This window comes from Mytilus edulis, chromosome 14 (assembly GCF_963676685.1).
Source record: "Mytilus edulis chromosome 14, xbMytEdul2.2, whole genome shotgun sequence".
Classification (NCBI taxonomy): domain Eukaryota; kingdom Metazoa; phylum Mollusca; class Bivalvia; order Mytilida; family Mytilidae; genus Mytilus; species Mytilus edulis.
Genome location: NC_092357.1, coordinates 8,675,591 through 8,797,486, shown reverse-complemented (window position 1 = coordinate 8,797,486; position 121,896 = coordinate 8,675,591). Strand labels below are relative to the sequence as shown.

The 121,896-nt window shown below is 32.2% G+C and overlaps 1 protein-coding gene across 1 annotated transcript; it reads right to left on the bottom strand.

The window, feature by feature from the left end:
- Positions 1–6,885: 6,885 nt before the first annotated feature.
- On the bottom strand, positions 6,886–60,004 carry LOC139504448 (cardioacceleratory peptide receptor-like). The gene is made up of 7 exons (XM_071294533.1): positions 59,387–60,004; positions 28,338–28,473; positions 14,671–14,868; positions 14,117–14,256; positions 11,904–12,066; positions 9,651–9,767; positions 6,886–8,077 (listed from the first exon to the last, which is right to left on the bottom strand). Exons 1-7 carry the CDS (start codon positions 59,474–59,476, stop codon positions 7,836–7,838), a joined length of 1,086 nt encoding a protein of 361 aa, XP_071150634.1. The 5' UTR covers positions 59,477–60,004; the 3' UTR covers positions 6,886–7,835.
- Positions 60,005–121,896: the final 61,892 nt, after the last annotated feature.

The window sequence follows — 121,896 nt, the reverse complement described above, 5'->3', positions numbered from 1 at the left end:
AATCTAAATGTGCCAGAAAGAGTCAACTGAACCAAGTTTTTATAATTTCTAAACTATCCATTCAATAACGATAGTATGAACTGCATAACAGATAATTGATTTCCCTTTTTATTTCTAAAACAGACCTCGTATAGTTTGATTATCTGTTTTCTGAAAGACCCTTACATCAGAAAGAGTTGGAAGACACCATAGAAACTCATTAGTCGACGAGAGGCAGTACAATTACAGCAAAAAATCCCACTTCATTGTTATCAACCCTTCAAAAAATCAAATTAAACGAGCTCTTTAGAGAACTCTGTCCACGTTAAATAAATAGTAATAATGCTGGATAGAAAATATATACTAATTTCCAGTAAGTAAAAGTAATTCATTCCTTTTACGTTGTCAATCTGTAAAGTTCTCTAATATCGAAGATTTTAATTGTTTGAACGCCTTCGCCACAAACAAAATCAATAATTTTGACTGTTTTCTATATTTTCCTAAGGTTGAAATTGGTTGTCATTCAAACTCTTTCTTCTGGGTTATTCTCCGGAAAAGCAATTTTCACTTGTTTGGGTTCCAAAAGAAGTATATATTCGTGTGTTATTACTATATAAAAGAGGTGTTGAAGCAATAGACTTAATAGAATCTCTTATCGATCCGTGGCAGTAATCTCAACGAGAGTTTGAAAATAATAATTCATCCTTTTTAACAATTATGGCTAGAGGATATTTGAGACAGACCGAGGTGTTTTGTTAAATATCTATTTTGTACAATTTTGTGGTATGAAAAAAAATATCATAATAATTATAGTAATAACAATATCAACTTTATGATTATTATAATCATTACTTTTATATAAGTTATAAAAGAAGATTGCAAAGAGAGTATGAAAAGTCTCGATATAATGAATATCAGCTCGAAATAAAATTCTGATAATAACTTTTATTGTGAAAGGGTAAAGAAAGAATCTCACAGACTGTGTAGACTTCCTATGTTTTGTATTGTGCGTAAGAGAATTTAATCACTATACGTCATTGATAATGCAATGTTACTTGACACCATATATCAAGAGCTATAAATACTTCAAAAATAAGAATAGGATTAAATAATACCAGCGAAGACATTTGCTCTGCCCAGTTTACCCTTCCGAAGCACCATGGTTCAACACCGGTTTCATGTGGCGTTCGACTTGTTCAGTGTTTTCTTGCTTGTGTGACGATTTGAAGATGCATGTCCTGAAAAGAAAGTACCTTCGCCTCACGGTTTGATTTTATTTTAACCTTTTTCTGATTGGCATTTCGTGCAAATCTCTCTCCTGAGCAAGTTATATAAGTTCAAAATATATCAAGTTTATAGCTAACTTTAAAAAGCAGGAAAAAAGTTATAAATCGACTCAATGTTCATCAAAATCTGAAAACAAACATCGTTTAACTTTAATTTAATCGTTTTGACAATGTGATAGACAGTTTGTTGTCTCTAAATCGGAAGTCAATACTCACAGAACACTTGATCTCAAAATGTAGCATCAATCTAGAAACCTATTGGAATCTTTAATAAAACTCCTTAACTTGTATGTAAAATTTAAATATTTATTATGTCTGTGTTGAGTGTTATTTTAGATTAATGACTTGATTTTAGCTACCAGCAGTAAACATAGATATTTAGTTCATGAAGTTTAAGTGATTTTAATTTTTTATTTGATTTAAAATTAGAAAACAAACTGTTAGCAAACAGTTAGTTATTGAAATGAATAGGTTTAGCTACGGAGCATTTTTCGTTTTATATTTTTCAAATAATAGATATTTGTTGCAGGAAGTTGATGTTGCATTTATTTTATTTTTTTGTTTGTTTTATAATTGAAAACAAACAGTACATAAACAGTTATAGTAGTAAACTTATGTCACGCTGTTGAAATGACTGGATAAAGCTATTAAGTTTTTTTTTCTTTTGATATTTGGAACATTAATTTAAAGCAATTCAAATAAGTTATTTAATTTAGAATTTAAAAAAAAACAAAACATATCAAGGATGTACTTAGGTGATCTCAGGAACAATTTAATCAATCAAGAATTGCAATCGGTACTATAATCTGGAAGAGCATTACTTTAGAATCAACATACTGATATTTCATGGAGGTCCTATTTGAGATATTTGATTTATAAAATATTGCGGAATAAGGCTGACTCGAACTTTTACCTTATATTTGCATTGCTATAGAGTCTCAAATCAAAAGAAGGAAAATCAAGAATCTGCTTAAATTTTGTCAAATGACCTTTCATGAACTATTTAGTCTTATATTAAGAGATAATAGTTGTTATGGGGCAAAATATTTTACCTTGTATGGAAAACACTAAGGAGTCGGAATATTCTAAAACCCTACCTATGTACATCCTTAAATAGGAGACTCTCGTCGCAATGTTAAAATGACCAGGTTTTTTTTACATTTTTTAAATTTAATTAGATATTTGGTACACGAAGTTTCTATGACAGTTCGCATTATCGAAAAGATATACCATAGCTCTAAAAATCCTAATCTTTTTATGACTCTCCGTAGACAAAAAGAAGACTACTGGATTAGACAATTGGGAACTGCAACACCGTATGGCTACAATGACAAAATTGATGGTATAGGTATTCTATCTAGTCCTTCGTGTAACTCGGTGAATGTGATGAATATTTTCAATTTGACTCCTCGACGTAGACGCAGTCATGGTCATCGTCATTATACATCACCTTCTCTGCATGATGTCTCTATTAATGACTTGCTGCCATTCATACAAAAGCCGTTAGGTATTCATCACATTCGCACGAAACTTTATTTATTACCCCTTTCAAAACTTCATTCTCTGTTCAATTTATGTTTGTAATCCACTGTTACAAACCCTCATTCAAACCAATACAGACTTCAAGCTATAATTTCGGATATTGAAAGTCACATACTTTTCAAGCCAGTTCGCATTGGAAAAGATGAAAAAGAGAAAAGATCTTTTCTAAATCTTTCCTTTGCCAACAAAGGTCTCGATGGCGTCAACCTAGGCAATATCCTTCATCATAAATTAGTTCAATCGAAAATACCTCCTTATTTCAAAGACCAGTCTGTACCAATAATTTCGTATACCTATACCAAACCTATTGCAACTAAAATTTTCAATTACAAACGCGTTTCAGAATCTCGATATTGACGAATTCAAGTCTAAACCTCCTGATTGCACTTGTGCTAGTTCCCAATTCACATATAATCCTGCTGGCCACGTTATTACCGGTGATCTTCACATTGTTAATAACACTACTCTACGAAATGTGTTATCGAAAGGTCCGAAATATCGTGAGCCTAAATCCATCAATTGGAAATACAACTTTAAAATTTTGATGGATTCAGTCGAGGAGTATGCCAGGCAATAGGCTAAACGTGAAAAGGAAGACGTAGACACTCTATCCAAATGGATTAAGGCAGTGAGGTCGTTAATACAAATCAGAATTAAGAAACTGAATGGGTCCACCAATGCCCATGCTACGTCAATCTTTAAAGACCCAAAATGTTGCTAAACACTTATCCGACCTCCATGATAAATATGTTGTTGTCCCCGCAGACAAAGCCCCAAATAACATCGTTTGTGTCTGTAAAAGTCACTACATTAATTGCTTGATAAACGAATTAGGTATAGACAATTCACTTGGAAACTCAACATATACCCTCACGACACTTACCAAAGAGGAAATCCTGAATAATCATAGGTCTGTTCTTTGTTCCTTTGGTATTTCAACCAAAGACGAAGAACTGGATCTTCCATCACTGTATTGGATAGCTAAACTACATAAGTGTCCTTACAAACAACGGTATATTGCTGGGTCTTCCAAGTGCTCCACGAAACCTCTTTCTAAATTATTAACATCTATTTTATCAGCAATCAAAGACGGGCTTCAAAGTTATTGTGAAACTGCCTATTCTAGAGGTGGCGTGAATCAGATGTGGATACTTAAAAATTCCAAAGATCTTTTAGAGTACATACAATCTAACTCTCTTTTATCTTGTAACAGTATTAAAACATTTGACTTTTCTACTCTTTACACAAGCATTCCACATTCCAAACTAAAAGACAAATTGAAAGAGTTGGTATTACTTTGCTTCATAAAAAAGAATGGCCAACGTAGATTCAAGTATCTTGTCTTAGGGAGGGATTAATCATACTTTGTAAAGAATCACCCTGATTCAAACAAAAAATTCTCTGAAACCGATATTATCAAGATGCTTGATTTCTTGATTGACAACATATTTGTAACGTTCGGAGGACGTGTTTTTCAACAGACTGTCGGCATGCAAATGGGAACAAATTGTGCCTCTCTACTTGCCGACTTGTTTCTTTATTATTATGAGGCTGACGTCATGAAGGAACTTCTTAGAAAGAAAGATAAGAAGTTAGCAATATCCTTTAACTCTACTTTCCGCTATATAGATGACGTTCTTTCACTAAACAATTCAAAATTTGGTGACTATGTGGAAAGCATCTATCCCATCGAATTGGAGATAAAGGATACTACAGATACAGTTAAGTCGGCTTCATATCTTGACTTACATCTAGAAATTGACAATGAGGGTCGATTAAAAACAAAACTTTACAACAAAAGAGATGATTTCAGCTTTCAAATTGTGAACTTTCCATTTCTTAGTAGCAACATTCCAGCAGCACCTGCATACGGGGTATATATCTCCCAATTGATACGATATTCCCGTGCTTGCATTTCCTATCATGATTTTCTTGATAGAGGGTTACTGTTCATAAGGAAGCTATTAAACCAAGAGTTCCAAATGGAGCAGTTGAAATCATCCCTTCGTAAATTTTACGGACGCCATCACGAGTTGGTTGACCGTTATGGAATAACCGTTTCACAAATGATATCGGATATGTTCCTTACGTCGTAACTACAACCCCCTTCCCTTTCATGAATGTGACCTACCGAATTAGACTATTTACCGGGTTTGTAATCACATAAGCAACACGACGGGTGCCACATGTGGAGCAGGATCTGTTTACCCTTCCGGAACACCTGAGATCACCCCTAGTTTTTTGTGGGGTTCGTGTTGTTTATTCTTTAGTTTTCTATGTTGTGTCATGTGATATGTTGTTTTTCTGTTTGTCTTTTTCATTTTTAGCCATGGCGTTGTCAGTTTGTTTTAGATTTATGAGTTTAACTGTCCCTTTGGTATCTTTCGTCCCTCGTTTAAGTGATTTCAATAGGTCATTTGATTTAAAATTGAAAAAAAACAAAACATGAGAATTACTTCGAAATTTGGAAATAGCCGGATTTACCTATTTACTAATAGATTTACTTTGTTGTTACACCAAAATCAGAAGTGCATTTACAGTTGCATTTTCGTGTATTGGCTTTTGCAAGGTTAGTTTAAAGAACATCTATCTGAATTGGATTGAAATAGAAAGAATGTTCGGAGGTTTTGAATCAAAGAATTAGCGAACAATTGAAAGGTTTGTGATTTTCAAACATTTATCTGGAACGGTTTCTATACTGCAGTTATCAAGTCAGCTAGTACAGCCTTTAACATAATGTTTTCCATCCCAAAGACGCCCAATTGAAATAAATAAATTAACATTATAAAACACATCAATTTGTTTCATAATGATTGAAACACAAACGATAAGAACTGTTCCAATGCAATCTAAACCATTCCAAAAGTTAAAATCTAAGTTTTATAGATGAATCCTCATATGCGTTTATGTTTCATGAAAAGGTCTTATATTACAGATGTAATCACGGCTATGTCGATCGTTCAATGTAATCTGTAAATGATAAAGTATCAGACATCGACTTTTGACTTCCTTTATCACATTGGCTTTAATACTGTATAAGACATAGCAACAGAGAAAATTAATATCCTTTTAGTTAGTAATATTAGCATTCGCTGTCTCAAAAAAAATGTACGGAATTACCTCAATCGAATCAAGATTAGTTCTCCGCAATTGCTCCGTATTTTAGTCGGTACTCACAATGTCGCACCTAGACAAGAAACAAGTGCACAAATAATATCGTATATGTTCCTTACGTCGTAACTTCAATCCTCTTATCTTTCATGAATTTGACCTACCGAATCAGACTATTTACGGGATTTGTTATTACATATGGAGCAGGATCTGCTTACCCTTCTGGAGCACCTTTGATCACCCCTAGTTTTTGGTGGGGTTCTTGTTGATTATTTTTAAGTTTTCTTAGTTGTGTCATGTGTTCTATTGTTTGTCTGTTTGTCTTTTTCACTTTTAGCCAGGCGTTTTCAGTTTATTTCAATTTATAAGTTTGACTGTCCCTTTGGTATCTTTCGTCCCTCTTTTAATGATAATTTTAGTTGAACTACCTTGAAGTTATTCTTTCTTCAATTAGTTCCGAAAAATGTTTTTCTTATTGCAGTCTGTATATGAATGATCATAAATGTTGTGGGTTAATGAGACAGCAACCCAACGACGTTACACATAATGTTTTCTTGAATTTAAATATTTATGGTCTTAAAACAAAAGACACAAATGTCTAAGAAAAATGAACAGAACTGAACTAGTACATATTCTTGTTTAGGGACAAGCTGAAGCACGCTACCGGCTAAAGGATTTTCTCGCTGCGCTAAAGACACATTGGTAGCCTTCGGCTTTGTTCTGCTCTTTGGTCGGGTTTTTGTCTCGTTGACACATCCGCATTTGTATTTACTTAAAACCCTTAAATAAGCGACTTCATCAGATAACTATCTGGTTTTGAACAGTTTTTTTACTAACAATTAATGTTTATTCAACAATCGTAGAATATGTATTGTATCCGCAATGTCGTGGAGTAAAAAACAATCGACTGTCATTTCGCATTAACTATGTCAATCACATATAAATATATTATAAGATATACACAACATTCTTTACAAACTTTTTGTATTGACGATCTTTATTTCGATGATAAAATCCTTTTGATAAAGCAGGATGCTAAAACAATCTGTCGTTTATTACATGGTGTGGGACAAGTTACATATTGATGTCATGTGATATTTACAGTTTGACAATTCAATAAGTCACATCAATATATAATTAAAGACCATCCTTCGACTGTAGGAAATAGTGACACTTTTTTATGTAACCGGTTTGGAGATTAATATTTATTTACAATTATAGGTAGAATGATTATCTGATTATGGCACTCTTTTGGCTGATTTATGTGGCATTCTTGTCAGGCATGTACATGACATTAATTTAGTCCTCCTTATCTTATTTAGATACTTGAAAACCTCTAGTTTCCTTGTGGCGCAATCTCAACATCATACTGTATAAGCTGGGTGCCAGTAGAAACCAAGCCTACACCACTATTTTCTTTTCGAAAATTTACCAGTTGTAAAGAGATATAGATGAATTCTTGGAATATGTTTGCGTAGATTTCAGGGTAATCCGTCGAATTATAATTATTCAAACGATCGGGTAGTTGTTGATGATCAGTAAACGTTTTGACCCATTTTCGCTGTTACGCGGGAACGTTTAAAAATGGCAACTGTTTCCTCGCACTGTTTAGAGTCATTATACTAATTGTTGTAACATATGCGATTGTGTAGTTGGTGGTGTGTGAAGACGTATAATGACGATCGACTGCTTCCCAGTAGTTTGTTGAGTTCTTAGACTAATTGTTATTCTTACTTCCTTTTTTTTATAAATCCCTTCACTATCTGGAGCATCACAGGGTATCTGTGTAATCCGAACAAAAGATTTAAGATATATAAAAACTTCTGCATGTGCGGTCCTAATTACAAATGCGCTTGTGATTTTGGATGTGAGTAAAAATGGCGACTCTTCCTATGTTGTTTTCACAGTCATTTGCAATTACAAATGCGATTGTGTAGTTGGTGGTGAATACAGGTGGCGATTATGTCTTCCACATGCAGATTTGACGGTATTAAAATTGAAGAGCAGGAATATAAAAGGGTTGGCAGCACTGTTGAGAGGTGCCAAACTTTGTATAAAAATATTTATAGCAATAATGTGTTGTGAATTTGGATCGGGGATTTGTTTGTACACAAATAATAGGTCAAACACAAAATATGGACTCCAACAGAAAATGAAAGCTGAAAAAAATATAAACATAGATATAAAAGTACAACCTTTTTTATACTTGACATATATACAAATCTATAAATAAATTCATAGTCACATTGCTTTGATGATTTTTATATATGCATGGATTTGTTTTCAACGATATTCTCCGCCTTCAAGAAACGTTTGTGTTATGTAAGAGAGTTTAAATTATTTTGTTTGTTATACAATTATAACCGTTGAATAAGCTATATACAAGAATATATCGAACTGGAAAGAGTGTATCGACTGAGAACGAAAAATATTAAAGGATGTGTTGGTTTGCCTCTCGGTAATTTTTGAAACTTCATTTTCTGATAGATTTTCTCTCTTTTTCCTCGAGGAATGCACAATCTTCTTCTGTGGCCTACTACTCCCTATTCTATATAGGAGATGTTGTGTAATTGTCAATTAAACGACTATCCGCGAAAATTCAAATGAAGTGGGTATTATCTATTACAGATAACCAAATGGCCTTCAGCAATGAGCATAACCCATACTGTATAGTCGGCTATAAAGGACACAATATGTATAATTGACATCGGGCTCGGGTTTCCTTTTAACTGAGTTTTATTGTGTGTATTGATGTGTGTGTATGTGTTTTTTTTTTATATTCTGTTTTGACTAGAGGTTAAGAGGGAGTTTTGAAATCTTTTTCATTTTTGCGCCTGTTCCAAGTCAAGAGCCTTCGGACTTTGTTAATCTTGAGCTTTTTTGATAATTTTAGTTCATTAAAAAAATTCGGACTTTTATAATATGACGTCCATTTTTACTGAACTTGTACATATTTTTGATGAGTTGTAGCTGAAGCCCGACTCCGGTTGCGAGATTTTCGTGCTGTGTTGACGAATTCTGCAGATTAAAGGAAATGATGCTTAACACACCTTTATAAAGATCTCATTATGAATTGGTTTGCATACCAGGCAAATGTAGATGCACCTTACACTTTATAACCCCTATAAAATTATTTGAATGATGATGATTTGCTAACTAGACAAATATTTTAATTTGCAGAGGTATACAAATATATAAGTTTGCGAAAGTGAGATGGTCATAAATATCTGCAAATTCTAAACTTTAAAATGGTTCACTTAGGTGTTACTACATTTTATTAACCGCGGTCTCTAATAACCGTCCATAGGAGGGTATAGCACAAAAATGTTTATATTTAATACACGTAAAGACAAAATAAACTAAACGCAGTGGTTTGTAAATATATGCAAATTTCGGTCTTTGTATACATTTACATAACATTTGTATACCTCTTCAAATCCGTGATTTCGTGTAGTGATATATGGCCTTCGGCTGTGTTCTGCTCTTTGGTCGGATTGTATCTTTGAAAAATTTCCGGTTTCCATTCGCAATTCTATAACGTACCTAATACATTGACGAAGGATATTTTGATAGTTTATATTTTAGCCTTAGAAAATATAGCTTTAGAATTGTTCGAAATTCCATGATGTTTCCTTACCCAATACGATAACGAAGGTCATTTTTGATAGTTTTTATTTAAGCCTCAGAGATGATCCCTCTAGAATTGGTCGATATTCCATGATGTTTACTTACCTAATACAATAACAAAGGTCATTTTGATTGTTTTGATTTTAGCCTTTGGGATGACACCTCTAGAACTGCTGTTCCATCTAACTTTCTTTTCCTTCTGTTGCGGTACGGTATGTCCGTCTGAAATAAATGTCCAGAATAACAGTTATTATCAAATTAGAGAGGTATTTTTCAAACGAATGCCATTGAATTAGCTATGGACTCTCGGTCATAAAACTATACTTATTGTCAAGTCATTAAAGATTGCATATTTTGGCGTTAATATTGAGTCACTGATAAGGTCTTTGCATCGGAACTAAACACATTTATTCTAAAACAGTTGTTGGCATGACACGGGTTATGTTCTTCTCATATATGTTATGATGGTATGATACTAAACCCCTAACGGGAAGGATTGTGCCTGATGTTCATATGATGAAATCATAATCTTTCAGTCAGTTTAATTGAAGTCTGGAGCTGGCATGTCAGTTAACTGCTAGTAGTCTGTTGTTATTTATGTATTATTGTCATTTTGTTTATTTTTTTTGGTTACATCTTCTGACATCAGACTCGGATTTCTCTTGAACTGAATTTTAATGTGCGTATTGTTATGCGTTTACTTTACTACATTGGTTAGAGGTATAGGGGGAGGGTTGAGATCTCACAAACATGTTTAACCCCGCCGCATTTTTGCGCTTGTCCCAAGTCAGGAGCCTCTGGCCTTTGTTAGTCTTGTAATATTTTAATTTTAGTTTCTTGTGTACAATTTGGAAATTAGTATGGCGTTCATTATCACTGGACTAGTATATATTTGTTTAGGGGCCAGCTGAAGGACGCCTCCGGGTGCGGGAATTTCTCGCTACATTGAAGACCTGTTGGTGACCCTCTGCTGTTGTTTTTTATTTGGTCGGGTTGTTGTCTCTTTGACACATTCCCCATTTCCATTCTCAATTTTATTAGTTCTCGGAGCACAAAACTTGCTCACGAAACACTAAATCCAATTAAATCATTGGTTAGGTTCTGATTCAGCGTACGAGAGTCGGGCTCGACATTTTTATGACTGCAAGATGGAAGTCAAATAATGTAATGCTATTGCATTAATATCAAACATGTGTTCGTTTTTAATCTGTATTTTACAAAATTACCTAGATTTGTGAGTCTATTTGAATTTTTTTCCTGTAAATTCTGTACTGTTGAATCAGTCAAATGTAGCGACTTTAAAAAAAAGGAAGCTCCATGACTGCTTTAGTGAGGAATGTAACAAAATCGTTAATTTGTTACTTCACTGATTTTTATTGATCTAGTCCAGTCTATTCGCTTGAAGTATGTCATTGGTTTGATGTTTGTAATTTTTTTTGTAAGTCATACTATGAAGATTTGCATTATCTTAAGTTATTCCTGGCGGAACAAATGGAAACCGATTCATTACTAGGTATCACCATAATCACAAAAGTTATTCAACGATGTATGCTCTAGAAATAAGACATGTTACCACCTATGATTACAAATGAGACAAGTATCTACTAGAGAGCAAATGAAGTAAAGGTTAGCCTCAACAGATCACATTTCGACCTTCAACTATGAGCGAAACCCATACCGCTATAAAAGGTCTCTAAATGACAAGTTTTTAACAAAATCAGAAGGACAAAATATTAATTGAAAAAAAAAATTAGATGTAAAACACCAAACTTAACAGTATTTGTTGTCCTTTGTTACAATCGAAAAGCAGTTTGGTAATGACTTTATCGTACGTTTAAATTCTACAAATCTTAAAAAGAAATAATCCATCTTTGAGACGTCCAGATTGTGCTTCATTATATAAAGACCATAGCGTTTCTTGATAGAAACATGAAATCGATAGTATTTGACATACACCAGCAAACGATAACTACTCCATTACATGATGGTGTATGAGTGCAAATGAGACAACTCTCAATCTAAGTCCCAATGTATAAAAAGTAACCCATAATAGGTCAAAGTACGGCCTTTAACACGTGGATTTGACACTAACCGAACAGCAAGCTAGATAAGGCCCCCAAAAGACTAGTGTAAAACAATATACATGTTAACGAACGGTCTTATATATATTCAAAATGAGAGATGAGAAATACTTATGAACTCATAATGTAAAACAGAAGATGCGGTGTGATTGCCAATGAGACAACTCATTGCAAGAGAGCAAATTATACAAACATTAACGACTAAAGGTCACCCTACGGCATTCAACAATTAGCAAAACCCATACCGCATAGTCTCAATGTATATCAAATGTTTTACCTTTATTGATAATGTGTTGTGGAGAACAGCCGTTACTGCAAGTATCATTACCCATTGCAAAGTTCGCTTTTCTCCATAAAACAGCTACTATGACAATATAACAGAAGGCAACGATAACAGCTGGTATTATGAAAACGGCAGCAGCATTCAAAGACATATATACCTACAAGTACAAACAAAGCATATTTATGTATTACTAAAAATAATTAAAATGCAATATTAATGTATATGGAATGAAAAAACAATTTAAAAAAAATCTACATAACAAAACACACCAATACAACAAAACAGTAAAGATGCTTATAATGATATAACACATGATTATAGCGTATTTAAAAGTTTTCTTCCAAGATAGCTGGTTTGATACTTTGTTTCCGCTTTAATATCCCCTGATATTGGAGTGATGTCGGTCTCAAATTTTCTGGTATAATTTTTTGATTTTTTGTTCCCAGAACTTTAATTGGTTATACCCTATGGACTCTGTGCATTGGTAAGGACCGTGGTTAACATAATTTTTTCAAGACATATATACGTTATGTCGTTATGAATGTGTATTCCAAATATTATTTCATAAAAGAAAATACAGATATATTACAACCGATAACATGCACATTCATTTCTTTATTTCAATACTAATTTACTAAGTTTTTTTCATTCATGATAACCACTACTAAGGATAACATTTTGTACGCTACTTATTGTGTCAGTTTGATGCCTTATTCATTAAATTAGATTCTAAGTATGCATTTTGTGACTGTACGAACACAACCTGAAATCCTGGTCGGAACATTTATTGTTCCATTGGTCAGTTATAGTTATACTAAATAATAAAAGTATCAATACAGATGTATTCCAGATACATGTAATACCATAGGCTTGTAACCAAAAATTACCATCTTTTTGTATATCTGTTTGTATCTTACAATTTGTATGTTTTTCAATATTCTATGCTTTGAGTCAGAATTATTATAAATGGACGCTGAATAAGTTCTCTTAAACATAGTGAGAAAAAATAACAGGATTCTGGTTAGATTGACACGCCTTATTGATCAGTTAAGGGTATTTCTAGTTTTAAGTATGAAAAAGGATGTCTAACTCAAAATGACACCACATAGATAAATCCGGAATATTTCACGGTTAAAAGGTTTTTGAATCCCAAAGTGGGTCTGATAATTTGTTTTCTAGTGTAGCTTTCCAAAAAAAAGATGACAATATCATATTCTTTGTGTCAATATAATAATACACAATTGACGCTGAACAAATATAATTTAACCTATATCTAAAATATATATGATATACTTTGTTAAGATAAGAATAAGCTTGATATCCACATTGAGATCTCCTGTTGATCAATTGTCGAACGTATTGATACACACAACATATATTTGAAGGTTGTACTCCAGATGACATCAGGATAGACAATGGTAACGATATGTGATATAATCAACTACGAGTTGAAATAGTCCCCGAATGATACTGTAATTACGTGATATGTTGTCATTTTATTATTTTTTCTACGATCTGAACGTTAAAAATGATTCCATCTAAACCGAAAAACCATTTACTGACCTTTTTATCTAATCTTAGTTTTTGATGTCAAAATCTCCGGAGGTCGAAATTACGAATACCATATATATTTATCATGACGTTTGGAGTAATTTGCCTTATGGAGTAAATGTTGGGAATTTTTATCTTGATATTTGAAGAAAGCATAAAACAAGCAAGAAAATAGATATTTACTAATCTTATGTTTGCGTTAAAAGATGAACTAATAATGTTTAAGGCTAAAATCCCTTTATTTAGATATCAGAAGATGTGGTGTGAGTGCCAATGAGACAACTCTCCATCCAAATAACAATTTATAAAAGTAAACCATTATTTAATATGAATGATTATAATGATTACTAGAATAATTATGCATTTGAGATATGTGTACCAAATCATTATGAAGTTACATCTTTATAGTTCATCAAAACGATGATAAGATTTTTTTTTAATTTAGGTGTTGCTGGGTTTTTTATTTTTTGGAGAAGACGAACTAAGACGTACATTTCGACAACGTTATGTACAGGTGTGCTTAAAACAACTTATACGTAGATGGAAAGGTTGAATCAACATACACATTTATCTGTTACGATTAAACAAATAAAATGAATTGTCAGAAGGCACGAGTCAGTTTTCACAGACAATCGTAGTTATGTTAGTATATGTACCTGCCACATCCACTGTTTGCTAAACTCAATTTTACAAAATTTCATATTTTGTTCTTCTTTGACGAAAAACAAAAGTAACATTGGAAATGCAAATAAAGCAGCAAAAATCCAAGCTAAGGCTATTAATGTCCAGCTTTTACCTGTAAAACATAAAAACATACTTGAATCATCTTAAAATCGGAAAAGATTAAACAATATAACATCTCAATAAAGAGCATATGCAATAGATACAATTGAACATAGTTATAGTTGTCTCAGACCGCAGATGAATTAATTTCTCTAGAACAATTACCAGAATTGACCATAAGGTTTATAAATATAGATTGTTAACTCAAAGATTGGTCGCATTTAATCAAGGGCGTAAATGATAGAGTCAAAATGAAAGTAAAACGGGCATACTATATTTTTTGTAAAGTGCTTTTTAAAACACGAATACATCCGTTAGTTTTCTCTTTATAAAAGTTACACATCTCTTTTGGATAGTTGTTCATTGACAATCATACCCTTTCATACCCCCTCCCCCCGAATTTTAGAACCTTATCTAAGATATCTACCATTCCCTGCTCTATTTAGTGGACGGATCACCACACTGAGACGATCAATACTCAATGCGACAAGTGAGAATGCTGAAGCGTAAGTTGAAAAAGCCTGTAGAAACTTGACAATCTTACATCCGGGATCTGGGGTCTCCCACGTGATAGTTATCTTCGAAATTACATCAGTTAGTACCAGAAAGATCCCTACCATTAGATCTGGAAAACAAATAATATCAGAATACAGCCGTTAGTGCATACAATGTAAAATAATGGCATTTTGGGTTTTTATATTGACTTTATCGACAATATTATCAAGTAGTCCGGCCGATTGGTGCAGATATAGAGCAGAATTGCTCACTTGATGAGGAAAGCATGAAACTTTGCATAGTAGTTCTTGGTTATATACCCTTTGATTCCAGCTATGGACCCACTCTGAAAAATCCAATATGGCTGCCATTTTCAAGATGGCGGAAAAACGGTATAAATATCAAGATTGTCCTAAAGGTATTCTCTATAATTTCGGAAATTAAAGAAATGATTCTTTAAAAATGGACTTCCTGTTCTTGAATTTGTTATCAGTTAATTTAAAAATATAAAAACAATAATTTGGTTATTTCTATAACACAAACATTTGCAAATATAGCTGCATATATAAAAACAAATAGTGAAATTCAAAATGTTAATCAATATGTTACATGTAAGTGTAATTGTATTTTAAACGCTTTCAGTTTTAATGGTTGGAATTAAATAGGTTGAAACGAGTCGATTGAACGCTAATATAGGTCGGTTAAATGTGGTGGAATACTAGGTAACTCATCTGAACTTTGAGGCAGTGCCGAGTGCACCTTGTCTCGTGTCTCTTCAATGCCACGTCTTACGTCACTTATCACGTTTTCATCTGCTTTATCCACTACATTGTCAAATTATTCTATCTAATCAATAGGTTTACCTTTCTTCAGGCGGATTTGACGATTGCCATTATTTAAAATGGTTAAGGGGCAACTATTTTCTTATCCAACTACGCATGCTACGTGCGAAACCAATTCGCAACTATTCAGCGAGTATGGTCAGCACTTTTATTAGTTTTAATGGTAACAGTCATTTTTGAGTTTGACGGAACTGTTATGGTTCGTTTTATGCAAACTTGCTGAGTTTCCACTATTACAAAATGCCGCAATTATCACTTTATTGTTGAAGGTAAGTGTGGAAGTACTCAGTGTGTCAAAAATATCTAGCCTATGTATAACATCGTCTGTTAATGGCTCTTTGCACTCATTCCATTGTATGTTTATTCTATTATTGTCGAGAGTCGTGCTTTTTAATCTTCCCAATAACAAACTGTTAACCTAAGCTGCGTAGCGTTACGTTCTCAAAATCTCCATTTTCTGCCGGAATTACTTCTTCATTTACTAATGTTATCATTGCAGCAGTGTCCACAATCATGCTTACATTCTGGTCATGTATATATAGTACATCGTACTGCTAAGCTCTTTCAAATCGTTTGTCTGATGACAATATCGGGCGAGGCCGTGGGCCTCTGTTCGATTTTGTGATGAGGTGATGTTTCATGGCCAATAGACTTTGGAATCGTGCGTTGGCCTACTGGCCCGACCCTTTGATGTTTAAAGACTCCATATTTGGGGGATTGCACTTTGATTTGATCAGAATTCTGGTGAAGGTGACCGTTGTCTGAAATAACCGGGATTTCTGGAGTTTGTCCGTGGAGATGCTAACCGTTTTCTTTAGGGACTATATGACCCTAGCATAGTGGAGGCGTTGCTGATAGATAGGAATTAAGCCTGGGTGTATTTATATCTAGCGATCTACCGCAATTGTATTGCTCAGGAGATCTTCCACGTGTATATTGATCAGGTGATCTTCCATTGAACTGGTGATTTTTCATAATTATTTGATCATAAGAACCGAGGTTATATTGATCTATGGAACGCCAAAACTGTCTTGTTATGACCATTTTTCATTATATGATGTGCACTTGCCATTATATGATGTGCATTTACCTTTATATGATGTGCACTTGTCATTATATGATGTGCAAACACCTTTATATGACGTGCAAATATGCTTATATTATGTGCAAGTATCTTTATATGATGTCCAAACATCTTAATATGATGTGCAACTACACTGATATGATGTGCATACATACTTATATGATGTGCATACATACTTATATGATGTGCAAATATACTTATATGATGTGCAAACAAACTTATATGATGTGCAAATATCCTTATATGATGTGCAAATGTACTTATATGTTGTGCAAATGTCCTTATATGATGTGCAAATATATTTATATAATGTACAAACATCCTTATATGATGTGCATTTTCCCTTATATTATGTACAAACATCTTTATATGATGTGGTTGTGTCATTATATTATGTGCTTGTGTCATTATATTATGTGCTTGTAATCTTATATCATGTGGTTCGGTTAACTTCATTATATGATGTCGAAACGTCATTATATGATGTGCTTTCATCGTCGTTATGGTCAATGAACATGATTATGATTAGAATGATTACTGTCTACGTCATAACTGATTCCGTTCTGTTTCTGCAGAATTAATACAAACCCGGATCAAATCTGTAGCTATTTAAAAAGAGAAAAACCTTGACATGTTTGTTTCTCGATTTAAGATGAAAAAAATCACAGCAAATATTGATGGAGAATTGTCAAATAATGAATTTTAATCGATGGGTCTACAATATTGAATACACGGGATCTACAATAATGAGCATACAGTTAACTTATTACGTTTTAGGAATAGATCTTTAATCTTTTAAGCGAAAGTGCATTTTTAAGATAAAGTGAGACAGTGCATTTTAACAATATGATAAAACAAATTGTCTGTGGCTCTTATTTATAGCTTGCTGTTCGGTTTGAGTAAAAGCTCCGTGTTGAAGGCCGTAGTTTAACCTTTAATTGTTCACTTTGACACATTATGACTTAGATGTAGAGTTATCTCATTGGCACTCATATCATATCTTCTTATTTCTATTCCTTGCAAAAGACACCAATGATCTCAAAGTCAATTTTAAAAATATTTTAGAACGATAGCTACAAAATTATCCTCTCTTGCATATATAATTATACCGGTATGAATGATTGGTTGATTAATTTGTTGATTGATTGCTTTTTCACGCCACTTTCAACAGTATCATGCTAATTCGTGGCAGTGAGTTTATATTGATGGAGGAAGCCGAAGTCCCCGGAAGGAACTTTCGGTAGGAAAAACTAATAATTCTATTCAATTGAGATTTGAGTCGTGCTTACCTGCCAAGTGTGGGATTTGAACTCACAACCTACATGTAAGTGTTGACAGGCTAGATACTAGGACCACTCGGCCACCGAGCCCCCCCCCCCCCCCCCCCAAAAAAAAGAGGAGATATGGGAGGACCTTCAACTCGGTGCATGCCATTTGCTGCATCTTTTTATTATGTTTTCATGCATTTATTGCACACTTACATGATTATAAATGTATGGTTGCATCCAGCGGAAAATTGATATATATATATATAAAAGACTATATATATATGTGGCATGATTCCTTGAGACAACTCTCCACAAGACACCAAATGACACAGAAATTAACAACTATAAGTTACCGTACGGCCTTCAACATTGAGCAAAGCACATACCGCATAATCAGCTATAAAAAGCCCCGAAATGACAAATGTAAACAATTCAAACGAGAAAACTGACGGCATAATTTATGTACAGAAAAAAATAACGAAAAACAAATACCGATATGTAACACATCAACAGACGACAATCACTGAATAACAGTCTAATGACTGGGGACAGGTGCATATTTGTACGGGAACATATTAATGTGAAATGAATATTAACCCTGTTTTGTAATAGACCGACACCCTGAGTAGGATTTTTAACATGCTACTTCACAAAAATCCATTTCACCTTACCTGGACAGATTATTCTGATTCCGAGCCGAACAAGTCTTTGATTTTACTCCTTAATTTAGCAGGGAAGCAGCAAATACCAACTTTAAAATCTTTGGTTTTGACCCTGCCGGAATTCGAACCTACGAACAGCAACACTAGAGGCTAACATGCTACCATGAAAGCACCGCCACTAAACAGTTACCCGTAATATAAAAGGAAAGCCGTTCAGATATACAACTCCGTAAACAGGGTTAATATACTGACCATTGATTTTTTTTGGTGATTGCGGGGGGAAGGGGGGCCATGTTTTTTTGTAAATGTTTGATTCCAAGTTTCTTGAAAGATATTTTATCTTTTTCAGAAGGGAATCAAAATAATTGTTTCCGTTGAAAATTAGAGAAACAATAAAACAATAATGAAATTACAAAAAATAACCATATCATTTTTAAAAGAGTTTTTTCCATTAAAGTCGAAAAATATGTTTGTCCTGGAACAAGGAAGAACACGTCCTCCTGCCCACACTTCATGTTCACATCACGATGACCGTGACGGCATTCCGATGTATTGTCGCAACAGAGATTTGACTTTCGATTTTGACTGGTACATGTAACCGATCGTATAAAACGCAGACATAATCGAGTGCAAAATAACAGTCCTTGTCGCTTCAAGTAATACTCATAAAACATTTTTGTTAAACATATTAAATTAATAAGATGAAAATGTTGCGTCGTACGAAATATATTTATACATTTGTAAGTAATATCTATGCACACGTACAGAACAATTGTGTTAACGCATGCGGAAGAATATCTCAAGAACGTTTATGCGGGAAAAATAAATGCCTACATAAATCCACACTATTAGAAAATCCGAATTATTACAGAAGAGTTTTCACCATGCACTTGCACTGCACTATTATAAGAATAGTAGAAAAGAATGCTATAGCATTTCGATCAAAAGTATGTATACATGTAACTGTTATATACAAATATTAATTTAATATATAACAACAAACCAGAGTATACTAATTTGTATCCCTTCAGGCTTCAATATAATTGTGATTACGATGAGGATGAAATCCCTGTCATTTATTCATCATCCACGCACGAACTTGTCTCAGAAATAAATATATTTCTGTAAGTTAACTTCACTTACAGGTATTGAGATGTGATGTTCTTTTAGACAAGTGCGTGTGACCATTCACGAGAACTTGCGGTCATCCGATGTTCAGTATTTCAGTCCTTTGATACTTTCTGTTCTAGTAAATATTAGATAGATATCAGCCAATAAAAATCAGCCTTCACAATTTTGAAGGTGTATAGAAATCCGACAAAACCGAGAATCCTAGTGGTCTTTAAACAGAAAATAGAATGGATCGGTTTCAGATCCGCGTATAAGCATAGCTTGGACACACAATATCTGTTATTTAATTAGATTTGTGTCTGAATGAACATTAAAGTTAAACACTGTATTTATTTTTTGTTTACTGAGGCCAGGTGGTCTCTGACAGATAGAGAGTTGTGTTTTAAATTTTTCTAAGTGAAGATTTACGGCGGTGACTTTTAATATTTTGTGTTTATCTTTAAAACTACAAAAGATTAAAAAAAAAATATTAGTGCAATGTGTCCGAATATATTCTATGGTAAATTTTAAGGTCCCATTTTGGCTCTTATGAGTTTTGTTGTTTTATTGCCTATTATCTTGATACTTATTTATAGAGAAACCTTTTCTAAAGCAAAATAGTTTTCTCGTTTGAATTGTTTTACATTGTCATTTCAGGGCCTTTTATACTGAATTTGCGGTATGGGCTTTGATCATTGTTGAAGGCCTCACGGTTACCTAAAGTTGTTAATTTCTGTGTCATTTTGGTCTCTTGTGGAGAGTTTTCATCATACCACATCTTCTTTTTTTATATTATAAGAACAGATTTAAAAAATAAGTAAATAATAATTATTGTCATTTTCATCATTGGTGGTGCGGACGGGGTAGGAAAGATGGGAATTCCTCTAATTTTTTTCCAAGTTATTACCGTGAAATAGGGAAAAAAAACCACAATCGTTCCAAAGACAGAAACGTTTCACCCCCCCCCCCCCCCTAAAAAAACCACCAGAGAACAATTACACACACCTTTCTCAATACATTTGTTCGTAATAACAAAAAAAAACGCATTAAATTCCTTTTGCATTATATAAGTTTAAAATAGCACGTCAATAGTGGATCTAGAACTTCAAGTGTGGAAGTTGTTTGCGACTTGTAATTTAATTTGGATATGCCGGTTATGGTCTCATTGATATTTATCACACCTTCATTCAATATTACTAGTTTCAGATGAAACCGTACTCTGCTAGAAGAAATTATTTGTTGAAAAAATAAGGATTCAGATTTTAGCAGATGAGGCTAGCGGATCTAGGCGTAAAATTGACGTCATTCGAGTCAACTATTAATTTTTACGGGGGTTTGGGGGGGGGAGAGTACGATGAGGGTCGAACCCTAAACAGTTAGGGCAAGTATGGATATAACCATTCAAGCTTTATACAGGTCTGAATTTGAATTAATTTATTATTCAATATCTGACACATCATAGGTTTGTGACACATACTAAATGTGGTCTAAGATTTTCAAAAGTTGAAATTGGGCAATTACCTATTATATTGTCCAATATCCGAAATCTAAATATATTGCTAGATTCAGCATATCAAAAAACCCTAAGAATTGCTTGTTTTAAGTGCCGTTTTGGCCCCTTATTTCTAAAAAGTTTTTATCTGGCAACACAGTATTTACGGACAACGAACACATCGCAAAAACATTATACTGCGTCAAATCTATAAATATAAACAATTGAATACCACCATTTTATTTAAAAAAAAATCAAAATTAAAGTCTCCCCTAATTTCTCCCTATCCCCTCTTTATGAGGGTTGCAAATGACCGGTCCTTTATATTAGTCATTACCCTATCAATGTCCGGTTTTTGTCCATTTTTGTGTCTTTCTTCAGAAAAGTGATATATAAAGACAAACTTCCACAGCTAAAATGATCAGCAAATCAATTACAAAACAATGAACATACTGGAAATTCATGTATTTACTTCTTTAAAAAAAAAGCTGCTAACGCTAGATATAAAGATATTGTCAAATATAAGCCTAGTACAATGAGCATAGAGCATGGTATGAAATAATCATTTCTTTAAATTAATAACTTTAACTGTATGCTCATTATTGCAGACCTCGTATGTTCATTATTGTAGACCCTTTGATAAAAACTAAACCTTGCAATTCACAATTTGACAATTTTCCAATAATATCTGGTGGTATTTTTTCATCTTAAATCGAGGAACAAACATGTCAAGGTTTTTTTCTTTTTACATCTCAACCATTTTCCAAACGATAGCTACAGATTTGATCCGGGTTTATATTAATTCTGCAGAAGCAGATCGGAATCAGTTATGACGTAGACAGTAATCATTCTAATCGTAATCATGTTCATTGACCATAACGACGATGCAAGCACATCATATAATGACGTTTCGACATCATATAATGGAGTTAACCGAACCACATGATATAAGATTACAAGCACATAATATAATGATACAACCACATCATATAAAGATGTTTACACATAATATAAGGGAAAATGCACATCATATAAGGATGTTTGCACATCATATAAGTACCTTTGCACATAGTATAAGTATATGTGCACATCATATAAGGATATTTGCACATCATATAAGAATGTTTGCACATCATATAAGTATGTTTGCACATCATATTAGAACATTTGCACATCATATAAGTATTTATGCACATCATATAAGTACATATGCACATCATATAAGTATATTTGCACATCATATAAAGATGTTTGGACATCATATATAGATACTTGCACATAATATAAGCATATTTGCACGTCATATAAAGGTGTTTGCACATCATATAATGACAAGTGCACATCATGTAAAGGTAAATGCACACCATATAATGACAAGTGCACATCATATAAAGGTAAATGCACATCATATAATGAAAATGGTCATAACAAGACAGTGTTGGCGTTCCATATTGATCGGCAAATCCTCGGTTATGCTGATTAGTTGAAAGCAAAACATCAGCTAGTTTTGTGACAATTTTTGTGAGGTTATGCACCTCATGATCCAAGGGACTGCTCATATTTCATTTATCGGTCGGTGATACAGTGCCATCAGCAAATTAGACTTATCGATGGTCCTAATTGGCACTTTTTGAGCCATATATCGCCATCTGGTTTGCTATTGAGGTTTTCAATTGTTTTAACGCCTTGTTGAATGTTACTGGGTTCCTCTCTATAACATACCTTGAAGAATCTTTATCTTTACATCCTCGGAGGAATGCTCCGGTTCCAATCTGGTTTGATCGTCTTCCTTGCTGAAGCGCTGCTCCCAATGAATGATTTTTTTTAGGCCTATGAATCATCATCTGTGTTTACCTTGCGAGCGTACTCAAAGCCAACATCGGCCTGGCAATCTGGGAGCCTACACACATTTTTCCTGTTTTCCCATTGTCATCTACCGACAGTTCGTTCAAATTGGTAAATGAACGCCTCCCAATTCAAGGATCCTCATCAATTGAGTTTTTGAATTTTTGGAGCTGTGGGCTTCGGCTCCGGTCCCTTGCACCAATATTTTCTTGCCATCGGGTATCTTCTCTCTCCAATGAGGAGTCCGAGAAGAGCTGTTGCCACACTCTTTTTGTTTCCTCTGCCCTGTCCTTGATCGTTCAGTGGATTCAGCTTGCTGTTATTGGAATTCTGTTAGAGCTCCAGGAGCTGACGAGGTTGTCATAATTGGAGTGATAAATGTGGGATTTGCCATTGACTCGACGGGGATGATACCGTAAGAAGGTACTGAATTCAGCATTGGAGAAACTTTATAGAATCCACTTGCAGCCAATTGTTTCTGTAATGGTGTTCTGCTCTGATCCAAATATTATTGACTCATAGTAGATGGTAAGTGTGCGTAAGAAGACACATAAACCTTTTGCTGGTATCCTTGATTAGGACTAGAGGTTTATAGTATGTTCTTAAATGGAGATTGTTGTTGCATAATTTAAACTGTCTCATACTGCAGGTCCACGAGCCCTGACAAAGGACTTTTGACTTAAGGTGATGGTTCATGCGAACTACAATTGGGGAAAAACCCAAGGCATTGATTTTGTTGTGCACTTTTGGTAAACTTGCGCTGTACTGGCTTATGTCAAATTTTGGCTTAGATGATGTGTCCATTGCAGGAATTTCAACTTCTTCATTTCGATTATCCACAAATTAACTTACAACAGATGCCAGTTGTTAGAAGGTACCCTGCTGTTCGAATGCACTTTTAAATTGAACTGTGTCTCCTTCCTCAGTTGTTGTCAGCTTGTCCATCCGTTTCACCACAGCATTGAACATCTTATTGGTCTGACCATCAATTCCGCCAAGCAATTACTACTAGCCTTTGTGGTCTATCCTGTCTGCAGACTGCTGAAGTTGCTGAGATATTGCTCCTATCTGTTCGTTATTAATATTAATTGCATCTTTCTGTTCCGCTTAAATCGTAATGAGACCAACACATATTTTATCAATTCGCGCTTCGCTCTGTTTTATATTGCGATAAATCTTAGCTGTTCTTTGAGCATTATATTTTCTGCTTAAAATTCTTGGTACAATTGTTTAATAGTCATTTCTGAGCTGTCCTCTGTTGAAGCGTCTTTAGCTGTGGGTTTCCCAATATCCCCAAGTGATTCAGTTTCTGCCATTTCAATGTTCTTGTCCTTGTTGTCCTCAATTCCTGTCATTTCATTGATATGTGTTTAAATGATTCTCAATTCACAGTATAATAGCTCAAATTGCAAAATATTGCGACCCAAGAAATAAGATAGGCACTGAGTAATATCTTAAGGCAGATAAATCCCAAATTACATCTTTTATGTGTGACCGAAGACAACAAATAGTGCAGCTTTTAATGAAAGCTACTACTGCAGCTTTTTATGAAAGCTACTACTTTGCGTATAAAATGACAAGCAAGGAAAAATCAAAAAGGACAGAACTGGGACAGATACTAAATGACACTATACATCAATAAAATGCTTATATTCAGGTCATTTCTCAATAATGAATATTTGATTATTTTTCAAGGCGGCCATTTTTTAAAATAGCCGCCATTTTGTTTATCAAAGATAAATCAAATAAAAATCTTGCTAGGTACACCAAGTTATTCAAATATGTTGATTTTTGTGCTTCCAGCATCAAATCCACTGTGGTTTGTGCAATACTTGAAAATATTTTAGAACGTTTGGCAGCCATCTTGAAATAAGCCGCCATATTGAATTTTAAGGGTGGGTCCATAGCTTATATTGCTCAGTACACAAAAATGTACCATCATGCAAAAATTGGTGCTTTCCTCATTATTTGAGCATTTTTTTCACCGATCGGCCGGACTAAAGCGAACATTGTTCTTTTTTCCAATGGACTTTTTAGTAGAGAATATGAAATAAAATATATGTGTTAGAAAAACTTATTATAAGCGTACAAAACGTTGTGATAGTTGCTCGGTTGTATTTTTTTTGTATTAAATTTGTGCGAATCTGATTGATAAATTGACGTCAAACTATTATGTGACACCATTGCCTAATATTTTCAAGTATATTGTTCTGTCCATGATAGAAATATCACGAAGTTTGACAAAGGAAAAATTTTCAAATTGCCGATAAAATGTAGCATCGGACCTATAAAAAAAAATAATAAAAAAAGAACCCTATCACCATGCCTCTCCGGGAAATTCACTTCGTCGTAGAACAACACATGCCAAACAAATGAACAATTATCATACTTGATATAAAAGTTGTTACAACAATTAGTTTCATATTGTACACAATTTGTTTCGTATTTGTTTATTTTTATAATTATAGTGATGGTTGTCACGGAATAGAATTTCCTTCATAATAGAAGTTCCAAAGGGAAAAAATGTTCTGGAATATTATTTCCACAGGAATAAATATTACAGTAAATGTTCCCAACGGAATAAATGGTATAGAATATTTGTTCCAACAGGAATAGATATTATGACAATGTTTATAACAAAGTTTCCATTGGAACTTCTGTTAGGTGGAACAAATATACGTTGACTTGGTAACTATACATCATTCATGGAGTAAATTGGACCGACATTTACAGCTAGAAGACGAATCCCTCTTATAATTGATACACTAGTAAATTGGGTGGCTAGTGGACAAATACGAAATCACTATTGACAGTTTACTGATTGTGTTATCCAGTGTATAGTTACCTCTGAATTCTTCCCTATTCACATTTAAATTGAGAATGGAAATGGGGAATGTGTCAAAAGGACATATACCCGACCAAAAGAGAAGAAGGCCACCGATAAGTATTCAGCACATCGCAAATGTCCGCATACTGAGGTGGGTTTCCACTGGCCCATTAACACAATGTATGCACAGCGAAAAGGAAAGTCACACTAAACTCTGAAACATATAAATGATCCAAATTCCAGAGGTGTCTGCATTGGAACGACAAATTAAACACGTTTTATGAGATCCATATCTTCCCTTGATTCCTTTAGCAAATGTGGAATAAAAACAAGCACCAAACAATACACACAGTAAAAAGCAGTTTAAAGAAGTCCAAGACTTATTTTTGTAGTGTATTTGAAAAGACTAATCAACGTTATTTTTTAAGTTCCCTTTTGGTTCCGCATGCATTACAATGCAGATGTTTGGAATAGCAATAAAATGTACAATGCTATTTTTGATTTATTGTATGGTTTATTTTGTCACTTTATATGCAAACCACAGTTTGCTAGGACCCTATCCAGCATTAATCGACCCCTTATAAAGAATACAGCCGATATCAACTTTACTGTACAGTATTCCTTTTTTTCTTTTTTTCTTTTTTCTTTTTCTTTTTATTTCCCCTTGGGTTATAATACATCTCAATAATGTCTTCATATCGATTGGATTTCAAAGACTGATTTCCCTTGCTTATTTTTCTTGTCAACCATAGACTTTAGAATAAGTAATAACATGTTATGACAAGGGGCATTGTAATTATACAAATAACGATTAAAGGACTTCTTATTCCCAAAGCTAGTCATAACAAGTCTAAGTAAGCAAATGAGACAGTGCAATGGTTTATAAGCACAGTCAATATATATAACTGTCAGACGTAGTGAGAGAATTACTTCAATAAACAACTGGTCATCACACGACTTCGGACTTTCATTATTACTTTACAGTTTATAAACAAATGGACAGCATATAAGATAAGAAAAGAAGATGTGGTATGATTTCCAATGATACAACTCGTCACAAGAGACCAAATGACAATGAAATCCACAACTACAGATCACTCTACGGCTTTCAACAATAAACAAAGCCCATAACGATTAGCTATATACAAAATGCCCCAAAATGACAAATGTAAAACATTTCAAACGAAAACGTCATAATAAATGTACAAAAATTGAACGAAAAACAAATATTAAACCAAGCTACAAAAAACAACCACTTAATTACAGTCCTCTATTCTTCCGATTTTGTTCATTCGTTATCACTATACGACATATAAACAAATGGTCAACATTAGATGATCTTTCATAACTACTATACGACATATAAACAATTGCCTATACGAAATACGTTATATACATTCTGATACCAAATTTAAACAAAAATGGTGCTGTCGTTTTCTAAAGTGTTCTGCAGTGGTTTAATTCTTTCAAGTTGATATGTGTAAAATGTTCTCATCAACATTTTCTTTACATATGTAAGACATATATTCCAAAAGATGGCATATTTTTTTATTTACATGATGGGATAATATATTTCTTTACAGTGCTATCTGCCTACGAATACATTTAACCAGTACTCTTATATAAATCGTAAGTATATTGACTATTAATCAGATATTGTTATCATCTTTTTATATACTTTTTATTCATATTTGATTTTTTTTTCTATCAATGCTTATTATAATAACTTATAAAATGTATGTGACTGTGATAATTGTTTGATGCTATATTGTTCCAATTGCATGTATAATGCAAATTTAAAATACAAGTAGAACAACTTAGTTGCAGTAGGGTAATTTATTGGCGCGAATATGTAAGTTGTGTTTAGTTCCTAACCTTCACGTATTTCTTTTGAAATAAAGTTTATAAATAATATAAAATAATTATTCAAAGTAGTGATCTGGCACAAGTTCACCGATCATAATTATAATATTTACATACACAGTTAAATATTCATAAATAGGTAGTTGCCTTCCCCGCTGGATTAATGCAATAATAAAAGATCAATGAATTATCTAAATTATAATAAATAGTTTTAAATTAGTGATTTAATTTTGAGTGGGAAGAATTTATTAAGATCAAGTACAGTATCCAATCCTCTTCTTTAAATGCTTGTTTGAAGTTTGAAGAAAACAGTCGAATTATACAGAGCAATTATAAATACCACATTTCTGTTCAATCAACATGATCAATACGTATTCTAGTTTCTTTCATAGCCAATTGACAATTTAAAACTTATTTATAAAACCACAAAAAATTATGTTCAGTTTTATTAGCAATAAAATTCATTATGTTCATGTATCGTGTGTTTGTAGAGGGTTGTTTTTTTCATTTTACGAACAGCCCAGAATGACACTGGCAGATAATTGTGTGTTTTAGTGTTTTCTTTAAGAGGAAGATAATCATCAACTTATTTTTCTCTATACATACCTGCACAGGCTAAATTCGCCATAAACAAATTCATCCGTGACCTAATTTTCCCAGACAGGAAGAGAATAGTTAGCACGGTACAATTTCCGGTTATAATCAGAGTGAACAGAACGATGAGAAATGATACTTGTTCTGTCTGAAATAAAAATGGAAGAATCAATTATATTTGTTATGTGTATTGTCATTTCTTGATTGCAAACAAATGTTTTACAATCAAAATAAATTGCGCTGCATTTATAACTATTTTTCAATATGGTTATTTTCTATATTTGAAGAATAGATAATTTTTACATAAATAGCGGAGTTTCATTAACAAATATATGGAACAAATAACACACGTCAGATCATCATCGCATTGCCTAATCAAGTACCAAGTGGCGTGTCATTATATGAATGAATGAATAAATATTTTAATACTAAAGTGCAACGTGAATTTTAACAATCAATTGCATTCAAATATACAAGTAATTTTCGGCCAGCCAAATGGGTTTATGATGCAATGTTCACTGTGTTTCTATTATTGAAATAAAAATGAATATATAAATAAGAATAAAGCATATTATTATATAATAGATAACAGGCGATATTAATTGAAAATAAAATAAAATGTGCTTAATAAATAACAAGCGTCATATCCTTAAAAGATTGGATCATCAAACTACAAGCGTCAAACCATTACACAATAAGTTTAACATTTTGAGACAGTTGTATGTGGTGATCTCGCAGTCAGGAGAACGACATTTACTTAGAAGGTATCGTTTGATGCTTAATAACCGGATACGACTTATTACCTATTTTTAAGACGTAGCACACAGAGTGTAACATGGTTAAAAGCTACTGCTATACTTCAAGGGCATATGCTGTGTTGTTTATTTCAATGTGAATCATTAGTTTGATGTTTTGGTGATAATTGAGTATCCTTTATTATCCCAGTTCCTTTCCCTTCTGCATGAAATATGAACATTCATCATTTTAGCAGTTTGATTTGACATAACAGACATATAACATGATATTTGACAAACTTTTGTCTGTTTAGGCCTTCGTACTTATTGTAATGTACTCAAGTCTTGTTATTGAAGCCAACAAAGTCCACGATTTACAACTGATTTGAGAGGTTTTAATTTCCTGTTTAAATTTGTTTATTCAAACCAAACAATATGACTTAGCAAACCAAAAGCTAACCAAGTCGAGAGACAACGTAAGAATACTTAATCATGTTTGTTAATTTGTATGTTGAGTATATTTACCATTACTTTTCATAGACTTTTCCAGTTTGGACGTTTCGTCCCCGAGGCTATCACCAGCCAATTAGTCAACACTTCGGTGTTGACATGAATATCAATAATGTGGTCATTTTTATAAATTTCCTGTTTACAAAACTATGATTTTTTCGAAAAACCAAGGATTTTCTTATCCCAGGCATAAATTACCTTAGCTGTATTTGGCACAGCTTTTTGGTATTTTGGATCCTCTTTGTACTTGTTTGGTTTTATAAATATTTTGATGTGAGCGTCACTGATGAGTCTTATGTAGACGAAACGCGCGTCTGGCGTATTAATTATAATCCTGGTATCTTTGATAAATATATACAACGATTAAAGTTATAGTGAATGATACATAACTTAAAATATGTAAAAAACGCTTAGCAATTCAAAACCAAACATAATCTAGGACCTAATGTAAAAAAACAGTCGTTATCAATAAAGTGAATTCCAAAATCATCTTAGAGTACATTGCAAAGCTAATTAAGGGTCTGATTTATGTAGATGTTGTATACATTACAAATGTACCAGATAGATATTTAATATTTTAATTATTAATATTCAGTCTGTATTAACATTTCTCAAAGAGAACTTGGATTAAACATAAGTTTATAAAGGTCTATACATCGACAGCAAAACTATTCTAGAACAGTGTGTGATGCATACATTCGAAGCCATTGCATATCTTCATAGTGAAGATAACTTCGATGTATCTTGTAAACCGTATATTGATCTATTACAACTACTATTACTACTACTATTCCTATTTCTTATATGAAGGTTTAGAATAGTCTTCTTGTAAGTAAAGATTATTATAGAAAAGTCAATACATAAGTAATAACATACACAAAATAACCTTACAATAAATCTGTCTTTGAAATGAGATAACTATATTCTCAAAAAGCAGATAAATAATAAAAAGCTTTATGAAACGAACTTCCTTGAACTAGTTATTTGAACTTAGTATATTTAATGCGCTGTTCATTTAAAGGTATCAAGGAGTATAAATATGTCTTATGTGATTTTACGATAATCTTGTTTTCAACATGATGAACCTTCATCAATTTCATCAAGGATTAATTATATCTTTTATAAATCAAGGTAAAATGTTGAAGTTGCATTATAACACTGAACAACTGTTAATGAACTTTTAATTAACTATGTAACAGGATAACTCTCTTATCATCGGATTGCTGTCATGCAGTGCATCTATATCTTAACAAGTGTAAACAAAATTGAAACAAATATTCTTACTTAAAAGATTAAAACTATTTTTAATTCTATAGATTACGATTAAAGGGATTAAAAAAAGTAAATATCTCAAAAGTCGAAGTTCCGTAGTGAAAGACTTTAACGTATTTCAAACTTTTTTATTATTTTAGAAGCGTTCTATACTTTAACACAAAATAAAAACAACAACAATACAAAAAAAATCACATAGGACTTCATCTCAATTGAGGTCAAAACATCATACAAATTAAAGTCAAAGTATTATCAAAATTAGATTTAAATCATCATCTAAATTAAAGTCAAAGCAACACTAACCCCCGACACAAACAGGTTGATATCATTTAATTTGGAACGGTAAGTTCTATTGTTTTCAAATTACAAATAAAAACAGCATCGCTTGTTTTATATATTTTGCGTTCATCTTTCCTCTGTTCTTGAACAAAAACAAGTAAGATACTTATTTTGTTGTGTTCTTGGATTCGGTTGTGCTGGTTAAGCTCTAAAGGTTTGATTGTTTAGAATGTTTTCATTAAATTTTTTGGAGTGCCAAAGTATGGATAGTAAAGATACTGCTTTAGTCAATGCTTTGTACTGACTTGAATTATAATATGATTGAATAATTGATTATCGTTGTGTGTCTTTTGCTTTACAAAATGACCAATTATTTAATTCATATGCAAGAGTTCCAAAAAATTAATAACACTTAATAAAATAGATAACTACTGCAAAGTTTTTCGACATAGATTCATTGTAGGACAGAAATGTTGTTTGGCGATAGGCCACCTATAGACCCCTCAAAGAATTGTCGTTTAGTTCCAATTTAGTTAGTTGGAAATACAACTTGGTTAACACGTATGTGTGTTGGCCGTTTCATTCTGGTTCTTTTGGGGTTATTCATGTTATTGTTCATGATCTATTTATACCTTTATCTTTTTCTCTGCACTTTTTTTTTGTCAACCTTTTCATGTCGAAGGTACATTATACGTCTTTTCATTGACCACAAATATGATCCATGAAAAAATTGCACAAAGCATCAACGTACATGGATATAAACAGCTGCTAGTCACCGTAATGTATTCAACTATGTTGAAGGTATTGGTAATTATCAGCTGTACTGGATAAAAATAATGTGACAGACATGTATTTAATCAAAATAAGTCAAATGCGCAGCGCAATCACTGTAGAGACAGTTACTAACAAAGGACTGTCACTAGTTAACAGGCATATCCAATGTTTTACGTACTTGAAATATCAATCAGGACAATAATTGAAAACAAAGATCCTTATTGCAGTATAAACAGTGTATCGACATGATTTTAATTGTATACCCATTTTGAAATAATAACCCAATATAAATATGCTTTTCTATGTATTCTAACATATGAAATATATGTTTTTCGAAACTGTCGTTTATATCTGAAATACAAAAACATTATATACCATGAATTACCTCAATTACATAGTTTTTTTTTATTAAATCAGTGACGTTTAAATTTGATTGGTAGACTGTTTTTGACTGCACACAAAAAGCCCTACAGTTCAGATCAAATCAACGACTAAAACGTGAGAAGTGAACCACACCTTAAGCATGTTAAACCTGCGTATTGAAACTAATATTACCCCCAATATTTGTACTTTGGATTCATTTTTCCCATTTATCATTGCATTCGTGAGTATAAACCAACAAATAATTCATTTGTTCTGCTGATTCCACGACATAATATATTTTATCCGCATGTTCATTCTTATAATCTAACATTATTTCGAATTAAATCGAATTTGATTATACGCTTACAATTTCACAATAGAAGCACATGATGTTTACTATATGACATAATGAGCCGTGAGTTATTCAAACCTTTATACTTAAAGTAAACTCAAGAATTCAATTACAGAAAAGCGTACCTCTAGTAGCACAAATCTACTGTGTTAGGGTTTTATTCAGTCATTAAGAATATAAGAAACAAGTGAAACTGCGAGCTACGGCTCACTGATGATACCCCCGCCGCAAGTGGATAATATCAATAGTGTAAAAATATGCAAGTGTTCGGTAAACAGGAAGTTGTCGAGTGATGAATCTGAAAACGCATCACACGGTATAGCAGACTTATATAAATCCTGAAACCAAATTTCAGAAATCCTTGTATTGTAGTTCCTGAGAAAAATGTGACGAAAATTTTCAACTTGGCTATCATGTGTAAAATCATACAAGTGTTCGGTAAACAGGAAGTTGTCTAGTGGTGAATCTGAAAACGCATCACACGGTATGGCTGACATATATAAATGTTGATACCAAATTACAGAAAGGGTGGATGTGTAGTTCCTGAGAAAAATGTGACGAAAATTTTCAACTTGGCTATCATGTGTAAAATCATACAAGTGTTCGGTAAACAGGAAGTTGTCAAGTGATCAATCTGAAAACGCATCACACGGTATAGCTGACTTATATAAATCCTGAAACCAAATTTCAGAAATCCTTGTATTGTTGTTCCTGAGAAAAATGTGACGAAAATTTTCAACTTGGCTATCATGTGTAAAATCATACAAGTGTTCGGTAAACAGGAAGTTGTCAAGTGATGAATCTGAAAACGCATCACACGGTATGGCTGACATATATAAATGTTGATACCAAATTACAGAAAGGGTGGATGTGTAGTTCCTGAGAAAAATGTGACGAAAGTTTCATGGGACGGACTGACTGACGGACGGACTGACGGACAGACAGAGGTAAAACAGTATACCCCCCCTTTTTTAAAAGCGGGGGTATAAAAAGTAAGACATACAATAATAGCAGGTTATGTAACGAAAGATAAACCCATTAACACAACTTTACATCTAATCCCCCGTTATCGCCTTGTTTACAGTCTTTAATTGAAAAGTGAGAATAGATGAAAACATCAAGAGATAATTGGTTTCTTTGAACTTGTTATTGTGTTTCCAGGTGCAGTCTTTTAATCACTACGACTTTATGACTTTACAAAAACAATGATTACATCACAGTCACTGGTTACCTAATGGACTACATCATGCACATATGGTTGTTATTAAGTTACATTTAGATTTTTAATACATGATTCTCAATAAAACCTTGAAATACACTATCAGTAACTAAGTCGTATCTTTAAAGGTAATATAGGTAAAATACCATCATTTATTTTGGCTATTTAGTCTTTGTTAAATTGACACTTTTCAAAACATATCTTTGTTTGAAATAGAAAAAAACTTGGCAAGAGTCTTTAAGTTTGGAATAGGGAATACTTGAGTAAAGTGTAGAACGGTCAAATGTTTCAAAACAATTGCAAGGTGAACGAGTCTTGGAAGGTATTTACTTTTGAATGATCTATATCTGTTGTTTTGTCAAAAATATGGTTAATATTTAGCAAACAATACACTAAAATTAAATATAGTCATTTTTCCTAAAGAATGAGCGTAACATCGAAGTACGTCAGCCATAACACATGGCATATGGTTAACCATGAAGTTAAGAAATATTTGTTCAGAGGGGGTTAATAGACGTGTTTCTCGTTTGTATAGATTATCATAGTATAGAGTAATCTTATGAACTTTTTGATTTATTTACTTTTGAAGAAAACCGTACATTAAAGGATTTTTATGGTTGCATTTAAATAAATCAGGCTTGATCCACACTTAAGGATTTTAGCCTCTATACACAACATTAAAGGTTTTTGAAAATACCACATAGATAAGTTTTGAAGATGTAAAATGCAGATGCATTGGTGCTGATATATCTTTTCATAGACTAGAAAAACGAAGAATTTTCGATTTGATACTACAGGTAAGTGCAAATATGCTGTATTATTGTTTATGAGACAGCTGCCAATAAATAAAGACACGAAAGAAAAAGATAAGAAAAAGTAGAGGTCACTGTACGACCTTCAATGATGAAAAACCTTATGATTTAATGTACAAATCACCAATTACAGCGGGGGCATTGTTTGAATCAGATAAAAGTCACTTACAGTTATAAAGTACACGATATATAAAAAAAGAAGATATAATTACTTATGAACTTAAACATTATGGTTCAGTATAAATGCAATATGTAATTATACAAATGATATGCTTATATAACATTGTGCTTCACAAGGGAATAAGTGTATAAGTGAATTCCCCGGAAACTAAATACATCCCTTTTCTTGATTTATTCTTTTATATTTGAATGTAAAATTAATAGTTGATTGTACATGCTGTCATATATTTGAATTTATAAATGATAAAAGTTTTGAGATGATTAACATGTGGTGCGTATGAACATTGTATCGACAAGCAAAACAAGCTTGCATCACTTGTGTTTCAGTGTAAACGTTATAGTCTCGGAAATAAATTGTCAATCAAACGTTGGGGTTGGATGAATAAATTCTTCAATCAGCGTACCAACATAATTTAAATCAATACATCAAAAGACCCTCTTACATATTTCTTTGTTCCATATCAAGTAAAAGATTATAAAAACTGACTGCAATTCTTGAGATTGTAAGGTATAAAAATCAATGATAAAGGCCATATAGTATAAAAAAATAAGGACATGTGGTATGATTGCCGAGGAGAAAACTAATGTTTAAATAATTAAATTAACGAAATTATAGTCAACCATACGGAATTCAACAATTAGAAATAGCAATATCGTATAGTCTGCTTTATAAGGCTTTATAAGTAGATATCAGTCAAACATTCATACTGAATTCAAAATAGGCTTAAGGGATCCGTAGTGGCGGCCAACAGACATACATGAATTTAATGAGGTTATGTTATTCATGATGCATAAATCTAGACATCGTATAATGACTTAATCGGTTATCTAACGTCATTACTATTTATATGAGAATTAATCTTATGAATATTGTTTGATATCTACTTGGAAAATGTAGACTTTAAGTAATCTACTTTGATTTCTATTATTCCTCTAGGGAAATACTGCTTAGATTTATTGTTTTCATTGTAAGGTGTGTATGTGTTTCTTTACTCTAGGGATATTTAAAGTTGATGTTCATGAATAAAAATTATCTAAAGTGATAGTGTGAATACAGTTAACGTGACATTGCTGAAGAGGTATTACACGACAACCTAATTAATAGGGAAAGAAGCTAAATATGTTAAACATTTACCTAAATGTAATTGAAAATATGTAACTGGCAATGATTGTTTTTTTTTTATTAAACATAATTTATCTACTTTTTAAAAATAATACATATGATCTATTAAGTAAATATCTATTTTAATTAAATTTCTATATAGTACTAATATGACATTATTATAGCAGTGCAATAATTTTAGCAGTCAGCTTACGATAACCGTTACGTTTTAAACCCAAATTAGTAATGAAAGTATTTTGGGAAAAATAACCGATTTTCGCTATTTTCTAGTATCTTTGATGAGCTTTTCATTAATTTTTATTAGAGCATATCCGATATTTATTACTTTGTGGCAAATTAAATGCACGCATTTACGTATTTAAAGGGGTTAAATAATGATTTTTTTTCATATCAAATCATTTCTAAAAATGAACTCGTAGGAGATATTTACATTAAGCAATTTATTATAAGGAATTTATCAAAACGATGTAATGATTTACAATATTCTTGTGACATATACATATGAATTGCGCAAAATGGTGCATTATAAAAAAAAAATGGCAACACCAAATCAACACCAACAGAGGAGGTGTTCATTTTTGTGTTCTCAAAAAATGTTACTTAAGTGTAACAACTTGTGAATTAAAGTTAATATGGCCTAAACAAGTTTCTTAAAAACCTCTTTTATATTTAGCATATAATCATTTCATTTTATATATCATATTTTCCAATATGTATTATCGTATTATACTGAAGGTAATGTACCGATACATAAATCATGTATGTTATGTTTTTCACGGTATAACAACCTTTCAATCTTTAATCATTTTTTATTAGATATAGGGCTTACTCGTCGAATCAACACAATCATTCCTATATAATACGCGAATTAAAAAAACATTAAATTTACGGATGAAAAAAAAATCAATCAGAAAACAAAACACCAAGGGAAAATCAAGTCTTAAAACTGGCATTGAAATTCAATTGGCCTCTCCCACTTATTATGAAAAAGGTAATCTTAATTTACTTCCTATTAATTTAAGCAAAGGATTACTTCATAACAATATAAAAAAAGAAGATTTGGTATGATTGCCAATGAGACAACTATCCACAAAAGACAAAAAAGACACAGACATTACCAGCTATAGGTCACCGTACGGCCTTCGGTCTGTCGATGACCCTTTAGACAGCTATTTCTTATGGAAACGTGTATAGACGGGAGTGATATAAGAGAGTCCATCAATTCTAAAATCAACATTCAAAAAATATATGAGGAGATTATACTAACAACCCTTATCTAACGAATAAATATGAATAAATATGACAACTTATGATGGTTATAGGTGTATTCTTAATGTGTAAGATGTATCAAATATTGTCATGGTCGTAGATATTTTCATACCGGAATAGTCGTGCAGTTGTTTATTATTTAGTTTTCTATGTTGTGTCGTGTGTACTATTGTTTTTCTGTTTGTCCTTTTCATTTTTAGCCATGGCGTTGTCAGTTTGTTTTAGATTTACGAGTTTGACTGTCCCTTTGGTATCTTTCGTCCCTCTCGTCTTATCTGTTTATTTTATTGTTTCATCCTATTCTGGATTGTAACATTTGGACTTAGTGTGAAATGCAATGATTGAAATTATATGTTTGCATTTTTAGGACATTCATTTTTAGACAGACACGATCTTGCCAAGCGATTTGTTCAAGGAACTGGACATACGAAACATAGATTTAGTTTTAACATTTGTCAACAATATATGGTGTATATTGTGTTGTCATGATTTGTTCAAGGAACTGGACATACGAAACATAGATTTAGTTTTAACATTTGTCAACAATATATGGTGTATATTGTATTGTCATGATTTGTTCAAGGAACTGGACATACGAAACATAGATTTAGTTTTAACATTTGTCAACAATATATGGTGTATATTGTATTGTCATGATTTGTTCAAGGAACTGGACATACGAAACATAGATTTAGTTTTAACATTTGACAACAATATATGGTGTATATTGTGTTGTCATGATTTGTTTCCGTATTTATTCAATATCTCACAATATTTAGAGTTAAGGTAGATTTTAAACAAATTGATAATCCAAAAATTACATCTAAATGTTAAAAAACATGTTATACAACACATGCATCCTCTTAACATTTTACTTTCTTTTTGGTCACCTTATCAGCTTTAAATTCTTATAATTATTGACCTGTGATATATATATGTGAATGTCCCCGTGGAATGTTTTTTTTTCTATTCTATAAGAACTTTATGATACAAAGAATTCCTTCCAAGATAAATTGACGTGGGGCGTGTTTATTACATAATATGAAAATAAATCAAATAAGTGCACGTCGGTGTAGACAGCAGTACTGGAATTAAAATAAAAAAAAGTGCGCGTCGGTGTGAACAGCAGTTCGGGATTTAAACTATATTAGCGCATGGAACATTAATGAGACGTTTAAACAGCAATATCCTATTTTGAGTTTTGTGCGAAATCTACTTGTCTTAACCCTGGTATTAAATTTGCCTTAACAGCTTTCAAAATCAGTTTTATTTTTGTTTCAAATCGGTCGTTAGTATTCTGATATAATTATAAGTCATGACCAAACTAACATCAACAGAGAAAATACGCTGAAACACACCATGTACTATGAAGAAAATAGGATTGCGGTAAATCATAACGTCTCCTCTGCAGTCAATATAGATACCCTACATTGATAGATTGGTGTTAAAAACCATTCGATTTTTTTATGCTATTTCGTGGCAGTTAATATGTGTTGTATTTGAAGCCAGAGAGTCCGAAGAGAACCACCGACCTGTGGTAGAAAAACTGACAATCCTTGTCAAGTAGGATTGGAGTTGAGTTCACGTGTGCCATACTGAACTTGAGAACATGTTTTTTTTTTAATTCGACAGTCCTGCTCGATGGTTTATTATAATATTTCAGAGACTGAATTTATCTGATGTAAATGCCGATACATGTTTCGACTAGACATTCAATTGCACCAAAATCTCTTCGATACTAGTTTTATGTTTCAAGAGAATAAAGATATTAAATTGAGTCGGAAACATCCCATTATTTATTTTAAATGGTTTAGTTTCAATGGCAAAGCTTGTCAGATAAATGTAAAACACATGTGCCTAATGCACTATATGTTGACTATGTATACGTAAATCAAAAACATAAAGGTTAGGTCCGTATGCCTTTGGGTAAAACTAAATGGAAACCATATCAATTGTGTTTTACAACTGCACAACATGCTTAATTCTGCCAACTGGGACATTGCTGACGAGGTATTACACGACAACCTAATTAATAGGGAAAGAAGCTAAATATGTTAAACATTTACCTAAATGTCATTGAAAATATGTAACTGGCAATGATTGTTTTTTTATTAAACATAATTTATCTACTTTTAAAAAATAATACATATGATCTATTAAGTACATATCTATTTTAATTAAATTTCTATATAGTACTAATATGACATTATTATAGCAGTGCAATAATTTTAGCAGTCAGCTTACGATAACCGTAACGTTTTAAAACCAAATGAGTAATGAAAGTATTTTGGGAAAAATAACCGATTTTCGCTATTTTCTAGTATCTTTCATGAACTTTTCATTAATTTTTATTGGAGCATATCCGATATTTATTACTTTGTGGCAAATTAAATGCACACATTTACGTCTTTAAAGGTGGTTAAATAATGATTTTTTTTTTATATCAAATCATTTCTAAAAATGAACTCGTAGGAGATATTTACATTAAGCAATTTATTATAAGTAATTTATCAAAACAATGTAATGATTTACAATATTCTTGTGACATAAACATATGAATTGCGCAAAATGGTGCATTATAAAAAAAATGGCAACACCAAATCAACACCAACAGAGGAGGTGTTCATTTTTGTGTTCCCAAAAAATGTTACTTAAGTGTAACAACTTGTGAATTAAAGTTAATATGGCCTAAACAAGATTCTTAAAAACCTCTTTTATATTTAGCATATAATCTTTTCATTTTATATATCATATTTTCCAATATGTATATCGTATTATACTGAAGGTAATGTACCGATACATGAATCATGTATGTTATGTTTTTCACGGTATAACAACCCTTCAATCTTTAATCATTTTTAATTAGATATAGGGCTTACTCGTCGAATCAACACAATCATTCCTATATAATATGCGAATTAAAAATAAATGAAAAAAACATTAAATTTACGGATGAAAAAAAAAATCAATCAGAAAACAAAACACCAAGGGAAAATCAAGTCTTAAAACTGGCATTGAAATTCAATTGGCCTCTCCCATTTATTATGAAAAAGGTAATCTCAATTAACTTCCTATTAATTTAAGTAAAGGATTACTTTATAACAATATAAAAAAAAAGAAGATTTGGTATGATTGCCAATGAGACAACTATCCACAAAAGACCAAAAGGACACAGACATTTACAACTATAGGTCACCGTACGGCCTTCGGTCTGTCGATGACCCTTTAGACAGCTATTTATTATGGAAACGTGTCTAATCCATAGACGGGAGTGATATAAGAGAGTCCATCAATTCTAAAATCAACATTCAAAAAATATATGAGGAGATTATACTAACAACCCTTATCTAACGAATAAATAGAGAATAATACATGGCAAAATCCGTATCATATTGGTCGAGGGTGATACGGCATGTGATACGAATTTTGCCATGTTTTATACACTTTATCATATATTTCAACAGAAGAGTATTATATTATATGAACTGTTTTCTGATCCATAGCGCTGGGTTACCTTCGGTTCTACTTTTGTCTTGTTTCAATTAAAGGCCTTAAAAGAACTGCTCAAATACTTATCCGAAGCACCTGGGTTACCTTACAATTTGTGTGCTGTTGTTTTAAAAATATTTTGTTTATTATTGTATTAATTTGTGTGTTTTGTATTTTTCATAGTTGTATTTAGTGTGCCAAAAAATATGAAAACTTGACATTCGTGACGTCACATACAATATGAAAACTCAACGTTCGTGACGTCACATACCAAACAATGGTATCATTCAAAAAATTTACCTATTTTGAGGAAAATTTTTCTTAAGAAAAAAAAAAACCCCAAACTAACTTAATGTAAAAAAAAAAAAAAAAAAAAAAGTAGGGGTGTGATAAAGGGTATGTGATAAAGGGTAGGGGTGTGATACAGGGTATGCGATAAAGGGTGCGCATCAAAGCTGCGCGATATGGATTAAACAGCAGGCTATTTATCACATATGCAAAACTACCGTATTTACTACTAAACACACCACATCTTCCTATATCTATATGATAAATATGAATAAATATGACAACTTATGATGGTTATAGGTGTATTCTTAATGTGTAAGATGTATTAAATATTTCCATGGTCGTAGATATTTTCATACCGGAATAGTCGTCTTATCTGTTTATTTTATTGTTTCATCCTATTCTGGATTGTAACATTTGGACTTAGTGTGAAATGCAATGATTGAAATTATATGTTTGCATTTTTAGGACATTCATTTTTAGACAGACACGATCTTGCCAAGCGATTTGTTAAAGGAACTGGACATACGAAACATAGACTTAGTTTTAACATTTGTCAACAATATATGGTGTATATTGTGTTGTCATGATTTGTTTCCGTAATTATTCAATATCTCACAATAGAGTTAAGGTAGATTTTATACAAATTGATAATCCAAAAATTACATCTAAATGTTAAAAAACATGTTATACAACACATGCATTCTCTTAACATTTTACTTTCTTTTTGGTCACCTTATCAGCTACAAATTCTTATAATTATTGACCTGTGATATATATATGTGAATGTCCCAGTGGTATGTTTTTTTTTCTATTCTAAGAACTTTATGATACAAAGAATTCCTTCCAAGATAAATTGACGTGTGGCGTGTTTATTACATAATATGAACATAAATCAAATAAGTCCACGTCGGTGTAAACAGCAGTTCGGGAATTAAAATAAAAAAAAGTGCGCGTCGGTGTGAACAACAGTTCGGGAATTAAACTATAATAGCGCATGAAACATTAATAAGACGTTTAAACAGCAATATCCTATTTTGAATTTTGTGCGAAATCTACTTATCTTAACCCTGGTATTAAATCTGCCTTAACAGCTTTCAACATCAGTTTTATTTATGTTTCAAATCGGTCGTTAAAATTCTGATATAATTATAAGTCATGACTAAACTAACATCAACAGAAAAAGTACGCTGAAATACACCATATTCTATGAAGAAAATAGGATTACGGTAAATCATTCAAATTGTTATGGTATTTCGTGGCGGTTAGTATGTGTTGTATTTGAAGCCAGAGAGTCCGAAGAGAACCACCGACCTTTAGTAGAAAAACTGACAATCCTTGTCAAGTAGGATTGGAGTTGAGTTCACGTGTGCCATACTGAACTTGAGAACATGTTTTTTTAATTCGACAGTCCTGCTCGATGGTTTATTATAATATTTCAAAGACTGAATTTATCTGATGTAAATGCCAATACATGTTTCGACTAGACATTCAATTGCACCAAAATCTCTTCGATACTAGTTTTATGTTTCAAGAGAATAAAGAGATTAAATCGAGTCGGAAACATCCCATTATTTATTTTAAATGGTTTAGTTTCAAAGGCGAAGCGTGCCAGATAAATGTAAAACACATGTGCCTAATGCACTATATGTTGACTATGTATACGTAAATTAAAAACAAAAAAGGTTAGGTCCGTATGCCTTTGGGTAAAACTAAATGGAAACCATATAACATTGTGTTTTACAACTGCACAACATGCTTAATTCTGCCAACTGGGAACGCAGTTTGTTGATTTTAAGCTTTGGTATGGGTTCGTGTTTTGTCTTCAAATGCATAATGTAATTTGTATAAATAACAACAATAGCGAACTCGATGAACACTTAAAACGGAAAATCACTTAACAAATGGAAAAATCAAAACTCAAACAACCAAACTATTGGAAACAACTTTCTTTTTCTGACTTGGTAGAGGCATTTACATATATGGAAAATAAAACTAGTCAAACCATGGTGATATAGCTAGATAAGCCTCCCACTTGTATGACAGTCACATACATTGACATTAACAACAAAGTGTGATCAAGATAGAATGTTTTACAATGTCAAACAAGGAAGTACAGTGTCATTGCTTTCTTCCGTAAAATTAATTTGATCTTGATCTTTTCTGATCTATATATTAATTATAAATCTTGGTCATTTGTCTTTGCATTTTTATGTAGCTAACAAATTAAATAGACATTTAGATTTCTTCCCTTTAAGACAATATATCGCTATAGTTTTAGTCTGGCTTATTTTCTTAACTAACCGAACATGCTAATTTTTCACTAGTCTTTTTAGTATTGTTAACATGAAATGAAGTATCAAACATACAACTTTACCATTTTAACATTACATTAGATAATTATGACTTCACATAAGCAATTATAAAAATATAAAGCAGCAAAAAACACACTTTACAGATTTGTTTTCGAATGCTATTCTCCAATCAATTGAACGCAAATAATGTATGACGACCTAAAATTTATAACAGCGAAATAAACAAAATAAATCATATACGTTTTTTGGTGTATCAGCTTTTATCGTTTAATTAGAACCAAGCATGTTGAACTAGGGTTATGAATAAAATAATTATTCCTTGACGTTTTTCATCAACAATTTTAAAATGACAAATTACTTCCGGATCTAAGTGATTTATTTAAATCAATAGATATTCAGCATTCCTTTATAAGGTCATTAAATGATTTCATACGCGCAGGTCAAAAATATTTTTATTTTTCACTTAAAGATGTATTTAAGTGAAATTGAAAAAAGTATAGAATTTAAGATTTAAGCTTAAAGTCAAAAGACAATTGAAAAGTAACGGAGCTCCTTTTTCGCGATATTTAAAATTTAAAGATTGCGAGAAAGACTGACTTTTACCTTATATTTGTATTGGTTATATTTGGGTCTCGATCAAAAGAACAGATATCTAGATTCTGCATACATTTTTACTGCTGACCTCATATGAGCTACTAAAGACCTATATGAAAAGACAAATTCGGTGTTATTGGGCAAAATATATTACCCTTTATCGATAACAAAATACCTGGGATAAGAAAATCCATAAATTATAATCCCAATCATTAGACGGAATTTTTTCATTACGATTCATCATCAATTAACAGTTTTTTATGAAGAATTGTATCAATCAAAACAGATTTAATCAAATATATATAAATGTTAATTATGTTACAAGCATTTTCTATTCGCAAAAACAAGAAAGTCTGTCATTCGATTCTTCTTTAAATTTCGAGGAAGGTCAACTAAAATAAACATAATTACCGTATTCCATCTTTACCATTTGAGGCTTTTGGTTAAATGACATAAGCGGTAACATCAACTTAATTTACAGAAACTATCAAAGAGTTGGTACAAAACCAATCAAGTAAATAGATATAAAACGATAAGTTATTCCATTTGACAACTTCTGACACGGTTCCTGATTTTGAAAAATTATAACCAAATGCGAGCCTAAAATGTCCTTGTATATGTTACCGGCATTTTCTATATTTAGGCATTTTGTAAGATGCCTGATTTTTTCAGGCAATTTATAAAATGCTTAACCGTGATCGGCATTATACAAAATGACTAAAATTACAAAGTCATTTTGTAAAATGCCTTAAAATTTTGAAACAAAATTCAACGAATTGCCTGTTAAGTTTCAGGCAGTTTGTATAAGAAGGATATCTTTGAGATTCATATGCCAAAAGTGGACAATAACACAATATCTTACAAAGAAAACCAATAATTATTCGGTGGAATTAGCTTATTCTCCAAAAACCAGCTGGAAAGGTTTGTTTGACATATGTTCCTACGAATGACAGTGTTTTTTTAACAGAATAAGCTACCCCTGCTATAGATGCATCATCCGTCATGGACAGATCTACTTGTTGAATGTTTATTTAGCATTATATTAAAAAAATCAGGTATTTTGTAAAATGCCTTTAACTTTTTCAAGGCATTTTGGAAATTGCCTTGAAAAATTGGTTATTTTGTATAATGACTGAATCTTGTAAGCATTTTACGAAATGACTAAATTTAGAGAATGCCTGTAATATATATAACTGCAATGTGTACAATTGCATATTTAATTCAAATACATTTACAACTGAATGTATTAAAATGGTTATGTTTCGGTTAGATCCTCATACTTCTTATATATTGCCTTAATTTAGATATAAAAAAAAGATGTGAGTTTGTAAACAGGAATTCTCAAATGTATCCAGTGTATAATAATTGTCAATTGTATCTTGTAAAAGATAAGTAAAATGTGGTTTTGTAAAAAAAAAAATCAAAGAGGTTCCAATAAGGTCAAATCTATAAAAACTGACACATATTAAAGCTTGACTATATCGATCAACTATTGTACACGTATATTTTCTTTTAATGAGGAATTTAAAAATGGAAAACACACAACCAAATTCGTTTGCTTTCCCTGCAGTTATATAAATTCAAATAAAATATTACGAAATCGGGTTATGAAACATTTACTGTGCATGCTCATACAGTGTTTTTCATCAATAATTCATTCAAATCAGTTTGTAATAATCTTCAAGATACGGAAGGTGGTTTGCAATAGACTTTCCATATATTCAAAGTAAAATATCAATATTCGTCAATAAAATGATATGAACCAAATTTGCAAAATTTCCCTTGATAAGATATAACAGATTAAAATGATATTCTAGTTTTTTTTATAGTGCATAATAATAGCCTAGCCAGGATAATGATAGAAAAATTGTGTTATCTGATTGTCAGCAGTAAAATTATTGTGATTTTATCTAAATGTTAAAGGGTTAAAAAAAAAACAATTCCAGAAACAGCTGAAACTTCCGTAATTTGTCAGAAATTGCTAAGGTGTATTCGATCCCCATATGTGTCATAGATAAGGCCTCAGAAGAAAAACTCTAGACAAATATACCAGGATCAGCTATCCAGACTTAATATGTTTTTACTGACTAACTTTGTGCAGACTTCAATCCTTATAGACCTAGTGGATAGGCATCAAGTCCACAGAGTCGAATACAAACTATTTTAAGTAATAGGAAATTTACAAAAACCTAAATGGCAGAACATACCAGAAAGACTTTTAAAACTAACAAGTTGAGAAAAAAACTGACAACGACACAGGTGTGTGATCTCTAGTTTTTCAGATGAGTGAGCAGATGTAATCATGCTGTTCATGGCAAGTAAAATATATCTGAAGATCCACATTCGGTTTCGTCAAAATCATAGAAAAGACGACTCCCTAAAGATCTCATGACGAAAAAGTAAAAAACGTCAGGTTACCGTACGACCTTTGTTAATGAGAGAGACCCAGTCCGCTATTAAGGCTCTGAAACAACAAATGTTAAACAATTCAAACGATAAAACTAAACTGGTTTACAAAACGATTAAAGAAAAACAAACATGAAATACGTATACTGTTTTCTTTAAAATTAAAAAAAAAAGAACAGGTGGGGAAAAAACATGCTAAGAATCTATGCTATTTTCAATATAAAAACGGATTGACGTTTTGCTTTTAATCCAATAACGAGTTTCAAGACTATCAGACATCTCAAATTCCTTTTCAAAACACACAAACAATATTTTCTATTGATTACAAACTGATTTTTCAAATAAAGATAGCACCTCATGCTTTAAGAGCGCTCAAAGCGCATTTTGGATTAATCTTAGTCAGAATTATTAATGCCATTGTAGCTGTAAACGGTGATTATCGGCAATCTATACGTACTTAAATACGGAAGAAGCTACATTTTTGTAAATGACCAAAGGGAAACCAAACAAATAGCTAAACAAATAAGGTCAACTTTGCCTGAAAGAAAGTCTCAAAAAAGCTAGGATGCCTATAATTTCAATGATAGATTTTGTTTAAACTTAAACTTTTGTGAAAGACTTCTGGATCAATGTAATCAAAAAATTATTCAATAAAAAAACGGAGGGCCACGAACCTTGTTTTGTCGTTAAAAGCCATTGCAATTTACGCATTCACAGCTATCAAATATTGGTTATATGGAGGAATTTATCTTTATCGAGAAAAAAATAAACGATAGTTTTCAAGTCTTGAATTATTCTACTGTAATTGAATAATATTTGGTAAATATTTTTTAACCAAATATTAATTTTTGCCACATCTCCAGAAGAGATGCCTAAAAATAAAAACAGTCAATACCCAAAATATGTCAAATTTATCAACAGAAATTGTAACACCAGTAGAAAGTATTTCAGTACCAAAAGCGTACTATTTTTCTCCTGAAATAACATTTCTAGAGATTCAATAGAGGAAGAACTCAATGTAGTAAAATAGCAGCTGTCAAAAACCACCGCTTCGTACTATTTGTGTTTTTTTCTGTGGATAGACGTGTACTAGAAAACAGAAAAAGAAATGAATACTAAAAATATCAGTTCTAGAGAACAAGTAGAAGATGAACTCATAACAAAGCAGGTGTCAAAAACTACCGCTTGGTACTATTTTTTTCGACAGAAATACTATAGTACTAGAGAACCTCAAAGAGGAAGAACACGTTATTTTGTATAGAATATCTACAATAATTAATCAAACAGTTCTAACATATTAATTAACTTAACAATGAAGCGACTTGGTTCTTTGTCAGCATTATGAAAGACAGACATACGTTGTTGTTTTTTTTTTATCAATAAGACAGCGCTCTTAGGGTTTCGTTTCATTTTTGTTCAATTAGCGATAATTACATGGAAATAGACCTAACGCAATACCTAATTCAAAATAAGATCAACTATACCAGAAAGAGTTGAAACCTTGCTTTTCTTTAATATAGTATAATTTATCCATCAAATAAGGATAATATGAACTGTATGAAAGGTAGTTGATTTCACTTTTACTATTAAATTACACTGAGTTTAGTTGGATTATCTGTTTTCCGATAGATATTTACACCTTGGATTATCTGTTTTCCGATAGATATTTACACCAGAAAGATTTAGAAGATAACAAAGGAAGATTCAGAATTCTTTCGTCGGCGAGAGGCGACACAATCATAGCAAACAAATACCCGCTTCATTGTAATCAATCCCAGAGAAGAATTTACTAAACGAGCTCTTCAGAAAACTTGTACAAGTTCAATAAACAGTACTACTACTTGTTATAAAAAATATACTGATTTTCCGTCAAGTGAAAGTAATACAATCCGTCTTCGTTGACAATTGATAATTCTCTCATAACGAAGCAATTAATTATTTGAACGCCTTCGCCTCAAACAAAATCAATAATTTTGACTGTTTTCTATATTCTTTGAAGGTTGAAATAAACTGATAACTGGAAGTAAGTGCCAGAAAGGGTCCGAATGAATTGGTTATCAATAAATGCTGACAATATCGTTGTCATTCAAACTCTTTTCTTCTGGGTTATTCTCCGGAAAAGCAATTTCCACTTGTTTTGGTTCCAAAAGATATATAGTTTCGTGTGTTAGTACTATATAAAAGAGGTGTTGAAGCAATAGACTTAATAGAATTTCTTATCGATCCGGACTAGCAATCTCAAAAAGAGTTTGAAAATAATTATTTCATCCTTTTTAACGATTTTGTTTAGAGAAAATCTGCCTTCAGACAGAAGAGTTTATCAAATTTTTATTTTGTACAATTTTGTGCGAATATAATTTAATGATTAAAAGAAAGTATCATGTACTAATGATGATGATAACAATTACAATTTTATGATTATTATAATCATTACTATTTTATAAATTATAAAAGAAGATTGCAAAGAGAGTTTTAAACGTCTCGAGATAATGAATATCAGCACGAAATAAAATTCTGATAATAACTTTTAATGTGAAAGGGTAAAGAAACAATTTCACAGACTATTTAGATTTCTGTAATGTTTTATATTGTTCGTAGGAGAATTCATTCACCATATATCATTGATACGCCATCTTCTTTCTTATATAAGAAAAAAAATGAACCTTTCCATACGTTAAAATCTAAATAGACCCTCACGTGCCTATGCATGTCTTCTGAAAAGGTTTCCTATTTAAGATCTAAGCACCGCTATTTCAATCAGTCAATGTTATCTGTAAATAATAAAGTATCAGACATGAACTATTGACTTCCTTTTATCAATTGACATTAATAGTGTATAAGACATAGCGAAAGAGAAAATTACTATTTTTTAATTAGTAATATTATCTTGAACTGTCTCAACAAAGAGTGTACGGAATCACATCAATTTAATTAAAATTAGTTCTCCGCAGTTGCTCCGTATTTACGTTGACCCTTTAAATGTCGCACCTGGGCGAGCAGAAAGTGCGGAGACCTACCTTTCAGTTAATAATAGTGAAAATTTAAAGCACTTAGTAAGGAAAATGTTTTTCACTTAATACAGTCTTTATATAAACGATCAGATATGTTGGTTTTAATGAGACAGCAACCCAACGAAATGACAAAAACAATATCTTCTTGGCTTTTTATATGTGGGCGTTAACAATAGACACAAATATCTAAGCAATATCCCAATATATCTAGCACTAAATTACTCCGAGTCTAGACCATGTATTTAGACTCCCTAAAAATGAGCACATTAAGTGTAATGATACATATTAAAGGGCCTTTTACCAAGGACAAATGAATGCGTTTATTTAAGTTATACGGGTCTTACAGGTGTGTTCAGAAAAACGTCTGTGTTGAATTTTGTGTATCTAGACATAGTCTAACGGTAATATTTCAAATAAAGTTATTTTTTTTAATTTTTAATGTTTTACGTTATTGATATTTGGTTGCTATTCACGTGTAGACGTAGACAGTACATTGTTTAACTACATGTTCTACGTGTACATGTGTCTTGCAAAAAATAACGTACAATACTAACTATTTCTTACTTCACAGATACTTTAAATATGCGACTCCATCAGAGAAACAAATTAGCTTGAAACAGTTTTTCAAGCTTTACAATAAATTTGTATACTAGAATTGTGTTGAATATTATTCACTAGAACTCGAAGAATATGTGTCGTATTCGCGATCGTGTGTAAAATAAACTAGTAAAGACAAGATGTACGTAGTACGTTGACAGTAAATTTGAAGTACGGATAGTACTAATAACTACATCTCCTCATAAAGTAGGCCTTTTATTTTCAAGCTCATGCAACATAAAAAGTATACGATGAACAACATTTTTCATTATTATAAAAAAAAAAGTTATTTAAGTTACCCGGATTATGATTTAATACACCGGGCGCGCGTTTCGTCTACATACATTTTTTGTACAACTCATCAGTGACGCTCAGATCAAAATAGTTATAAAACCAAACAAGTTTACGTTAAAGATGAAGGTAAGTTGAAGAGGAAGATAAATAAACTTGAAGTACGAGAAGTATTGATAAACAAAGTGCTGATACAGAGAATGCGGTATCTATAACAATAACGTGCCTCATTAATTAAGACATTTATTGGTATGTTGATTAAATTACCGATGCATCAAGAATTAACTATCTATTAATTGCTTTATCTTTGACTTTGATAGAAATTAGCATCTTCTTCTAGATTACTATTATTCCATATCATATACAAACTATACGTTAATATAACCTCAACAATGGATGCCAATTGTTAAGGTCAAACAGATACACGTGTGTATGCATGTCTGTTTCCTTATTGTCGCAAATATATTTCTCATTAAAACGGGAATTTAGTATTAATTTTGGCTGCAGTATATATTGCTTTAAAATGCAGGCATACTTGTCTAAAAAAACGAAGACGTCGTATAATTGCCAATAAGACGGCTATTTCTACCTCTGTTCTAATGAAGTGGACGGAAGCAGTTATATGCAACCATGTTGCCTTCAACAATGACGAAAAATACCTACCGAATGGTCGGTATATATTAAGAAGCACTGACATGAAAAATCGGAAACAAGTCTAACGAAAAAAGTAACGGCATAATTTAATAGAATCCACGGATGAGAAATATAACACATGAACTAAGGACAGCCACAAGACAAGCACATACAAATGGGTTAAACAATATTGGTGAGCGCTGTGCATGTTTTTTTTTAATACTTGTTATGCATTAATCTTGTTTCTTTACTTTAACCATTTGATTGACCTCTATCTCACGTAGAAAATTGTTGAAAACAAATTGAAAGTAAGATAAAGTTTTTAACCTTTTTTCAGTAGGATTTCAACACCTTTTGGATTTTAAACTTGTCAATGAAAAAACAGAAACCGGGTTAATTGAACTTATACTTTGTTTATAAAGAAAATCTTTGACAAATTGTTTTGTTAATAGCCATCGACTTTGTTTTGGATGTTCTTGTCATTTTAGTAACGTTTAACGTATTTAGTGTTAGGTGAAATAATTAAACGAGATTATTTTAATGTTCAAATTGTAATTCTCGAGCAAACTGCTATTAACAGTCTCTAAATAGAAAGCATGGAACTAATTACTTGATATTAGCATACTAACATTTATATTTTACGATTCGATAAACTTAAGAAGAAATAAATAATTCACTTAAAATCATTCTACATTCTGGTTTATCTGAGAAATTAAAAGTCAATGAAACAACTATCCACCAGAGTGTATTACTCTAAAACATAAATTTCACTCTGATTTATTGCGTGTTATTATAATACTCTAAAACATAGATTTCACTCTGATTTCATTGCGTGTTATTAAAGATTCACGTTTCGTGCGCAGAGCGAGATCGGTATCACGACTTTCAAATAATATTTTTGTTGAGTGAAAATTCTACTAAAAACAATTATTTTACTGCATTGAATTTCAAATTACTTTTAAAACAACATGTTTTATATTTGATTATTAGAAGATTATATCATCTATGGATTTGAACATTATATTTAAGAGATGTTGATTTGTAAACAACACGTGCCCCTTGATAATTATATACTTTAATGCACGACAAAGCAATATAAGAACTGATTTCTAGTTAAATATGCATGTAATGTGTTATTAACGCCGTATAAAGCAAACAAATTATAAGCAATAAAACATCCTCTGGACAAATTACTGGCTATAAATGTTATATATTGCTTTCGTTTTTCCACGGTTACACAGCTCCTTTGCCCAATACAATTACTCCAATTTACTGTACTGTGAAATTAAGGACGATAATTTGACATTTCTTACAGATATATTTGTTAATTTACTGTTTTATTTGCCAGCAACTGAAAAATCAAGCACAGAAATACAATATTTCTGACATCACGGAAAGTCAATGGTCACTGTTCAAAGTAAAAAATCATCATTGAAAGGAAACAAACAAATACAGCTTCTAGTTCATTTCTGACATCATGACGAGGCAATGGTAAAAGTAAAAACAAATCGTAAACGAAATCAAAGTATTATAGCCTATACATGTAGCTCAAATATCTTCCCACTTATATTCTATAATTATAGTTATAGATTTTATTGTATCGAGTCTGAATACGGTAGATTAAAAGTGCTTTTATGTTTTCAATCCATACTTTAAATTATCCAGTTCCATTTCTCAAAATCGTTACATCCAATAGATGTCTTTGTCAAAAAACACTTTATATCGAATTTCAAATACCGTAAGATTATTTTTTAATTACGATGTCGGCTTTAAATCCACCTCTGCTATAAATATACAACTATTACTCTTTTGTTCGATTTAATGACAATATCTGTTGGTCAAATATAATTATAGGTGTCAGTAACAAAGAAAACGGTAGTATTACATTTTCCTAGCATTATGTTGGCCTTTTGTGTACCCAAGACAGGTGAAGGAAGTCAACCTCGGAGCGCCGTGATTGGATGTAAGGGTACAATATATTTTTTTATTTATCTATGAATAACTGCAGTGTTTATATTTACAATATAAATTTTAATTGAAATATTTTCTAGAGAATTATTCGAAAAGGCTTTCAAAGTTTTATAAATTTGCTGCAAAATGACGGTGGGCATGGATAACATAAACAAGCTCCGTTGGAAATTGGTCATGATACTATTTGGCTTCAATTTTTAAAATAGAGTAATAAAGTACTAACACCACACATAACAGTTTTATCCAGGTTTTTGTTATGAAAAGTGGTAAAATTAGAAAATGTTAGTATTGTCGTCTATGGCAAAATAAATAGTACCGTTTTCCCTACAGCACTGGTAATCTGAAATTTAATTTTGTAAATGTTAGGTATTTACAATATCGGTATGACTCCGAACTGACTCCGAACACGAAAAAAAAGCAAAGCAAACAGGTAAACAGGGGTCGGGATTGGTGTCATTTATTTCTTTATTACTTGTATTTATAAAAAAAAATCTATTGTATTCTCGTTTTTATGTCCAAATAATAGTTATCAAAGGTACCAGGCTTAATATTTGATACACCAGACGCTCGTTTCGTCTACATAAAACTCACCAGAGTCGCTTAGAGTAATTCGTACATTTAAAAAACAAATGGATTGAGAATTCCACCAGTTGGAAAAATTTGGTTGATTATATAGGGAATCATTGAAGCATGACTGGAGCCCCCCCCCCCCCCAGGTCAGTCAGCCCCCCCCCCCCCCCTCTTAGGAAAAGTTCTGGATCCGCCACTGACAGTTGACCAGTTTGCATACATTGTGTTTGAAAGGTTTGACCTTGAGCTTCCCTAACGTCGGTATTCTCAGACTAGACAGACGAATGCCTCCCCTTTTTTGTTACTGGCACGTTACAGGTGTTTAATGGGTGCAGTAATGTTGATTAAAATCCATACACATATGCCCAAAAATACTTGTCTCTTGATTCATTAGTCTAATTTAAAATATAAACAAAGTTCGTTTTTCTGATTATTTAGTGCATATGGGTAATTTTAAAAGCACACACCGATTGAAATATATATTTAAATGTGATGTTAAGTAGCAGAACAGAATTAGATATTACATAAAAGAATCCATTCTACCATTGGTGTGCCAATGTTATACCAGAGATCCGCCAGATATGTAGCAGACGACTTTTTTCTACATTATATTTCCAAAACAGTCAACGCTAAGAAACTTCTGTGTTTCGTCTATTTAACTTTCATTTCTGTCTAAAAATTTGAAAATATGCGCACGAGAAAAACTTTTTTCCGAGAAGCTTCATCAAAATTAAGTTTTTTATTGCGTTACATGTTCGTTGTTTATTCATTAAATTATATTATAATCATTCAATGGGGTTAACAGTATTTTCGCAGTTTATAAAACATTAAACCTTACATAACATCTTAATTTAATCCCCCTTTTCTAAACTTTAATTAGAATCATTTACCAAAAAATAGATTAAAAAAGGAAATGAATGAGAAAAAAAACGTAGAAAAAAAAAACATAGAAAAACATTGAAACCCCCCTTTAAAAAAAAAAAAAAAAAAACAACATAAAAAAACAACAACAAAAAACAACAACAAAAAACAACAAAAAACAACAAAAAACATCCAAAAACAAGCAAATACAGGAAATAAAGAAAAGGTAGTCACCATCAACTTTACTTAACTTAACTAAATATGCGAAGTCAGTCTGTTAATACATGTATTAAGTTACGCCTGACGTTATTAATGTGATTAAGGAAAATCTAGTTTAATTAGAATTTTTTAACGTTTTTACTGTGTAAGATGCGATAACTTTTTTAAAGTATAATTTATAAATAACCTTATGTCTAACTATGTATTTTTTTGCAATTAAAAGCAATTTTCCTTTGTTAACTTAAGCAGATGCTACATGTTGGCCAAAGAGATAATAAGGACAAGATGCCGTATATATGTACTTTTCATCGTAGTTTACTGTATTCGATTGAAATTTATAGATGAGTCGACTATACTCTGCTTCTGACGGCAGACAACAGAATGTGTTGTCATGTTCCTGTAAGTAAGGTCGCACCGGCACCGAAACGACGTCAATAATAGCTAAATAAAAATTGACCTATAGACGACATGCAATCCAATCGTGCACTTGTCCGCATATTTTCTATGTCACAGTGTTAATGTTAGTATGTCACAGTAACAACCGATTGTTTAATGACGCAGTTTAAACCGGTCGAACGCGAGTTTGCCGATGTAATACAATCATAAATAAAACAACTCGAGATTGCTGTAAAAGATGCCGTAACACAATATTTTCTGATCCAAATGAAAAAAAAATCAGCCGAAAAAACAGAGAAAACAAAAAAACTAACCATAAATACCAGGATAACATTTTCTCCGCCAGACACGTGTTTTGTCTACTGAAAGCTCACCAGTAAAGCTCGACTAAATAAAACATACACACACACAAAATAAATTAACAAATAAAATACGAAGTTGAAGCGGATAACAGCCGAAACCAAGAAATTCCCGCATATGAAGGCATCAGCTAGTCCTTAGACAAAAATCTGTACAAGTTTAGTGAAAATGGATGTCATACTAAATTCCAAAACATATAAATGAAGTAAAAACATACAAGACTAATAAGGCTACGGTTATCTAAGTTGAAGAACTATGGTAGAATTGACGTTTCCCGTCTGGCAGTTATACCTGTTCTTATTTTGTCCATTGACTTTGTTATATATGTATCTATATGCATGCACTCACACGTCAGATTAGGACGTTTATCTCTACACATACACGCTTAAAGAATAATTTTAACAACTCTTATTAAGTTCGTATACAAAGAGAAAGCCTATCCTTATCTAACATTCTTTCGTATTGCAATGGTTTTCCGACCTTAAACACGATCAACAAATTATACAAAACCTGCCTCTTGTAATTACAATTGATTTGATCTTACATCTAGTCTATGTGAAATATTTCCCACTGGATACACTCGAATGAATGAATGCACTAGATAAAATACTTGCAGATGTGGAATCATGAATAAGGGACCTTGACGGACATATTTGCCAGCTAAGGACCACTTCCGGGTGCGGGATTTTCTCGCTGCGTTGGAGACACATTGGTGACCTTCGGCTGTTGGTTGCTGTTTGATCGGGTAGTTGTCTCTTTTACATATTCCCAATTTTATTTTAAATTTTATTTAGTATAAGATGACCACCACACCAACATTGGGTTGGCGTGCATTTACGCTACTTCTCTGATTTACAATTATACAAAATCAATCGTCAACTAGTCATGTAGAAATTGTTCGAAAAGATAACACTTAAACTAGCAAATAACAAGAGGTGCTGGTTTTGTTATTGTCGTTTAGAATATTTTATATGTCCTGTATTTTCGAAGTATGATAATGCTTTTGGTTTACACAGTATTTATGAATGCAAAGAATAAAAATATTCAAGAGAGCGAAATTCGAATCTTATTGATTTCATAGTTGCTAAATTTTGGAAATAAACAAGTTTAACGGGTAAAAATCTCAAAACTCGTTGGAACTTTTTGGCAGACCGTAACAAATAAAAAAACGTTTAAGCCCCTTGGTATCACACACATGTACATGTTTAAATATATATAATACGCTTTGATTTTTAAGATTCAGTATAATCTTGTTTATTCAGAAATTTGTATTTAAATTACTGTCTTTCATAAATTTTACTATTGTCCAACCTTTCTAAACCCCTCCCCCTGTAGATATGAAACCAAATGGTAAAGCGTATGAATTATTCATGCTTATCTGTGTTACAGTTTTTTTTTATAAATGTTGCTAATTTTAAATGCACATAATATAGAAAAAAATGTCTTTTGAGTGTAATGAAGTGTTCGTTATCGACATAATAAACATTGGGCTATTTCGACAGTATAATTTAGTATTGTAGTATCTTAACATATGACTATACCAACAGTAAAATATGATGTCTAGTTACAAGTGAAGAAAAAAAGGGTAGAAAACACTAAAAAACAAAACAACAAATAACTTAAACCTGAGTAGAAAGAACCGAACTTAAAGCCGCAGAAGTGGGGGTGGGAATATTTGATCCAACTCCACATTTGGCACCAGTCGAGGGTAAACTAGCTCACTATCTTGACTTGTCTCCGTATGAGCCTCCTTTAATTAGGAGCACCACCATGAGTTATAGCGTATAACGGAGGACAGATTAATGTGAGCACTAGTATTTGCAACAAAAGCGTGCACACATTTGATCAATGAACGAAAAACAAAAATGATCTACAACAGCATACAAATACGACACTCACTGAATTACAGGCACATACAGAATGTACATAGTGGGGTTAAATGCAGATTATACCGCTGTATCGAGTGCGATATGATATCTATCCACTCATAACAGTTACATTTTCCAATTTAGAACTGTCGAGAGTGGATACATATCGTTATACACTCGATTTGGTGGTGAAATTTGTGTCGCTTATGATTTTTAAACAATATGCAGGCTAATAATTAACGTATTCCTTCTTTTCAAATGATCTGAAAACAGTTGCGTTCTTTCTATGAAACATGGCATGGTCACCATTTTTCTTGACGTCACAGTAGACAATTCAGAGGAAATTCAGAGGAAAGAAAATGGCCACATACTCGAATTTTTACAAATGCAAAACTGAGATCAAACGAACCACGCGTTGATTTTTATAGGATTAAACGCCTTTTTTTAAAGAAATTTATTTGTGTATAAGCTCGACCTATTCACTCACAAACACGTTTGAAGGACTTTTAAGATATGTTTTTGAGAGATTAGGTCCTGTTTATGCACCAATAAATTCCTTTTAAAAGTCGTTAATTCTTATAATTCTTTAAAATTTGAGACAAGGAACATATATTTTTCTACACTCCTAACATCAATCCCACGTACATTGTATATTTGTGTCATTGAGTTAGCACGGCGCATGCTATATTTGTTGGAGAACGCAAAAATATTTATTTCAACGTCGAGCCGGATAGTGTTACCATCAACGCCATTTTGTTTACACAAATTACAAAAAAAAAAAGCTCGGTCAACGTCGTCTATCGAAAAATAAATAACGCCAAGCGCCATTACCAGAAGTCGTCTCGACCAATCATGTAAACGCATTTCCTAATATGCAAATCATATAAGATTTATATAAAAATAATCAACAGTTCAGAAAAAGGATAAATCGTGTAAAAAATAGAGAAACATGTGTATTAGCTGTTAGGGAGTCATGCTATCGCTTAACGTTGTGATAATTGCAAAATAAGTGAGACAAACTTTCAATAATTTTATTATTTATTTTGTTCATTAAAACACTACTTGTTTGCCTGTTAAACTTTGTGGATATTAAACGGCGTCTGTTTTCTTTAATGCACATAATTTTAAGTAATGTTGTCGACTAAGCAACAAATCCCAACCTTTGTGACTTTTAGACGAAGAAAGTTTTGCAGTGTTGATTCGTCTTTAAGAGCTTCGTAAAGTGCGTGTTTGATTTACAGTACTTTTCGTTAAAATTGATACCGTTGAAATAAGTGAATATAAAAATGAAGATGTGGTATGATTGCCAATGAGACAACTATCCACAAAAGACCAAAATGACACAGGCATTAACAACTATAGGTCACCGTACGGCCTTCAACAATGAGGAAAACCCATACCGCATAGTCAGCTATAAAAGGCCCCGATAAGACAATGTAAAACAATTCAAACGAGAAAACTAACGGCCTTATTTACGTAAAAAAAAAGAACGAAAAAAAAACAAATATGTAACACATAAACAAACGACAACCACTGAATTACAGGATCCTGACTTGAGACAGGCACATAAAAAATAATGTGGCGGGGTTAAACATGTTAGAAGCATTTTCCTAATATGTCTGGAGTAATTTAAGCTTCTCCTTCTCTGTTACTGGAACTAACAATGATCTGAACGATGCATTAATCTAGATCAACTACTCAACCTAAATATTCGATAACGGACAGGATATAAGGAAACATACAAGAAAGGCAAACATTTATATTATATCTATTGTATGCATGTTTACCTATAACATGTATTAAATAAAATACATTTCCAGTATTAGATATTAATCAACAATGAACAGCAGGAAATCGGATCAAACATAATCCCTGATTTCAATCTTTCAAGAAATTTCAAGGCCATATACGAGCATAAATAAAAATAACAAGAATGAGTCCATAGAACACGGATGCCACACTTATACTATTATATTCTTTGTTTAGTTGACCGTAGAATTGGGGTTAAACCTCTAGTTTGGCATTAAAATTAGAAATATCATATAATAGGAAACATGTGTACTGAGTTTCAAATTCATCAAAAACTACCTTGACCAAAACATTTAACCAAAATCTTTAACTTGAAGCAGGACAGACGGCTAAGCCAACGAACGAACGAACGGATGGACGGACGAACGCACAGACCGAAAAACATAATTCAATAAATGGGGAATAAAAGGGAGCAAAGGGAATGGGAGTGAGGGGGAATGCAGAATATATAGGAACACATATATGCATACACACACACGCACGGATTATAACTTACCTGGTAAAAGAAGATAGAACTAGAGTTAGAGGAAGTATTATCCCAAACTAATGTCTGCTTAGGAGCAAGCAAAGTCGTTGTATTTTCCATGTCGCTCTTCCTTTGTCCTTAAATAATCACTAAAATGTGCTCCGATGATGACAATTAAAATTAATGCTAGTCCGTAATATATACCATCTGTTGTATCTAAGTTACCTCAGAAGAAATACCAATTATTTGTTAAATCCAAAAACACTGACAATTCTTAAAAATTGTATTCTTTGCACAATTCTTCAATTTGTTTGATTTTATATGTCGGTGTCTCTTAGGTCGAACGTTAAGTTTTACCAGATTTTGTTTCTATTTTATTGTTTTTAATCAAATGAAATCACAGTTATAACTTAACTATACATTTCAATTCGTAAAAGTATTTGTACTCAATATTATAAACGATAAAAGTATTTAACAGTAGTCGACCATAGTCAGTTCATCATATCGACAGGACTGAACTCTCGCGTGGTTTGCTACAGTGACATTGTCCTCTAAAACAGAAAATTAGATGTAAAATTGTATTTCTCTTCTTCATCAGATGTCAATCAGACAGTCGGTGTACGCCTCTGACATCACATGATTGGTTCTTTAAGAATTTTATTCCGCGAAATCATATCAAATGTTGATTCTAATTAATCACGAAGCGATACATGGTTTTCACTAATATACATCATGGGTAAACACTGAACAATAAATACATAGTTAATTAAATTATAAGGATTAATACACAGGTGTACGTTACTGATGTCGATATTGATAATTATTACTTATGTACTGCCCATACGGGATCAGTTAGGTCTGATGTAAAATACTTATACTAAACGGAATATTGAAATCTATATCAATTTAAGAACAAATCTATCGTTGTTCATAAAGATGCTGTCACATGCTTGATTTATATATATATGTAACGATTAAGTAGAAATACAATAGATGTTCTTTTCTAAAATATCCAAATTGGCAAATTAATACAAAATTTATAACAGACACCAGCTTGTACAAGACATGCACTCATTATTAAATTTGCGTTGGATATATTGATATGTTAAAGTTTGTATTCTAAATACATATGTATATAATAGCCATACAAATTTAAATTAGACGATAGTTTGCATGAGACATGCTATTATTGTCATGTTTGCGTAGGATATATACATTGTGCATATGAAAAATGGTTCGTGGTAATAAAATATTTTTTTTTTTTTAGATTCGAATATTTTTTGTTTGACGAGTGCACATACACGTGGCTGTACGGTCATGTATGACAAACGAACATAACATTTAGAATGGAAACGGGGAATGTGTCCAAGGTAGTACTAAAGGGACAACTATCTGACCAAAGAGAAGAATACAGCCCAAGGCCATCAAATTGAATGGGGTTTTAATACAGCGAGAAAATGGTCACGCGGAGGCGGGCGTCAGCTGTTAAAAAGTTTTAATGTAAATAAAATGTCTTTTTTAATTAATAAAAATGACTAATTTTGTTTCTGTCGAATATTATATATCAATATTGTTTGTATTAATCTATAAGTAATCGAAGGATTTAATATATATCTAACACAATAAATAGCTCTATATTAAGAAATATTAGAACCTTTTAATTAAATTTTATATATTTAGATACGTACAGTGTGTACAAAACAAAGACAGTTATATCAACCTCGGGTAACAGAAAATAATATAATATCACGAGTAATGAAATCCTTATTGAAGTTCAACAAAATTTACATTTAAGTAGACATGTTTCGAAAAGGTATATTCTCGACGTTGAGGTTGACAAATTAAACTTTAAATGTGGGGACTATGTCAAAACATTGATTATCGAGTAAAACCGGCAAAATTCAATTTGAGTGATGTTAACCAGGTATCCTGCACAATTTTTGTTCATAAGAAATATAACAAATATAGTATAATCATTTTCTGATATCATTGCTTGTGGTTATAGAATTGGTGAGGTGAACAAGTTTGCGGGGAAAACCGTCCGGAAAGTGGACGATTTTTTTTATTATGCACTTCTGAACAAAATTAAATAATAAGCCAGTTTGATTTTTACTTTTTAAATTACAATATCAATCTGTCAATCCACCACTGACCCTCGTCCTGAAAATGCATGAACTATTTGTCACTGCACGTAAGACAATCAACATTCAATCAATCTCTGCATATCCGCACAGAGCTCTACTATACAGTCTGTTTGATTTTTTGGGGAAGTCTCAATACTAGGCTTATGTGTCTGTCCCGAATCAGGAGCCTGTACTTCATTGGTTGTCGTTTGTTTATGTGTTACAATTTAGTTTTTTGTTCATTTTTTATAAAAATAAATCCGTTAGTTTTCTCGTTTGAATTGTTTTACGTTGTTATTCAGGGTCCTTTTATAGCTGACTATGCGGTATGGGCTTTGCTCATTGTTGAAGGCCGTTCGGTTATCTATAGTTGTTGATTTCTGTGTCATTTTGGTCTCCAGTGGAGAGTTGTCTAATTGGTTATCATAAAACATCTTTCTTTATATTTACAGTGACTTAAGCGTGTTATAGCGTGTTCCAGGAACGGAAATTGCAAGATTGTTGCTTACATTATATTATGTCTGCTCTTGTTCTATACACGACGCTCAAAGTTTATGTCATAAAAAGAGAATACTGAACGGGGAACGAATCGCGGTATATTTATTTGACCTAAAATGGAAAAATCCCGGGGAAATCTAATATCAAACCTGGCCGATTAAAAAACACCCAGTAAATTAATCTTTTGAGCATCATCCTGCTGTGCTAGGAAACTGCGATGATTCATATTGTCCACAAACTACTGCATGCATATGCAATGTTGGTATTTTGGGCAAAGTTGTGCCCGAGGCTTCGTGTCCTGTCTGAAAATGGCACGATAATTGCTGTCCCTTACGCTTCTGGCATTTTATGCCACTCCTCCATGTATTTGACATAGAATCATTATCTAAGTATAAAAAACAGATTATTGTATATGAAATCATTTCCAACAATTATAAGGGCAACTGGGGCCCTACAGTTTTATTACTCAAAACGGAAACCCTCTTCTTCTGTTCGCCTGCATCCCCACCCTTCCGCCAGTAAAATTTCTTAATATTGTTTGAGTCGGTTCTACATTGAATACAACCCGTCCTAAATTTATGACTACTGACTTCGAAAAAATTGAACAAAAAATCAAATTACTTTAATTTCAAAGAATTGGCGCGGGATTTTTTTTTTCTCCCATCCAGCACTTCTTTTTTCTCGGATTTTATATTCTTTCTGTTATATCCTCTCATATGTCAGATTTTCAAAATATGAAAACGAAGAAATATTAGGGAGCAACCAATTTACTTCATTTAAATTCAAAGGGAGGATGGTCCTGAATATGCATGTAATATTTTCCACTTGACGTTAAGCATCCAACAATCAATTAATAAATCAAAGAGTGATATTTTGTAAATAACGAAACATGCGATGAAAAAAAGGTTAGACCTCCAATTCTCAATACACTTTACAAGAATTCTAATTTGTATTTCAACTCTGTTAAAATTAAGCAGTCAATTGGTATGTATATAATTCTAAATAAACCCTGACTGAAATGCGATAAGAATTTAATATATTACTTCAAACCTCCTCCAAGAGCAGTGAAATTTAAGCATGATTACATAAGTAATAGATAAGTATGGCCGTCCACGTACAAACATTTTAGAATATATTTCAAGCCCAACATTGGAAGACTAATTACGACTTAAGTTAATCCAATAGACGCTGCTTTAAAAAGTCTGACAGGCAAACATAACACCTTAAATAAATGACAATAAATACTGTCGAAGTTCCAGGCTTTTAAGATGTGGTTCTGTTTAATTACACAATCGTGCGCTTTTTATATAAAGCCTCGATGGCTTTATGATCTTTGTAGCTCGTACACTATATTACTTGACATATAACACTGAGATCGTGAGTTCAAACCTCGCACGTAGCAGATGCGTTCGCCTACAATCTCAATCGACTAGGATTGTCAGGTTTCATGCCGCTGGGTCGGTAAATTGTGCAGGAATTTCTACTTCTCCTACATTTTACCAATAAACACTGTCCGTCATTATACAGTCAGTTCATTGACAATTGAGCTGAAAGTGCTTTTTAAAATCAACGATCAATCTATAAAATTGTTGATATAAATAATAGGAATGCACAATCAAAGTACTAAAGTACTGAACATCGGATGACCGTATGTTCTTGTGGATGGTCAAAAGCACATGTCACAGAATCAGATCACATCCCTCATGATACATGTATATGAAACTGAAGATAATTTACAGAGATATTTTTTTTAAATTTGTATATCATTCTATTCTACTATTAGTATAGTGCAGTGCAGGTGCATGGTGGACACTCTTCTGTAAAAAAAAATCAAAGCCTTAAAGGCTGTAAAAGCAATTGCTGCCATTTTAATGTTTTTGGGACTTTTATTGTTCATCCACATATATAAAGATTAAACGTGACTGGACAGGAGTGTTGTCTTGCGGGAAGGAAGAGTTTTTAACTATATGCGGAAACATATAACTCAAAAAGAAATCATTATTGATTATCCCCTGGTAGTGTTTGTAACTGGGCAATAAATTCCATTATTGATTTAATTTTAACAATTTTCATAATTAATTTAAAATAACCATTCAGTTAAAACATTTTAACTTTCCAGACACAAAAGTTGAAAAATGGGACAAAAATAAAAAATTTAACAATACATAAACATGTCAAAAATTAATATATATTTCAGCCTACTAAAAATATTTTTCATAATGTTACTTTGATATAATTTCTTAAAACTAAATCCCAAACATACTTAGTAATTGCTCAGTTGATATGTGTCATCCTCATGCGATACGAGATAACTATAATTTGTAAGTGGAGTCAGTTAAGTTTGACCCCTTGAGGAAGCTTGCTTGTCATGTTTTGGAATTTTGGTCAGATTTTCGGAATCCTCTGGTTTTATTCATTTGAATGCCTTAACAATTGCCCGGTGACCCCTATTTTCTTTTACTTGTATAATGATAAGCTGTTGTAAAATTTAATTATTTTTAATAGTGTTTGAGGACTTTAACATGTCAATGATAAAGCTATGAAAAGTCAAGAGAGAACATTTTCCCGCCAAAATTTCAATGGCATATATCTCGAAAACAAGCACTGTGACCTATATATTTTATTTGCCCTTTTAATTCCTTTATGAATCCACTATCAATATATTATAGTGTTTTGCAAAGTGAATTATTTTGAAACTTAGAAGCCAACTCCCCTAAGGTGTTGTTCATTTAGTTTGCTAAGTTAAAAAGAAACTCCTTTGCAAAGAGGGACGAAAGATACCAAAGGGACAGTCAAACTCATATATCTAAAACAAACTGACAACGCCATGGCTAAAAATGAAAAAGACAAACAGAAAAACAATAGTACACATGACACAACATAGAAAACTAAAGAATAAACAACACGAACCCCACCAAAAACTAGGGGTGATCTCAGGTGCTCCGGAAGGGTAAGCAGATCCTGCTCCACATGTGGCACCCGTCGTGTTGCTTATGTGATTACAAATCCGGTAAATAGTCTAATTCTGTAGGTCACATTCATGAAAGGGAAGGGGATTGTAGTTACGACGTAAGGAACATATCCGATATCATTTGTGAAACGGTTATTTTATAACGGTCAAACATACTTGTGCTGAATGAGTTTCAGATCAGAGTGTCTTGTATAAATTTTGTATTTCATTTCCCTGTACTTTCAGAATCATAGCTATTATGGCTGAATTGAACATTTGAAATTTTGTTTGGCTTTTGAAGATTGTTTTTATATAGAAAAAATTGTATTTTAGCCACTCTTTAATATATACTGAAAAGCAAAAAAAATCATTGATGAAATATTAAAAAAAAATGACAGTTGAGTGATCCATATGTTTGAGATCCTCTTGCTTTTATAGCTCCAACTGAACTTTTCTGATTAGTCCACATTCTAGTGGTGGATATAGATTGATACGCGGTTGCTAGGGACATTATAAAATAGCGATAAACTGCATACTCAAGCGAGTCGAGTGAAAATGAAACGATAAACGGAAAAACACACATACTAAATATAACGATAAAAGTAAAAACAATACACCACTTATAAAGTAGCGATGTTGTGCATGATTCAGTGCAAGTAGTATTAAAAATGTTATACGTTTGCGCGTACAATTTTAAACTTTCAATCATTAATCGGTAATTCTTCACAAACCATGGAAAGGTACTGTTAATCCGAGATGAATCAATACACAGAGTGACAACATTGTGCAAACAAATTCGCCGATATATCAGTAGATAAGACGAAATTAGGGGTATATCCAGAGTTTTCCATCCAAATAAACCATTACGATAGTAGCAAACAATATGAAAAAAGCAATAACGCTGACACGGATTTCACACAGAAACCATAAAGGCAAATGGTAGCTTATAAATACCTGGTACAGAAAGGGTACAAGGATCCACTTTATGTTGAATAAGAACAATTGCTAATTTTTCGGAAAAAAAGTAGTCGATTTTGGTATACATTGCAAATGTAACTGTATAACTCGCTTTGCCCGGTTATAAAAGGGGGTAGGGGTAATTTTGTATTATCAAAAATAATGTGATATCGATTTTCTGGGGAAAAAAATGTTGTGGTTAAACAGATGCCAAAACTAAATATTTTGAATCCAAATTTTCTCCGTACTTAAAAGCGTTCTATTTGAAAACAAAAAACTGATTGGTAGCATTATGTCTTTAATTAAAAACAACCCCAAAAAAAACATATGTGTGGAAGTACTTGTTTGTGTCTTGAATTGCAAGTAACAGTACGAAGACATCGTGTTGTAATGCGACGTGATATATGTTAAACATACAATGATCCCTATGACATGTCTAATTTTGTAGAAAATATAATGTGTGGTTCATTTCCTGTTCCAGGAAGTAATATCACAACTGTAGGATGATCTTACAGTAAAGATGTCAAACAAACAATTGATCACTAGACTGACAGAAATATCTTTAATCGACCTTGTATAGACTAGTAGATAAAATTAAGAATGGAAACGGAGAATATGTCAAAAAGACAACCACCCGATTAACGTGCAGATAACAGACGAGGCCACCGATGTGTCTTCAACACAGCGAGAAAATCCCACACCAGGATGCATGTATCACCGATCCCCTACTATGTAGTAGTTCAGTGATAATAGACGTCATACTAAACTCCGAAATATATAAATGAACTAGAATTAAAATCATAATTTTCTCCGAGTCACATAGGCACACGCTGTTATATTTTAAAGAAACACAGATAAAGAATAGTAATTTTTCTTACTTTTGGCATTTTGTATGCCCTTTCAACCCTTCAACTCACCCAGTTGAAACGGGGGCTTATTGTATCTTTTCCTTTGCTGCAAAATATTTGTGTTAATTTGCAAATAACGGAAGTCGGTACATTAAATCAATGGAAAAAAAAACCAGTTGGTTATCACTATCCAAGTGTGTTACTCGAAGGCTTTTCCGTTGGATCAGTTCTATGATATGTAACAAGTGTGGACAAGGATCAGTTAAGGATCAGTATGTTTGGATTTCTAAAAGTATTTCTGACGAAAGGAGTTCTCTGGTTTTTCACCAAAAAGGTTCTTTTTTATTAACTGTGTTGCGCAATGACAGCCAACCTGATCATTATGAGTGCTGCTTACTTAATATTGAGTTGTTTAGGTTCAAGACCGTCTAGGACGATACACTAATTGCATTGACTATACCAAATGAATATGATATAATTTGTTCAAAATCTTTGATTTTAGATACATTTTGTAGATAGGAGAGGATCGAACACATATTAAGTTCATTTGTTCAAGATATGATTTTTTTTTATTTGGGAGTTGGTACATGTACATGTATCTGAGAATAGATATTTTAGTACTAATTGCATGGTTGTATTTATGTTACTTTGCGTTTGATCGTCCCAGTATCATTAGTAAAAGATTTCGTTTCAATGCCGAAATTGTTTCTCAGATTAGAAGACAGTTAATGGTTTTAAGTAATGACAATGTCTAAAATGATGCATTAATCACAACAAACAAGTGTTTTGTTTTCCGCCAAGAATACTTCGGAGCTCATTATGTTCCATCCAAACAAGAGACTCTAGTGCATATACACGTATCTTCATTATAGTGTGATTCTGATGTTCAATGATTCCCACAGTTGTTTTTTGTTTCTTCGATTTATTTCTTCCAAACCGATTTACGAGATTTCAACATTGGTAAATTACTATCGTCTTATTAATTTAACTTGACAGAAAGTAGGAAGGTTATTTCCAACAAGATCAGAAATTATTTTTTGTTCTTACTAGTATTCAAAACTTCAAACTAACATAAATAATTTAGTCAAATATCAGCCGAAAAGTAGTCAACAGCATATATGACTACCAATCAAGTCAATGTGACTACCTGCACAGTCAATTTGACTATATTAGCGGTCACAGCACCACGTGGTGCAGAGTATCGGTTTTCCTGCGCACTCTTTCGTCTTCCTCGTGATCCATAATAGATCGTGTAGATGTAACCAAACCAGGAAGTCAAGTTAACTATTTTTTTAAAGTACGTATTATGCATATTAAGATATAGGAAGGTTTTGAACATTGGGCACTTTGTGGTCCTATACTTGTTTGTATTGCTGCTGCGGTATTTTCAATTAAATTCTCCCTCGACCAGCTCGTCCGAATTTAAAACTTTGTTTTACATGTTTTACTAAAATCCTTGGTATAATAAAACAAATCTAGTTAAAGGTTTAGTTGCTCGCAGTAACTTTTTTCTTTCCTAGCAAGGAATGTTTAATAACATTATAAACCAACATACATGTATTATAAATGTATTTATCAATGTTATAAAGAACACGTGTATTTGTTATGACATTTGTCACATGACTAGATATACCGATTCAAGGTATACTCTTCAGTAATGAGTATTTCACGACCTAATATAAGCGGGAAGAACTGTAAAGTTAAATCTGTGTGCAATTATGTGTCATTCGACGCTTGCTTTCGGACAGTTCAGTCTGGGCATTCTATTTAATATGACCGAACATACAGAGGAAAGTCTATTTCTATAAGCCGACTCATTACCTGATAAAAGCAGTGATGGTGCAAACAGATTATCTTCTGATAGGGACTTACATGACACGTTCTCTCTATTCAAGTTGTACACGGACTGGAAAAATAGTTAGCCTTGAATCCAAGTTGGTACGTGAACAAGACGCGATGTCCAAGAAGACAAAAGAGGAAGTCTCTATCAAGTTCAAGCACGAAGGAAACCGAATTCAATTTAAGTTTAACGAAGAAGTTGTGAATGATCTCAATAAGCTCTACAAGTTAATACCGTCAACAGAGTATTCGTGTTGTTCTGGATTTGCTAGATAAAGTTAAAGGCCGTTATAAATTTATACGGACAGCTGATTTTTCACCCGCAGGATGGTCAACCGTCGGTGAGAGTGAGTCCAATGATATTTCTTCTGACAGTGAAGATGAGAAGAAAATTCGCCAGGCGGAGAGTCGAGCTATGCGCACGATGAAAGACAAGAAAAAATGGCGTCCCGCTCTGTACTCAAACAAACCCAGATTGCCACCAGCCGAAACCTATGCTTATCATACCTACAATCAACAGTTTTAGAGGCAGCCCTTTCGTAACAGCGTCGCACGGCGTTTTGAATGTGAATATTGGTCACAGTATGAATTAGATAATTTCTTAACTCAAATTCATTTTTTTTAAATTATTTATAATTTCATGTCATTTACGGGTGTAAAAGGAAGGTTGGCCAAGCATGTAAAATTTTGGGAAAGTATTGGAGAAAATTCCTTTGTTATTGACACAATAAGTAACGGTTATGTCATTCCATTTATTGACCCGCAGGTAGAAATGTTAAGAATAACAAATCGGCACTGCTGAATTAATCATTTGTCAATCAGACTGTTTCTGAGTTAGTTTCTTCAGGTTGTGTTGTTGAAGTACCATTTCAACCTCATGTTGTCAATCCCTTAAGGGTAGCGATTCAAAAATCTGGCAAAAAACGGCTTATTCTTGACTTATCTGTTTTAAAAAAATCAATAAAAAAACCAACTAAAATTTGAAGATTGGAAGATAGCAGTTCAGTATTTTCAGAAGAATTCGTGCATGTATAAATTTGATTTAAGTTCTGGATATTTTCATTTGGACATTTGTCCGCAGCAATAAACCTTTTTAGGTTTCAGTTTTAGTATTTGGTATATATACGGGTTTATACATATTTACAAAATGTCTGAGACCTATGGTAAAATATTGGCGTAAAAACGGTATAGATGTTGTATTGTACCTTGATGATGGTTTTAGTATGTGTACAGAAAGATTTAAGTGTATAGAAGATTCAAATTTGGTTAAGAAATCTTTAGTAGACGCCGGTTTCCTTTTAAATGAAGGAAAGTCAATTGTTTCCCCTGTACTGTCATAAGAATGGCTTTGTATTGTTTGGAATGCTAGTGAATTTAGTCTTGTTATCACAGACAGACGTGTAAATAATTTGCGTGTATCACTTATATCAGTTATTGGAAGATTTCCTAAAATAACTACTGGAACCTTAGCTCAGGTTGTAGGTAGAATTATTCCATGGCTCCAGTCATTGGCAATGTAGCTAGAATTATAACAACATTTTGTTATATGGCAATAGAGTGTAGAACAGAATCATGAGAATTGGACAAATGGCTGTTCTTTCCATGTCCGTACACAGTCTTATCAGAACTGCATTTTTGGTTAGAAAACATAACTAGCTTAATAATTAAGTTGTTGGGTCATTACTCAAAGTCACATGTTGTAATTTACTTTGACGCCGGTGGTAAAGGGGCAGGTGCTTATTCAGTAGAACTTGAAATGAAAATGTGTCCGTGTGCTATAGCTGTAGATGCTTTTACACAAGATTGGTCAAATGAGAATAACTGGTTGGTACCACCTGTTTATTCGGTTATTCTGTGTATCAAACACTTGATTTACGGTAAGGCTAAAGAAACATTGATTGTTCCTAAATGACTATTGGACTAAGATTTAAAAAAGACTTAGAATATAAGGTACATGTTACAGCTGTAATTGAATTTATAGATAGATACAGAATGTATCGTTGTAAGAGGGTCGAACCCAAGTTCTATTTTTGATCAAGAACAATTCATTACACCAGTATTGGCGGTTATGTAAGATGCTGCTGGGTAGCGGTGACACGGTCATATAGACAATAGTTGACATGGTCACGTGTATTAATGATTTTTCTAATAATATATTGGTAATGACAAGGTCAAGTATAGAAAAGTTATAGTTGACAAGGTCAAAAGTTTGTGACAAGACTATTTGTTTTAGTACAGAAATAGTACCTATGCAAAAGTAGCTGTGTACCTGTACTCTTCGGCGAGCTGATATCCTAAATAGTGTTTGGTTTTTTATAAATATTTTATGTTCCTTTTAGTTGACGAACAAGATCATAACAACAATATTCAACATACGAACACTATTGTCAAATACATGTCAATGGACAGAAATCATACTTGATATTGTAATCATACATTATTATATGACAATAAGCTGCAAACTGTCTGTCGTAGTAACTTTGTGCACTATCTATGAAATGACACCCACAAATTGTCTTTATATAATATAACGGAATACCACGACTTTTACGGCCAAAGTATTTCAACTTATAAATAGTATAACTATAACACAGGGAAAACTCCCAAGCCTTTACGAATTATAGTATTTGCCAGATGTCTTTGTCAATCATATGGAAGAGAAACAACATAAAGTAGAATAACAGAAGAAATGAAACATAAAAGTACAAAACGGATAGAAACACACACAATGTAAAATGATAAAACAAAAATCACAACACAAATTAAAATAACAATTTAACAGTCGTGACAATTCACATTATTCATGTTGACTAAACAACATGGTCACGTTCGACCATTTCAATCAGTCATATGGACTGCTTTCAATTGTAAAACTGAATAATGTGCATAAACAGTTGGATAATCCAATTCGTCATTACGAGTATACCTTATAGTCAATTAGTCTTCCTAACATAGTCATAATTACCACCCCAGTCAGTTACATCTGACTAACCATCTAGTCAAACGACTAAGAGCATAGTACAAATTATTAAAGTTCATTGTCATCTAGAGGACAGTAATGATCAATTAAATTGGTCAAATTGACTATTTTATGTTTTTTTAGTGTATAAAGACAAACTCGACACCGCTGCTTGGTAATCAGCTCGCTTCGACAGAACTGAACTCTTATTTTAGTACAAATTAATCCCAAATGTTTAATTTGATATCATCGACCACTGCCAATCACATATGGACACAATCTACAATAGAAAAGTAGTCAAGTTAAAGAACAAGATCTTTAATACAAATCACATAATTTGTTTACTATACACAAATTAAGAAAAGAGTTAAGCACCTCCCCGTTTTTTCGAATTGACAAATACTACGACAAGGGACGTGGGATCCCTGGACAATGAGTTCCATAATTAGTACTGCAGATTGTAAGGATATAACATTAGCTTTAGGAAATACACAACAAATTTCAACAAAAATAATAATTTAATTTACAACTCCACAAGTCCAGTTTAAACACTAAAACGCGTCAATTTTAAGTATGGACCTTCTGAGTTCGTTATGCATGATACTAATGTCATTTTACTAAGAACACGTCCATTATAAGTCTGTTAACGTCATCCATAGTTCAGTATTCAATACCGGGTGAAACCACCACGTGGTTGGATGCAGGCCTCAATCCTGCGTGTCATCCCTCCTGTTAGTCGTAGGATTTCCTGCTGTGGTATTTGCCGCCATTGCCGGTGCAACGCTGCTTCCAACCGACGTAAATTATGAACAGGTGGTTCGGTTGCCTGACGTGTCCCAAATATGATCTATCGGATTTAAATCCCGGCTCATGGCAGGCCATGGAAATGCATTTACTCCTTCGCCGTGCAGAAATGCAGTAATCGCTTTTGAACGATGCGGCCTAGCGTTGTCATCCATAAACAGAGGTATTGCAGCTAATGAATGGTTATCAAAATGAGGCACAACTACTAGAAGAACGTCTCTGATGTATTGATCACCATTAAGGTTTCCTCGTATAGTGACCAAGTCTAATTTGCAGTCATGAGAGATGCATCCCCATTACATCACAGAGCCTCCACCTAAAGGGACAGTTGCTTTTATGTTCCTTGCTTGTATATGCTGTATTTTTATGTCTCCAAACTCTCAATTGTCCATCTGTTACATGCAGAAGAAACCGGTTCTCGTCTGACCAATGTATGTTGCGCCAGTTCCCCAAGTTCCAACCACGACGAGCTAAGCACCATGCCAAACGCAGTTGTTGATGTTGGTCAGTTAGCATGGGACGTCTTATTGCCTTTCTTGACTTCAGTCCTGCTGATTTCAAACAGTTCCTCAAGGTTCTGGTTCATAGCTGTATATGATTCTTTCCAGAACAGGACTTGTTTCAAATGGCATTCGTCTAACCAAGCGTTGCAGTGCCCTGTCTTCACGCTGCGATGTTACCAATGGTCTACTGGATCTTGGCAAATCTTTAGCGTCATTGGTTTGGATTTGTTTCCGCAAAAGCCTGCTGACTACAGTATAATGGTAGCCCAGCAGACGCCCAATAGCTTTATAAGAAAACCCGGATGACACCTGTTGATAATATGCCATCTTTGAGCCTCCGATATTCGTCTTCGTACCATGTTCACATAGTGTGAATAAAAATTTCAAATCGTTGGAAACTGCATTTTATAAATTTTCCATGGGAGGCATGGTTCAGGTGCATGATACGTCGATATCTTATTAACCGATCAAACTTGTATGGTCACATCTTATTAAAGAAACATTGATCTTGTTAAAATCTATATTTATATTCAAATTAACATTTTGGTAAAAAAATATAATGCATTATATCAGGGGGTGCTTAATTTTTTTCTTTGTGTATATATAACATATGTATCTGAAGTAAAAGGTGTCTGGGTGGACACGATACTGTAATACTCTGCCTGTAAAATACTGTGGATTCATTAATATTCGTTGGATACCAATTTTCGTGGCTTTCGAGGGTAAAGGGGAACCACGAATTTCAATATTCAACGAATTACAAATTTTCTAAAGGAATGTATGTAGACTTTGCCAAATCCACGAATTCAAAAATATCCACGAATATGCAAGTGTTCCTTAAACCACAAAACATGGTACCAACGAAAATAAAAGAATCGGCAGTTCAATAATTCTAAACTAAGCTATCAGATTCGCATTCTTGTCACTGAAGTCAATAGCATTTCGAAAATCGGAGCTGTTGACGATTTTAGTATCTTCACATACAATACCAACCCTCCATTATTGATATATCTCATTGGTATTCCTTTAACTCCGTCCAATACAAAAGTTAATTTTCTGTTTTTGTTTCTTGACAGACATAGATAGATCTATAAATAATTAAAACCAGGTGATTGAACGGTAAAGGTATTTATATTTAATTATTTATAAGTTTTTAATCATTTTGCACTCGATCCTATATGACTAGTTCAACGTACGGACAATATAATTAAAAAAATACTAAATCACATAATATAAATTGGATTTAATTTGTGTCATATATACAATGTTTGTCTGTGTATCTTTACATGTTATGCCATGACGTTGTCAGTTTGTTTTCGATTTATAAGTTTGACTGTCCCTATAGTATCTTCGACCCTCTTTAACATGGATAACCCCGCCACATTTTATATGTATGTGCCTGTTCTAATTTAGGAGCCTGTTATTCAGTGGGTGTCGTTTATTGCTGTGTTGCATATTTGTTTTCTAGTTCTGTTTTGGTGTTCATAATTCTGGCCGTTATTTTTCTCGTTAGGATTGTTTTCATTTTGTTATAACTGACTATGCAGTATGGGTTTTGTATTGTTGACTGTCGTACTGTGGTCCATGGTTGTTTACGCATACTTCCCGGATTTGTTTTTTTTTCTCTATCGATTTATGAGTTTCGAACAGCGGTATACTACTGTTGCCTTTATTTATCACAAGTGTTCAAAGTGTTTTGCTCACGTCATGCCATAGTTGTTATAGTATATCACATTTAGGGGTTTGGATGCACTCGAAGTTGTTTCATCTTTATGTGTACTCTTTGTACTTGTTTATTGTATGTTATTGTTTGTCAAAATGTGAAGCTATATTTTATTTATAATACAAACGACAATTAGTGGACGATAATCACATTGGCAACCAGATAATTAGAAATAATTATCTCCCTTGAATTGGGTCTCGTTTAATTATGTACCTTGTTACTTAGAAATAAGCTTAATTATAAAACACGAACAAGCTGCTAAACATGAATAATGGAATCCCTCTCTGAAGATCAATAAATCTTCGAGGTAATTTAACACATTTGGCATAAACTAAATTATCTTACCTTAAAATACATGAAATGTTTTTCTTCGATATATGAATTGCATCAGCAATTTCTGTATCACTGATAAGGATATCTAACTCAGTAAAAGAAGTTTGCATTTTCCTAATTACGTTAAAAGTATATTACATTAGGGAAAGGAGTTACTGGTTTTTTGTTAAGATTTTTCCCCACTCAGTGCTTGTTATACTTGATCATTGTTCTGTTTGTTTGTCAGAATGTTTTATGGGTTCTAATAAAGTCCAATACCTTTTGGGGTTTTCCTCACGCAAGTTATCAAGTTGATATATACGAACAGCACGGAATTGTCTATATTTAGTTTTTCTCGCTTTTTCTGTATTTTTGCAGTAAAGCAAAGAATGAGAATCAACTATAAGGATCTCTGTTATATTTTTTAAAAAGCTTTTCTTTATCGCATTTTTTCATATTTATAAGAGGCAGGTCAAACCATTTGGACCATTTACCTTTTTCATAACCTTTTTCTTGATATATATTAGCTGCCTCATAACGGATATTATTAAGATCTTGTATCATAACATTTGAGTCACCAGTATAGTTTGTGTTAGCAAATTTTGTAACTTTTACTTGATGATTCATATGACATGTCTAATGTTGTAGAAAATAAAAATGTGTGGTTCATATCCTGTTCCAGGAAGTAATTTCACAATTGTGGGATGATCTTACAGTAAAGATGTCAAACAAACAATTGATCATTAGACAGACAGAAATAACTACTTTCGACCTTGTATAGACTGTAAATTACTTGAAGATACCATTACAACCAAACAAATATATTTAAAAGCAACTTCTTGCATTTAAGCATTTTTAAAAGCACTATAAACTTGAGTGTCACTAATGAGTCTTTTTCAAAAGCGCGTCCTGCGCAAATGCAAGTTTTCAATCTTGTATCTTTGATAAGTTTATACATACTTAATAATAAGCTAGTCAAAAGTTTTCATCTTAAAATATATACAATAAAACATTTGAAACCGAACAAAAAATTCGAAAAGATTCACAGTTAAGACGTCACAAGAATGATAGCGTGGAAATACATTTCCAATAAACCTTGTTCTCTGATCTTCTCTGGTTTAATATTTCAAATTTGACAACAGCAAAAATGCTGTGTATCTTCCACAAGGGAGTATTTATAATGTTAACGAGTCAGAAAACAAATGAACAGCCATCGTAGCGACTATTAATACACGCCTCCCTCTCAGTCGACATTTAAGATCCCCTTGTCACACTTGGGCAGATCCCAATCGACTGACCATTCCAATCTCACCGTAAACACAGCTTAGTCTAGGAAATATAGCACTCGTGAAAGATAAGGCACCAAAAAGGATAAACGGAAAGATGCAGTTCGATTTTGAGCAGTGCTATACATTAGTATCATATAACTTATATTACTCACTCTTTATTACTACACTGTCCCTGCTTCTTTTTCTTACCTTTGTTAAGTTTAATTTTATTTGTAATTGTACCGGTTTAAATTGATTGGGTCCATCCATTTTGGAGGGATTAACAAGTACGCAGTCACGTTTAATTTTTTAATCTTTCCCAAAATATATTATTATTGTTTTCATCATTATTAACATGATTAAACAGCTATTTATTTTAGATGTTTTCATACACAACCTCTGTTGCAAATACCCTACTGTCAAATGCAAAATATTTCACCGTCGTTGATCAGTCCGTGCTTTTCATTGGAAATGTATTTTCACGCCATCGTTAGTGTAACATCTTAAATGTACCAATTCATATCACAAATTACTATTTTAACTCGAAACATACATGTATCATTGTAATCTTTGTTGAAAATTGCTGTATCTCCTTAGTCATTTTTGAAATTTAAGAATTATACAAGCGTCTCTATGATGTTTCTTACGTCTAAACCAGTGAAAGATGTTAACCATTGGATCACTAGCAAAAAATATATTTTGTATTTATAATTCGTCTAACAGTCCAATAAAGATAAATCTGTCAATTTGCAGAAGCAAATTACTTGTTCTTTTCTTGCTGGGATTAGAACTCATGCTACTGAGATATCGTTGCACTAACTCCCCTTGCACTTTGTTCGACGCGCTAGACCTCTCGACCACCTAGGCTCTATAATAATAAACCATTCGGTGACTTGGTGTTACCTTTCCTCGTCAGTTTTTAACTAGCGTCGTAATACAGTACATCCTATATAAGGCATGAAGATAGAAATTTTACATATCAGCTGAATATATATGTAAGCCTCAAATCTATGTCCATTCCGCAAATCTATGTCCTTTTTAATATTCCGTCATAGACGTTCAAAATCTATTATTTTTATTGTCTCAAATCTATGTCCTGTAAAGAGGAAGATGTGGTACGTTGATGTTGCAAACATGTCATACAATAATAACACACGCATGTAAAGATTTTAACCACACACATGGAGAAATGACTTAATAAAATAAAAGTCATATAAGACCGTACTTTAAACAATATTATAAATACCAGCGAAATAATTTAGCCAGATTTACTTAAACATATACTATACTTGAGCCTATGCACACACACGGAGAACACATGCCAACTTAATATTGAATTATGGGAAATGACCTATTAGAGGTTTTTCAACATCTTACGAACGAACGAAAATTGCCCTCACTTAACGTTACTTGCCGTAACGAGAAAAGAGGTAGCGTTTATTTATTTAATAATATTGGACTATCGGCTGTGTTCTTTTTCCCTTTGAAATGTCTTTTATTTAAAAAAAGAAACATACATTCTTTATTTTTAAGTCTATTTTGAGTCCTAGACATATCATATTTTCTTGATATATTTCATCTAATATACAATTTATGGTTCAATCAATGACATTGAAAATCTAATTGATCGAAAATTTATGTGGAAAAATATTAAATATTACGACAAGGACATTTATCAAAATATGTACCTATTAGTGCTGTAGCACCCATACATTCAACAACAATACACAAAACTTTATTGCTTTACAATTGGTCGAGTGCTCGTTTATATTCCTGTAACCTTTTCCTAATAGATAATTTTCTTTTAAATAAATAGTGGTGTTCACGACATATTAACCCAAGATACTTTTGGGCCCGTAAATGACGTTCATGCGTATCAGCAAGTCGGAACACTTGGACCTAGTGCACCTTAAGACTATCATGTTGGGTGCTTTATTCTACGAGATAATATATACCCAAACAATCCTTCTTAATTCGTTCCATATTTATAAAGGATGTGTCGATATAGTAAAAGAAAAATACTAAACTTGTAATCACTTTTCAATCCGTATTCAACCGCTAATTACGTCGTGAAATTCATGGAATACTTGCCACTGAACATTCAACATCCAGCAATCAATCAAACACAACCCAGAAATGCCAATTGTTTTTAACATTAACATTATATAACAATTTTCTTTTAAATGGATAAGGGAGATAAATGAAAAGCATATACGACATGCAAACAAACGAAACTCAACGTAAGAATACGTAATATTCAACAACAGAAAATAAATTGGAACACTAATGTTTAACCACAAAAATAAAATGCAAGGTTGCAAAAAGACTAAGAAATTGATAACTGTTGTCTTTAAACGCACTGCAATATCGGAAGAAATTTATCGTCGATTTTATTGTTTACAAAATTTCTGCTCCATAACAGTATGTTCGTAGAGTTTCGTCCGTTCGTATGATGTTGAAAACCTCTAATAAAACAAAATTATATAACGCCGAACCTATTAGATAAGCATAAATGTGCGCATGGCGAAACAAACTGGAAAAAAATTAAAAACATTACACAGATTTCAGGCCTTATTTTTTTAAACTGACATAGATATGCAAATAACGTCACGATTGAAAATCGGACACAGATTTGAGACCGAATCATTTTTGACGGACATAGAAAAGTGATTAGCGTCACGATGGGGCATAGCTTTAAAAAACGGACACATATTGAAGGCCATACACAGATATGAGGTTTACATATATCGTAAAGGATATTACAAAATAATGCAAGTACAAATTTAAGACAATGCTTAAACCTATGATTGCATTTGATAAAAACGTGTGCATGCAAAATAAATGTCTTGGTAGAGGGGTCTAAATACAACAAAGACACAACTTTCTAAATGACCAACAAAGGGGAAATGTTTATATATTTTTGTGATTTACCTTCAGCAAGAAAATTAAAACCAAATAATTGAAGGTCAGTTTTTAAGTATTATCAGGAATGAGATAAGTGACCAAAAGGAACCCTGAATTAATAGCATACATGACACATTTTTGCGCCTGTCCCAAGTCAGGAGCCTCTGGCCTTTGTTAGTCTTGTTTTATTTTAATTTTAGTTTCTTGTGTACAATTTGAAAATTAGTATGGCATTCATTATCACTGAACTTGTATATATTTGTTTAGGGGCCAGCTGAAGGACGCCTCCGGGTGCGGGAATTTTTCGCTACATTGAAGACCTGTTGGTGACCTTCTGCTGTTGTTTTTTTCTATGGTCGGGTTGTTGTCTCTTTGGCACATTCCATATTTCCATTCTCAATTTTAAGTCTATTTAAGGTCAGTTTTTACTGAGCGATTTGGAATTTTCAAACTTGAATTGTACATTATGCAATTGCTGTGTTTAATATACATCAAATGTTAACTGTATTTGTGCTTAAGGACACCAATTATTAAAAACGATACTTTACAATTTTAAATCACAAACAAGTAATTTGTTTTCTGCCAAGAATAAACCGGAGCGCATAATATTTCATCCAAAATCGAGACGTTAGTGCATACACAAGTATCTTCAGTATCGTGAGATTTTAACGGTTCCCATAGTCTTTGTTTGTGTCCTTGATTTACCCTTCATAAACAATTTACGAGACTTGAACATTGACAAACTAATGTCATCGTAATTTAACTATACAGAGTGGAGGTGGGTTTATTTCCAACAAGATCAGAAATTCTTTAATGTTCTTCAATCTTCTTTTTCAATACTTCAAACTAACATAAATCATTTAAAAAAAAACTTCACGTCTATTCGATAATCAGCTCGCCCCGCCAGAACAAAAAGCTTATTTTTAAATAAATAAAAAATAAAATCACAAAAATACTGAAGTCCGAGGAAAATTCAAAACGGAAAGTCCCTAATTAAATGGCAAAATCTTAATAATAAAACAAAGGACAACTGTCATATTCCTGACTTGGTACATGCATTTTCAAATGTATATAATGGTGGATTGAATCCGGTTTTATAGCGCTAAAACTCTCACTTCTATGACAGTCGAATCAAATTCCTTTATATCTACAACGATGCGTGAACAAAACAGACATTGATAACATAGTCACAATATGGGTACAACAGTCATCACTGTGTCACAATCCCAAAACAAACTAACATTTAAAAAATAAGCACAAAAAGCATATATACAATTTAAAAACCATTTTCCTTGCTTTCCGTATCTGCCGTCAGAAAATGTTAACGTCATTTACAACACACATGCTCAATTTGCTGTCATTGACCTCTGCAATCACAGAAGGACACAATTTACAATAGAAAAGTATTCAGGTTGAAGAACAAGACCTTTAAATTTATACAAATCTAATATCATATTTACTATATAACATATGTAATTTCCGCTGAAGTAAATGGTATCTGGGTGTGAAACGATACTGTTACACTGTGCCAGTAGAATACAATAATTTTAAACTAATATCATATCAGATTTGCATTCTTGGGACTTAAGTCAATAGCACTTTACAAATCGAATCATTGAACGATTACAATATCCTCACATACAAAACCAACCCTCTAATATGGTCAAATCTCATTAGTATTCTTTTAACTCTATTGCAATACGAAGAATTCTTTTGTGTTTTTGTTTCCAGACAGACTTTTGATAGATATATAATTAAAATCAATGATTGAACGGTAAAGGTTTTAATATTTAATTATTTACAAGTTTTAAATTATTTTATGTGGTTTGCATTATTGGCCGAGTTCACTTTAAACTCTACAATCGACTATAGAGTTAATAGATTATCACGTGAACGCACCAGAGTTGATATTTCGGAACAACTTTATGTAACTCTAGGGTAAGGCCCTTACCAAGCATAAAACATTAAATGTTCTCATTGCTTTGACGTCATTCAAGAGTTTCTCGAGTTTAACCCTGGCTCGGTGAAAGATGGAAACAGGGTACGAGGAGTTTAGTCGAGTGGTTCAGGTAAAATTGCATTGTTGAAACCCGAGATAGTAAAATGAACTCTAGAGTTTCAAGTGAACTCGGCCATTGAATGTCGTACGGTGACCAATAATTGATTACGCATACGTCATTTTGTCTCTGGTGGAGATTTGTCGATTTGGAAATCCTACCATATCTTCTAATGTTTATATAGACTTTGTTTATAATGACGAAAGAGCAGGTGTTTCAATAGATCTTGATAATTAATTAGGTCTTTCCACCTTTCCGTGTGGAAACCTATTGAATTTCTGCTGATTAATTTTTTTCTTCTGCCTAATTTTTTTCTTGCGGTGTAAAAATGTTTCAAAAGATGTCACTTAGTTTTTTTTGTATATGATATTATACAGTCTATACGTTTTTGAAACTGACCCTGTTTAACCGAACACTTTTCTTTGTAAGAGTTATCTCCCCAAACACTGTTTTTCTTTGTTATCAGATCTCAACCGCAACCATAAAAAGCGACAAATTTATTTTTCCAAATTGCTAGTTATATCCTCAAAATGTTTGGTTTTATTTTGACCGAAGCTTCACGAAGACCCCATATGAGAGTTATTTCCCCTTTTGTATTGAAATAAGTGAAATAAATTTGTAACTAGAAAACCATAAGTGATAGAGGCCTATGATCTTTGGATGTGTGGTCCTTGGTTCAAAAAAATGAAAATGAGGTCAATGTCAAGGGTTAAGGTCATGTTAATTTTTTTGATTTTGGCTTGTTATCTTTTATTTTCAGAAATCATACAAGATATCGAAAAAATATTTTCATACAATTGTTAGTTGCGAAATGTAACACCTAAATGTTACTTAAAAGGGTACGTAACATTTAATGCGAGTTTTTCCCCCTTTTATAACTTATATTAGTTGTATGATAATGTAACTCATTAACAATATAAAGTAGAGGCCTAAAGGCTTTTGATTTGAAGTCCTTTGTTCAAAAAATGAAAATTAGGTTAAGGCCAAAGGTCAAGGTCATATTCGGAATTCACTTGTTTTTATAAACCGTATTAGATATCGACAACATTTTTTTTTATAAATTGTCAATTGTGACATTCGTAACTTGTGAATTCTTGTTAAAAGGATGCGTAGACATAAAATGGGAGTTTTCGAATTAACGTAAAGTGATAAAACTCATTAACTATACATATTTCAGACCTAGGATCTTTTGAAATGGGGTCCCTTGTTTATGACTTTGAAATTGATGTCAAGGTCATCAGTAAATTTGACGTTGTAGATTTTGACCTTTGATCAAAATTCATATTTATACATCATAAAGCAATAGGAATGACATTTTCAAATGAATTTTGAATATTTTTTTACCAAAATAGATCCTTACTAGTGGAAAGATCTTCAATTGTTCTCTGAACAATTGGTTTTTAATTATAGTTTGAAATACTTCTGCTCGTTAAATGGTATCTGAAATGTATAGTATGGTATTACAACTACATATTGTCAATTCAATTCATTGTTTTGCTGAAAGGTCGATATTTTTTCATACAATAGGTATGTCCCGTTTTCATTCTGTTTCCTTCAGTGTTGTGTGTAACAATGCAACGTTTTATTGCACAGAAACGTTTGAAATCATTTTGTATTGATGGTTCAGCTCTTTTGAAATTTATTGTAAACAATTATTTAAGGGAAGGGATATTATTCTACCTGGGATGCTTTCATGACTACACGTGATGTTTGGATGATTATATTATGTCACATCTGAAAAGAAAGACAGTCAAAATATTCACTTATCGATGTTATCAAACTGAAAATACACAAAAGAGATAAGACAATATTCAAAAACCTAGATAAGTATATAGACTGTGAAAAGCTATCCCTTACTTCGCGAACTGTCGTCACTTATTAAAAGGCGTTTACTTCATAAGTTAACAAGTAGTTTCCATCTAATTTATTAAAGAATGAACACAAAAGATTTATAAAGTTAAGGCAGTTGGTGTAGTCTTCTGATTGTAAAGGGTACATTTGTACTTTAATTGGCCGTTTTCTTTTATTCGAGCGTCACTGACTAGTCTTTTGTAGGCGAACTTCGCGTCTGGCACAAATACAAAATTTATATCATGGTATGAAGAGTTAATGTGTCAATTGAAGTAAAAAAGTGAGAACATTTGGAGATTCCGTATATCGTCAAATTATTGGAATTCCAATGGAGACTAACTGTGTACCACTTATGGCGGACCTGTTTTTTGTATTGTTATGAGTTACAATTTAGGACTAAATTACTCACAATTACCACTGCCTCGATTTTGATATATATATCATTAAAGGGAAGCTTAATACAAAAAGGAGTATGTCCAGTAAGACCCCTTTTTGGCCCCAAAATATAGCAGTTTTACAAAATTTTTAAATTGTAAACTTTTATTTATTTATTTGACAGTAGAATGCTTCTGCTACATAAAAATGGGCTGTTTTTGACAAAACAATGCACATATATCGGGTACCAGCACCCTTAATTTATGTTGAAATACTGAAATCTTCAACAATTCTAGCATTTTAGTTAAATTTCAGACGGTTTTCTTGTAAAACGAAAAGGGCCGCATTCGTGTTCATCCTAACTATTGAAATAGAAGTTGTATTTGATGATAATACATAACACATATAAAGGTTGAGGAGGAACACGGATGCGGCCAATTTCGTTTTTGAAAAAAAAAAACATCTGAAAAGTGACATTTTTCGGCATATTTGGTAGATTTTCATATTTGAGCTTAAATCGGAGCGTTTTTAATGACTAAATCAGTTAAAATCTTTCACGTAAACTAATTCAATCAAATAAATAGACACTGAAGTGTTTACACAGTGGTCTAAATCTTTCTCAGATGTACCCGAAATTTTAGGCCAAAAACGGTCCTTACCGGACCCACTCCTTTATGATGAAAGAGATGATTTTTCATTTTCTATCATTAATTATCCATTTTTAGATGGTGACGTTCCCTTGTCCCTATCTTATGGTGTTTATATATCTCAACTTGTACGATTCGCTCGTGTATGTACAAACGTATTAGATTTTAGCGAGAGAAATTTACTAATTACTGAAAAATTATTACACCAGGGTTTTCGATATCACAAACAAGTCAAAACTTTTACTAAATTTTATTATAGGTATAAGGAAATAATTCTTAAATATAACTCAACATGCAGCCATTGCCTCAAATTCTCATTAAGAAAAAATTCACACACCTAATTAAATGGGCATTCAAAAAATCAGAATGTGAATATATATGTTCAAACTCTTTTAGGTCCTTTTTTAGTAGCAATAAACAAAAAAACTATGTTAATTGGACATGCTTTGATACTATATATGCCCTTGAATTTTTACTAGATAACATTTTTGTTCGCTTTGGAGATTCCGTATATCGTCAGATTATCGGAATTCCAATGGGGACTTACTGTGCACCACTTATTGCGGACCTGTTTTTGTATTGTTATGAGTTACAATTTATGACAAAAATAAGCAAAGACCCATCGAAACAACATCTGATAAACAAATTTAATAATACTTTTAAATATTTGGATGATATTTTGGCTCTCAATAATGACGACTTCAGTATGTATATTAATGAAATTTATCCTGTTGAACTTACTTTAAATAAAGCTAATACTAACAATGACCACTGCCCTTTTCTTGATCTTGATATCTATATCACTAATGGAAAGCTGAATACTAAAATTTATGATAAAAGGGATGATTTTTCATTTCCTATCGTTAATTATCCGTTTTTAGATGGTGAAGTTCCCTTGTTACCATCTTACGGTGTTTATATATCTCAACTTGTACGATTCGCTCGTGTATGTACCAATGTTTTCGATTTTAACGAGAGAAATTTATGTATTACTGAAAAATTATTACACCAGGGTTTTCGATATCACAAACTAGTCAAAACATTTACTTAATTTTATCATCGATATAAAGACATCATTCGTAAATATAGCTCAACATGCAGACTTCTAATACGTTCAGGTATTTCACATCCAATTTTTTATGGTAATATTCTTTATAAAGCACAAAGGTGTCAGTATTCACCTCAGAAACTTACAAAACCTTTGAATAGACTTATTAAGAAGGGATATAATTACGATACTGTTGTCAAGTCATTAAAGATTGCATATTTTGGCGTTAATATTGAGTCACTGATAAGGTCTTTGCATCGGAACTAAACACATTTATTCTAAAATACAGTTGTTGGCATGACACGGGTTATGTTCTTCTCATATATGTTATGATGGTATGATACTAAACCCCTAACGGGAAGGATTGTGCCTGATGTTCATACGATGAAATCATAATCTTTCAGTCAGTTTAATTGAAGTCTGGAGCTGGCATGTCAGTTAACTGCTAGTAGTCTGTTGTTATTTATGTATTATTGTCATTTTGTTTATTTTCTTTGGTTACATCTTCTGACATCAGACTCGGATTTCTCTTGAACTGAATTTTAATGTGCGTATTGTTATGCGTTTACTTTTCTACATTGGTTAGAGGTATAGGGGGAGGGTTGAGATCTCACAAACATGTTTAACCCCGCCGCATTTTTGCGCCTGTCCCAAGTCAGGAGCCTCTGGCCTTTGTTAGTCTTGTATTATTTTAATTTTAGTTTCTTGTGTACAATGTGGAAATTAGTATGGCGTTCATTATCACTGGACTAGTATATATTTGTTTAGGGGCCAGCTGAAGGACGCCTCCGGGTGCGGGAATTTCTCGCTACATTGACGACCTGTTGGTGACCCTCTGCTGTTGTTGTTTTTTATTTAATCGAGTTGTTGTCTCTTTGACACATTCCCCATTTCAATTCTCAATTTTATCTTATACGTTCAGGTATTTCGCATCCAATCTTTTATGGGAATATTCTTTACAAGGCCCAAAAATGTCAGTATTGACCTCAAAAGCTTACAAAACCTTTAAACATACTTTTAAGAAGGGATATAGTTACGATACTGTTGTCAGGTCATTAAAGATTGCATATTTTCGATTTAATATTGATTCACTTATAGGGTCTTTGCATCGGAACAAAACACATTTATGTTTTAAAAAACAGTTGTTGGCATGAAACGGGTTATGTCCTTCTCATATATTTTCTGATAGTATGAAACTAAACCCCTAACGAGAAGGATTGTGCCTTATATTCTTATGATGCAATCATAATCTTTCAATCAGTTTAATTGAGGTATGGAGCTGGCATGTCAGTTAACTGCTAGTAGTCTGTTTTTATTTATGTATTATTGTCATTTTATTTATTTTCTTTTGTAACATCTTCTGACATCGAACTCGGACTCGTACGTAATGTTATGCGTTTACTTTTCAACATTGGCTAGAGTTATAGGGGGAGGGTTGAGATCTCATAGACATGTTTAACCTCGCCGCAATGTTACGTCTGTCCAGAGTCAGGAGCTCTGGCCTTTGTTAGTCTTGTATGATTTTTTCTTTTAGTTTCTTGTGTATAATCCGGAGTTTAGTATGACGTCCATTATTACTGTACTAGTATATATATTTGTTAAGAGGCCAGCTGAAGGACACCTACGGGTACCGAAGTTTCTAGCTACATTGAAGAACCATTGGTGACCTTCGGTTGTTGTCTGCTCTATGGTCGGGTTGTTGTCGCTTTGACACATTCCCAAATTCTTTTCTCAATTTTATAACCTACAAACCACGATTAGAGATTATTGAGGCAGTAACATTCGACATTTATTTATCATAAAACATAATGGCAATGCGTTTATATGACAATACAGAATGAGGCATTTGAAATTAGGAAATAAGTAACGCATACATATCTTAAACTGGACATAAAGAGTAGCCAAACGTGATAAATTATCGCTTCATGTTACGTAAAATGTATAATATTATTGATTTAAAAGGTTAGCATGTCTTCAATCTCCGAAAATTAGACTAACTGTTTCCTTAATTATATGCTTTAACGTTAAGAACTGATAATTATGAAGCTTAAGTTAAAAATATACTAATAGTCTTTGCTAAATTATAGTTAATTGTGGTCAAACTTTCCTGTATAGGAAAAACATTATACAACAAAATGAGTGTTAGAAAGAAAAGCTATGAGTTATTGAAGATCCCTGTTTTATAGTATATGCCAAAATGTGGTAAATAGCTTCGATGATTTATGCATCTTGAGAGAGGTATCCCTTATTCATGTTTAGCAGCTTGTTCTTGTTTGGTTATATAGCTAAATTCGTAGTAATAAGGTCTGTAATTAAACTAGACAAACGTTATAGAGCGATAACGAATTCTGGTGATATGGATACCCACATGAATCGCATTGACGTCAAATGAATGTCATGTATGTGATTATACTATAACAACTACGGTATGACTTTCGTCACCATATGGTATCAATAACGGCAATAGTATTGTACCCCTGTTCTATAAACAACACACAATTTAACGGAAACAAATCTGAATCACAAATCAAAACTTAAAGAAACACACCATTTTGAGTTCAAACTTATAAGTCCTTCCGGAGCACCTGAGATCTTCCCCAGTTTTTGGTTTGTGTTGCTTAGTCTGTAGATTTCTATGTTGTGTCTCCTGTACTATTATTTGTCTGTGTGTCTTTTATTTTTTGCCATGGCATTGTCACTTTATTTTCAATCTATGAAATTGACTTTCCTTCTGGTATCGTTCGTCCCTTTTTTATAATATAACTTTAGTTTTTATGTCATTAGATAGACACCGTCATGATTTGTTTCTGCTGTTTGTTTCCCAAGTGATATTCCTTTGTGAATAAGTTACCCAAGTTCAATCAGTATACATGACTAATTCATTTTACATGTGAAGAAAAAAGACGTATACCGCGGAGACATTCATATTCTACATTGTTATTTATTGATATTTAGAGAAAGATCCCATTGTTCATGTTTTGCAGCTTGTTCGTTTTTGGTATATAGCTAAATTCTTAGTAATAAGGTGTTTAACCAACAAAGGCAACAGTAGTATATATCGCTGTTCGAAAGTCATAAATCAATTGAAAAAAAACATCCGGGTTACAAACTAAAACTGAGGGGAACTTATATAAAATAAGAGGTTAACAACGAAACAACGGAAACATTAAAATGCAACCAAAAACCAAACGACAAGGCAGCACACACAAAAACGAACTATAAGATAACAATTGCCATTTTTCTGAGTTGGTACAGGACATTTTAAGAAATTAACAATACATTATCAAACAAGACAAAAGTTTTAGAGAGATAATAAATTCTAATGATATGGTTCCCCAAATGATCGCTGTCCACTGATTGTCATTTGTATAATAAATTAAATATAGTTTCATATTTTGTCAAGCAATAACAGTTACACATAAATTCAAACACAAGTATGTGATAAAATTATAACAACTATGGTTTGATCTTCAAAAGCAATAAAAGTATACCGCTGTTTTATATTCATAAGTCGAGTTAACTGAAAAATTCCGATTCACAAACCAAAACTGAGAGAAACATAACATTTTGAGCTCACACTTGTGATAAGATACATTTAGCTTTCATGTCTTTTGATAGACAATTTCATGATTTTTTTTCTGTTGAAGAGACATTCGTATTTCTACAATGTAATTCTATGAAATCGAATAGAAATAATTCATTGGGCTTGAGATATATTGGTTTTATCACGTTTAACCCTTGTTACCGCTCGCAGTAAAATGTAGCTTAAAGACTTAAGTTAAGCCTTTTTCAACTGATTTTTATAGTTTGTTCCTATGTTATACTGTGTCACCACTGTCCGATGGGAGGGTATTAATCACGCTAAAAGGTTTGACCCCGCCACATTCTGTGTATGTACCTGTTCCAAGTCAAGAGCCTATAATTCAGTGGTTGTCGTTTGTTTATGTGTACAGTTAAATTACTTGCTTTTCATTCATTTTTTGTACATAAACTAGGCCATAAGTTTTCTCGTTTGACTTGGTTTACCATGTCAATACGGGGCCTTTTATAGCTGACTTTGCGGTATTAGGTTTTCTTATTGTTGAAGGCCGTACGGTGACTTATAATTGCCATTTTTTTGTGTCATTATGCGTAGAAAACAATTTTCCTGTCCCGCAGAAGTCCCTATGACTTTCATGAAATCTTTTACAAAAACTCATCACTCAACATTTAATATACTTTCAACCAAGATCTGAATGCCCGCGATTTTGCAGGTTCAAGTATAATTAAAAATCCAGTAACAAATTAAAACCGTTTCCCTCGGTTTTAGTTTGTTACCCCGATTTTGTTTTTTGTCCCTGGATTTATGAGTTTTGAACAACGGTATACTACTGTTGCCTTTATTAGTCTAATTCGGTAGTTCACATTCGTGAAAAGGGAAGGGTATTGTAGTAACGACATGAGGAATATATCCGATATCATCTGTGAATCGGCTTTTCCATAGGCAGACAAGCTATAGATAAGTGATTACATTGCATCATTATTTGTAATGTAACATTTGTAATTTATGTAACAGTTATTTACCGATTTGTATATCCCATGAAAAAAAACCTAAAATAGTGTCGATTTTAAAGGTTTACGTGTGTATAATATTCAAGTAAGATACTAACAAAAATGTAAAGCATTAAGAGTTGGTATTAATAATAAGCTCATGTAATGATCAGTGTAACTATACATTTCTAAACTTCAGCAGTTAGTAGATCCAGTAAATTAACCTTCCAATATAATGAAAACGTGATCTATCAACACTATTGTTAGAAAAGCATGTTCTTGCGAAGTCATTAGACACTCCTGTATGTAAGTTTACAATAAGGAAGCGAAGTTGCACTAAATACTCCGTTTATAAACGTTGATTAGAAATATTTATTTCAGACATTGTGTGGTATAGATTAATGTTATGTTGCAAACATCTTACTAATTAATCCTACACATAATCACGAAATGCACTGAGGCATTGTAGACAATAACTTAAAGAGACAACGACCTGACCATATAAAAGACAACAGCAGAAGGTCACCAACAGGTTTTCAATGTAGCAAGAAATTCCCGCATCCGGAGGCGTCCTTCAGCTGGCCCCTAAATAAATATTTACTAGTTCAGTGTTAATGAACGCCATACTAAACTCCAAATGGTACACAAGAAACTACAATCAAAAATAATACAAGGCTAACAAAGGCCAGAGGTTCCTAAAATGGGACAGGCTCAAATATGCGGCGGAGTACATGTTTATGAAATCTCAACCCTCCCCCTATACCTTTAGCCAATGTAGAAAAGTAAATACATAACAATACGCACATCAAAATTCAGTTCAAGAGAAGTCCGAGTCTGATGTCAGAAGATGTAACCAAATAAAATAAACACAATGACAATAATACATAAGTAACAACAGGCTACTAGAAGTTAACTGACAGCTCAAGACTTCAATTAAACTGACTGAAAGATTATGATTTCATCATATGAACATCAGGCACAATCCTTCCCGTTAGGGGTTTAGTATCATACCATCATAACATATATGAGACGAACATAATCCGTGTCATGCCAACAACTGGTTTTTGTATAAATGTGTTTAGTTCCGATGCAAAGACCCTATAAGTGAATCAATATTAAAGCCAACATATGCAATCTTTAATGATCTGACAACAGTATCGTAACTATATCCCTTCTACATAATTATATTTAAAGGTTTCGTTAGTTTCTGAGGTGAATACTGACATGTGTGTGCTTTATATAGAATATTACCATACAAAATTGGATGTGAATTACCTGAACGTATCAGAAGTCTGCATGGTGAACTATATTTTCGAATGATTTCCTTATATCGATGATAACATTTAGTAAATGTTTTGACTAGTTTGTGATATCGAAAACCCTGGTGTAATAATCTGTATGTGCACGTGTTTCCAGTCTGCCGAATAGTTTTGTTCTAAATATTATATATTAACATCAGGAATACAAAGGTGAATAGTTGTAGAATCTATTTCGAAGACACTGAAAAACATTTAGGGTTTATACAATGCAAAATAGGACTTTCATCCATCTCATCACCAATGTTATGCGTAATGAAGGATAGTAATTAATATTTCTAAAATTTCATAATCAGATAGTGTACAATCTATGTTGTATTGAATTTTTATACGCTTAAACCGTGTATTGTTGTACATATTAAATATAACTTTTTATCAAAAGTATTTTGTCCTAAAATCAGGAATCCACATTGTCAAGAAATCATTGATTTGTTTTAAAATAATATATAGTTTGATGGATATGTTATTAACATTTCACACTTAAATTTCTTTAACGAACGCTTTGAAACAATAAGAACAAACTTGAGAAACTTCGTGCATAATTTTATCTATTAACTCTATATACATAAATGGTATCATTTTTTTTGTAGTCTGAATTATTATATTTTTATTTTCATTTAAATGCAAGTTTTGTTTATAGTGGAAACAGACTTGTCTGTCCTTTAAAATGGATATTTTTTTCACTGCATCAGTTTCGGAGAAACACAATTTACCTGTCCGATAGTATACAGTTATCAAAGGTACCAGGATTATAATTTAGTACGCCAGACGAGCGTTTCGTCTACCTAAGACTCATCAGTGACGCTCATAAAATTATATCAGAATTTGTATAAAGCCAAACAAGTACAAAGTTGAAGAGCATTGAGGATCCAAAATTCCAAAAAGTTGTGCCAAATACGGCTTAGGTAATCTATACCTGGGATAAAAAAAAATCTTAGTTTTTTTCGAAAATTCAAACTTTTGTTAACAGGAAACTTATAAAAATGACCACATAACTGATATTCATGTCAACACCAAAGTGTTGACTACTGAGCTGGTGATACCCGCGGTGACGAAACGTCCATCGGCAGTTGCATCGACCCAGTGGTGTAAATAGTTATCAAATGTACCAGGATTATAATTTAGTACGCCAGACGCGCGTTTCGTCTACATAAGACTCATCAGTGACGCTCATAAAATTATATAAAAATTTGTATAAAGCCAAACAAGTACAAAGTTGAAGAGCATTGAGGATCCAAAATTCCAAAAAGTTGTGCCAAATACGGCTTAGGTAATCTATGCCTGGGATAAAAAAATCCTTAGTTTTTTTTCGAAAATTCAAACTTTTGTTAACAGGAAACTAATAAAAGTGACCACATAATTGATATTCATGTCAACACCAAAGTGTTGACTACTGAGCTGGTGATACCCGCGGTGACGAAACGTCCATCGGCAGTTGCATCGACCCAGTGGTGTAAATAGTTATCAAATGTACCAGGATTATAATTTAGTACGCCAGACGCGCGTTTCGTCTACATAAGACTCATCAGTGACGCTCATATCAAAATATGTATAAAGCAAAACAAGTACCAAGTTAAAGAGCATTGAGGATCCAAAAGTCCAAACAGTTGTGTCAAATACCGCTAAGGTAATCTATGCCTGTAAATAGGTAAGATGATATCTGATGGAAAGATATGAGTCAATTGCATATCTGCATTTGTGTAATGACTAATTATACAACATTTTTACAGGAGTAACACTACAGGTGTCATATGTTGGAGAGGATCTACTTACCTGCATAGAGCACCTTAGAATCCCATATGTATTTATGGAGTTCGTGTTGCTTAGTTTCCAGAGTTCGTTTACTTTGGTTTAATTGTTGTTTGTCTTTTTAGGTTGTTTTTTTTAGCATATTATAATATCGATTTTGATAAATGAGTTTGTTTATCCCTTGAGTCTATTTTGTCTCTTTGTATAGTTAGAAATTACTCTAAAGTGTTAAAGCATAACCAAACAAAAGCACCATTTCCCATCAAAATCCGATCCGAAAACTGTCTGATTACTTTAAAGATCAATTGTTTTTTTGGCTATGTCGTTTTTATTTTTCTTTGATTTTACATGTTCCTTTGGTAACCTTCTCAAATAATTATTTCTAGTAAAAAAATTAACATTTCAATCAAATTTGCTGTCTAAAACTTACTTTATAAGGATTAAAATCGATATATTTAGGGCTGAGATAACATGGATAATTAAATATCTTAAAACTTTTGGGGTTGTTGGTCCTCAATGCTCTTTAACTTCGTACTTTATTTGGCATTTTTAACTTTTTTGGATTCGAGCGTCACTGATGAGTCTTTTGTAGACGAAACGAGCGTCTGGCGCATACTAAATTTAGTCCTGGTATTTATGATGAGTTTATTTAATTAACTTTGACAAACTACTACAGTTAGGGAATTAAAGACAGTTTACTTTCCGGTATCGGAACACATATACATGAAGGCAAGGTCGTTCAACGCCCCCGTATCTGACAAGGGAGGACATTATGTCCTGTATTTTATGTTTTGTTAGAGAGGCAGAAGATTATTTCTAATAGAAATTAGATCTCCACGGGATGAAGACAAGGTAAAATCACAAACAAAAACCTCCGAGGAAAATGGAAAAAAAAGTTCCTTAATAACATGATCCAATGGCAAAATCAAAAGCTAAAATACATCAAATGAATTGATAATAACTGTCATATTCCTGACTTGGTACAGTCATTTTCTTATGTTGGCAATGGTGGATTAAACTATTTTTTGTAGCTAACTAAACTTCTCACTTGAGAAGATTGATAGGAGTGTTGCCTAATTATGTTCACTATGTTTGAGTTAAAGAGCAGTTGTTACCTGATTTTTAGATCTAATGACAAACCCTAGCGTTATTCTAAAGTGTGCACGATTTTTTTTGTATGTTATTCTGAACATATATAAACAATGTCTTAAAGTCATTACTATCAGACTATAATTTTTATTCTTAAAAGGGGTAAATGATGATAAATACGTTGATAACGTCGCGGTCACATCACAAAACTATGTCCATGAACTAACAGATAAAATACTTTTAGCAAATCAGTAGACGTGTTACATCAAAATTGAATAGTTCGTCTATAATCTCCGAGACTAAACATACTGTTTAGCATTTCAAAATGATGGTACATTGTATTTAACAGAAAGTGTCGAAAGATACCAGAGGGACATTCAAACTGAGGTGTCGAAAAATAAACGGACAACACCATGGCTTCAAAGAAAAACAAAATACCAACACGTAATGAACCCATCTAAAAAAATGGGGTTGATCTCAGGTGCTCCAAAAGGTAAAGCAGATTCTGCACCCATGCGGAGCAGGATAACTTTTGGGGTTTTTGGTCCTCAATGGTCTTTAACTTCGTACTTTTTTTGGCATTTTTAACTTTTTTGGATTCGAGCGTCACTGATGAGTCTTTTGTAGACGAAACGAGCGTCTGGCGCATACTAAATTTAGTCCTGGTATTTATGATGAGTTAATTTAATTAACTTTGACAAACTACTACAGTTAGGGAATTAAAGACAGTTTACTTTCCGGTATCGGAACACATATACATGAAGGCAAGGTCGTTCAACGCCCCCGTATCTGACAGGGGAGGACATTATGTCCTGTATTTTATGTTTTGTTAGAGAGGCAGAAGATTATTTCTAATAGAAATTAGATCTCCACGGGATGAAGACAAGATAAAATCACAAACAAAAACCTCCGAGGAAAATGGAAAAAAAAAAGTTCCTTAATAACATGATCCAATGGCAAAATCAAAAGCTAAAATACATCAAATGAATTGATAATAACTGTCATATTCCTGACTTGGTACAGTCATTTTCTTATGTTGGCAATGGTGGATTAAACTATTTTTTGTAGCTAACTAAACTTCTCACTTGAGAAGATTGATAGGAGTGTTTCCTAATTATGTTCACTATGTTTGAGTTAAAGAGCAGTTGTTACCTGATTTTTAGATCTAATGACAAACCCTAGCGTTATTCTAAAGTGTGCACGATTTTTTTTGTATGTTATTCTGAACATATATAAACAATGTCTTAAAGTCATTACTATAATTTTTATTCTTAAAAGGGGTAAATGATGATAAATACGTTGATAACGTCGCGGTCACATCACAAAACTATGTCCATGAACTAACAGATAAAATACTTTTAGCAAATCAGTAGACGTGTTACATCAAAATTGAATAGTTCGTCTATAATCTCCGAGACTAAACATACTGTTTAGCATTTCAAAATGATGGTACATTGTATTTAACAGAAAGTGTCGAAAGATACCAGAGGGACATTCAAACTGAGGTGTCGTAAAAAAAACGGACAACACCATGGCTTCAAAGAAAAACAAAATACCAACACGTAATGAACCCATCTAAAAAAATGGGGTTGATCTCAGGTGCTCCAAAAGGTAAAGCAGATTCTGCACCCATGCGGAGCAGGATAACCTCATATCATAAATTATGTTAATATAAACGTGATCTTTCAAAACTAGGTTGAATAAAAAAAACATATGATTCCAAATTAATTAGACACCCTCGTATCATAGTACACGACAATGTTATGAATTCACACCGAATACCCATATCATATCATTGAACTATCTTTTATAAATGCTAATAAAGCCAGAATGCATTTATTTATGTCAGACATATTGTGTTTGATAACTTACGGTTATTTTGTTAAATTCCTACTAATCAGGTCCATAAATAATCGTGAAAAAGCTGTTATTTTCCAGACAGCTAGTTAATTCCAATTTTATGGTTGCCCACGCTTTTCACGTGTACCAATTGTTGCTTGAATTCTCAAAATAACATAAGTTGATATTGTCTAGTAAAGGGAGTAAAAGTAGCCATGAACTAATTCGAATAGAAACTACTACAAAACATTCAAATATATTAATCGAATTACAAAATACCAAATCCACTGTCACCAAACAAAGAAGCAATGTCATGCTAAATTTCAGAAATAGGGCTGATTATCTGTGCAATGTCTCTTAAAGGCAGTATATTGATGTGAAGACTTTTTGATTTGGAAATGTCTGTTCCAAGTCAAGTTGTTGTCTATTCGTTTGATGTGTTTAGTGTGTTTGAGCTTAGATTTGTCCATTTGATTAGGGACTGTCCGTTTTAATGTTCCTCAGAGATCAAATTGTTTGTGAGTCAGGGTATGCACTAATTGAGAACGAGGTGAAAATTAGTGCTCGTCAACATTTTGAGTGAAATATTCGGGAAATAATACAGTTATAGTTAGTTTTGTCATTAAGAAATGATTCGGAGTAAGTTGATTGAAATAATTCAGATTTGATTGACACTTATGTCGACCCATTAGGTTAAGAAAATGTCAACGATTCCCTGCAGAAGGTAATTGCGGCCACCCCGTTGACCCCCGGTGACATAAACATAAACTGTAGAAATTAGTTAGAGAGTGACGATATGAACCCTCCCTATCAAATGAAAACAAACAGTTGCTGAATATGATATGCAAATTTGCAAACAGTCTAGAAGCCTTGTCAGATAGACTAAAAAGACGAATAATTGACAAGGGGAATATAAATCGAATATTGGTGTCAGAAGGTAATAACGGGTACAGAAAGAGGTCAAACTGGTACATGATAAATTAACGGTAATAAAAGATTTTGAAAATTAAATAAAAGTTAAAGTGATATATATATATATCATAGAAAAACACTACCTCCAAAAAATCTGTCGAACGTATATTTGATATAGTTGTGTATTTTTTTTTTCAAATCAATCCGAGGGAAAATTCACATGACACCGCCCTGCAGTTAAACTTAGAAACGATTGTTCAGAAAGTATAATAATTTGTTAATTTTGTATAAATGTTTTTTTTATTACCATTGTGCCATATAATATAAAAAAGAAGATATGGTATGATTTCAAATGTGACAAATCTCAACAAGAGCAAAGTGACACAGAATTTAATAAGTATAGTTCACTGTACTGTCTTCAGCAATGAGCAAAGCCCATACCGCATATATTTATTTTTAATTTTACTAAGGACATCGTAACTCCTCGGACTATAATAAGACCATCATTAGACACATGTTTTTTATATCCTAATGTTAGGATCAAATTTTGGACATACATGTATCTTAGTTTAGGAAACTTTTATAAACCTAACATAGGACTAAGACGTGACGTAAGACCATCATAAGACACGTCCTAGTCCTAAGACTGCTTCCTGGCTCAGCCCGCAAGTTTAGATTATTAAATTCAATTTTAACCGTTTAAGAAATTCATAGTTATCTGTACACAATTATCTAGTTTTTATTTTGAATCTAGTAAAATTCCAAATGCTTGGAATAAAGGTATGATATATCTGATACCAACATAGTCAACTTCTGATCCTAGAAATCCATTGTCATTCAGAGGTATTATTTTTGCACCATGTGCTTATAAACTCTATTGTAGTGTTTTAATTATTAGATTTACTGAATAGTTAGATAGATGAAAGGGAGATAATTAATGATGAACAAAATAGTTTTATTAAAGCCTGGAGTAAAATTTACCATGTCTCCACTCAATTATTGAAACTAAAAACAAGAGTGAAGTGTCAATTGTGTTTCCTTTAAAATTAAGAAGGCATACGATACATGACCATTATTGTTTAACATTACATTGATATAAGACCTTGTACACAGTTTCTGTTTGCTTTGCTTGCCGTTTATTCAAATATAGAAGGCTATGTTCGTGTGACCGATAACAGTACTGACATGTTTAGTGTAAATACTGGTTTGAGTGAATTCCAACGCAATATTATCACCACATTGTTTGACACGTAAGTTTTGTCAGTCATAAAATACGGCTTAGCTATTTGGGGTACAAGTGAGTTATCTTCAAAAAGGGACGAAAGATACAAGCGGGATAGGCAAACTCATAGATTGAAAATAAACTGACAAAGCCATGGCTAAAAAATAAAAAGACAAATAGGCAAATATTAGTACAGAAGACACAACATAGTAAACTATAGACTAAGCAACACAAACCCCACCAACAACGTGCGGGTAATGTGCTTCGGAAGGGTAAGCATATTCTGCTTAACATGTGCCATTTTTTATTGAATGTCCTGTTATATATGATGGTGATAAATAACATTAGCTGTTTAAGGAACTTAACTGCACATATTGTCTTAGATAATGAACCAGTTTTGCTAAGTAAATAAGTTGCCTGATTGCACAATTGTATACTGCGAGTACAACATAACTTCATTGGTCGATGTTTGTGTTTGTAAACGAAGTACATGGATAATTAAACACTTCTTTTTTACGGTGTAATGATCTGAAACTTAAAAAATATTTTGAATCACATGTTTGCATCTTTTATAATCTTCCTTTTTGCACTCAGCTCATATAATTTCTTAATAAAATGGTTTGGATCTGCTTACACCTGCCGGGGCACCCTAGATCACCCCGGTATTTTTGGTGGAGTAGAAACCTCTGCATCGGGACAATCTTATAAGTGTGACACTGACAAGTTCGATATATGCCCCAAGTTCTAACAGAAAAAAGAAAAGAAAGGCAGCACATTATTTCTGTTTAAGAAAGTCCATCACTATGGGACGTATAAAAAGAAGATCTCTCAAAATAAACGAACTCGAAATAGAGGAAAGCTAAAATTAACATCATTTCGGAACCAGTTGAATAGCTTTAAGCCGACCAATTCCAAAACTTATTTAATTCCTATATTTATATTCATATCGTATCTTTGTGGTTCTTACTGTCTAAAGAAGGGATGAAATTACCCCTGTATTTGACATTGACCCAAGATTAATTAAGAAAAAGTTGAAAGCAGTTTTCATGACCTCCAAAAAGACTTACTAAAAAAGGAGAATGCTGAAACCAACACCATTTTGTAACTCGTTGTATAGCTGTATGTTGACCCCGTCGTAAACTTTCATTGTTTTTACTCGTGAGGTTAACTCTTGTCGTCGAAAAAGAGACTAAACCGACTATACAGCATTTGCAATTGAAATCAGATCATGAAATATGTTATTATACTTTGCTAAATTACAACACCCGACAAGGAAATGAACTTTCCGGTATTAAACAAAAACGTGATCTTTCTAAACTAGTTTGCAAAATACGCGATTCCAAAGTCATAAGACACGCCATTATTATAGTACACAAAGGAGTGAACGCCCACTGAATAGCTTGACGTATTTTTCACATCTCTTTTATAGAAGTTAATTAAGCGAGTATGTACCTTAGTTAGGTCAGACATATTGTGTTGTATCACTTATTGTTATGTTTCTTAATCTTACTAATAGGGTCCATCATTAATTGAGAAAATGCTGATATATATATATTCGAGAGCTAATTGATTCAAAATTTCTGGTTTTCCGGTAAACCGATTGTTTTTTTTTGTTATATAAATATAATATAGTCCGATATTTTTAACCAAAGGAATAAAAAGTACAAATTTACTTAGTCTACTTGATTTGAAACCACTACCAAGATATTTGGAAGGGGTCAACATAAGGCTATACAACATTTGGAGCAGGATCCACTTACCCTTCCTGAGTACCTGAAATCACCTATAGTTTTTGGTTGAGTTCGTGTTGCTTAGTTTTCTATGGTGTGTTGTGTACTATTAATTGTTTGTTTTTGTTTGTTTTTAGCCTAGGTGTTGTTAGTTTTTTCAATGTATGCTTAAAATTCTTCTATTATCTGTCGCTCCTCTTTTCAAGTACATTGAATGGATTATATAATAACAAATAAGCTGTCACCAAACTCTACACAACACTTAAATTTGAATAAACTCTCGTTTTCCCGCATTTGAGCAGCATAAATCGGTTTGAATACATGATATCGAAAGACTGTCATGCATCAGCTGAATTGCCGATACAGTGTTGTCAAATGAATGTTGTATACAAAGAAGTCAACAATCAAAGTTCTGTTCAGTAAACAATAGCAAGATACATCTATTCATCGCACAGACTCAAAAGTTAACATATTAATCGTTGATAAAACTTATTACAAACGAACTTAAATCCGCATGTATTGTTAACTATATACAAACACGGCTTCGATCGGGATATGACAAACGGATATTAAAAAAAAACACAAAAACAAAACAGAACAGGTATTTTAACTTAAATGCATAATGAAAATAGATAATGCATAAAAGCTTAACTTAATCAATAAAATCAAAATGTGCCTCTTTGTTACATTTTTGTTTGTTTTATAGTGGTTCAGATTATTACACAATGGTGACTGTTGTACCCCTATTTTGACATTTTTTTTACTTTTATATCTGTTCGTTCTGTTCACACATCGTTGTCAACCTTGACCTTCCATTTTGAGATATTTTTTGAGTTCGGTATTTTTTTAATTTTACTTTTTACATGCATATAAGTATCATAACTAAATGTAAAAAAATCTTATTGTGTTATAGAGAAGAGTATCTTTTACATGTGCTTCATCCTTTTGGTGTTAGTTTGAAAATAAAATATGTTTGAACGTGTCTATATGCAAAATGTTTAATTATTGAATTATGCTCAATATAATTATCAAGCAATTTAAGCGATTTGTTCAATAGACTAAACTAATAGTTAAAATGCCAGAATAGCAGTTAAGGGTTAGTGATTTAACGGCTTATATAAGTTAACTTCTGATAGTGTCTGATATAAAGATTAATATTTCTGCATCCTCCGAAGAGGGACTATAAGTTTTCCTTAATAGTACTCTATTACGGTAAGAATAGATATATTTTACGCTTAAATCATGTTATGTGTCAATACACTTTGCTAAATTACACCAGTTATGGTTTAGAAAGGATGAAGTTTTCCCGTTTATGGTAAAGAAGGAAGTTTACTTTCTGGTTATGATGAAACCACAAAAAGACTAATCACACCACATTTACAAATGTGAGAAAGACACACGAGAACAACGTCAGAAAACACTCCTTTTTGTATTTTTTTTATCAATATGTAGAGAACAATTGATATTTTGTAAGACATTCAGCATAAGATCTCCGTCTAGTAAATTGATTGTCCTTGGACATAGACAAAAGAGCTGTGATAAAAAGTACCTATGTTTTTTAAGACTAAGTAGAAAACAGAGAAACAATGATCTATTCTGGATTCACAATACATACATACATTGAGACCCCTATTAATCTATTATGAATACGCAATAAAAAAAAGACATCTCCATTCCCTCCCTACTTTGCACGAACACCAAAAGAAACAAACCAGCTGCATCTAGAGGAAGCTTTTTACGGATTTGCATTTCAACAATCCAATCAAAATGTCGTTGTCATTAAAAAATATCACTGAAGCAGAAATATTTGAAAGAAATGTAAACGTCACACAATCAGCGACTTCATTTACCAAAATATCTAATAAAAAAAAAGGTGATACAATTTACTATAAAATTTAATCTTACGATTTTGTGTGTGAAATGAATCGCAAAAAAAAACAATTACATGCAAACTAAAAAATGATCTATCTGAATACATTAAATCAACTAAAACCATTGTGCATCATTTTTTTTAAGAACTTTTAAAAATAACTACTGCTAACTAGTACGTTTTATTGACAACTTGTTTTGCTTTTCCTTATTCTGTTTCAGTTTAGACAATCTTATGCGTTATTACTTACAAAATATCATCAAAATTTTTCTTTTTTCGATCAAAAGCTCTGTATTGCTCATTGTTGATGAAAACACGAGGACCAACACAGAAAGACGAAAGATACGAAAAAGAGGTATTCAAACTCAAAAGTCAAAGACAGATCAGCAATGCCATATCGAACAACAACTTGATTTATTATCCAAATATCCAAATCAAATGGCCAATTTAAAAGTTCAAACACATCAAACGATTAAATATCAACTTTCATATTCTTGCCTTTGTACAGATATTTTTAATGTAGAACATATTGGATTGAACCTGGTTTTATAGCAAGCTTAACCCCACGCTTGTATGACAATTGCATAGAACACAGCATTTAGATAATAGGACTGAAAAACAAGAATGCAAAGACAATTAGAGGTGATATCACGTTCTCCGGACGGTTAAATGATACTTTTCCTTTTTGTCGTAATATCGAATTACTACGCAAGGCATTGAATATGCCGTATGAAAAGTCTTTTCTAAAAATAACATAAATACATGTGTAAGAGATCTGTTGTTCTCTTTTGAAATCTGTATATTTTGTTTTTAGTCGCCACCTGTTAATGCCTAGTTTACCTCATGTGTGATAATCATCGTCGAATGTCGTACAATGTCCTATAATTGTTTGCACTGTAGTCTACCTGACTTCTTTAAACATTTGATAATGTTCTAAAGAGAAAATTAACCCCTCTATATCGATCTGTTCAAGAGATCTAAAATAAATACACATGACAAAATATCTCAATTTTTATAAGGCCGTAAATTTTGAAAATCTATCAGAAAAAGCATCATTAATTCATTTGCAGGACAACATAGATTACGTAATAGTTATTAATGTTTTGCTTTTTGACAATATTGTTGATAATGATTAATTTCAAAATAATCATTACGTCAGTTTCAGTGATCAATACCTTTCCCAATCGTAGTATGTGTTAATAAGAACGCTTAGTTTAAACATATTTATTTATAGTGGATTGGGAAACAAGTTTTGTAACTTATATTAATCCCTCTCCATTTTGCGGGTGCGAGTACTGCCTTGTAGCGGCATTAGCCTGCTCTTTTTCGAAATCTACAAAGGTGTCTTCAACGTGCAAGAGATATGGCTCTCTCTTAACACGAGGCAGCCATTTATCGTCCCCTTCCGACGGACAATCGTCGTTTCCTCAAGACCATGATCGCAAATGGTGTCAAGGGAGGGCCGAAAATTCAGTCCCTGAAATTTTCATCCCAGACGGGAATCGAACCAGGAACCTTTGTGTAAGTTGTTCGATGCACTAAGAACGATTGTTGATTTAAAATATTAAAAACATCGAACTCCACGGAGACTTCTAAACTGAGAGTTTTTATCAACTCAAATAGCAAAATGAAAAGCTAAAACCCTAAACAAATATTCAAATATTCAAAACAAAAATAGAATTAGTGGGTAAAAAATTCATAATTTGAAGAACACCATTGTGTTTTAATCTTTATCACTATAAATGCGAAAAACTATATTAACAAAAAAGAAACAAAATGGCATGTGGACTAAGCACGTAAGAAGAATACTAAAAAAAAACCGTACAATATAGCATTTTGAGTGACCTTGCAAAGCTAACAGTAGTAAATTGGATAACCTACCTAACTAAATATTGTACCAGAAAAAAAAACTTAAAAGAACATACTCAACAAAACTTTTAATTTTTCGAAAAACTAAAGATTTTCTTATTCCAGACTTAGATTACCTGAGCTGTTTTTGGCACCATGTTGGGGAATTTTGGATCCTCAATGCTCTTCAGCTCTGTACTTGTTTGGCTTATATAACTATTCTGATATGAGGGTCACTGATGAGTCTTATGTAGATGAAACGCGCGTATTGCGTACTTAATTATAATCCTGGTACCTTTGATAACTATTACTCAAACGTATACAAATAATAATAATAATATAAAAAAACATATTGTAAAAAACATGATTATTTTGTCTATTTCTGAGATGGTTCAGGATATGTTACCATTGTTTCTATTTTAAACATGTAAATCTCTTTTATGACAAAAAATGTTTGTACCTTCTCTTGTTTGATAGTAGATTTAACATTAGATTTAACATTTAAACAATTTACTTTGAACAATTTATTGGCAAATAATAGTTGTTTTTTCGCAATTTAAGAAGACATTGTATAAACTAATACGAAAATTCCACCTATTTTAACAAGTATCCGCTCAATAGCCTATACTGATATTGTAATACATCGCAGGATAAAGAAGGATGAAGTTAGACATCAATTAATCAAGAATATGTTAAAGGTTATTATTACAAAATTCACAGAACAGAGACTACAAGGTGTCATTATATTTACTTTAAGCATCAGGAATTAATATCGGCAATGCTTAAATCATGAAATATGCTAATATACATTACTTTATTATACTAGCTATGGCCTACAACGGAGTTTACTTTCCGGCGTAGATAAAAAATGGACAACATTAAATAAACACTTTAATGATACACAAGAGAGGAAGACATGCGATGTAAAACTCGTTAATGATCCTCGTATAAAAGGCTTTAAAAACCTCATTCTGTTTGTGATAATTGATAATTGATCTTGTACAAAACAGGCAACACAAAATGTCTGTTTAGGTGTTATACCACCAAATCATAGTACGTCACATTCAGTTTCAAACGGAAAAAGAACGAACAAAATTATTCCGTAGAATATGACATACTAGTATGTAAGAAATTAATTCTTCATTCCATTGCCGTAAACAAAAATCGCTCTTATAAATATATTTTTAAGCACCATCTGAAAGAAGACACAAAGAAATTAAGAAACCTCAAAAGGAATGGTTCTGTCATTATTGCAAATAGTTTTGAAAATATATTTGTCGTCAGTTTGCGTCATTAATAAAAAAATTCAGACGCAATTAATGTTTTTAATATAATGCTTTATTTGGAAGACTTTACAGCTAATCCCTTAATATTGCGTAGTCTAGCTGCACCAAAATTACAGTATTGAACGAAGGTCATAAGACCTAACAAAATTTTAACAAAAATATTATTGAGAAAAATAAATTTAATAGAACGGATTTAGTCATGACGTCTAATGTTCTTGTTATGCTGGATTTTATCATTGATGGAAGTGGACCAATATTTGCAATTTCTTATTTCTTTTAACGTCGGTAGTTATTTCTTTCGCAATAATACCACGTCGTTTTGTACAACAATGATTGTGTTTCATAATGATGTCATGAAAAACGGAAACCACGTCTGACGAAGTATGAAATAAGGAACACATATGTTTTAAGACAACTAAAAATATTGTCTAAATATTTCTTTCAAGAATTGAACCACCGCATCTTGTATAATACGATAATTCGACAATTACGTGTTCTAGGTTTTTTAATGATATAAAACTGCTTTGAATGGCAGTATCAAATATATATCTAACCTTTATCTATATTTATATAGAAAACACACATTTGCATTAGTTTAGTTTAATTATTTTGTATTTCCCCTTTAATTAAAATGGCTTTAAAAAATCTATATTTTCTATTTGTTCGGCAAAAATTCTTTAGAAGAAAATAATTCACTAAAATTTAACAATTTAATCAGCCTATCGAGTACGCTCCAGTAAAATAAAACTATAATCTCTGACATAGAATTAGTTAAACCGCCGATACATTACTTTTAATTCATCATGCTTTGCATTGGCAAAAGCCAATTTTGTCATGTATGGAACCACTCGACGATTGACAAAGGGAAGAAATTTGTTAAAAAAGTGTGTAATAATAGAATCAAATCGTTAATTGGCAAATGGACTATTAGCAATGTGAAAACGGTTATTTCTTTGAATTTTTCCATATTGCTTACAACAAAAACTCGGTACATTTATTTTGTTCCCGTTTCATAGAGAAACGTAGGCACAACTGCTACTTTTAAGAATACAAGATGTCAATGTTTCCTGATAGATTAGAATTATATTTATATACTAATGAGCACAAACAATAATTCGTGTGACTGCTTATGATTGATTATTACAAGTATCTATGTTTAGGTTGACAATAAGAACCCCTATATAATTATTTTATACACAAGTTACTAAGAAAATCCCAACACTATGAACTGTAATCGTGCACAGTGATTTTCTTAATGACCTTAATCATGTAGTTTGAAGGCTGAAGATGTGAAATTAAAGGATGTATAAGAACCAAACTAGTTGAAGAAGGATATTTAAATTCATAAACGGATAATTTAAGGTAGATTCATGGTACAATCACAGTAAAAAATCGGTGACGTATATAATTTTCTGACGCCAGACACGCAGATTAATGAATGTGTTTGTAGATGTTTTTGTGTTATGTTAAATTGTTCCTTTTTAAATTGTTGCACGATGATGGCTGCTGTGCCCATATTTTGACTATTTTATTTATTGTGTCTGTTTAGTTCACACATCATTGTAAATATAACGGAATTTGTTGAGACTGTCATCAAAGTGAGAGGATTAGCGCTATAAAATCAGGTTTACTCCACCGTTTTCTACATTTGAAAATGCCTGTACCAAGTCAGGAATATGACAGTTCTTGTCCATTTGTTTTTGATGTGTTTTGTTGTTTGATTTTGCCATGTGATTATGGACTTTCCAAATTGATTTTCCTCTAAGTTCAATATTTTTGTGATTTTATTTTTTACTTTTGCGACTTAAACTCTGACACTTTTACTAAAAAGTTTCCTGAAAAATTATATCCTAGGATTGAAAGTTGATATGAACTACTATTGTATTTAAAGGTCAAATCATAGGGCTGTCCGGCATATTTTTAACATTTATATGTCCTGAATTTGTTAGAGTTTAAGTTTATACTGAAATTATAAACTATCCCTACCTTTACTTTTTGCCTACTTCAGAATTCTTTTTGTTTTCCCAAAAACAAATTACCTATAATCAATATCCATCTCCCCATATAAGGCGTGGTTTGCGAAACAGCAGTTTTTTTACACTGGGCAACTTTGAGACATTTGTAAGTCGTAGAATTTCCGCAATTAATTTAATGTTCCATAAGCAACATTCCGATCAAGGATTGTGAACTTCAACTTGCATATACATGATAAAGAAAATATAAATATCTCGTTACATTAAACATACAAATTGCCGTGCATTACCTACAATAACTTTTATGCAAACTGTTTGAATTACCATTTATAATGCAATTATTTGTATCAATGGTTCTGATTGGATGAAAGTTAGCGTTAAATTTTGTATCTCCTTGTCTGTAACTCAGAAAACCGACATTTTGAATTGTTGAATGTATTGACATGTAATTTCTACAATAGTAAGCCAAACACGCATATGTTGCACCTATAAATCTCATTTTTTTTTTATCAATTGTTATTACATTTTGAAGTGATAAAGAAGCCAGAAAAAGTAAGCCAAAAACGCATATGTTGCATCTAAAAATCTTATTTTTATCAATTGTTATTACATTTTGAAGCAACAAATAAGCCAGAAATAGTAAGCCAAAAACGCATATGTTGCACCTAAAAATCTTATTTTTATCAATTGTTATTACATTTTGAAGCAACAAATAAGCCAGAAAACGCCCGATGTTTATGTTTGACGCCGGAAGCATACCTATGACGTCACCTAGTGTAGGGACTAAAGAACATAGCATCTTTTCGCTAAATTTTCTTTAATTACGATTTTACACTGAAATAATGATTGAAATCTAATTATGAACTTGTTTTGCATTAGAATAGAGATAACGGTATTGTATTTGAAGCTTTGCGGACGACCATCGGTAGTTTTACTGTAGCAAATACGCTACGCGTCGCCAGGTAAACTAAATTTGCGTCAGAAAAACTACCGATGAACGTCTTTAAAGCTTCAAATACAATACAGTTACCTCTTAATTAGTAAAATATTTAAAGTTTTGAAAGGCTAAGAACAAACATTGATTTTAAACCGCTACAATGTAAACGACGATTGTACGTTTTTGTTGCATACTTAAATTATAATCCTGGTACCTTTGATAACTTTTTAGATGTATGTGTATGTTCGTTTGCATATTTTAGTCAGATATGATTTATGTTTACACATTTTGCCTCCTGGATTCCAGTTATTAATACATTTATAATACTTGTTATATGTTATTAAAGGTTCAACACTGCCTCAATATTACTGCTAATATTTGATTAAGTAAAGATGAAATTTATAAAATATAATTTTCAATCGAATAATGTATTCTTATCTTGCATTGCCTTCATTCCTTATTTGGATCGTAATGTACATGTGTTATATATGTGTTTCATCACCCTATTAACGTTGATATCACTTTTGGTTTTGTAAATATTTTTACCTTTAAGATCATTGAATATGCACCAATTGTTGAAGTAACCAAGTGGTGCAAGTATAACATTTCTAGCATCGCGAAATTAGGAATACATCTGACATTACTCGAAACCAGTTTTCATAGAAAGAGGGAATGCCAAGTATGAAATCTAGTAAAAAAAGTCGGTTGAATACGTGCGGTTCGTTTTTGTATTACAGTACAATGCCCTACATTTGTTTGCATTCTCTTCTTCTTGACTATAGCAAATAATTATCTTCTAAGAATCATACCACACCTCATTACTTATAAACACACTTTTACGACTTTATAACAACCACAAACATATGATAATATTTTAAAGTACAGATGCAATTAACCAATGTATATCGATCTGTTCAAGAATTTTAAATAACTACAGTTGGGTGCAGACCAAGCATTACATAAAGTAAACGCAAGTTAACGCCGCGTGCACATATTTCGTTAGTTAACTTCAAATCTCCCGTTTACTAGTAAACGCACGTTTACTATAATTACGTTAACGTGGCTGAAATGGAAATTTCTAATGTCTACCTTAGTAAACGGGCGTTTACTATGTGTCCGTTTAGTCAGTAGTAAACGGGCGTTTACTTCAGAATTCTTCAAATTTATTTTTACGTGCACCTAAAAGTAAACGGGCGTTTAGTACAGATTTTACAAGTATATTTTTACGTGCACTTGAAAGTAAACGCACGTTTACTTTTCGCGTTAACTGATTGGTTAAATTTAGAAATAAACTTCAAGTTCATTTGCACATTTATTTTATAAAAACGACCTTTAGTCTTAATATTTTACGTATATGTGTTTCAAACCAGAACAATTCAAAAACTCTTTTAATTCGAAATATTAAATTACACAAAATCACTTTCATTAAGTCCATTAACTTTACTGATAGGCAGATTTTCTATATTTTTCTTCCAAAAGTTACATGTGCAAATATCGATACGAAAAGAAAGGTTGTCCGAGACTTCGGGAGAATATTTCAATATGATTGGATATAAACATCATGGTTTTTATTGTTTCGTTCCCCATTCATAATTGTCTCTTCGAATTCCTACTATAACTCGGAGTACATAATGTATTTAAAACCATTATTTTTAATCAAAATTCACCTTGTTTGTCTTGGATTTACATGATAAGATTCTGTTTTGACAAATGATAAAAAAAGACGTAAATTGTACAGTGTATTGAAAGGGATATCGATAAAGGGTAATATAAGTATGTACATTTGTACCGGTCATCTCGTCAATTTAAATGTTCAAATATTGCTATCTTTACATGGATATAATAAACTAATTTACTATGCAGCTATATATAGTGCTAATATGGTCTGTTTTGGTTAAAATTCGAGTCAGTCTGAGGTTAGAAAACTACTAAAATTTGTTTCATTATTCAATATTTTGAATAAAAAAAGTACATGCTGGCACTTTAAATTGATGCAAACAAAATTTTTTAGTCATAATATTCAAATATTGCTACCTTTTTCATTATACAATCAATCCTTACATGAAAATATAACTCATGTACTATGCAGCTATATAGATTTACATAATAGAATGCTTATATGGTCAGTTTTGGTTGTTGCGAACAAATAATCTTATTATATGAGTCAGTCTGAGGTATGAAAACTACTGAATTTTTTTATGATTCAATATTTTGAATAAAAAAGTACATGCTGGCACTCTAAATTGATGCGAACAAAATTTTTTAGTCATAATATTCAAATATTGCTACCTATTTTCTTATACAATCAATCCTTACATAAAAATATAACTCATTTACTATGCGGCTATATAGATTTACATAATTAAATGCTTATATGGTCAGTTTTTGTTGTTGCGGACAAATAATTGTATTATATGAGTCAGTCTGAGGTATGAAAACTACTGAATTTTGTTTATGATTCAATATTTTGAATAAAAAAAGGACATGCTGGCCCTCTAAATTGATGCGAACAAATTTTTTAGTCATAATATTCAAATATTGCTACCTATTTTATTATACAATCAATCCATATATGAAAATATAACTCATTTACTATGCGGCTATATAGATTTAAATACTAGAATGCTTATATGGTCAGTTTTGGTTGTTGCGGACAAATAATTTTATTATACATGTACATGTTATATGAGTCAGTCTGAGGTATGAAAACTACTGAATTTTGTTTACGATTCAATATTTTGAATAAAAAAGTACATGCTGGCACTCTAAATTGATGGGAACAAAATTTTTTAGTCATAATATTCAAATATTGCTACCTATTTTATTATACAATCAATCCTTACATGAAAATATAACTCATTTACTATGCAGCTATATAGATTTACATAATAGAATGCTTATATGGTCAGTTTGGTTGTTGCGGACAAAAAATTTTGTTATATGAGTCAGTCTGAGGTATGAAAACTACTGAAGTTTGTTTATGATTCAATATTTTGAATAAAAAAAAGGACATGCTGGCCCTTTAAATTGATGCGAACAAAATTTTTTCATTCATAATATTCAAATATTGCTACCTATTTTATTATACAATCAATCATTACATGAAAATATAACTCATTAACTATGCGGCTATATAGATTTACATAATTAAATGCTTATATAGTCAGTTTTGGTTGTTGCGGACAAATAATTTTATTATATGAGTCAGTCTGAGGTATGAAAACTACTGAATTTTGTTTCTGATTCAATATTTTGAATAAAAAAAGGACATGCTGGCCCTCTAAATTGATGCGAACAAAATTTTTTATTCATAATATTCAAATATTGCTACCTATTTTATTATACAATCAATCATTACATGAAAATATAACTCATTTACTATGCGGCTATATAGATTTAAATACTAGAATGCTTATATGGTCAGTTTTGGTTGTTGCAGACAAATAATTTTATTATATGAGTCAGTCTGAGGTATGAAAACTACTGAATTTGGTTTACGATTCAGTATTTTGAATAAAAAAGGGACATGCTGGCAACCTAAATTGATGCGAACAAAATTTTTTAGTCATAATATTCAAATATTGCTACCTATTTTATTATACAATCAACATTATATGAAAATATAACTCATGTACTATGCAGCTATATAGATTTACATACAAGAATGCTTATATGGTCAGTTTGGTTGTTGCGGACAAAAAATTTTGTTATATGAGTCAGTCTGAGGTATGAAAACTACTGAAGTTTGTTTATGATTCAATATTTTGAATAAAAAAAGGACATGCTGGCCCTTTAAATTGATGCGAACAAAATTTTTTCATTCATAATATTCAAATATTGCTACCTATTTTATTATACAATCAATCATTACATGAAAATATAACTCACTTACTATGCGGCTATATAGATTTAAATACTAGAATGCTTATATGGTCAGTTTTGGTTGTTGCAGACAAATAATTTTATTATATGAGTCAGTCTGAGGTATGAAAACTACTGAATTTGGTTTACGATTCAATATTTTGAATAAAAAAGGGACATGCTGGCAACCTAAATTGATGCGAACAAAATTTTTTAGTCATAATATTCAAATATTGCTACCTATTTTATTATACAATCAATCCTTATATGAAAATATAACTCATGTACTATGCAGCTATATAGATTTACATACAAGAATGGTTATATGGTCAGTTTTGGTTGTTGCAAACAAATAATTTTATTATATGAGTCAGTCTGAGGTATGAAAACTACTGAATTTTTTTATGATTCAATATTTTGAATAAAAAAGTACATGCTGGCACTCTAAATTGATGCGAACAAAATTTTTTAGTCATAATATTCAAATATTGCTACCTATTTTCTTATACAATCAATCCTTACATAAAAATATAACTCATTTACTATGCGGCTATATAGATTTACATAAATAAATGCTTATATGGTCAGTTTGTGTTGTTGCCGACAAATAATTTTATTATATGAGTCAGTCTGAGGTATGAAAACTACTGAATTTTGTTTATGATTCAATATTTTGAATAAAAAAAGGACATGCTGGCCCTCTAAATTGATGCGAACAAAATTTTTTAGTCATAATATTCAAATATTGCTACCTATTTTATTATACAATCAATCATTACATGAAAATATAACTCATTTACTATGCGGCTATATAGATTTAAATACTAGAATGCTTATATGGTCAGTTTTGGTTGTTGCAGACAAATAATTTTATTATATGAGTCAGTCTGAGGTATGAAAACTACTGAATTTGGTTTACGTTTCAATATTTTGAAGAAAAAAAAAGACATGCTAACACTCTAAATGGATGCGAGTAAAATTTTTTAGTCATAATATTCAAATACTGCTATCTCTTTCATTATACAATCAATTCTTACATGAAAATATAACTCATTTACTATGCGGCTATATAGATTTAAATACTAGAATGCTTATATGGTCAGTTTTGGTTGTTGCGGACAAATAATTTTATTATATGAGTCAGTCTGAGGTATGAAAACTACTGAATTTTGTTTACGATTCAATATTTTGAATAAAAAAGTACATGCTGGCACCTTAAATTGATGCAAACAAAATTTTTTCATTCATAATATTCAAATATTGCTACCTTTTTTCTTATACAATCAATTCTTACATGAAAATATAACTCACTTACTATGCGGCTATATAGATTTAAATACTAGAATGCTTATATGGTCAGTTTTGGTTGTTGCAGACAAATAATTTTATTATATGAGTCAGTCTGAGGTATGAAAACTACTGAATTTGGTTTACGATTCAATATTTTGAATAAAAAAGGGACATGCTGGCAACCTAAATTGATGCGAACAAAATTTTTTAGTCATAATATTCAAATATTGCTACCTATTTTATTATACAATCAATCCTTATATGAAAATATAACTCATGTACTATGCAGCTATATAGATTTACATACAAGAATGGTTATATGGTCAGTTTTGGTTGTTGCAAACAAATAATTTTATTATATGAGTCAGTCTGAGGTATGAAAACTACTGAATTTTTTTATGATTCAATATTTTGAATTAACACATGGCAAGGGTAAAATCCCTTTGTTTTTACTGTGCTATAATCTGGATAATGCACAGCAAAGGTGTGCATTAACTACCCCAGATATACTGCACAGTTCAAATCTATTTTTACCTTTAGGTGCGGTTTCTGGATTTTGAAAGGGGCGTTATTCTATCAATTTAAAAAAAATATCATAGAGTGTATCGAGACTAAAGACAATATTAACGATTTTAAGCTAAAACACGATATTTTGTCCAATCCAAGGGTTAACGACCTGCTCCCACCCCTGAATCCACCATTTGCCTTGAAAGTATGACAAAGTTGAACTTCGTACAAACATCGTAGTTTCAAAATAGGAAAAAGAAAGGTTTCTCATTTCTTTATTTTTTTTTATCTTAACTGGTACATAAACTATTTTATTATATTTTGTGTACAACGTAAATCTAAATCAGTGTTTTAAAGTTAGAAAGATAGTTAAAACATTTTTTGGTAATTTCTGCCAAAAAAGAAATGTATCTAAGAATATCCGAATAAAAGAAATCTGATTTGGATTAGGTTCAGACTCAATGGAATTTATAACGACTTTTTGAATATCTATTCCTATAAAGGGACTATTTTTGGATCGAATTTAATGAGACCATATTTAAGTTTGTTTTAAAACAGGGTGATTAGCTGGAGCTCAATCAAACTTCATTTAGATGGTTGTGTTTTAAAAAAGTTATACAGTAAATAAAAAGAAATGGGAGGGGGAGGGGGTTGCGGGGAGTAAAAGGTTTTGAAAGAGAAACGTATTTTCTGTTTATTTAACATTTTACATTTAGGCAATATAACATCTTCCTCGGTTCTTTTTCTAACCATATCATTGAGGGAAAGAAATTCAAAATCAAGTAATCTAATTTAAACTCAATAACCCTTCAATGCAGTTATGTTTTTTTTTCATACACCAGGGTTGGATCCAGCCATTTTAAAAAGGGGGTTCCAAACCCAGGACAAAGGGGGGTCCAACTATATGTCCCCCATCAAATGCATTGATTGTCAAAAAAAAGGGGGGGTGACCCGAACCCTCCCCCTGGATATGCCACTGTACACCGTTTTGAAAGTACACAATTTGCCAAAGTCTTAATCATCACCAATTAAATAAAAATTGGAAATAAATTTAACGGAAACGATAAAAAATAAAATATACCATTAAATCGCAATTTTAGAATGAGTCTAAATATAAAAAAAATATTAATTTAAAACTTACCAAAGTCGTATTTCCCCCTTTTTTTACCCTACAAGAAACTTTCCTAGGATCCGTGGATTGCGGAATAACGTCCACATTTCTAAAACGTTCACGTAAATTGATTGCGTCATGTGTTAAAACAGTTATTGGCCAATCAAATCGGTATATGCCATTTAATCTGCACAGCACGAGATGACCCAATAACCCGAACTCCTGCGTCGTTCGGGTTATTGGGTCATCTCGTGCTGTGCAGATTAAATGGCATATACCGACTTGCTTGGTCAATAACTATAACTAAAAAAGTACATGCTGGCACTCTAAATTGATGCGAACAAAATTTTTTAGTCATAATATTCAAATATTGCTACCTATTTTCTTATACAATCAATCCTTACATAAAAATATAACTCATTTACTATGCGGCTATATAGATTTACATAAATAAATGCTTATATGGTCAGTTTGTGTTGTTGCCGACAAATAATTTTATTATATGAGTCAGTCTGAGGTATGAAAACTACTGAATTTTGTTTATGATTCAATATTTTGAATAAAAAAAGGACATGCTGGCCCTCTAAATTGATGCGAACAAAATTTTTTAGTCATAATATTCAAATATTGCTACCTATTTTATTATACAATCAATCATTACATGAAAATATAACTCATTTACTATGCGGCTATATAGATTTAAATACTAGAATGCTTATATGGTCAGTTTTGGTTGTTGCAGACAAATAATTTTATTATATGAGTCAGTCTGAGGTATGAAAACTACTGAATTTGGTTTACGTTTCAATATTTTGAAGAAAAAAAAAAGACATGCTAACACTCTAAATGGATGCGAGTAAAATTTTTTAGTCATAATATTCAAATACTGCTATCTCTTTCATTATACAATCAATTCTTACATGAAAATATAACTCATTTACTATGCGGCTATATAGATTTAAATACTAGAATGCTTATATGGTCAGTTTTGGTTGTTACGGACAAATAATTTTATTATATGAGTCAGTCTGAGGTATGAAAACTACTGAATTTTGTTTACGATTCAATATTTTGAATAAAAAAGTACATGCTGGCACTCTAAATTGATGCAAACAAAATTTTTTAGTCATAATATTCAAATATTGCTACCTTTTTTCTTATACAATCAATTCTTACATGAAAATATATCTCATTTACTGTGCAGCTATATAGATTTACATAATGAAATGCTTATATGGTCAGTTTTGAGTGTTGCGGACAAATAATTTTATTATACGAGTCAGTCTTAGGTAAGAAAACTATTGAATTTTGTTTGTGATTCAATATTTTGAATGAAAAAGCACATGCTGTCACTCTAAATTGATGCAAAAAAAAAAATTATGTCTTAATATTTAAATATTGCTTCCTTTTTTATTATATAATCAATCTTTATATCAAAATATAACGCATTTACTATGCCGGCTATATAGATTTACATAATAAATTGCTTATATGGTCAGTTTTGGTGTTGCAAACAAATAATTATATATTACGAGTTAGTCTGATGTATGAAAACTACTGAATTTTGTTTACTATTCAATATTTTAAATAAAAAGAGGTCATGTCCGTCAGGCTGGTACAAAAATTGCTGTCAATTGTTACGTATTATATGGTCAATTATGGCATGAAAATATAACTGAATTACTTCTATATAGAATAAGATAACTTGTTAAGAGGTAAATATTGTCAGTTTTGGTTAATGATATCAAATAATTTTGTTTTACGAGTCAGTCTGTCTAAGATGAACAAGAAATTTACTATAATTATTGTTCAATTAAATACAAATGTGTGACATTTTTAAATAACTTTTATCGTCAATATGTCAAGCAGAAATGACCGGTTGGTCAATTAATTTTGATGTTCCTTATCATTTCATATTTTAGGTCAGTGTATCCAGGTTACGATGACAATCTGCGTTAACGGCCGTTTACTACAAACAGTAAACGCGCGTTTATACTTTTTAGGAAAATAGAAGACGCGCATTTTTCCACGTTAACGCGGAGGTAAACGGGAAAGTAAACGCCCGTTTACTCTTTACAAAATTAGAAGACGCGCCGTTTTTGCGTTAACGCGGAGGTAAACGCGAAAGTAAACGCCCGTTTACTTTTAATGTCTACTGCAATTTCGGAGTTAACGCACAGTTAACGCGGCGTTTACATGAAGTGCACGCGAGTAAACGCCGCGTTAACTTTTTCGGCCCGTCTACATGTAATGCTTGGTCTGCACCCAACTGTATATTAAAAATAAAAAAATAAAATTATAGAATCTTTAGTTTTTGCAAATCTATCAGAAATTTTTTTCATAATGTAAATTGCAGGACAAAAGGTTATTAGTACTTAACGATTTTGTTATCTGTTTTTAAATTTGGCATCTTATTATGGTAACAGTTTTGAACATTTTTGTTTTTCAGTTTGAGTCATCAATAAAACAAAACTTAGATGTAATATATATGTGTAAAGGAGTGACGAAAGATACTAATGGGACAGTCAAACTTGTAGATCGAAAATAAACTAACAATGCCATGGCTAAACAAGAAAAAGACAAAAAGACAAATACTAGTACACATGACACAACATAGAAAACTAAAGGCTATTCAACACGACCCAAACAAAAATTTGGTTATCTCAGGTGCTCCGGAAGGGTAAGCCAATCCTGCTCCTTATGTGGCACCTGTCGTGTTGCTTATGTCATTACAAATCCGATAAAAAGTATCATGTGGTAGTTCATATTCGTGAAAAGGGACATAAGGAAAATAACCGGTATCATCTGTGAAACGGTAAACCAACTCGTGATGGCGTCCGTAAAATTTACAAAGGAATGATTTCAACTTCAACATTTAGCTGAAATCAGCTCTTTTGTCGAAAAGTTTTGTTTTCAACCGACCCTCATTGTCAATTTCTAGATGTAAGTCGAGATATGAGGCGGATTTAACTGGATCTGTAGTATCCTTCATCTCTAGTTCGATGGGATAAGTTCGTTCAACATAGTGACTGATTTTTCAATTATAAAGTTATAGAACATCATCCATATAGCGGAAAGTAATTAAAGTGAAAGGATATTGTTAACTTCTTATCTTTCTTCATAAGAAGTTCCTTTATTAAGTCAGTCTTATAAAAATAATGACAAACAAGGCGACAAGAAGAGGGACATAATTGGTTCCCAAGAAATCAAGCACAAGTAAGGGAACATATCTTTTTGAAGACCTTTAAAAAAGATTGTATAAATAATTATTTCAAGAAGCAGATGCCACCACAGTATCTCGTACGATAACTGTCCGCTCTCATCAATTAAATTCTATGTTTTAATAATATAAAAAAACTGCTTCTACGGTTGCCTATAGCTGTTAATTTCCGTGTTAATTGGTCTCTAGTGGAGAGTTGTCTGATTGGCAATAATACCACATCTTCTTTTTTATATTCTAGTTGGAACATCATTTTTTATAATATATATATATATATAGATATAATAACATTTGCATTAGTTTAGCATACTTGTTTTGTGTTCCCCTTTAATAAAAACGGCTTTAATAAATTTTTATTTACGATACGTCCGGAAAAGAACCTTTCTGAAGAAAACAATTCACAAGAATTCGTTTTCTTTTGTTTGTCAGACGTATACATGTACATATATATATTTAAAAAAAAGTAGAAGTTGTATGATTGACAATTAGATAACTCTCCACAAGAGACCACATGACACATACATTAACATAATTAGGTCCCTATATGTTCTTTAAGCCCATGGCGTACAGTACTGAAATTATAAATGTAAAACTATTCAAACGAATTGTCTATGCTGAATGAGAGAAAACAAGCTAATGATAATTAATGACGTTAAAAGAGAGTACAGTGAATGCTTACGTATATGTCGGAACTTTAGTCTGCATAAACTCAATTCCGATAGTATTTTATTAAGTATAGGACATATAAGCTAGACATATAATTAGGTTCAATCCACCCTTTTATACAGAAGAAAATGTCTGTATCAAGTCAGGAATATGACATTTGTTATCCATTCGTTTGATGTGTTTGAACTTTTGATATTGACATTTGATAAGAAGTTATAACTAGAAATTGACTATGAGGGTCGGTGAAAAAATGATTGCAGCTTCCCAATTATGATCTTTCATTTTTCCAAATGGTGAAGTTAAAATCATCTCTTTGTACATTTTACGAATGCCATCACAAGTTTGTTGACAGTTATAAAATCACCGTTTCACATATGATATCGAATATGTTCCTTATGTTGTAAGTACAATTTCATTCCCTTTTCACGAAGGTGATCTATCGAATTATACTATTTACCGGTTTTGTAATATCATGAGCAACACGCCGGGTGCTACATGTGGAGCAGAATCTACTTACCCTTCCGGATCACCTGAGATTATTCTTAGTTTTTGGTAGGGGTCGTGTTGCTATTGTACCCCTATTTGTGACATTTTTACCTAGTGTGTCTGTTCATTTTGTTCACGCATCGTTGTCAATATAATGGATTTTGATGCGACTGTCACACAAGTGAGAGGTTAAGAAAACTTCAAAACCAGGTTTTATCCACCATTTTCTACATAGGAAAAGGCCTGTACTAAGTCAAGAAAATGTCAGATGTTATCCATTCAATCGATGTGTTTGAGCTTTGGATTTTGCCATTTGATTAGGAACTTACCGTTTTTAATTTTCTTCGGAGTTCAGTATTTTTGTGATTTTACTTTTCAAGACTGCTTTTAAAGATCTGTCTTTGAATATATCAAAATATAATCCGGATCAGTCGTAAAACCCGTCGCAACCTAACTGGACAAACTGTTTGGAATTAAAATTTGTATTAATTTCAGGTTATGACCAAACTACTACAATGTATAGTAAAACGACCGCCTACAATTGATCAGAACATAACTTTAGGACACACATGTAAACTATTTGTAAATTTAATGCAATATTAAGTGTACTTGATTATGTATAATTTTAATCAATTCGGCTATAATGTTCTTTGGACACTAATTCATTCCAAAAAAAACTGATTTGTTTATAAAAGATATAGCGCCATAAATATAGAGAGCAACAAGACAAAAAATAGTTGTTCTTCAATTTCTTTATGAAGAATTACATCTCCTACTTCGAATTATATATCATGTATTTACTTCGGTTCAAGTTCAGAGAGAAACGTAGGCACCTTTTTAGAATATAAGATGTCTATGTTTTTCAATAACTTAGAAATATATTAAGACACTTATAAACACAACCAAAACACAATCGTGTAACTGTTTACGATTGCTTGTTACATGTATATCTTCACGGTGACAAATGGAAATCCGATACAAAATTTCAAGTTTGCGCATCGATTTTAAAATACCTTCATGAGGTAGGGGTGCGACTTACTTTTTGAAAGCAAATTATGTATCAGAACCGAAGTATTTGAAGAATGATATATACATGTATAAACGGACAATTCAAATATGTTTGTTATTAATCCTACCAGTACTACATGTAAAAGTACTGACTTATGAAATGATGATACTTTATGGAAATGATAGTTCACAATTTTTATAAGGAATCACTAACAGAGAAAAATATATAAAAGAGGGACAAAAGATACCAGAGAGAGAGTCAAACTCATAGATTGAAAATAAACTGACAACGCAAGGGCTAAAGATAAAAAGACTAACATACAAATTATAAAGCAGAAGACTCAACATAGAATAGAAAAGACTAGCATCACTAACCCAAACAAAAACTAGGGTTATTCTCAGCTGCTTCGGAAGGTTAAGCAGATCCTGCTACACTATTGGCACCCGTCGTGTTGCTTATGTTATTACAAATCCGGTAAATAGTCTAATTATGTTGGTCACATTCGTGAAACGGTAAGGTTGTTGTAGTTACGACAGAAGGAATATGAATGATGCATTTCAAAGATATTATGTACCCTGTCAACAAAATTGGCTTTTTTGTCTCTGAACACTTCCGTTATTTTAACAGGGTTTGCAGAAATTGAATTCACAGACTCTTTAAAGTCATTGACTGTTTCGAGTTAAATTACGCCTAACCTTGTTATGTGTATGTTCTAAACATCATATTATTCTTAGAAATTGAAATTAAATATTATTAAATTTAAATGTGCATTGTTCAAAGATAGACAACGCCAACAATTTTTTTTTGTATGTATCTAGACCACTGACTGAAATAACTACATTAACCTTCAACAAAACACAGCAAATATCTCAGTATAGCTATACAACTCTATAGACATTTAGTAAAACTAACAATCATTTCAATTAAGAGTTAAGTCAAGTTCTTATGTTTTGTTAGGGATTAACACTCACAACCTTAGTATTGACTGGCTACTACGACTAATTCCACCAATCGACAGACCGAGGCCCAAAAAGTACTAGTTATTCGACCTAGTGTCCAATATTTATGTTATACAGTTAATTTTTCAAAGGCTTAATGTAGTTCACCAGAACCAAAGACTTTCAATAGTTTCAATTCGAATGGTTAAGTTTTTTTTTTTGCCTCTTACAAAAGCCATACATTATAATACAAACAATATGTGCATCATCATTCGAAATATTCAATTGGTTTGTGGTAATTGGACAATTCATCCGGAATACAAAACAACATCACGTTGTAATAAATCAAAAAAAATATCGGTCACACTGTTTGGTTTGAGAAGTAGATTTATGTTCCAGAAGAAAAAAAAATTAATAAAGGATTGTGCACCTCATCTTTTATAATTTAACATGTTTAAGATAAGCAGTTATATAAACAATATCGTAACATTAAACATACAAATTGCTGTGGGGCAAATAAACCCATTACCTACATCAATTGTTATGTAAACTGTTTGAATTAACACTAAGTAAATTACATAGCATATTCCAAGATTAGAATAATTATCGTTGTTAGTCTACTAAATGATGATTGCAAGCCTATTATTACAGCTTATTAGCGCCATAGGTTGTATTCGCGTTTTAAAATACTTGCGGATATTAAAGGAAAATGCAAAAAAAAAAGAGATTTTGTTTGTTTAATCATATGTAGAATAACTCTAACTACTACACGGATGTTATACGGATGAAATATTAAGTGCTTCCACATTAAAAGCATTTGAATACCCTGTTTTTGGTTCGATAGTCTCTTCTGATGATTTGATCCATTCTATGCCAAATTAGCTGGTACTTCAATCAATGCCTCAAGTAGTAATTGTTCTACAAATTATCGTTCTGTCCTTTAGTTCAGTTCCTTGATTGCAACTAAGAACTTATCATTACGTTTTTTTATAATGCACAAAAAAACCGAAATTTGACAATTTTTATTGAAACCAGTACAAGTCTGATTGTGATAATTTTCTATTTTCTAATGAAGAGAGTGAAATAGTTAGCGAAATCAGAAATGTAAAATAATTCAAACGATAAAACTAACGAAAACAATTATATAACACAGCAACAAGCGACAACCACTTAATTATAGTCTCGAGACTTGGAACATGCACATACATACAAACGTGGTGAGTTTAAACATGTTAATGTACTTTTTGGACCTTTTGGATTATAGCTCTTCATCTTTTATATAAGCTTTGGATTTCAAATATTTTGGCCACGAGCATCACTGAAGAGACATGTATTGTCGAAATGCGCATCTGGTGCAAGAAAATTGGTACCGTTAATTTTATTAATACCACTGGGTCCATGCCTCTGCTGGTGGACTATTAGTCCCCGAGGGTATCACCAGCCCAGTAGCCAGTACTTCGGTACTGGCATGAAAATACGGATTTT

Coding starts and splice junctions, on each gene's coding strand:
- LOC139504448 (XM_071294533.1), bottom strand. CDS start 59,476: ATGGAAAATACAACGACTTTGCTTGCTCCTAAGCAGACATTAGTTTGG. Junction 14,869..28,337: donor GGCGAATTTAGCCTGTGCAG/GTATGTATAGAG, acceptor TTTGTTTTCCAG/ATCTAATGGTAGGGATCTTT. Junction 14,257..14,670: donor ACTAAATAGAGCAGGGAATG/GTAGATATCTTA, acceptor TATGTTTTACAG/GTAAAAGCTGGACATTAATA.